Source organism: Akebia trifoliata, chromosome 2 (genome assembly GCF_017979445.1).
Source record: "Akebia trifoliata isolate Shusen 1 chromosome 2, ASM1797944v1, whole genome shotgun sequence".
NCBI lineage: Eukaryota > Viridiplantae > Streptophyta > Magnoliopsida > Ranunculales > Lardizabalaceae > Akebia > Akebia trifoliata.
Window position 1 is genome coordinate 33,372,874 of NC_141376.1, and position 144,179 is coordinate 33,517,052.

General features: G+C 34.8%; 1 protein-coding gene and 1 long non-coding RNA gene across 4 annotated transcripts; one reads left to right on the top strand and one right to left on the bottom strand.

Annotated features, from left to right (window-relative positions):
- Positions 1–17,171: 17,171 nt before the first annotated feature.
- On the bottom strand, positions 17,172–17,846 carry LOC147410201 (uncharacterized). Its single transcript, XR_015170393.1, has 3 exons — positions 17,768–17,846; positions 17,458–17,545; positions 17,172–17,373 (listed from the first exon to the last, which is right to left on the bottom strand). It is a non-coding gene; the product is annotated as an uncharacterized LOC147410201 (long non-coding RNA).
- A 16,191-nt stretch (positions 17,847–34,037) lies between these two features.
- Positions 34,038–82,901, top strand: LIG6 (DNA LIGASE 6). Of its 3 annotated transcripts, XM_086432448.1 has the most exons (20): positions 34,040–36,537; positions 36,685–36,802; positions 37,314–37,395; positions 39,540–39,642; positions 39,840–39,936; positions 43,854–43,956; positions 55,319–55,447; positions 55,708–55,755; positions 56,984–57,081; positions 57,183–57,248; positions 61,232–61,391; positions 61,564–61,671; positions 78,474–78,523; positions 80,492–80,526; positions 80,643–80,704; positions 80,786–80,947; positions 81,056–81,144; positions 81,278–81,377; positions 82,327–82,444; positions 82,532–82,901. In XM_086432448.1, the coding sequence occupies exons 1-20, from the start codon at positions 34,269–34,271 to the stop codon at positions 82,720–82,722; spliced, it is 4,188 nt and encodes a 1,395-aa protein (XP_086288574.1). In that variant the 5' UTR covers positions 34,040–34,268; the 3' UTR covers positions 82,723–82,901. The 3 variants fall into 3 exon arrangements, 2 of the variants coding, with proteins under 2 accessions (XP_086288574.1, XP_086288575.1); XM_086432449.1 differs by lacking the exons at positions 36,685–36,802; positions 37,314–37,395; positions 39,540–39,642; XR_015175695.1 differs by lacking the exons at positions 80,492–80,526; positions 80,643–80,704; positions 80,786–80,947; ... (2 more) ...; positions 82,327–82,444; positions 82,532–82,901 and adding an exon at positions 66,696–66,865 and having other exon boundaries at positions 34,038–36,537; positions 78,474–78,499.
- Positions 82,902–144,179: the final 61,278 nt, after the last annotated feature.

Consider the following 144,179-nt stretch of genomic DNA (forward strand, 5'->3'; position numbering starts at 1 on the left):
ATGAGATATTTACGTATCTTTTGAATTATGTACTCCGATATCAATCATTTTTCCTGATCATTCTAATCTTGCTACTTCATCGACATATCAAAGTAATGAGATTCCTACACCCCCAACTTCAAGCTCTTCTCGTAGGGTTAGAGATCATGGCTCTTCTTATACATGTGGGACACATTCTTTGCCAGCTTAAACACCATCTCAGACATCTTCTATTGATGTAAGCCGTATATACCTAGAGATGACAATGAATTAGTTGATGAAATGCCACCTTCCCCTACCACAGAAAATACTCCAGGGGCAGTTCCTACTGTAGATGAAGAGGATGAGGATGATGGTATAGATGATGATTACAAGTTGTCCAGACAGAAGAAAGTGAGAGTTCGATTGAGTTATATTTAGACGAGGACAATGAATATTTTGATCCAAGTGATTTTATTGATGACGATGATCTCAATCCTCATTCAGCTCCTAAATTTTTACATAGGGTACTAGAAGTTAATATGGAGTTCCCGGATGCACAGACATATAGGGATCATCTTCGGGCCTATGCTATTCATTTTCAATACAAATTGATCAAGAATGAGAGCTACAGAGTTACAACAATATGTGCAGATGCATCTTGTCAGTGGAAGTGTCGTATTTCCCCTTTGAGTGATTAATACACGTTTAAAATTTGAACAATGCGTGAAGTCCATACGTGCGAAAGCAATGGAAGTCAATGTCATAAAACTGCTAGGGCTCATTGGGTAACTAAGTTCATTCAGCCAAGTCTCAAAGGTCACGTCAAGTCATATAGACTGAAAGACATAATTAATAAAATGATGTAGCAATTCAGCATCTGGATCACGTATTGGACAGCTTAGAAGACTAAGGCGATTGCACTTGATTGATATATGAAAATTATGATGACTCATACAAACTTACACCCAAGTTAGGCTCCTAGGTCTTGATTATTAACCTTGGTAGCATGACTAAATATGGAATATCTATTAATGATAGAAGATTCAAGTCTGTGTGCATCGCTTTTCAAGCTTCTTTGCATTGGTTTAGGAATGGTTGCCAACTAATAGTATTAATAGATGGGTGTTTCATAAAGGGAAAATATGGTGGAGTTTAGTTATCAGTAACTGCACTGATAATAATGGATTGTACCCCCTTAGCATCTATAGAGCAAGATTTGAAAATGAAAAAAGTTAGACCAATTTTCTCGAGACTTTGGTCCATGTCCTCTATCATAATCAAATCATCATGATCATCTATGACAAACAAAAAGGGTTGACCGATGCCGTGGAGAAGGTGTTTAGAGGACATAAACATATATTTTGTTTACATCATTTATACAATAACTTCAAGGATATGCATCGTAGTTAGAGGTTAAAGAGTCTGGTTTATGGAGCAGCTAAGTCATAAAAAATATCAGATTATGAGAGATATATGTATTCTCTGAAAGATATATCAAAGGCCACTTCCCATTATATGGATGGTGTTGGTGCTGAACACTAGTAGGGGTTTCTTTTTTTTTTAGAATCTAAATGTGAGTGGAGTCACAAAAATGCATCTGAATCATTCAATAGTTGGATCCTCCCTATCAGAGATCTCCCAATAACTCTTCTTGTAGAAAGATACCATTTTATGTTAATGAATCTTATACATAAACATATAGTGAAGGTGGGAGATATTGGGTTCGGAACTAGTAGATTGCTTCATCATCTACATTTAGTAAAGTAATTCACGATTACACTATTTGGGGATCATCACCCCATATCTATTGTGTGGAGAGCGACCTTGATCATAGGTGGTACGTAAACCTGATGGATAAAATTTTTTCTTGCCTAGAATGGTAGATCTGTGGCTTGCCTTGTATATATGCAACGCATGTAATTCGGAGTAATTGATTACCTTGGGTGTAGTAAGTATTATATAACTCTATATTATTTTATTTTATTTATTATATAGATTTATGAATAATTATTTGGTAATACATGTCACATGTTTTGCAGAAAGAGTACTAAATAGTTGCAAATTATTAGGATACTTGTCTTGATTTCATACATTCTAGTGCTGATCGAACTAATTGGTCAATTGTATTTTTAATTTTTAAAACTCTTTAATATCATGTTTAAGTTTTTAAAAATTAGGTATTGAAACAATACATAAACTACCGTAGGTTACAACAATAGTTCTTCTACCACCTCTTAAAAAGCATGTGGGTCATCCTCGAGTTAATAGGAAGCGTAAAGAAGATGAAGACCAACAATTCTAAACTCTACAACATAAATGTGGTAAATGAGATTCATTTGGCCACAACACTCGGACATGTAAGGGTTCGGGCCCAAGTATTTCTAGGCGTAAGGGTCAAGGCTCAAGTACTTCTGGGCATAAAGGTCAAGGCTGATTGTGTAACATGGTTGGTAGATTGGTTGGTGATGGGCTACGGTGGTGGTGGTGAACTATGGTAAGTATTTATTTTCATGTAAACAATGGTACTATGTTTGTTGTTTTTATGGTAGTGTGCACATTGGGGTTGCATGGTGGTGGTAGGTATGGTGGCTATGATGTTGGTACTTTTAATTACGATGGTTATATGTTTGTTATGTTTATGTTTTTGTACTGGTATGATTTGTGACTATGATTTGGTGGTGAACATGATAGTTTTGTATGTTATTTCATGATATGCTTGTGGGTTTACTTGAGTATTGTTTGTGATGACATGGTGATGGTGAGGTGATGTTGTGGACATGGTTTTGCCACTTCTATTTACTGTCAAGCTAACACAGGTTCTGTTTTTGGTTATATAAGCTATAGGTACTGCCACTTTTATGTTCTACTTCTATGTGCTACTTCTAGGTGATGCTTCAATGTGCTGCCAATAGTAACTCTCAAAATGAAACTTTGATTCATTGTTTCTTATTACATATGTTTTTTGTTGTAACTTCAAAGCATGGGTAGGTTTAGAAACTAGGAATTGTGTGATGAAACTAAGTTGGGGTGTGATAATCGATATGCCGACACCCAACTTAGTTTCATCACACAATTCCCACTTCAATGTGTTGCCAAGCCATGTGCTTCAATGTGCTACCAAGCTACGTGCTACTTCAATGTGAACTATAGGTTTTTCCACTTTTATGTAAGCTATAGGTTTTGCTATTTTTATGTATTGCCAAGCTTACATGTTCTGTTTTTGGTTATATAAGCTATAGGTTTTGCCACTTTTTTTTACTGCCAAGCTTACACTAGATCTGTTTTTGGTTATGTAACTTATAGGTTTTGCCACTTTTATGTACTGCCAAGCTAACACAGATTTTGTTTTTTATTTTGTACTGCCTGTTTTGGTACTTCTATGTGCTGCCAAGCTATGTGCTACTTCAATGTGTACCAAGCCAAGCTATGTGTTGCTTCAATGTGCTTTCAATGTTCTATTTTTCTGTGTTTTTAATGTGCTATCAATGTTGAACTTCAATGTGCTGCCAAGCTATGCGCTTCAATGTGCTACTTCAAGGTATTGCTTCAATGTGATGTTTCTATGTGTTGCTTCAATGTGCTGCCAAGCTATGCGATTCAATGTGCTACTTCAAGTTCCTTCAATTCTATGTAATGCCAAGCTATTTCAGTGCGCTTGCACTTGTATACCTATATAGTCAAATGTATTGTAATTAGTCCATTTAGTTAGTGAATTTACAAATGGTGTAATGTGAATTTGCAATTGTTGTAATACCATTAAATTATTTATTTATTTTTTATTAATAAAATCATTTTGAATATTTTCACATTGAATGTTTGATTCTTCAATGGAGGGCTAACAATATGTGAGACATTTGGTATTGATGCAAAGTCCATTTTCTATTCAACGTCAAAATGTTTACATTGCTTCATTTTTCCTTTATTTGCAAAATCAGAACAAAACTTATATAAATCAACCTCAATGGTTACTTTAAGTTCTTCTGAACGTGTACAATTGATAGAAGTACATGCATTATTTGAAGATGTAGATGTTTCCTCCTTTTTGGGTTGTTTCATAGTTTCACTCAACCACTAGAAATTCCAACATGTTTGGCACTTCAAAATTTTGCGGGAAAAGCTATGGAGTTTTCTCGATGTCAAAAATTTTATAACTCCTTCACAACCACGAATCTTGCAAGATTGCCCAACCCAAGGGCATTCTTTGAGCCAATGATTAGAATCCCCACGTGCAAAACACTGGAAAAAAAAGTAGAAAAATATATTAAAAAGCAAGAAATTCAAATTTGTTTACCCCCTCATGTAAGTATGTATATTAGTTCTCTCCCCACACCCCCCTCCCCAAGTAAAGAATGAAAACAAGTTTTTTTCTTCATTTCTTCTGTGTAAACTTAATTCTTAATGTAATAATAGTAAAAAAAAAATGCTCATCATAGAATCCAAACCTCCACCTATTGCACCATATATGAGATCTTTGAGTAGATCTAACTCAAAATCGATCAACAAGATGCCAACGATTGAACACTCACAACAACAACAACAAAGATGCAGTTAGTTAGGGGGCTACTAAGTGTGAGAATGGCGACAGGGGCTGCTATGATAATGAGGCTAATGGTGAACCCAGATTTTTGTCTTCTAAAGAAGATGCAGTTAGGGTTTATTTAGCTTTCAATCGAACGATTAAAACGTCTTCAATTGAACGGTGGAGATACGTTTAGATGATTAAAGTTTGGCAAGTAATTGAATGGTATGTTGGTAATTTAAATGTAATAAGGGTAATTTCGGTACTTAAACTTATGTTCATCAATAAAATAGATGTCATTAACAGTTTGAGCAATTCAACCAAAGTTAAGGGGGCAGACTTCATCTTGCATATGATGGTGGGTATTACTAATTCCTCCAATTTTATAGGGGGTAAGACTAAATTTTCCTTTTTTTGTTGGATCCATTAAGAAGTTTAGTTCGGCCTAGTAAAAATCTTCCCGATTAGAATTATTTTGAAAGAGTTTGGCGACAACTTCTACCCGTGGATCTAAAATTTCAATTTGTTGAAATCTTTATCAAAATAAGCTCAACATCACGTTTTTCTACATTGGTATCTCAAATTTGATTTTATGAATTCATTTCCATTATTTACCATGAAGTAGACTTCCTAATTGGTTTCGTACATTATTGGGATCAATCTACGACCTAATTCCTAAATTGAGGATGGTTCTAGTTTAGAACTCCCATTTTCCTTCAATTTTAGCCCCTCTTTCCTCATCTCAAGTTTCCAAAATTTACTAAAATGGCCAAAACACTAGATAACCGCCATACTCTTCAATCGAGTCCTTTACCCAAATCTCGATGATTGATTGTTGGCATCACTCTTGTTTTAAAAAGTAGTTTTGAAAAGAAAATCAATTTTTAGATTACCATTCACAACCTAAAACAAATTGAATGCTTGAGACTCTCAAAATCAAGTCTCTCTCCCAAACCATCTTTGGGCCCGCATTACCCAAATCTCAATGGTTGACCGTTGGCATCACTTTAAAAATAGGTAAATAAATAAAATTTTGAGCTTGAACCATGATTTTGTTAGAGAGAATAGATGTTGAGAAGAGAGTGGATGTAATGGTATTTGGTTATAAAAATTGAGGATATTATAGGTATTCAAATCTTACTAAGAGTCATTGAGCTCAAATGGACAACCAAATTGGCAATCCAAGACCGGTGAAACATTTTAATTAGCTATCACAAAGTGAGCTCAACTATCCTTAATAAGATTTGAAATCTTACTAAGTTAGTAAGGCTGGCCTTACTATTTTACAACCCTCCACCTCCAAAAGAGATGTAATTAACAACAGCAAAATATTATCTTAATTTTAAAATATATCTTTTGGATGCTATAAAATACGACTAGCCTTACTATTTTACAACCCTACGCCCCCATAGGTAAGTGATGAAATTATTAATAAAAATATTATTTTAATTTTAAATTAATTTTGGACGGAAGAAAAAAAAAAATTTGCTTTTGGTTATACTAGTTGGCCCTGCACAATACGCGTGTAGGTTGTATGGTCCATATCATATTTTGCATCCTAGTATTGATAATATCTTCTGATAAATCTTAAATGAGTTACATTTTACTCTATCCAACCACACAAATGATAGTAAGAAAAGGTACTTGGGTAACTTATTTAACCAGAGGTAGTCATTTAGCAAAAAAACAACCAAGAAAACCCCAATCCCAATCTCGTTCACAATGCCTCTACATTCTTATTCATTTTGTCTTTGTTCACAATGCCTTACCCCAATCCCAATTTCTAGTGCTACAATGACTTAGGTTCTACTTACACAATGCCCTAATCTCTATAATGGCTTAGGTTCTTCTCACTTTGCCTTCCAGTTGCCATGGTTCATTGTTATTCAATTCTACTTTCATTAACCATTTCCAATGATACCAAATCAGGGCCATGAAATTCAAAAATCGTTGCAAGATTGCTAGTGGATCTACTGTCAAAATGGGGATTAAAAAGACTATTTAATATATCAAAACATGTGCTTTCAAGATCCAACAATAATCACTTGGCAATGCTGATTTTTAGTTCAATATTATGGAGAAAAAAATAGGCTTGGACATTTTATCAAATAGTTGGAGAATACCTTCAATCAACAATGAATATTTTGCCAATTTTTTATGAAATTATAAAACAACAAAGAAGCTCAATAACATATTGAATAATTCTCTTTATAATTTCAAGCATGTCAGAAAGACATATTTGATGCACATATGATGTAGGAGATCTATAATTCTAATTAGTTTCTTAATTTTATTAGGATTTGTTTATATTTTCTAGTTCTATTGGAATTTTTTAGTTTTAATTGGATTTATATTTTCTAGTTCTGGTAGGATTTATATTTCATAGTTATTTTAGGAGTATAATTCTTTGTTAGTTTCTAATTTATTTTTATTCTTTAGACTATAATTAGAAGTGTCTAGAAGTATCAAATTTGAATTCCAATATGATAAGAAAGTTAGTATTATGTTATAAATATGTTAGAAATGTTAATTTTAGTATTTTAATAGGATTCTAAGTTATTATGACGAAGTTATCTAGATAAGGAACTCCAAATCCAAAAATTAAAAAGAAACAACCAATCAATTCAATTATTTTTTCTTTTTTAATTATTTTTTAGTTTTATTTTTTATTTTATTTTTCAAGATATTTCTTGTTTATTAATTGAATCTATTGATTTTGAGTATAACATTAAATACAACCTATTGAATCTATTGATTCATACACTTTTCGTACATCAAGTGACATCAGAGCTCTTGCTACGATCCACATTCATAACTAGTGAAGGAAAATTCATCACTAAAACTAAATTGGAAGTCAAATTCAAGAAGGTTGAAAAAGGTAAATATCTCAGTTGTATTATCTGAAACTTACTGTCAGTACAAGATATTGATCCTTTAACTCGGCCTAGTTTTTTCTGGGATAGATGCAAGGTGCAAGATAAGTTGTTCTAATTAATTATAGACAGTAAAAGTTTAGAAAATGTAATTTCAAACTACAAGGTTGATGCACTAAAGCTACCCATTATTAAACACGCTACACCTTATTTTCTAAGTTGGGTGGACGATGAGTGCAAGAAGAATTTGACAAGCCAATGCTCTCTTTCTTTTAGCATTGGACAATATAAGGATGAGATTATTTGTGACATCATCCCAATGAGAACATGTCATATTTTCTTGGGAAGGCATTGGCTTCATGATAATGATATCACCTATTGAGAAAAAGTTAACACCTATTTTTTCATGCAAAATAATTTCAAAGTAGTCATTCACCTTTCCTCTACCAAGCCCAAGGTTGTCCAACCAACCAAAGAGAATGTAACTTCTACCAACATTAATGAGGACTTAAAGGATACAAGTCAAATATTCCCGGTGGTAGTGCAACCTTCCTTTTTAGACCCTCATATTCAAGTTCATCATCAAGTGCAATTACTTATTGAATAATTTTCTCGTGTTCTTCCTTCGGAATTATCAAATTCACTATCTCCCATGAAGAATATAAAACATCACATCGATTTTGTGTATGATATTGTAGTGTGATTTTCGATTTCGAATATCACTTCTAAGAAGGTTTGGAGTCGCCACCATTTATTTTTGTAAAAGGGTGTGAATGATCACCCAGGGTACATTTTCAGAAAAAAAAAATGTCATTTTTGGCATTTAATGACTCTCCTACGCATAAAATACCTATCAATTTAAGATCGAGCTAAGCGGTTCGATTAGAGAAAGGGGAAGGTGTTAAGTACTTTTCTCTCTCCATCAAATGATGGTAACCTCAAAATAACTCGATCATTTTTTAATGAAAATAAAATAAAATAAAAATGTCGCGTGTTTGACGACTTGTACCTTAAAATGGGATTTGCTTTCTACTCGAATTGTAGGATCATCTCATTGAAAGAGATGATCATTATAAACATTTAGCCTTGGAAACAACATATGTTTTTGAAAAATGTTGGCTAATGGTTATGAGTCCATTCTCATGAGTTGAGAAGGACCCGAATACCAATTACCTCAAAACTAGTTGAAAGATTAAAACGATTTTGTTTCGAAGGTGGTTACAACCCCTGTACTTTCAATCAAATTAAAATTCAATCTACCGGAGATAAGGAAGGGGGAGTATCACATCTTAAGTATTTTTAAAAGCAAAATTAAAGAGGTGAGGGGAAAATAGAAGAGGGATATGGAGAGGAGAGAAGAGGGGTATATTTTCCTTTAACCCACCTTGAAGCCTTAACTTGTTCCTTCTTTCCTTCTTTTTTCTTTTTCTATGTCTTCTTGAGTCCTTAGTAGAATTAGGAGAATATTGTTAAAGTGAAAAGTAATTAAAGAAGATGAGAGTTGAGAGATTTTTTTGACTTACACTTTTTTCATTTTTAAGAAATAAATGAGGGTATTTATAGGTGTGGAAGGTTACTTTTGAGGGTAGGATGGGGTGAAAATATAGAAGAGTAGAGAATGACATGATTTTTGAGGGTGAGGGGTATGAAATTTGGAGTTGGGATAAGGGTATTTGTGGAATAGGGATAAATGAGTAGTTTTTTTTATCCAAATGGATTGGAGCCATCCCAACCCATTTGGGTTGACTGTTTGGTGAGATGAAATGATGGGGTATTTAGTTGAAAGAATGGGTTTTGTAAGAGGTTAGTTGATTAGGTTTTAAGAGGGTGAAAGAGATGGTGACAAGTATCCCAAAAGGTGTGGTGATAGGGTATTTGGATGAGTTGATTGGAGGGAAGGGGTGAGGGAGTGGCTTGTGAGAATGGGTTGAGGGTGAATGATAAATGGAGGTATGGGTTGTGATGTGAGTTGGTGGTTGTCTTAGAGAAAAGTGATGGGTTAGGTTTATGACATGGGGTGTGAGGGGTGTGGGTTGATAGTTGTGTTGAGAAAAGTGAGGGGTTAAGTAGGATAGAATAATATTTTGGGAGGTGAGTTGTGGTGTGGATAAGTGTCTCTTTGATGATCAAAGATTGATTAGTTGATGTGGATAATATTTTATGGATTAAGATTGTGGATTGTGGATTTTGATGTGTTGGACTTTGGTATATTAGGCTTAGGTTGTTGGATTTTGTTTGTTTTAAGGTTTGGGTTCCATGGAATTAGGGTTATGTTAGGTTTGAGTTTTGGCTAGGGTTGAGTTCATTTTAGGGTGAGGTGGACAATGGTTTTTAGGGAGTTGAGGGTTAGTAAGCTTCAAGTGGGTTTAAGGTAATTTCGAATTCGAGAAGGGAGCCATGAGAAATGGAAAAGGTGGGGAGTGCGTAGAGTCTTGTCGTGGGTCCATGAGACCTTTCGGGGTATTACAAATTTTTGAATTGGTCGAAATGCCACGCTTCAACGAATTGGACTTTTTAGGCCCGTTGGTGAGTTTTATTAGAAAAGTTGATATTTTTGGATCCTTTCTAGTGGGGGCCCATTCAAATTGGGGTGTTTACATGTACAAGTCTCCAAAATCTACCTCATTATAAGATGAGTCTAACAGAGCATGGCATATTGAAGAAACAAGTAAAAAAAACCTTAAAACTTTTAATGAAAAGTACAAAGTCGATGTTGATAAATATAAAACATTCGGAGTCATGAAAAAAGAGACTTAGTCATGATTTATCTTAATAAAGACCACTTCCTAACTAAAACTTACAATAAAATCAAATTGAAGAAAATTAGATGTTTTTTTTTATCTTGAAGAAGATAAACAATAATACTTATGTGATGAATTTTCTTAATAACGTACTATGGTCAATTATATTCTCTAAACGAAGTTTGAAAAATGGATATGAATGGAAATTGAATAGAATGAGTGATGAATGGACAAAAAGGAAAAAAAATCCTTCAAGAATAATTTGATGACAGGTTTTTTTCAAAGAAATGGGGCCTTATGTAGGACATTTACAATTCTAATTAGTTCCCTAATTTTATTAGGATTTGTTCATATTTTCTAAATTATTTGATTTGTATTTTATAGTTCTAATAGGATTTATATTTCATAGTTATTTTAGGAGTATAATTCCTTGTTAGTTTATAATTTATTTTTATTATTTAGGCTATAATTAGAAGTGTTTAGAAATGTCTAATTTGAATTCTAATAAGATTAAAAAGTTAGTATTATGTTATAGATATGTTAGGAATGTTAATTTTTAATATTTTAGTAGGATTCTAAGTTTTTATGGAGTTATCTATATAAGGAGATCTAAATCCAAAAATTAAAAAGAAATAATCAATCAATTCAATTATCTTTTCTTTCTTAATTACTTTTTAGATTTATATTTTATTTTCTTTTAAGCGATTTTTTGTTTATCAATTGAATCTGTTGATTCAAATTGATTTTGAGTGTTCCATTGAACACAACCCATCAAATTTATTGATTCACACGTTTCTGTTATGTCAACATACACTATAACAATTTTTAAAAAATGGTTGTTAGGAAAAATTGATAATAATATGAATAAAAAGTACTTTCATGGTCTTCTTTTAGTAGATTTTCATAAGCATAACCCATGCCAAAAGACAAACAAACACTATAGTAAAATAGGGATATAGCAACGGTCGGCAAACCGTCGCAAATACATATAACGATAGCCACTCGGGTCGTTGGTGGTTGTTGCTTGAACCTTCGCTATATGTGTAGACACCCCAATTTGGACGGGCCCTCACTCGCAATGGCCCAAAAATAGTAATTTTTCAATAAACTTGGTTAACGGGCCTCAAAGACCCGAAGCATTAAAATCTAATATTTTTGCCAAAATCCAAGCCTTTAACACCTCTCAATGAGTTAGTAGGTCCACCAAAAGGATTTGGCATGCTCCCATCTACCCCGCTCCGTTCGAAATATCGATTTTCCAACAAAATAGGCCAACGGGCCTCTAAGGCCCAGAACGCTGAAAAGTGGCAATTTGATCGAGCCAAGGTCTTTAAGACCTCACAATGGTCTAAGGGACCGAACTCATCTTACGCCGCCCCAACCTTCACCGCTCCATGCTTACATTCAAAAAATAGATAAAATCCTTCAACGGGCCCAAAAAACTCAATTCGCCAACACGTGGCATTTTTGATCAAATCAATTATTTCAAAAATCTCAAAAAAATAAAAAAATAAAAATGTGAGACTTGGGATACCTACGCCTCATCTACCTCCTACCGTTCTACCTCCAAATTCGCAAACACCTTAAGCCCATTCAAGGCCCACAAACCCTCAACCTCTCTTTTTTTTATAATTAATTTCTCACATTAACCCTAATCGAAAATCAATCCCACATCATCTAAAATCAAAAACCAACCTCCATTCTCAAAATCATTTCTAAAATAACCCCAAACAATTCTTAAAACCCAAAACCCAAGCCCAACAACTCAAAACCCATAAAATCTTACCCATATCTAATTCATTATCCAACCCACAACCTTAACCCATTATCCATTATCCACATCAAACAATCATCTCCCCAAACTTCAAAAGATGACACATGTCATCACCACCCTTCACCTCCCTCATCTAATCACCTACCCCTATCACCGTTCTCTAAACAATCCATCTAACCCACATCACTTCCCTCCAAAATTACCTCAACCCATACCCTACCCTAACCTAACCTATCCCCATCCTCTAACATCATCAACAACCCACACCTCAACTCATACCCTAATCCATCACCATTCTCTAACATCATTAAACACCCACATCTACACCCATCATTTTCCTTAAAACACTCCAACAAAATCATCTCAACCTATACTTCCCTCATCATCAACTAACCAACCCATACTCTTCTATCCAATCAAACAACCACCATCAATCAATCAACCAAGTTCATTATCTCACCCTCTCATCATGATTGCCACATGGCATCATCCCCTTTCTCTTCCCAAAAACCAATCTACCTACCTCTTACACAACCCATTTTCCTAAATCTAAACATCTCACCTCTTCAACCAACCTAACACTCCTTCTCCAAACAACCCTCTTACACCTCCATTCCCCCCATCAACCATCACTCATCTTATCTTCCCAAACACTTTACCCAAATGGATTTGGGTAGGATCCAAACCATTTGGATCAAAACCTCACCCATTTTTATTCTTTACAAAATTACCCTCAATTTCACTCCAAATTTCATACCTCCCACCCCTAAAACCTATGTCATTATCCCTCCTTTCAAATTTTCACCCCATTATACTCCCAAACCCCCTCCAAACATCTATAAATACATTTCCCCTCATCGCAAAAATGGTTACCAAGTTTTACCAAGTCTTATAAGAAAAAAAAAAGAAATATAATCTCAATCTCTCCTCTACTCTCCTACTCTCACTATAACCTTCCAATAAGATACACACTCTTTCACATTCCACTAAGGACTCAAGGGAACATAGAAGTTAAAAGAAGAAGAAGAAAAGGAGATTAAGGATACAAGGTGGGTTCAAAGTGCACCTCCTCCCCCCTTTCTCTCTCTATCCTCTCCTCTTCCCTCTTCATTTTGTTTTAAATTAATTGAGCATGAATGGACCTCAAGGCTAAAAGTCTAAAAGGGTCATTTCCATCAATGAAATGACCCTATGATCAAGCCAAAAACAAATACCTACTTAGGGTACAAATGCACACACGTGGCACATTATTTTTTATTTTTTAAAAAAATCAAAGTGACCGTGTTACGTAGAGGTTACCGCTGCTTAACGGGGAGAAAAGGGTGCCTAACACCTTCCCTTTTCTCTAATCGAGCCTCTTACCCGAATCTCAAAGACTGATCACCCCTTATCCATCGTGAGTCACTAAAATGCCAAAAATGTCAATTTTTGAAAAATGTACCTCAGGTGACTATTCACACCCACTTATAACATGAATGATGGCGACTCCAAATCTTAGTAGATGTGACCGTCGTAATGACGAAAATCACGTATTTATAATATGTATTATTGATGGCCAACTATTTAAAATGGTAGCTATAGTAGGACTTATTGCGACAACCGCTATTGGCCATCGCTATAGGGTATTTTTTTTATAAAAATATTTGATCTTTTAGCTACGGCGACATCCGTCGCTATAAGTACTTTTGAAAAAAAATCATTTTACACCTGCCCCCCTCACATGTTGCTGAATATTAAAGATACCCCTATGTTTTGAAATTGATGACCTAGACCCCAACTAGCAACAAGAAAAGACCCAAATGCCCCTCTTCTTCATCTAGGATCAAAAGTATGGTAATAGCAACTAATTTTAACAAAACCTGCATTAAAAATGTCGTTCACATTGTATAATGAAAAAGCCAGAACATGATTGACCATTGCATATGAATGAAATGAAGATAATGTCACAAACCTAATGTACTAGTATGACAAATGTGCAGTGGCAACTAAGGCTTCATCTATGTAACGGAGCTTGTGGTGAATCTCATATAGCTCTCGAAGCCCTTTCAAAGTCTCTATGGTCTCATCAATAGTCAGTTCAGGCACTTTTATTGGCTGGAATCGTCTTTCCAATGCTGGGTCTCTCTCAATGTGGTTCCTGTATTCATCTAGTGTCGTGGCACCAATACACTTCACCAAATGAAATCATTGAACTTATTAGCACTTTATAAAAGACGATACCATCAATAAAACCTTTTCTAGACAGATAAGCATTGATCCAAATTGACCATGCTGACCGAAATCATAGAAGAGAAAAACATGGTTCTTTCAAGATGATCAAAGTTCTAAAAGTACTTAGAAATTCAAATAGATTTAGAAAAACTGAAATCATAAAATCAAGAACTGATCCAGAAAAAAAAAAAGAAATATAATCTCAATCTCTCCTCTACTCTCCTACTCTCACTATAACCTTCCAATAAGATACACACTCTTTCACATTCCACTAAGGACTCAAGGGAACATAGAAGTTAAAAGAAGAAGAGAAAAGGAGATTAAGGATACAAGGTGGGTTCAAAGTGCACCTCCTCCCCCCTTTCTCTCTCTATCCTCTCCTCTTCCCTCTTCATTTTGTTTTAAATTAATTGAGCATGAATGGACCTCAAGGCTAAAAGTCTAAAAGGGTCATTTCCATCAATGAAATGACCCTATGATCAAGCCAAAAACAAATACCTACTTAGGGTACAAATGCACACACGTGGCACATTATTTTTTATTTTTTAAAAAAATCAAAGTGACCGTGTTACGTAGAGGTTACCGCTGCTTAACGGGGAGAAAAGGGTGCCTAACACCTTCCCTTTTCTCTAATCGAGCCTCTTACCCGAATCTCAAAGACTGATCACCCCTTATCCATCGTGAGTCACTAAAATGCCAAAAATGTCAATTTTTGAAAAATGTACCTCAGGTGACTATTCACACCCACTTATAACATGAATGATGGCGACTCCAAATCTTAGTAGATGTGACCGTCGTAATGACGAAAATCACGTATTTATAATATGTATTATTGATGGCCAACTATTTAAAATGGTAGCTATAGTAGGACTTATTGCGACAACCGCTATTGGCCATCGCTATAGGGTATTTTTTTTATAAAAATATTTGATCTTTTAGCTACGGCGACATCCGTCGCTATAAGTACTTTTGAAAAAAAATCATTTTACACCTGCCCCCCTCACATGTTGCTGAATATTAAAGATACCCCTATGTTTTGAAATTGATGACCTAGACCCCAACTAGCAACAAGAAAAGACCCAAATGCCCCTCTTCTTCATCTAGGATCAAAAGTATGGTAATAGCAACTAATTTTAACAAAACCTGCATTAAAAATGTCGTTCACATTGTATAATGAAAAAGCCAGAACATGATTGACCATTGCATATGAATGAAATGAAGATAATGTCACAAACCTAATGTACTAGTATGACAAATGTGCAGTGGCAACTAAGGCTTCATCTATGTAACGGAGCTTGTGGTGAATCTCATATAGCTCTCGAAGCCCTTTCAAAGTCTCTATGGTCTCATCAATAGTCAGTTCAGGCACTTTTATTGGCTGGAATCGTCTTTCCAATGCTGGGTCTCTCTCAATGTGGTTCCTGTATTCATCTAGTGTCGTGGCACCAATACACTTCACCAAATGAAATCATTGAACTTATTAGCACTTTATAAAAGACGATACCATCAATAAAACCTTTTCTAGACAGATAAGCATTGATCCAAATTGACCATGCTGACCGAAATCATAGAAGAGAAAAACATGGTTCTTTCAAGATGATCAAAGTTCTAAAAGTACTTAGAAATTCAAATAGATTTAGAAAAACTGAAATCATAAAATCAAGAACTGATCCAGAAAAAAAAAAAGAAGATAAAAACAAGAGAATTCAAAATCCACTAAAAGAAAAAGAAACTAGAAAACCATGAAAAGTACTATAGAAAACAGTCAATCTTATCTTACATACTGCCCATGATCATTTATAAGAGTTAAATAACGAAAAAGACTAAAAAAACATTAATTTAAAAAAAAAAAAAACTATAGATGATTACTTTAACCAAATAAATAAAGCAGAAATTTAAACAAAAATAATAATAATTGGGTATTAATAGATAATTCCAAGGCCAGAGGGAATGAAATAGGGTTTTTGGTACTTGTAACCATAGAAAAGAATGAATGTTAAATGGTCTTGAAATAGTCTATTTGTAATTATAATCAATAATAAGTAAAGATGTTAAAAGTAGATACTAAATTTTCTCCTCAAGAAGATTACCAGAAGACACCAATCTGAGGAAAATTGGAAGAGCTCAAGCTATACGCTAAAAGTCTATATCAAACAATTTACTTCTTGAGCTGCTTAAATGAGTGCTACTGCTACACAGGTAGCCCAAATCCTCACCTTTGGTTTCTTAAACCTCAATAAGTGGTTCATGGGGCTAATCCAGGGATATAGATGGGAAACTGGTTCAACTCAGAGTGATGGCAATAGAGAATATAGATTTCTCATATATAGAGCTATGGTGAATACGGATATAGCAAGAGTAATAATATTCATACTTTGAACCCAACCTGGGCAGCCCATCATCAATCCAGTAGCGACTATTTGTAAGAACCAGAAAGCTAAATTACCAGTAGTTCTCTTCTTGTAAGGGTTGGTTTCAAAATGTTTGCAGCACCTATTGCACCCTCTACTGCAACAACTCCAATTAATGTGTGCACCTCATCCATAAAGAGTATTATCTCATCGCTTTGTTTAATTTCTTCCATCAGCTTCTTTAACATTGCTTCAAACTCTCCACGGTATTTTTTACCAGCAACGAGAAGACCCACATCTAGGGTAATAACCTGTTGCATGAATAAAACTTTGCATTAGAATCTGACATGAGGAGATGACGTAGAGAATCTTGGAAATGGAAAATAACAAATAAAAGGAAGCAACCAATATGACAACTAATTTGAGTTCGGGCACTGTGCCAAGCTTCACAGAGCATTACTTTAGTGGGTTTAACTCCCATGATATTGATTTTATTGCATGGGTGCAATATATTCAAGAAGCTCTAGTTATTTTCACTTTGGGTAGATTCTAAACAATCTTTTAATGTTCAAAATCATCATCAAGAAAAATTAATTGTTTCACTACTAGAAAGGATAAGCATTCAATCATTTATGAGCATATTCTTTCTTTGAACTGGAAAATCAATTTTTTCTAGGGTACTATGATTTTGTAAATCTAAGCATTTAAATATGATGTTAAAGAAGAAATACTGTTTGAAAAATTATACACCGGTTTTAAATTAAAAGATACCAACATTAGCAACATAACCCTACATCAATGTTCCTAGCGTACATTTTAGGTGTGTAGTATTCATCCTTGTTAACCTCTGAAAATTCTTAATCCCAAGAAAGTTATGAATACTCACCAACTTCCAGTCATCATCAATCACAGGAAAGCCAGTAATTCTGTTTTCAACAAGAACCTCCAATGATGTTGATGCAAAGATGTGTGTTAGAAACTAAGAATAATGACATACTTTATGACATCAAACCATGTAATGAAATACCTTCATCAATGGTGGTGGTGGGCTTTACCACATGTAAATCCTCTTTCTTGGTCATAAAATCACCAACTATATATAGTCCATTTTTTGGCTGTCAATCAACATACCATGGAAAGTTGGGCCAACTCATAAGTTAAATATATACTTCTGAAAAAAGATTTACAGATGGCAAAAGCTCCAGCAAAACTAAAATGTATGCACCATTTTTTCTTTTAAGAAATTAAATAAGTCATACTATGTTCTACATTCTTAAGTTGGGCATATGGGAAGATATAATCTAAATTTTCATGTAAGGTGTTTAACTCTATGCTACCTTCCATAATGGTGCTCAAATCCTTAGTAGCTTAACATAGCAGCCACAAGTTAGCAACAGGACTCCATGACAAAATACTAGAGAAACCAGAACGTTTGACCAACATGGCACACATGCAGGGAGATTAGAATCAAACATTTGATAGTTTCCAACAAGGAGATCACTAGGTGACAATCACGCGAATCCTCCAATTCTAATAGTGCTTGTTATTGATTTTACAAAACTGTTATGTTATCTTCCATAATAGAAAGAAAATAATACAGTTTCATCAGGTTTGGTGGCAAGGATCATCCATTCCATAGAGGTGCCCATCATAATATGATATATTTGATCCCTCTACATACAACATAGAGAGAAAGTGAAAAGTATCTAATTTTTTTTACCAGGGAGTAGATCATCGGGAGATGTAACTATTAATGTTGGGTAAAATATCCTAAGGGAGAGAGTCATTCTATCCACACATCAAGGCTTCTCAATGGTGGCAAGCAGAGGCATGGTTCAATTCCATTTCCACTACTCATCCTTGAGGCCTCCCGTTTGTGCCCAACTATCAATATGAAAAGACCCAGATGCCCTCTCTACTAGAGCTCATTGTGTTACTATTACACAGACTGATACAAATTCTCATAGAATCCAACTCACACACACACACACATAATAAAATGTCACCGGAATCCAACTCACGCACAGGCACGCACACACACACATACACTCCAACTCACACACACACACAAGTGCGCACACATACACATACGTGTGCAAACGTACACACACGAGCGCACACACACACATATAAATACCTATCAGCTTGCTTCCCTTTGTCAAAGAAATCCAAGAACACGAAAACTATGGAAAAAACAATCTTTTTAGCTCAAAATAGATAAAAATGTATAAAGAAAGTTAATAACTCCTTTGCTAATGGAATCAAAACTACATAAAGTCATCCAAACTTACACCATTGAACTCCTTAAGAAAGACAACCCAATGGCATATGAAAGCTTCTTTTAAACCACCATGATGTAAGATTTTGCTTGATTGAGTCAAGCCCATCTTGTGAATACGACTTGACTCCGTTTTGGTTGCCCAAGTGTGGGTTGGGCAACTCACCCTGTTCCAACCTTTTGAGAGGTCAAAAGGACAATGTGTGCAGGGTGGCGTCCAATCTAGGTAAGAGACTACTTTTTCATTTTTGGTCGGGGCTATATGAAAGCGCTCTCGATATGCGGGGTGCGCGGATCCGTTTTTGACCTTTGAGATTTGGGAGTTGCCACCTAGTTATTACGGTCTAGGAACCGAACATTGACTCGAAACGGATAAATAAATAACTAATCTATTAAAAAATATTGAGTTTGGGGATCACATTACGGGGTTGGAAGGTGTTAGGCACCAACCCTGCCCAACAAACGCCTGTTTCTACTAATTCTCAAATAAAACTACATTGCTAAAAAGACCAAAGTAATAAAAAAAATAGTCACTTTTTCGAACGCAACCATTTTTGTTCCCTTAGATCTGATATAACCGCTCCTTGTACAATACTTCTCGCTTCATTTTGTCACTAAATTCTTTTAAATCTCCAATGCGAGGTATCTCCTTCTTATATCTGAATTTTTTTAATTTATTTATGAATTTCTAGGTATTTTTGAAGGACTTCTAACTATTTTTTGAGATAAAGTTGAGGTATGGATGTTTGGTAAGGAGTTAGAATTTCAAAATTAGGGTTTTATAGGAGGTTAGGGAAGTTTTTTTGACCTACTTTTCTTAAGGTTTATTTTTGATACGAGATTAGGGTATGGAAGCTTCTATTTATAGATTTTTTAGGTGCTTTTTAGATAGAGTTAGTGTTTAATTAGAATTACATTAGATAGTTGTAGAGTTTGATTAGAATTATAGAGTTAGTATTTAATTAGAATTATATTATGTAGTTTTAGAGTTTAATTAGAATTCTATTAGATTTAGGTTTGACTTTAGTATTATATTAGGTAGTTTTAGAGTTTAATTAGAATTTTATTAGGTTTAGGGTTTGACTTTAGTCTTATATTAGGTAGTTTTAGAGTTTAATTAGAATTATATTAGGTTTAGGGTTTGACTTTAGTCTTATTAGATTGATTAGGGTTTTGACTTAAGTCTCACTTGATTGACTAGAATTTAGGGTTTTATTTAAGTCTTATTTGATTGACTTGATTTTAGGATTTGACTTAAGTCTTATTTGATTGACTTTAATTTTAATTAGGGTTTCACTTTACATAATTATTGTTTTAATTATTAATTTCATAATTTTTAATTATTAAAATTATAAAATTACCATTTTGCCATCGGAGAAGACTTTTTCTATTTTAAGTCGTTTTTTAATGTTCCAAGATGTTTGGGAATCGATTTTTTGTAAGAAATTTGATGAGAATATTGGTTTGTGTCATTTATGAAATTTTTTGTGAGAAATGGTCGTGAACTTTATAAGAGGCATTTTCGTAATTTTGTCAAATTTGATAAAAATTGGTGAAATGATTTATTGGGTTTCGATTTGTTATTTTATGTGTTTGAAAGGATTTTACTAAGTGTAATGTAAGCTCTAGGAATGTTTTGAGGTTAGGGGTATTTTGATAATTTGATCACTTTTTAGTGATTTTTATCATAAAACTTCTTTTTATCTGAAAAATGATGATTTTTATATTTTTGTGGTCATATTTTCCTAGAATATGATTTCTACAGTTTTGTTAGTTCGAGATACCTCATCCGAATTTCTAAAATACATCTGGTAACCAAATAGAACATTGGAATAGACATCCATCATTGAGAACTGTTGCAATCGGGTTGATGAGTTGATTAATCTGACGAGTACAAAAATGGGGTGTCTACACTATACAACTTTAAATAGTAATGGATGTTTGAAATTTTTTTGGGCATACTAAAGATCTATAAGCAGAAAAACTCATATGCATGTTAGGAACATGAATTGATAGGCTGTGAAGTATTTAAAAGAAAAGAAAAATACATTCACAGTTCATCCAATGTCTATATGATTTTAGCATATTTACTATGCTTAGAAGCAAGGAAGAAAATATTCCAAAATGAAAATTACAAGACAGTCTTTTCAAGTTTTTCTTCCTTGTTTGTTTTTTTATCATATTGGAGAAGTTTATTCTTCGCGACTGTAGCCACATCGATGAGATGAACCACATGAATAAAAAGAAATTATTCAATGTGCATTTGGTGTGGCATATGGAAGTGAATTACCGATGCTCTATAAAACATGATGATTTCATTTGGTAGGGCCCTTGTCATCCTAATATTTTTCAACAGTGTTTTCACTAGTAATATCTAAATCCTATATAAACGAGTATTGACAACAATATACCTTCCGCTCTCGAAGCAGTCCAATAGAATTAATGAGCGTTGCTTCCATTTGTTTGAGTAAGACCACTTCATTAGCAGTTTCAGGATTAGTCCAATGGCTGCAAATATTTTACCAATCACAATTATAACCAAAATACTGAAGTGAAAGAAGTGCAACCCAAAAAAAGGGCCTCTATGCTACCATATCCTTCGAGCAAACATGTTATTATTAGTAATAATTTCCAAATCCAATAACTAATGAACAAATATTCTGCCAGGTGCCAACTAGTTGTTTTGTTTGAGTATGTAAGGATGTATATACTTTATTCTCTTTTTTTCCCCTTTGTTGCTCAGTTTTACAAAGTGATTAAGTTCTATTATATAGAAGTAGGAATGAAATTCGCTGTTAAAACAATCCTGAATATGACTCAAAGCCCATACAGGTTGAGTTTAAGTTTAACTGAAATAGGAATTCTACTTAGTGTCGAGACTACAAAACAAATAGGTTGAGCTTAAGTTCAACTTAACGCTTTCACTCTCACTGGGAAGCAATACTCTTCTTTTAATATCAATCACAGCTATGCATTTGTTATATTCCTCACAAATCAGCTACTTATCATTCATAATTAAATTAAAACAATACTCTCTTTAGTTTTCTACAAATTGTTTGTTTAGTTGGACATATTAACATTCTTTTGAATTTTCACATTCATATAATTGAATTGTCTATTTATTTTTGAATTACTACAAGTTGTTGGGTATTTGAGATATCCACCAAAGGCACATTGAATTTATATCTGGTTTTAAATGTAGATAGAGGATTCAAACTATGAGAATGTACAAAAAAGAAATGTCGTGGTGGTGCTACAACGATTTATAAAGAGATACACATTAATATGGATGAAGAGAGACAAAAATACATGGATTTGATATTGCATAACAAACACAAGTGTTGATCCAACATACAAATGGGTGCAGACTCCGTCCACCATCTATGCGCATTAATTAGAGTTCAATGTATTATGAACGACACCAAAAGGCATTTTAGTTGAAAGTAAAGGTGCTTCTCCACCCAAGTAGGACATGTCATCAGTTTGAAAACAGGGAGATAAATCACCCAAAAATTCAAGTTTTGTTAAAACTTTCTGTATTTCCCAAACCTATAGGACCCAACAGCGAACTGGGTCACTTTGTACTGATTAGCGGTTTGGTTCGACATTTTGAAGAAAGAGTAAAAAAAGCAATAATATAAGGTTTGAAGATAGGATTTTAGGCGTCAAATAAGATCCACAGGTTCCCTACTCACTTTACACATGGAACAAAAATCAATGGAGGTAATAAATCATTCTGACTCTGATATGGTCAGAAGTTAACAGTTTGTCCAAAGATGCATTCCAAACCAATATAAACACTATTGAAGGAATTTTAGGAGCCCAAAGCACAGAAGCAAGGAAAGTATAGTCACTACCCCTCGAGAGCGGAATAAAGAGATTTGTCAGAAAACTTCCCACCTTGAAACAAATGTGCTTGCTAAACTTTGAAGACAGCCTCCAAATACCTTTCCAAACATTGCACCCATAATCATTGTTTATATACATTTTTTTTTCTTTTGAGCCCTCTTCTTCTAAGACTTGTCAAGTGAATTCTTATTGACCTTTTTTCTTTGTTCAATAAACAACACAATCTTTGATTCTAGGTCCTCAAAATCGTAGATAACTAACTAAACTTCTTTTATTCAAGCAATATAAAGAACACTTCACACACACATGCACACACAACAAAAACAAAGAAGAACCCAACAGCCACAAAATTACTTATACAAGACACTAACTAAAAAAAGGAAGTAAATCTCCTTTCCCCTGTATTTCCTTTCTCACTAACTATTGCACTCACTGTTACCCCTCTTTCCCTTTAATGGTTGCCCCCGTAGAGAACCAACAACAATAATAGTAAGAATACAAACAAATTTAAAGAGATCCAAACACCAAACCCTCTTGCCTTCTAATTTAATCCCACAAATCTCTCAGTTCCTTCGGTCCACTTTTGTAAACCCATAATTTTCCACTATTTATCTCCATTTTCACAACCACAACAAGAGTTTTTTTTTTGTTTTTTTTTTTTAATATAATTCATTATATAAAAAAAAAAATAGGTTTAAAATGACATACCTCAACAGCTAGCTCCTCTTTTGTCACAGGTGAATGTAAATCATTAACTGACGAACTTGACTGGATAAGCCTCCTCAAAAACCTATAAGAAAATCAACTTCTTAAGTTATCAGATCGAGCAACATATAATAGATGTAGACTCAGATGGCTTGCACAAACTACAAGCATCATCACGAAAGAATACCATGGATTGTTAATTAATAAACACAAGCTTGGTTCAAGCTCATAAAATATCACAATCCCCTCAAAAGAACATGTTTTCAAATTTTTATGGTTTTCTCAATTGTAGCCGTTTTTTTTTTCATATTCTTGAAGTCAATAGAAAAAGCGTAGATGAGATAAAGATGTCGAGAAGAGTGAAAGGTAGATTGATATCGATTGGACATGTACAACACAGACCAATGACAGAAACACGAAAAGCTTTGGTGCATGATCAAAGCTCTAAACTGTGAGAGTAATCCAGGAAATGATGTGGATCCTGTTTATGTTTAAGATTTGAAGCGTTGATATGTGGGACAAGCACCTTCCAAAATCCTTTGTTTTTGTGATGCAAAGAACTGAAAATTCAAAAACCAACTTACATGAAAAAGTTGATATGGATGAGTGGTTAAACCAGGGAAAAATTAGAATAAAACCTAATAAAGTCAGTTAAGATAGGTCTGATCATATGCAAAGAAGACTAATAATGACATCAATGAGAAGCCCTTTGGTGCAAGAAATTCTCTAAAGGAGCTGAGATGATGATGTGGATGGTGATAGTAAGAAAATTTATGAACACACATGCCTTACAGTCAAGAACTTATTAAAAGATGTGGAAAATTAAATTTTCAACTCTTAAATTACTTCAAGAACTTGGAAAATTCTAACACTAAACAGCAAAACAGACATAAATAAGTTTAAGTAGAATTGAAATCAAAATCATCGGAAATAACAGATATTAGAATTATAATGCTTTATATTGGTCTACAAGTTAGAAAGGTGAATCTACTATTTCGAGAAATGACAATGAACTATCAAATTCAAGTAAATAGATTTACCATAAATAAAAAATAATAAAAAGCAGCAATACATTGCATTTCGGGAAAGTAAAAAAAAAATTAACCATAAACTCACCTGAAATCTGATTTTGTCCAAAAAGTGATTGAAATCAGATTTGAAGTACAAATCAATAAAATCTTTAAAAACCTGTCTTTTGATGTTGAAGCTCAACTGAGTTGATCCCCTCTCGATGTTAAAAACCTAGAAAATGAAATCAAGAGTTTAGGATTCGATTGCTACACCATAATCAAAAGTACCACTTTCTATGATTAAAATCTTAGCTATAAAAATGAAAACTTAGGGTTTGGTTTGAAACTGAATAAAAAATTGAATTAAAAATTATAGAAATTGGATTTTGGTTTGCAATCGTACCAAAATTTGAATCAACACTTAGAAATTATAATATGAAATTAGATTAAAGAGATATAGAATGAGAGAGAGAGAGAGGAGAGAGAGAGAGGAGAGAGAAGAATGTTAAACAATCCAAAAAAACACAAAGAAAAAAGAAGAAGCTACTGTTTCATTGATTCTACGTAATGCAATTGAATACAAAAAGATGATTTAACCTAAATACAAAGAGACTATATATAGGTTAAGTCAAAAGAAATTGAAAAGACTATTCTACCCTTAATAAACAATAAATAAAAAATAACCCTATATTTCTTAACATCTCTCCTCAAACTCACGATGCGGCAGGTACAAGCATCGAGAGTTTGCCAACTAGAAAATGAAAACGTGAAATAGAATGCGACTTGGTAAAGAAATCTACAAGCTGCGAAAAAGAAGAAACAAATGACAAAGTAATGGTGCCATGCTTGAGATGATGTCAAGTGAGGTGACAATCGATCTCAATGTGCTTAGTTCGTTCATGAAAAACCGAGTTGTGAGCAATCTGAATAGAACTCTGGTTGTCACAATACATATGAGTGGGATGAGAAAGAGAAACTTCCATATCTGCAAGTAACCAACGTAACCAAATAATCTCTTTGGTAGTAGATGTCATAGCACGGTATTATGCTTCAGTTAAAGATTGAGAAACAATAGATTATTTCTTGTTTTTTCACGAAATAAGATAATCACCCAAAAAGATATAAAAAACCAGTAACAGACTTACGATCTGTGGGATCACTGGCATGATCAGCATCAGAGTATGCACGCAGCTCAAAGGAAAAGGTGGATGAAAGTAAAATACTCTGAAAGACTATACCCCAAAGATACTGCAAAATACGAAGAACAGCTACCCAATGAACTGTAGTAGGAGAAGTAACAAACTGACTAACAACATGAACAACATATGCAATATCTAGACGAGTAATAGTGAGCTGTACCAGGCTCCCAACAATAGTACGGTATAAAGTAGGATCTGACAAAGGTAAACCATAAAAAAAAATACTTTGTGTTAACCTCAATGGGAGTATCAACAGTCTTATTATCCGTAAGTCTAGCCCGCTCAAGAATATCTACAACATATTTCGACTGAGAAAGAAGATAACCTCTGGGTGAGCAAGCTACTTCAATACCCAAGAAATATCGTAGAGAGTCCAAATCCTTTATTTCAAATTGTCTAGCTAACTCTGTCTTCAAAACTGAAATACCATCAATATCACCACCAGTAATAATCATGTCATCAACATATAAAGATAGAATGATACGACCTGCGTCAGTGCACTTAACAAAAATAGCAGAATCATGACTACTAGAAGTAAATCCAAGGGAAGAGATCACAAAAAAAAATTTCTCAAACCAAGCACGAGGTGCTTGTTTGAGACCATATAATGCTTTATTGAGCTTACAAACAAATCCAGAGTCATGTGAAACACCAGGAGGGGGCACTATATAAACTTCTTCTTGAAGATCTCCATTCAAGAATGCATTTTTAACACCAAGTTGAGAGATATGCCACTGACGAAACCAAAACTACTGCAATAAGAGTACGAATAGTAGTCATTTTTGCAATAGGAGCAAATGTCTCCTCATAATCCCTACCATACTGTTGAGAGTAGCCTTTTGCAACCAACCTAGCTTTGTATCGCGTAATAGATCCATTAGAATTAGTCTTGATCTTATACACCCAACGACAACCAACAACACTCTTACCAGGAGGTAGAGGAATCAAATCCCAAGTACCTGTCTTATGCAAAGTAGAAAGTTCCTCATCCATAGCTTGTTGCCAAAGATGATCAATAATTGCCTCTTTATAGGAAGAGGGCTCAAAGAGACAATGAATAGAAGCTAAAAAGGAAGTAAAAGATGAAGAATAACAATAATAAGCAAAATCTGGTATCTTTGTAGACTTACGAGTGCATATGGATTGACGTAGAGGTGGATCCACAATCTCAGACAAGAGCTTGAGAGACCATAGGAGAAGAGGAAGCTTCAGGTGTACCGGGAGAGCAAAGTGTGTCAGTACCAGCAGAATGATCAGTACAAATTGGTTGTAAAGATAACGGGGTAAGTAAACATGAGAAGGGGTATTTGAAGTACTAGGAACCTGAGATGACAAACTATCAGAATCCTCAGAAAAAATGATCTATATGAATAAGATCAGATCTAGTCAAACTATGAGTAGTGGATGGAATAGAAAAGTAAGGTGTATGCTCGAGAAAAACAACATGACGAGATACATAAAGTTTCTGAGTTATCGGATCAAAACAATGATACCCCTTTTTACCTTCACCATAACCAAGAAAAACACAAATAGCAGATCACGAGGACAACTTCCTGCTTTCTACATGAGGACAAAGAATGAAATAAGTACAACCAAAAACTCTAAAGAAAAAATAATCAGGAGCATACCCATACAACTTTTCGAAAGGAAAAAATCATGAAATATGAGAAGATGGAATTGTATTAATCAAACTTACAGTAGTAAGAACAATTTCACCTCAAAACACACTAGGAACAAGAGCAAACAACAAGAGAAAATGAGCAATTTCAACAATGTGCCTATGTTTTCTTTCAGCAACACCATTTTGCTTAGGAGTATCTGTACATGAAGTTTGATGAATAGTTCCATCTAAGGCAAGCAACTCACAAAAATTATCAAAGATATATATTCCCACCCAAATCACACCTAAAACATTTGATAATAGCAAAATGTTGAGTTTTAACAAGAGCACGAAAGGCTGAGTATATCTCAAAGAATTCAGAATGATGTTTCATTAAATAAACCCAACAATAATGAGTATGATCATCAATAAAAGAAACATAATATCGAGACCTTCCTTTTGTGGCAATAGGAGAAAGTCCCCATACATTAGAATGAATCAATCAAATGGATAAGAAGAAATATAAATACTTCAATTAAAAGGTAAAGCTGAAAATTTTGCCAGTTTACATCCATTACAATCAGAAATATCAGAAGTTTGCAAATTTCCTAAAACCCCTGTAGAAACCAAAAATCTCAAACGAGAAGACGAAAAACATGACCTAGACGAGAATGCCATAAATAAAAACTAGAAGAAAGACTCAAACGAAAAGAAGACAATCAACACTAGTGCACCAGCAACTGGCACTTTAACTCATCCAAAATATATAATCCTCCCTCCTACGACCTGTCCCAATCAGCTTCTAAGACTGTAAATCCTGCACATAACACGAAGAAGAGGAAAACGTGACTAAATTACCAGAATCACATAACTGACCAATAGAAGTAAGATGTGAGTTTAGGAATATGATAAACATTAGGAAGAGACAAGTGAGGTGTGACAACAGAGCCGACACCTGCTAAAGGCATAGGAGTGCCTTCAGTAGTCATGACAGGAATAAAAGTAGAAGGAGACACATAAGCAAAAGATGAAAAATCTGGAGACATATGATGCGAAACACCAGAATCCAAGACCCATATAGAATGTAACATACCTAAAGAACTATGAGGCAACTGACCTACTGAAGAAGAAGCAGACATAGCTTGTGGTTGTAAGGAGAGAAACTTCTAAAATTGTTCAGCCAAAGTATTAGGATTAGTGAAGGGACCTGATGAAACTACTACTGCAGTATTAGACTGTGGTGGTTTATCTATGAGCATTAGATTGTGACTGGTTGACAGGCTTCCAAGCTTGAAATTGTTGCTGCGATTGATTCTGCTGTCTGTTGTCTTAGGCTTATGACACATTGAGCCTTCCAATGTCTTTTCTACTTACAGAAACTATACTCATCGAAGACAACTCGTGTGTAAGGCTTATTCTGATTATTAGATAGGGACTTAGAAGGTACTGCTAATACAGAAGGACTAGAAGTATAAATAATTTTCTTTTCATAATAAGACTTAAGACGTATTTCTTCAGCCAATAACTTACTAACAACTGAGTCAACAGAAGGAAGTGGAGAACGATGCAAAATTGAACCTCTAAGTCATTCAAAATCATTGCGAAGGGCCGTTAAAAACTGTACCAACCGTTGCTGCTCTCTACGAGCAATATAGGCACCACATGCCTTTAATTCTGTCGATTCTATAAGAGCCAATTGATCTCAAAGATCTGTCATAGCAGAATAAAACTCCTGAATACTCATGTTTTTTCTGCTGAAGAGCTCGTATGTCATTCTCCAATTGATACTACTTTGCAAAATCTGACTGAGTGAATAACCTTTGCAGATGATCCCAAATCTTCTTTACTGTCTCATACTTCGCCAACTGTGTACCTATGGAATGCTCAACAAAATTATTAATCCAAGTAATAATTTTTGCATTGTTTGCTTCCCAGGTATCTATCAAAGCAGCGTAACCCTCATCGGTATCCCTAGGTTTCACAGAAGTTCCACTAACATATCCCCACATCTTTTTACCCTTAAGAAAATTTCTCATCAGGTAACTCCAACACGAATAATTCTTTCCATCCAACCTCACACTCACAAACTGAAGCGAATCGTCTCTTTCAGAAGCCATAATAAAAAAAACAAAGATAACCAGATCGTAAAAGAAAGGAAAACCAAATACCAGATTGCAGAAATTGAACGAAAACCTTCTCAAAATCGTTTTTTTTTCAGATTGCAGAAACTGAATGAAAACCCTCTCGAAATCGTCTCTTTTTAGATTGTAGAAACTGAACGAAAACCCTCTAGAAATCGTCTCTTTTTAGATTGCAGAAACTAAACGAAAACCTTATCAAAATCGTCTCTAAAAAAAATTCTATGCAAGATTAAACCTCGTTCCATGAACGCTCTGATACCATGTTAAACAATCCAAAAAAACACAAAGAAAAAGAAGAGGCTACTATTTCATTGATTCTACTGTAGACACCCCATTTTTGCACTCGCCTGATTAAACAACTCGTCAACCCGATTGCAACGGTTCCCAACAATTGATGATTATTCCAATGCTCTGTTTGTTACCAGATATGTTTCAAAAATTTGGATGAGGTATCTCAAACTAACAAAACTGTAGAAACCACACTACGCTAGGAAGATATAACCCCCAAAACATAGAAATCATCATCTTGTAGATAAAAAAGAAGTTTCACGGTAAAAATCACTAAAAAATGATCAAATTACCAAAATACCCCTAATCTCAAAACATCCTTAGAGCCCACATTACGCTTAGGAAAATCCTTTCAAATACATAAAATAACAAATCGAAATCAAATAAATCATTTCGCCAATTTTCACAAAATTCAACAAAATTACGAAAATGCTCCTCATAAAGTTCACGACCATTTTGCACAAAATTTTTTATAAATGACACAAACTAATATTCTCATTGAATCCTTACGAAAAATCAATTTCAAAATATTTTAGAACATTGAAAAATGATTTAAAACGCAAAAAGTTCTCTTCGAGGGTAAAATGGTAATTTTACCATTTTAATAATTAAATATTTCAAAATTAATAATTAAAATATTAATTAATGTAAAGTGAAATACTAATTAAAATTAAATTCTATCAAGTAAGACTTAAATCAAAATCCTAAATTCTAATCAATCAAGTAAGACTTAAGTCAAATCCTAAAATCAAGTCAATCAAGTGAGATTTAAGTCAAAACCCTAATCAATCTAATAAGACCAAAATCAAACCCTAACCCTAATAGAATTTTAATTAAACTCTAAAACTATCTAATAGAATTCTAATTAAACTATAAAACTATCTAATATAATTCTAATTAAACACTAACTTTATCTAAAATAATTCTACTTAAACACTAACTCTATCTAAAAAACACCTAAAAAATCTATAAATAGGGGATCTCTACAACCTATTTTCGTATAAAAAAAAATAAACCCTAGAAAAAGTAGGTCAAGAAGCCTCCCCAACCTTCCCAAAACCCTAATTTTGAAGTCCTAACTCCTACCTAACATCCATATCCCAACTTTAGTTAAAAAATACCCAAAAACCTTTCTAAAACACCTTAAATTCCATAAAAAAAATCAAAAAACTCACAGATCTAAGAAGAAGATACCTCAACTTGGAGATTAGAAATCAGATTCAGTGACGGGCGAATAGCAAGGAAATACATATAAAGATACTCTCCGCCAGTGCTGAGGGAATCGTTATAATTTGCAGGTAATTTTCTTTTTATTTTATTATTATTATTATTTATTATTTTTTTAGTCTATTGTGCAATGTAATCGTTTTGGAAATTAGTAGAGACCAGCGTTTGCTGGACGGGATTGGTGCCTAACACCTTCCAACCCCATAACGTGATCTCCGGACCCGTGTTGTCTTTCGTAGATTAGTGTTATTTGCCTTTTAGAGTCAATGTTCGGTTCCTAGACTGTAATAACTAGGTGGCGACTCACAAACCTCAAAAGTCAAAAGCGAATCCGCGCACCCCGCGGATCGAGGGCGCTTTCATCTACGTAATGCAATTGAATACAAAATAGATGATTCAACCTAAATACAAAGAGACTATATATAGGTTAAGTCAAAAGAAATTGAAAATACTATTCTACCCTTAATAAACAATAAATAAAAAATAACCCTATATTTCTTACCAAGAGAGAGCTCAACCTATAGAGATCAGCGATGAGTTTGAGATGAGAGAGAGAACGAGAGATCAGCGTCACAGAGAGATCAGTATCGATGTTGAGTTTGAGATAAGAGAGAGATCGAGAGATCAACGTCAATGTTGAGTTTGAGGATGGGAGTCGGAAAGATCAACATCGACTTTGAGGGTGAGAGTGAAAGACGGAGAGATCAGCGTTGATGTTGAGGGTGAGAGACAGAGTGTTTTCGTCTGAGACGAGAGTGAGTGGGTGGGATGGGTTTTAGATGAGTCTACAATGACGCTCAAAATTTGACCGTCACTAAAAGTCGTCCTTATAGCTAATTTTTCCTGTAGTGAGATATGATAATTATCACTTTAAATGGAAGCAAAGGAAGACCTACAAAGCAAATTCAACAGTCACAAGTCAATGCATGTGAAGTGCTTTGCAAATAATACTGTGGAACCCAATGAATCAAATCAATGAACATTTTAAGAAAACCAAAACTTAGTGAACAAATTGAAAAAAAATAATCAAAAATTACAAATAAGTTTTTTTTTATTTTTTTTTTATCAATTTTAGGAAGAAAATTTTTCTTAGACATTTTATTAAATAATTGGCATACAAAACTTCTTACATCTTTTAAGTAAAACAAAATACAAAATGATACACAATTTGTCAAGAAGAAGTGGAATCCCTTGACTCGTTTGGAGAGTATAAATTGTGAGACTTTGAATTTCTTGAGAATCTTGAAGTGAGAGAAATGGGATTTTATCCAAGCGGGGACAAGAGAAAGAGATGAAACGATATAGAGTCTTCATCCTAGGGGTTTAATCTGTATGTGAGATAACTAGACTATTTGTTCGCGACCATACAGTCAAAGCGACGTGATGAAACAATACAAGAGCATAACAATTAGAGGCAAAGAGATGTGATGAAAATTGATTTTTCAATTATCATTTTAATTTTTTTTTCTTTATCAACTATGCCCAAAGAAATTATTGCTAGTTTTGTAATTTTTGTGAGAAATATATTTTTGATTTAGAACTAGGGTTGTCAATGGATGCTTATCAGTTTGATACCGCAATATCTGAATCCGAATTCTAATCCGATAGATGTTTTAAAATTCTATCCGAATTCAAATCCGATTATCTTATCAAATATCGAATAATATCCGATTAGAATTTGAATAATTTGTATATAAAAAAAAACATAATTTTTCCTTATCCAACAAATTTTTCATTATTAAAAAAAAAAAAACTTATTATATATTATATTATTTATATAATAATTAAATAAAATAAAATAATATATATTATATTATTTATATAAAAAATTAATCAAATAAAATAATACATATTATATATTATTTCGAATTGGATATTATTAGATTCGAAATGTTAATATCTGAATCCGTATCCAATAAGGATTTGAATACATAAAATTATCCGAATTCGAATTTGATATCTGAAATTTTCGAATTTGAATTGGATTCAAATTTTCGACTATCCATTTACACCCTTATTTAGAACCATGTTTACAAAGTTGCGTTCTCTTGAAATATACAGATTCAAATTAAATTATGGACAATGATTACAAAATCAGTGTCTTAATTAGGTTGGAGCCAAAGAGAACATGAATAAAATCAATCACAAAACACGATCAAAGTAAATCACGAGCAAAGAATACAAAACCTAAGTTAAAATAAAGCTTAAACCCTCTGTGTTGGTGTGCAAGTAGTAAGTTAAAATAGAGGTTATAAAAAAAATAAAGGATTTTTTAAGGTTGGTGTGCAACCAATAGTTAAGTAGTTAAGTGGTACGCAACTAGGGGTGCAATTTGGTTCGTGTTGGTTCAGCTTAGAGCAAAATCAAAACCAACCCGACCAAGGTCGGTTCCATTATATAGGAATCAGAACCGAACCAATTTGATTTAGAAGTGAATCAACTCAAACTTACCTTAATTCTGTTTGGTTCGGTTCGGTTCGATTCCATGGGTTGTAAAAAAAATTTTTACACAAATTTATCAATAAAATTATGTAAACACATGAATTATGAAAAATGAATAATTAAAAACCCAAAAACAAGATTATGTGATCACATAAAAAATTAGATTAATTTTTTTTTAAAAATTGAATTTTTAAAAATTATCGAAAAAATTAATTTTTCTCCAAAACTACGAAACCCAATCCATCCTAAAACAAAATGGGTTTCCATGAGAGGTACCTGCAGCCGCACGCAGAGAGAGAGAGAGAGAGAGAGAGAGAGAGAAGACCCATTGGCCACAGGAGTTGAGAGGTAACCTACAGCCAGCTAGCCACAAGGCCGCGGTTGCACACTTACAACGGCACGCCGAGAAAGAGAGAGAGCGAGATGCAGCCTTACCTTAGGACGAAAGAGAGAGAGAGAGCCCACAACCGGTCGTCGAAGTTGAAATGCAAACCACAGCCGCACTGTCACACAAATGGCAAGAGAGAGAGAGAGAGGGGTGATCGCCGATAGTCAGAGTTGAGCCCACAACCGCAGTTCGCTGCAAGAGATGAGAGAGAGAGAGAGTAAAGGGAAGTGGGAATCGAAATATTGAAAGAGTTAAGGGTTTAGGTTTTGTAAAAAAATAAAAATCAATTACAAATTTCATATTTTATTTCATATTAATAGTGGTTCGGTTTTTTATATTACTTGAATCGAGAATTGAATCAAATTCATCCGTTCTTCATCTTTAAAATTCAAAATTGAATCGATAACGGTCTAAACTGAATCAAACCAATCCAAATTATACTATTTGGTTATGGCCTTGTTTAAATCGAATTAAGTTGCACCCCTATACGCAACTAGTCGGTCACGTCATTTTATCAATTTTTCTTGAAAAAAAATATGCTTCTTCACCGTCTCATACAATCATACTTCTCTTTTAAATTGACATCCTTACAACGGTAAAATAACTGCCATGGCTTCTCTCCCATCTTCCTCCACTCTTGAAAAATATGCTTCTTCCCCATTTCGTACTGCTCTTTAGAATTGACACCCTTACAACGGTAGAATAACTGCCATGGCTACTCTCCCATCTTCCTCCAGCAAAACCCTAACCCTAAATTCCTCTCACCTTTTCCTCGAATCTTACAAAGCTTTCTCTCAAAACTATCCTCAAACTTCTCCACCCCAATCTTTCACTCTCCTCTCTCAACAATCTACTCTCCCTCCCATCCCTACCGATTTCCCTCCAGGCAAGCTCATCCCCAAAACCCGTTTCATCGTTGATGGATTTCGATTCTCTGGTAGTTTCTCTGTCTCATACTTCCTCTCTCACTTCCACTCAGATCACTATGTGGGCTTAAACCCCAATTGGTCCAAGGGTCTCATTTTTTGCTCCGTAACCACCGCTCAATTCCTCGTTGAAGCTCTAAAAGTACAGCATTTCTTCGTGGTCTCTTTGTCACTCCGTGAAACGGTTCTTATCGATGGGTGTGAGGTCACGCTCATAGACGCGAACCACTGCCCAGGTGCAGTCCAGTTCTTGTTTAGGATACCAGGAATTGTGGAAAATGACAAGAGGTACGTTCACACCGGAGATTTCCGTTTCTGTAATTCAATGAAACTAGAGCCTTTACTTGGTGGATTTATTGGTGCCGATGAGATTTTCTTGGATACAACGTACTGTAATCCAAAGTTTGTTTTTCCATCTCAAGAGGAATCTGTGGATTATATAATTAAAACTATAAATAGAATTAGAGTTGAAAATAAGGGCTCAATGAAGTCCGTGTTGTTTCTTATCGCTACTTATGTGATTGGGAAAGAGAGGATTTTGCTTGAAATTTCACGTAGAGGTAATTGTATGATTCATGTGAATGATAGGAAAATGGTAATTTTACATCTTTTAGGGTTTGGTAAAGGTGAGATATTTTCTGAGGATGCTTCTGCGAGTGATGTTCATGTGGTTGGATGGAATGTATTGGGTGAGACTTGGCCCTATTTTCGACCTAACTTTGCAAAAATGAAGGAGATGATGATTGAGAGAGGGTACTCAAAGGCCGTGGGTTTTGTTCCTACGGGATGGATGTACGAAGCAAAACGAGATGGGTTTGTAGTTAGGGCCAAGGATTCATGTGAGATCCATCTTGTTCCGTATAGCGAACATTCGAGCTATGATGAGCTCAGAGAGTACGTTAGGTTCTTGAGACCAAAGCGTGTGGTTCCAACAGTGGGGTTGGATGTTGAGAAACTTGATAGCAACCATGCCATTGCAATGCGGAAGCATTTTGCTGGGTTGGTAGATGAGATGGCCAACAAGCGAGAATTCTTGATGGGTTTTCACCAGAGATCACATGACATAGATGAAAAGGGTGGTGAAGATATAAGTGTTGACTTGAACAAGGGACTGGACAAGGACAAAGAAGTTGTCAAACCATCGAAAAAGATTTCCGAGACTCCTAATACAAGAGAATCAAATGTTCTGAATGGTAAAGATACAGAACGGGTGATAGAAGAGCTTCATGATTGTTTGCCTCTTTGGGTTACCAAGGATCTGATGTTAGAACTACTTACTAGGTCAGGTGGAAATATTGTTGAAGCAGTTTCTGATTTCTATGAACGTGAAACAGAATTTCATGAGCAGGTAATTGCGTGTACCAAATCAATTGCTCTCTCTCATACAAATTCATTGAGTGATTCTGCTTCGCTTCCTGAATTAACATCTATTAAGGGCACTCCTCATGCAAGTGTAAGAAGCATTTTATTAGGTGAAGACAAGAAGTCACCCAACATAAGATGTTCAAAGAATAGCAATATTTCTCCCAGGAAAAGGGCTGGTAAAGGTCTTGAGAAGATGCTCAACAAGAAAGTAAGACCTAATTCAAGTCTAGAATCTAGTGGGTGCAAACAACCTACGATAACCAAGTTCTTCAGTAAACTTGTACCCAATACTTCACAAGTTGAAGGGGTTTTTAGTGGAAATTTGTTACTAAATGAAGATATTGAACCATATAAAGATGAGTTAGATCAATTTCTTCGGGTAATTAATGGAAGCATATCACGAAGCAATGCTGCCTCTATACTGGAGAAGGCAAAAGGAGATATTAATGTGGCACTGGATATGTATTATGATGATACTGGTGGTGACCGTGACCGTGACAAGAAAGAAGGGAAGTTAACTTTCTGCAGTAAATCTGATCAACCTCAGAGCTCTGCTGGGAATGAAAGAATATCGTCAAAAAAGGGAACCTTAGATATGCCTAGTTTATTTGTGAAAGGGCTTTCAACAGGTGATGCAAGTGCAACTCATGTATCACAACCACTAGAAAAGTATTCTCCCATTGAGCAAGGTTGGTGCTCCTGTTAGTTACCTCTTCTGAGATTCAGTTGAAATATATTGGAAATTTTGTGTTATATTTCTACTTCATCATAGATTGGATTTTTTTTATTTATTTAAAAATTTGAAATCCTTGCATGGTGATGAGATGCCTCTGCAGCATGCTGGAGAGCTGGAGAGGCTGCTCCATATTTACATCTTGCACGAACATTTTTTTTGGTGGAAAGGGAAAGAGGCAAGATAAAAGCTACCGGTATGCTGTGCAACATGTTCAGAAGGTTGATCTTGGATGGTTGGCCTTGTCTTGTTTCTTCTAACAGTTTTCCTTGTCATAGAATTTCATGGTGTGTTTGATTGCATGGAAAATCAAAATCTATGGATTTCAAATTCCTTAGGAAAATCGTAGGAAGAAAATAGGAACCATGGAAAACTTGATCAAAAAAGGAGAGAGAGAGAGAGAGAGAGAGAGAGAGAGAGAGAGAGAGAGAGAGGCCAGCAGTGACGGTGGTGGTGGTCAGTAAGAAGGAGAATAAGAAAGAGAAGAAGTAGAGATTAGGGTTTTGGGGGTGGATTGGTGGGAAAATGAAATCCTTGGATTTTTTGGATGAGCATGAAAATCCATTTTCCATGAAAATAACCAATCAAACACATGGAAAATGGATTTCCCACCCATTTTCCATGCACAATCAAACACACCTTCACTTTCTTTTCGAGGAAGTCCATTAAGGCGTTGCTGATTGTTTTTTTTTTTTTGAATTTGTTTTGCTTTCAATGCTTCTTATAATACAGCTTGCTTGCATTGTCACCCAATGACGTGCTACCTGCCATGTACCTGTGCACAAATAAGATTGCTGCTGACCATGAAAATATGGTTAGTTTATATCCATATTAACTTCTAGAATTTCATTTTATCATCATTATATAACCATTCCTCTAATCTTTCTTCAATTATAATGCCACTATGATATCACTGCTTTTACGACCAAGTTATTATCCCCGTCAGTTAGTACCAAGATAGAAATATATCAAAATGTCCAGGATGAATCTCAATTTCAACTAAATGTTACATTGGTCATCTTGATGATTCATGATCTCACACCCTCGTTGTGCAAATTGTGAACCAGATTTTTTTGTTTTTTCCACCTCACATGGAGCTGAAAGCTACGTTTTGGCTGATCCAGCCTTTGTGCTTGACCAAATTATCTTTATCCTAAAGGCATGAAGTTTCATATCACATCTGCTTTGCAGTGCCTTTGGGACATTCTATTAGCTTATGGTTCTTGAAGTAGGATTGGAAAAGACTCGAGTTATATCATTCCCCTTTAAGAATATGTGGCTCCTATTTGAAAATTTTAATGAGCAAGTACCTGAGTGGTGTATATTCTCATTCTTTGGAACACGCAGTTTAGCTCAGGTGTAAACTGAAGGCTCTCAAAGAGAAACTTATAGTCTGGGACAAGGAGACTTTTGGTAGGATTGAAGAAATGAGGAAAAAGGATTACTGGATGAGATTGACAGGGTGGATAGGAAAGATGAAGGTAGTCAGCCAAATTGTCAGACGTGAAGAAGTCTAGGTTCGATCTGAAAGAGGATTCTAAAAAGTGTTGGCTATGGAAGACGTCGGTAGATGCAGAAAGCGAAGATCATATGTTTGAAGGACAGCCATAATAATATATTATTTTTTCATCGAATGATCAATAGTCATAGAAAGACCAACCATATTTCCAAACTCAGTGGGGAGGTGCTGGTCGGGGATGAGAGAATTAGGGAAGGGGTGCTGGAGTTCTAGAAAAAGTTGTATGTCGAGGAACATGTGCTTTTGATAGTATCTCTTGGAAAAAGAAATAGCATGGCTTAAGATGCCTTTGAAAGTGTTCCAAACCATTGTTGGTATGAGTAAGGAGAAATCCCAAGGGCCCAATAGCTTCTTTATGATATTCTTTTAGTCTTTCTGGAAAATAATAAAGGATGTTCTGATGCTGATGGTCATTGATTTTTAGGATGTGGGGGTACATTAGTATTCTTCAATAACCTAAATAAGGTTGGGGCTGAAGATATTTGAGATCTCATGCTAATTATTCTTGTCGGGTCCATGTACATCAGTATTCTTCAATAACCTAAATGAGGTTGGGGCTGAAGATATTTGAGATCTCATGCTAATTATTCTTGTCGGGTCCATGTACAAATTGATTTCTAAAATGCTAGCATTGAGACTTGAAAAGGTTATCCCAATTATGGTTTTTCTAAATCATGGAAAAACCATGGAGCCACTACCGAGTTCAGTATGCTCGAAGGCCAAAAAAAAGAATAACAATGTTTCCTCAGGAGAAAAATATTATAAATACTCGTAACAGATTAGGTTTAGCTCGACTGGCGAAACGTGTGGATTGAATAATAGTAACTCCTTGTGGATCAGTACCATCAGGCCGCAAACCAAAGGATGGTTCTCTATCACATGATTGCTGGTTTTGGATTCTTCACAAGATATATCATTAGGGAAATCCATGTACTTTTAGTAGTAGTGGGGCCTACACACAAAATGATTCTTCTTCATGAGTTCTGGGCTAATCTTTGAAGAGATCATGATTGCAGAAAAGACGTGAAGAAAATTAATCACTGATCTAGCTGTAGCTGCAGATTGTGTCTTCCATTTTGTGGCTTTGTCATGGCAAGTTGGACATTATTTGGTGGAGGATGCTAGGGTTGTAAATACTCTCATTTGTAATTTCTTTATTTGATTCAATATAGCAGGTAAGGGTTTACCATCCCAATCTTTCCTTCGAAATACAGAGAGAAAATCTCTATCTTCAACTACTAAATTGAAGACAAGGTTCTTATATTCTCATATATTATCTAAAACATTTTCTTTTTTTCATGGGGGTGGTGGGTCTAGAGCTAGTTCAAGTACTACATTGTATGCATTAGGGAATGTTATGATGAGTGTGCTTGGAATAGATTCAAAGAACACTGCTTGTGCAGTCACTGTACATAACTATTTTATAAATGATGATGCAGGAACTGAACATTGGTGGCAGTCTGGTAACAGCTGCGCTTGAAGAGGCATGTGGGACGAAAAGGTCTAAAATAAAGGAAATGTACAATAATTTGGGTGATCTTGGTAGGAATATTAGTGTTTCTCCTTTAATTTGTGACTTGTGTGCTAGTTCTTTTCATTTTATTAATTTATTAGATTGCTTCAAAATTTCAAGTATTGTCATTAAAATTAGTTTTTTATCTTTTCTTTTTTGCTTCTGAAATCTTTTATTTTATACATCCATTCTTAGACAACTTACTGATGGCCTGTTCCATTTGAAGGTGATGTTGCTCAAGAATGCCGGCAGACACAATCATTACTTGCCCCTCTCTGTGCACTTTCAATCCTAGAAGTCTTTTCTGTGCTTCAAAAAATAAGGTATTCAATTGGTGAATCTTTTTATAGTTCCATTTTTTTTTCTTTGATAAGTGTAGATTTTATTTAAAAGGAAAAAAAAAAAAAAACCAAAAAGATGCAAAGGTGGTTGAGATGAACTACTAGAGGCTAAAGTGATCAAATTAAAAGAGAAAAGATAGGATAATAAAAAGGGAGTGACAGACTAATCCTTATCATGAATCAACAACTCCCATCTAATACAAAATCCTCAAGAAACATTTTCCCTGAAGATCAGCTGAAACATAGGCTTTTGATAGAGAACTAGGGCTTGAAGATCAGCTTCCTTCATCTTGTCCAACACTGTTCTGTTTATTCTACCTCCAATGCTCCAAGTTTTCCCTAAAGAATTGGAAATGGGCAAACTCTCTAGAGTGATTGCCCTCAAGATGAAGGGTTAAAATACAAACCAAGAAACAGGTCCAACAAGGGTTAAAATATAGTAGTGTAATGATTTTCTGACCCCCCACTCTGACACATAGCTCCCTATGCCCTCATCACAGAACCCTCGATCCTTTGCCTTGGGATACGCATAAGCATGCATCTTTTTCTTGTGTATCCCGAGGCAACTGATTTACAGTTCTGATATGGGAGTGTAGGGGGGTGTGTGTCAGAGGGGGGCGTCATATTATCACAACTCAATGTAGTATTGTTCTGTTTTTCTAAAATTGAAACGGAAATGAAGCAAATGTGACTTTAAATCATTACATTTTAGTTTTTATTTTTAAATTAATAAAGAAAATTGTTAAATATTTAAAATGATAGTTAGAATTAAAAATAATATTTTTCAAATTGAAACATGTTAGAAATGTTTTGTCATAGGAAACATTAGATTTTGCATTTGATGCATTTACATTAGAAATGCTTTGAAACAATCATAGGAAACATGAAACATTGCATTTGAAACCTTAACAAGTTTGGGATATAAGCGAGTCTTTAACGCAAAATAATAAGTTAGGAATCAAATCACTCTACAAGTCACTATGGTTTCTTCTTAAACTGAAGTTCCATGTTATATAATCCTCGTTTTGAAACCCAAATCTGTACTTGTCTCCTTTACCATTGTTGAAATGGATGCCTTTTGAGAATTCCATTTGGACATAGGATCACCGTTCTAACACACTAGGGCTTTCAATGGATCAGATCAGACCAGAAATCCGATATGTTTTGATAACTTTGTGTCTGGATCGAGGATATATCAATCTCAATCCTATCTGATTCAATATCAGATTGGTCCCAATCTGACCCTGATCCCCAATCTTGATCCAATCCATTGATGGCCCTACTGCACACAGAGATGTAAGAAACCCAGGTATTCCCATGATTTTAGCCCAACTTCCTTAGGTCTAAATCAGTCAAGGAGTCATGGCTCAAAATTTTGTTCAACTTTGGGATGCTTCAGTGGAACATTCTGATTTCAGTCAAAGACTCAAACAAAACATTTAAATGTCCTGGGAATGTTTGGAATGCCTTAAAATGTTTCGATTGATATGGACTCGTTTTTTCTTCTGCTCAAAATACTACCTCGAAACAACATTTTAAACCTTGGTTCAAGGGGACTTTGTTTTTTTGTTGGTTGTTTGTTTGTTTGTTTGTTTTTTTTCTGAGTATGTTGTTAGATATAACTTTTTGATTGTGTGATTATGTGACTGCTAGTTTGTTCAATTAGCTTTTCGCCTCATATTTTTGGTGTCGTTTTTGTTTCTTGTTCTCTTTTCCTTGAGGTTTAATTCTTGTGGTGGATCTCCTTGACCTCCGATGAGTTTTATGAGCTTCTCTTCTAGTTTTTAGTATTCTCCTTTGAAAATTATAATAAAAATATTGATAAAAATAAAAAATTTCATACTAACAATATTGATTTATTCTAAACATATTAGCATATGTTCATATACGCGAACATATACAATTGTCCATCCAATTAGTTGGATATATTCATTATTAGGTATTTAAATATAACAAATTAATAAATTGTGGGCCCGGACTCATACCGCAGTTGGTAGAAAAATTGCAGTGCTGCTTTGAGGTCGTCCAACCTACCTATCAATATTTTTTTCTTCCAATAAATTGTGAATTTAGTACTTAATACTATGTTAATTTAAGCAAATGTTTTTATATGTTAAGACATGTATGTATCTAATTTTACATTAACATTCTCATTTCTATGTGTAGTTGTTTTTGGAGCTGCTCTTAGATACCATCGCTAACATGTAATTGAACACTATTGATCTTCATTTACACACTCTCAATATAGTAGTAACACTACTTATTTTCATTTCCACACTCAATAGAGTAGTTTATGGTAGTTTGATGACTTATGAGTGTGTTTTCATGTCTATTTTGTCATTGCCTAAAGCTTCAATGAAAATTTCATTATATTTCTAACATTTTCATGAAAATTGTACTAATTTTTACATAGTATTAGACACTGAAACGAAAATTTAATACCTTGCATTTCACTATCGAAAAGAGGTATGGAATGATTCAGTCAAGTTACTTAGTTTTGGGTTGAGTGGAAGGTGGTTAGCATTTAAAAGAATAAGGATGGGGTAGGCATTTTTTTTTTTTTTGACAAGTAGAAATTTATTGATAAAGAGGACAAGATGTCCACTAAGAAGGTACAAGTACTACGTCTCACTACAAACAAGATCCCACCTAAATACAAAGTCTTCAGAAAAAAAGGGTTCTAAAATCTAAGATCTATTCACATAAAAAATTCCAAACCAAGAGTGCTGAAAATTAAATCCCGGAGAGGGTTTTCCTTTCCTTCATGCGCACGTTCCTTTCTTTCCATAAACTCCAGCAAATAGCGAAAGGGAGAATTCTCCACATAATATTACCTCTACCAGACAAGGCATTGTTCTTCCAACAAAGCAAAAGATTAGAAAGTGAGCAAGGTTGGCACCAAGCAAAGAAGAAAGAAAGTGGGACCAAACAACATGCACCAAATTGCAATGGCAGAGAAGGTGATCCATCGACTCCCACTCACCTTACACATACAACAAAAGTCTATAAGGACCAAACCTCTTAATCTTAGATGAGCAACTTTGGGGAGCCTATTCAAAGTTGCCACCCAAACAAAGAATGAAACTTTTGGAGACCAAATAACCAAAGCTGGGAAGATGGACTTGATGAAGGTGGACATGAACTTATTGGCAAGATGGCTTTGGAAGCATGGATTAGAAATTGTTATGCTTTGGAGGAAAATGATTTCTTTTATGTATGGGAGCAGAAATTTTGGTTGAGTAGTAAAACATCTCTTATGTTTGAGGGATCTTTGGTGTTATAACATTCCCCCAAGGGATCGATACCATACTATTTTCTCATTATTAGAAAGGAAGAACCTTCTTGTTCAGAACCTCATAATTTGTAATGGCGAGGAGAGCTCTTGGGATTTTGGTTTCTGTTGGAATAAGAATGATTGAAAAACTTGACTTGTTTGCTAATTCGTTGAATAGTACGCCTACTTATCCCTTTCCATCCTCTGGGAATGATAGTTGGATATGGGAATTGGCATAAAGATCTCTCCACTAATCTATCTCTTGTCCAAAAAAAAAAAACAGGAAATTCCTTTTCTATTCTAACATATCTGGTCTTGTTTTCTCATCATCTCCTTTGCACCTATTAAACTAACTCTCGTACTTTTTTTATTTTATTAATTATTATTTTCCTTTTCTCTGATTAATGAGAGAACTATGCATAATAGTGGAGAACTGAATGATAAAAAATAGAAAAATAAAGATGATAGTAGTTGTTTCTAGCATCTGTTTTTGAGGCTGATTTCCCAAATTAAGATTTATAACTTACTGATTGGAATATCCGTGTGATGGTTTTACTACTATGTCAGTTTTGTTTATGCTGATTAATATATTTGTTCCCAGTATACTTATTATGGTTTTCATCAGTCTGGAAACAGGGAGTGGAAGTTCTGTTCGAAGGAAAAACCTCATTGTAAATCTCATGCGTTCTTGTAGAGAGAAGGAAATGAAGTTCCTTGTTCGAACGTTGGTAAAATTCTGCTAGATGCTTCAGTTTTATGGGTTTGGTTCTTGATATTGATCTTTTGTTTGGATTCTTGCACACTTTATTACAAGCCAACGTTCTTAGTCTGTTATGGAATTATTCAAAAAGTGACTTGGCTTCGGTCACTGCTATTGGTGGGTATATAAAGGGCTTAGGTATAGAAAAAATGTGACACACAGTTTAGAGAATTGCTCTTAAACGAAGACCTCAAAAAATAGTAAATAATCAAAACATATAAAATCACAATTTCAAGTTATTAGGGAAAATTTATTGAGAAGTTTCCCTGTGCTTAGAATATTATCACAGTTCAATCCTGGTAAGATTGGTAAAGAGGACAAACTAATATGTATGCATGCCATTATTATGTTTAGTGTTCTATGATGAGGAAACATGAATATATAATTGAATATTCCCCCTTGAAACTCCTAATCCACATTTCCCCATAAAATATGGAATATTATATAAGAATGGATGGTCCATAATTTTTAACTTGTAGTTCACCTTGCTTTTCTCCCTAGAAATATTGGAATGGGCTGATTTTGTGAGTGGGGTCTCCAAGGTGGGGAAGATCATCAGCACCAAAATCGTTCCTTGACTCATTTCTATGCGGGCCATGTACAAAGACATCTATTTATTTCACCTTTATTAAAGGTTGGCAATCTCATTCCAGCTTCTTGGGAAACCAAGTAGGCGTTTGGATAGGACTCCTTGGCTACTTCTGACTCTTGCGGGGAGTTAGAAATCGTTTGGATGCGTTTGGATGAACAACTCCTTCGAAGAGTTACTTCGCGCAAGAGCAAGAAATTACTCTTTGTGAAGAAGTCGAGAAACCTATTTCTCAAAACTCATCTTGCGGGGAGTCAAAATCTAACGGTTTATTTTACTAAAATACCCTTAACTTTATTAATTTTTTATGAAAATATTCCTAATTCATTTGCCCTTAAATCAAATGAAAAAAACCTTTATTAATATTAATTTTTTTTGAGTATAATGGATTTAAACATATTATATTAATATTAATATTTAAAATATTATATTATATTATATTAATATTTATAATTAAACACATTATATTAATATTTAATATTTAAAATATTATAGTATATTATATTATATTTATTATATTATATTATCTTAATATTTATAGTTAAAATGTCAAAAACAATATAGTTTGAAGGCATATTATGACACTAAAAGACAGTCTGTCAATTTTTTTTTTAAATTCTGAGTATAATGGATTTAAACACATTATATTAATATTTAATATTTAAAATATTATATTATATTATATTAATATTTATTATATTATATTATATTAATATTTATAGTTAAAATGTCAAAAACAGTATAGTTTGAAGGCATATTATGACACTAAAAGACAGTCTGTCAATTTTTTTTTAATATTATGTCAAAAACAGTGTGTCAATTTTTTTAAAATTTTTTGAGTATAATGGATTTAAACACATTATATTAATATTTAATATTTAAAATATTATATTATATTATATTATATTAATATTTATTATATCTATTATATTAATATTTATAGTAAAAATGTCCAAAAACAGTATAGTTTGAAGGCATATTATGACACTAAAAGACAAAAAAACAGTAACTAGTATAATATAAGGGTATTCTGGTCTTTTTTCTAGAAGTCATGAGAAGTCAATATGGTTCCCAAACAGACTTCCAGCACAAAAGTACTTCTGCCAGTACTTCACAAAGTTGATTGCCAAACGTCTTTTCTGCACAGAATTACTTTTCCAGCTCCTCCACAGAGTAGTTCTGCTCCTATTCTTTAGAACAGTAGTTCTGCTCCTGGTATCCAAACAGACCCCAATATTCTTAATGTTTTAAGTAGAGAGTAGTTCGTAATGACATTGAAATAAAGGAAAACGCATCTTCATTGTGGGGATATATTTTTTTTTTTTTGGATTTACACACCTCTAGATTTGTGCTGCAAACCACTTGTACCTTTATTATCTTTATGTTCATTGTATCTCATTGGTTGGTACCTTCCAATTCTATTTTGAAGTCCAAGTTAGGAAGTTATTTGTGATTTTTGGGACCAAGATTGTGTTGTTTCTGTTTTGGGACTAATTGAGAGCAACTGGGGTGAAGTTTAGTGGTTTGCAACAGCCCTTGCTGTTCTATTTGGTGCCTGCGACAGTAACTGGGGGGCAGTTTGGTGGCCTGCGACAGCAACAGACTACTGTTTGGTGCCTGCAACAGCAACTGAGGGACAGTTTGGTGGCTGCGACAGCAACAGGCTACTGTTTGGTGGGTGACTTGCTACAGCAACAGGGTGCTGGTCAGTGGCCTACGACAGCAACAGGCTGCTGTTTGGTGGCTGTGACAACAACAGGTTGCTGGTTGGTGGCCTGCCACAGGAACAAGAGTTGCTTCTGCCTAGGACAACCCTTGCTGCTGTCAGATGACAGAATTGCTGCTAGGTGCTGCAGTTTTTCTTTTTAACTGTGACAGATTTTCTTTTTCTGATTACAAGAGATCGCCCTTCAAGCCAAAGTTACTATTTTTCTTGTTCGTAAAGGGCAATGACATCAAATCCAGAGACCAAGGATTCCAACATTATTCTTGGGGCAAATTCCCCAGCCCAATGTATTATCGGTGGTGCCCTCTTAGATGGTCAGAATTTGCAGTCATGGTCTCGGTCTGTGCGACTTTATTTGGGTGGTAGAGTTAATAAGCCTCCCCTCACTGATCCCAAAATTGAACAATGGGAGATCGACAATTGCACTATTCTTGGCTAGCTATTTAATTCCATTGAGCAGTGCTTGTATACCGTGTTTATGTATCATGTGACCGTCTCATCTTTGTGGTCAACCCTCATTCAGACATATGTGAATACGAGGAATGACTTGAGGATTTATGAGCTTTATCGAGATATTGCCCAGGCTACCTAAGGGACTCAAAAGTGTAGTTGATTATTTTGGGTTTGTTCAAGCCTATTGGGAGGAGTTCTCTCATTATGAGTCTATGGCTGAGTTGTCTATAGAGGCAGTTGGGTATGGGATTACGAAGATTGCTCGACATTAGACATACCAATTTCTCATGGATTTATGTCTTAGTTTGAGGCACTTCGGACGTAGATTCTTAACACTACTCCTTTACCTTCTTTGTTTGAGACATTTATAACCATTGATAGTGATGAACGTCGTCGTCAATTCTTTCATAGACTTGGGCCCCTGGTATTCTTTCTGCTCCAGCTACAAATCAGATGGTTCTAATAGTCAATTCAGGCTTTTTTGACTCTTGTGCTTAAGAATCTGAGAGTTGAGGTCGTGGTTGTGGTAATGAGAGTGGTCTTACGTGCGGTCATTGTGGGAAGACTGACCATGAGAAGGCATGATGTTTTTAGTTTTATCCTCATTTGTTACAATCTCCTGCCATACCTTCTTTGGGGCCTTTTGCTCCTCATGCTACCACTGTGGAGTCATCACTAGTTCTTCCCACTGATCTCCTGCTAATCTTGGCACTAGTGATTTGCAACAGTTTTAGACCTAGATTGCCACTATTGTACGGGATCAGATCCATAGTGATTGTCACGTCCCGAAATCCCAACACGAATCCCTATGCTTCATTAGTCAGAATTTCGAGGTGTGAGATAGTCAATCACACAACCTGATAGAACATTCATAAATAATAATACTTATGAAAAGAAAATATACGCAGCGGAATAAACATTTGACTAACATCTATACGAGAGTCTAGAGTAAGCGGAAGAATCGACAAACACTGATACAAGTCAAGATCTTAAATCTCATAATTCATTAGGTTACAAAAATTTCTAAACTAACATATTTCTTATCTACAAACAAAAATCACTAAGATTCCCTACTAATCCTCAAAGACACGGTGGTGGCAAGACATCAATTTGTTCTTCCTCGAGGACCTCCTCAAAAAACTCCTCAAAGAACGGCTCTTCAATAGCTGAATAATCTGAAAGGGGAAGGATAGGGTGAGTAACAGGGGAATGTTACTCAGCAGGATGAACGCCGTTCTAACAGCGAGTCATACATGCACGAGTAATCATCAGAACAATTAAATAATGCAAGTTTTCATAATGTAACATATGATAAATGTCTAAGCATATTCAGTAAAAAGTTATAATAACTTTCAATCTATCATTTTCAATCATTTAAAGTAACATATGCATCTTTTAAATGAAAACATCTATCAATCATTACAAAATAAGAAAAAGATACATAATAAGAACACGGCGGTGTAATCGATAAGAGAGCAGAGGAATACGCCGATATAATCGCCTCGGCTATGGCAATACGATATTCCAAACTTAACTTCCGATGTGGAATCCCATCGTTATAAATCTGATTTTGTGGCCGGTCTAGCATACCACGGTTGAATGACCATTTATCCGGCTCAGACTGGCCGTTGACCAAGAATCCAATACTGAGTTCAACTAACGGTGAGGTCGACCGTTTGACTACTACAGACTAAAAGTGATCACTAACTAGCCCAGGAGACCCCTCGCGTCGAAGCCTATCAAGAGGCAATGCATGTGAACCCCGCCTAGCTCTACACTATACAGAGACCGCCTTTACACACAACGTTCCCCAGGAAATAAGGAGGAGAAATTCCCGGATTTCATAAGCTGTAATATGCTCTAAGGTATCCCATACTACCGAAGAGCATATGACATCTAGTGTTATCCTAGATTGACTCGCCGCTTCCGGATACACAGCAACGCGTCACTCTTTATGGGTTTTTTACAAACCTTTACTAGTATATATATCATTTCTTTTAATCGAAAATACAAATAAAGTCTGGTAGTGCCCTCCAGTGACAGTTATCTGTCATTTCCATCCATTAACCATCCCATCCCTCTATCTATCTATCACGTTTTACGTGGCATGGCCACTACGTAGAATTGGAGACATTGTCCCATCAATCAGTCGAGAACATACGTTTTCTCTATCCATCCATCAATTAAATCGATAAATCTATCATCTAATTTCCTACATATCTATTAAAGTAATTTTACCTTTAAAGTAATTTGAAATCCATAAAGCATCAACCAATTCTATTCGATGGTTTTGGTTGAGTCGAAAGACTCGAAAACAAAGATAAAATTATAAGACATAAAAGCTGAAAATCTGTGAAAATTTAACTAAGTGTTGAAAAAATGATTTTTCAAAGTCGAAATTGAAAACGAATTATTTATTTATTTATTAAAGAACTTAAAGTAATACTTAATTGTTTTTAATGAAATAAAGGTAGGAAATAGGTATACATACTATATGGAAGCAACAAAAAAAAAATTAAAACCAAACTCAACATTCAGATACTTTTCTGAATTGTTGATTTTTCGTCGAAACTCGACCAAAATCGATCCACATATTATACCAACTATAAAATGCTTATATTACATCAAATGAACTAAAACCAATTATAAATAAGCATGCAAACATGATTCAAATCGTTCAAATATGTATAAACTTAATGAAACGATCGATTTATCAACAATCGTATGGATTTTCTATGAAATTATCGCATAACTAGAAGGTAGAAGGGAAGGCAACCTACTTCAAACTATTTCCAACGGTTGAACGAAGTTTAAAATCGCCTGCGGCCAATCTCCAAATTTTTCTTCCGACGAAAATCAGATTTCTTTGCGTCCACGCGTAACCCTCGGCGAGAGGAACAACTTTCCTTCTTGCGACTAAGCTCGGATCGTTCTCGTTTAGTGTAGATCTGAGTTTCAAATATTGAAGGAAAATTGTTGAGATTTGTTTGGAGAGGAGAATAAGAAAAATCTGATTTTTCTAATAGAATTCAGATATTTGTATAACTTAAGTTGGGACATACTTGTCATTTTGGGAATTGTTTTTTCCGAATGTCGAATTTAACAAACTTATACTCTATTTCGGGTAATTTTTCGACACGAATCTAATGGTATGATCGGTTTCCTCAAATTACGTCTCTAAGGTGTCGTTTATCTATTGGGAAAATATGTAATGCGAAACTCGAGGATTTGATAACTTTTTCAATCGACTTCAGATTTAGGCGTGCTTACAGGCTAAAGTATGTTTCTCGATCCTTCTAAATCTATTGGTGAAGTTAATTTTCCTCAAATATTAAAAATTAAGAATCTATACTTTTAAATCAATGTAACAGATCTAAAATTCTTTCCTTGAGATACATTTTAGGATTTTCAAGTCATTACAGTGATACTCGCTTATCTTCGACTGTGGCCTCAATTACCACGCTTTCAGGTACATCCTCTGCATTTCATGTCACTCAGTTTGGTTCTGCTCCCCTGACATTGGTAATTGATTCTGGTGTCCTTGATCACATGATTGATGAGTCTAGCCATTTTACTTCTACTTTTCCTGCTACTCATAGGGAGGTTCGCTTGAATAATTGATCTTTTACACCTATCTACAGAAAGGATACCATCCCTCTATCTTCTGGTTTTCCCTTCGTTTCGTACTTCATGCTCCTTATCTATCTCTTAACCTTATGTCTGTGAGTAGTATTACCAAATCTCTAAATTTCCTACTCATTGTATTTTTAGCTAGGGATATGAAAGGGATGTGCTGTACTTGTTTGTATCTCAGCCTACTGTTGCTCCGAGCTTCTATGCTTCCACTCTATGGGAGTCATACTTTTTCTTCTCAATCTTTAGATTTGTGGCATGCTCGCTTAGGATATGCTAATTTTTAGCATTTATGTTCTTTATTACTTGCTTTAAAATATTCTTGTAATGGACATAAATTTCAATGCTCTGTGTGCGAACTTCTTAAACACACATGTACTTCTTATATTCCTTGCATGCATCGATTTAATGCAATGGTTGATTTAGTTCACTCTGATGTGTGGGGGCCTTATCTTGTTACTATTTTTATTGGTCATTGATATTACATTACATTTATAGATGACTTTTCTCTTTGTACTTGGGTTTATTTGATGCGTTCTCTTTCTAAGGTGCGTTCTATTTTTGTTAATTTTCTTAAAATGATTCAGACTCAGTATAACATCACTATTAAATTTCTTAGGTTTGATAATAGTGGGGAATATATTTTTCATGAGATTCGTTTCTATCTTCATAAGTTGATTTGTCCCTATACTCTTGAGTAGACTGGGTGGCAGAACATAAAAATTGCCCCCTGATGAATATTGTTCTTTGTCTTCTTTGAGGAATGCATGTTCTCCAGCTATGTTGGAACATTGAAGTCTTCATTGTGGCTTTCCTTTTCATCGTGTTCAGAATCAAACTTTAGGGGGCCAAGTTCCTCTTCATATTCTTTGTCTTGATAGTACCATCTTCCCTATTACACTTAGAGTCTTTGGGTGCACTCATTTTGTTCAGGACACGACCCCTTATTGCACGAAATTAGATGACAAGGCTATTCGGTGTGTTTTCTTGGGTTACTCTTCTATGTCAAAGGGGTATCAATGCTATGACCACGTTTCTCATCATGTCATACATTCTTTTGATGTCACTTTTTTAAAAATGTTCCTTATTTTCGTGCCACATCTGCTTTGCAGGACTCTTTTCCTTTACAAGATCCTTCTCCTATAGTATTGTCTTGGGAGATCCTGAGTTGACTAGAGCCATGACTGCTGAGATGGATGGTTTGTAGAAGAATCATCCCTGGGAACTTGTTCTCCTTCCCTTTAGAACGCGGACTATTGGTTGTAAATAGGTTTTCACTATCAAATATCTTGCGGATGGCATAGTTGATCTGTACAAGGCACGCTTAGTTGCTAAGGGATTTACATGGACCCCTAAAAAGGATTTTGGCGCTACATTTGCCCGTCGCTAAACTTTCTACTATTTACCTCTTTATCTATTTAATTGCATGTCACTCATGGCTTTTTACCAACTTGATGTGAATAATGCCTTTTTGAATGGTGATCTGACTGAGGTTATTTATATGGATCCCCCTCCTGAATTTCGTCTTCAGACAGAGTATTCTAGGAAGGTATATCGCCTTCTCAAATCTCTGTATGGCCTGAAGCAGTCTTCGCGAGCCTGGTTTCAACATTTTTCTGAGGTCATTCTATTTATGAAAATTTCTAAATGCCACTTAGATCATACTTGTTTTATTCGTCGAGGATTGGTTGACCGTTGCGCCATTGTTCTGGTTTATGTGGTTGATATTATCCTAATTGGAGATGATGCTTAGTGGATTGATAACGTAAAGATGATATTGGGTTGTGCTTTTGAGGTTAAGCACTTGGGTCCCCTTAAGTACTTCTTGGGGATAAAAGTAGTTCGTTTTCGTTATGGTATTTCGCTATCTTAGCGCAAATACACATTGAATTTTCTTCAGGATATTGGTATGTTTGGTTGTCGCCATGTTTCCTCTCCTATAGATCAGAATCATCGTCTTCATGTCGAAACTGGTGATCTATAATCTAATCTTTCTTTTTATTAGAGACTTGTCAGCCGTCTTATTTATCTGACTAACACTAGATCAGATTTGATTTTTGCGGTTAGTGTGGTCAGTCAGTTCATGGATGCTCTACGCACTTCTCATCTTAACGCCGTTTATAGTATCCTTCCCTACTTGAAGTCGCGTCCTAGTCTTGGGTTGTGTTATTCATCCACTGCTCAATCTCATTTGTCTTGCGTTAGTAATGTTGATTATGCTAGTTCGATTACAAATAGGAGATCTACCTTTGGTTTCTGTACTTTCCATGGTAGTAATTTGATCTCGTGGAAAAGTAAAACAGAGTGTGGTTTCCCATTCTTTTGCTAAAGTTGAGTATTGTGTTATGGCCTTTGGCACATGTGAGTTTATTTGGCTTTGATCTTTAGTGACAGAATTTGGATTTCCTGTCTCTGGTTCTTCCACATTGTTTTGCGACAACAAGTCTGCTATCATACTTGCCTTTGACTCTATTTTTCACAAAAAAACTTAGCATATAGAGGTTGATGTTCACTTTTTTAGGGAGAAAGTTCGATTTGGTGCCCGTCATACAATATTTGTAACTTCTTCAGATCAACTTACTAATATGCTTACGAAGTTTGTTGGTCATTCTATCACTAACTCTCATCTTGTCAAGTTGGGCTTAGTTGATATATTTGCCCCAACTTGAGGGGGAGTAATAATGTAGTTTTCTATTATTATTTTATTATTTCTATGTAAGGGCATTTATGTCCATTCACACATTAGTTAATATAAATATCTATCAAGCTTTCATTATGAGACTTGACAATTACTTTTCCACAATTCTTCTAATCAAACATTTTACTGCCCTATATTTTCTAACATATATGACAGTGCTAATTTAAGACTTATTCCAAATTTTACATCGGGTGTATGTCATGTTAGTCTTTCTTATTTTCTCAAGAATATTGTGAACATCTATCTTTCCTTATCTCGATGTTCCAAATGTACGTTACGTACTTTTGTCCCTACAATCATCATCATCTATACTTCAACTTTGGTATCAGTAACATGAATCTTAGTTCACCATTCAATTCTTTCTTATGACAAATGTTTACTTCAGGAAAGTGTTTCATATATTTTCCTACTACCTTTGTCCATGTTTTCACTATTCTCTCTTTTTTGAGCCTTGAACTTGTACCATGGCGCACGCTCCTTCCGTTTAATGCCATCAATGGTCCATACCGTACATGGTAAATAATTGTTGAGTATTGTGTTATCTGTCTCTGCTCTTGGGTGTCCCACGCTCACGTATCATGCCCTAGTTCGACTCGTGAACCTCTTATATTCATAGTTGTGCCTTCCCCATCAGATTGGTCTTTTGGGGTAAATGGTTGTCAACATAGTTTCAGAGCGCTAGGTTCGTATAGATCACGGGTTCAAGTCTCCTCGAAGGAATTTTCCACCCTTACAGGTGAGGGGGATTGTTGAGTGTTGTGTTATCCGCCTCCGCTCCCGAGTGTCACGTGCTTACGTATCGTGCCCCAGTTCGACCTGACCCTCTTATATTCATAGTTGCATTTTGAAAAAACCTTGTTGCATATTTATCAAAAAAGAAAAAAGAAAAAACTGTAGCATGATAAATCTGAAAATAAGAGAACGTTGAGAAGAAGATTAGGGAAACCTGGGGTTTTTATGATGAATGGTTATAAAGGTTGTGGTGGGCACTCCCAAGAAGAGGTATGACGAGGATGGTGATGAGCATAGGACTATTCAATTCCATAGGACACTGCTATGAGATTTCTCAAATGTGATGGACGCTGATTTAGGACTACTCAAACCACATATCGCATGAAAACTCCATTAAAACCCTCATAAAAAAGGATCTTCAAGTTCTTTCTCATTCTTGAATGGAGATACAATCTAAAAGGTAAATCAAAGGTTTCCCTCTTTCTCAAAATGATGGTTTTGGCACCTCAATGCTTAGCTCTAAGCAATCTGTGCAATTGGATTGCATACAAATCCCAACCACCAAATCCTTAATTGTTTTTTTTTTTTTTTCCCAACAATGAACACCAACTATTCTCAAAATTGATATCCCCCCAAACCATCAAGTGGGATACGATTTTGTCAAGTTGAGGATTTAGGGTGAAAGTACACTGTCGACCTCATGCTTCACTTGGTTTTGGGCATAGTAATAATTTTTCTGTTGTGTCCACGAATTATATCAAAATATTTCCATTTCAACGAGGCTTGACACAAATTTTAAATGAAAATTTCTTTTAGCCAGTATTTTGGTGGAAATCATTATTCATTTCGCAAAATTTTTTGGTGAACAATAAATCTTGACTGAAATAATCAAATTTGAGGTATAAAAATAGTCTTTTACTGGGCAGACCTCAAACCCAAGTGCTATCTACTGAAGCTCCCCTAAAGTTAAAACAACTCTCCACAAACCTTGCTTTTTAAACTTTTTTACAACTACTTCATTTACAAAAGCATTTATTTTTAAATGACACGATTACTGCCCTTTACATCAAGGATTGAGTACAAGTTGGAGAAGGGTAACATATTGTCCAATGATATTGGACATAAATATATTATTTTTGACAAGTTAAAATTTCATTAGAAAAGGGACGAGAAATCCCAAAATTACAAAGCTTATCAAAACGAGGGAAAAATAAAGAAATCCCAAAAAATTACCACTAATCTCCCAAGTTACAAACGAGATCCCATTGAGCAACATAAAAAAGTCCAACTCCATTTAAATATTACTAATTTTAAAATATGAAATTTTATTTATTTTCCAAGGGATCATTAAGATTGCATTATTTATATATTGCACACCTGATAATCAAGCTAAGTTCCCTATACAAAGTTTACAACACTTAATAAGATTGTTCAACTTTTTTTCTTTCTTCTATATTGTGTAGTACAATCTATGTTTCTGAAATCCATATTATTTACAGGTTCGTAATTTGCGTATTGGTGCCATGATGAATACTGTTCTGCCAGCATTGGCACAAGCTGTTGTGATTAACTCCTCCCCCAATTTTCCCCATGAAGAAACCCCTGAAAGCCTGAAGGAGAAGCTTCAGGTTTGACTTCTATGTGGTTCTGTTAACTGCAGTAGTGCTTTACTTTATTGTCCTAGCTATAAGTGTAATTCTGGCACCCTGCGTGCATTTTACTCAATAATTAGCAGGTTGAAGGATACTATTAGGTAGAATTAAAATTGAATAATTTTTTTACGAGACAACTTGCAAGATTGTTTTAATTAGATTTAAGGCTTTAAAAAAAAATAAAGTTCTTGTAATCTAAGTCTTGTCACTAACTCAATCTTTCTGTTGCTTGCTAGCGCATTTCTGCGGCAGTGGTCGATGCGTATAATGTACTTCCGAATTTGGTATGTTTTATTTAATTGACTTTACTGTTTTTTTTTTTCCCACTTTTTTGGTGAATGGATGTGGAAAACAAACTGGATTTTGTTCCTTTGTGTACAACCTTCCCATCAGGGTGGGTTTTACTGTTTATGGTTTATGCATCTGTTGTTTCCCAAACATGAGCAAAACTTATTATTGTATCTGGTGAAATTGTATTATTATTAGTGTTTATAGTTGCTTTCACTCTTAGTTGCAGAAATCTTTTAACCAGAATGCGGCTCCTGCTCCCAATAATAAAACAGTCCGATTTCTAGTATTTAATGACACTTTCTCCCAAGAAAGTGTCTCTTGCGATAAATCAGCTCTCACTTAATACAATGGACAGGTTATTGTGGAAATTAAGGAGTTATGCCTTCTTAGGAAGTGCTGCTCAATTTAAAGATATTGGTCAACTAATTTTATTATAACCAGAGTTCTTGTGGTATATTGAGGTGTTTCCCAAGGAACTTAACTAATATGCTTTTTCTGTACATGCCTCAAGGTGTTTGATGCCACCTCACCATGTGGAATACATGCTTACCATGTAACAAGGTCACTATTTTCTAAGAATTGCCCTTGTCAGACACATGTAACAAGAAAATTATGTTTTCAGCTATTATTTATATGTTATTTGTATGATATTAATGTTTGTCATCTTATTAAAATAATTCTTTCATTGTTGTATTACCAAACATGAACTTCAGTAGTAAAGAAATGTTTCTCAACCTATGAAATTACCTTCACTAATGTCTCCATAAATTGGCTTTTTGGTGGTCACAATCTGACAAATCATACCTATATCGGAAAATGACATGTCCATGCCTTTGTTTCATGGCATATTGCCTACAAATGTTACATGTTTGCATGCATACAGACAGGAAGCACCGATTTCATACCTATGTCGGAAAATGACATGTCCACGCCTTTGTTGCTTAGCATGCTGCCTACAAACATTACATGTTAGCATGCATATAGACAGGCACAACAGATATAAACGTTTAATTTTGAAAAATTTGTAAGTAAAGCACATCTAAGCACAGTTATTATGTGAGTTCCAAATATTTGTTTGGTTTTTTTCCTTCCATCATGCACGTGGCACATTTGTTTGAGATCATCTTAAAGTTTTTCCTTTGATATTCTATAATTTCTATTTGGATTCTACCTTTATGACTTTGAAGTTGTTATCTGGTACGGTCGGCTGTATCTAAACAGGATTTGCTTGTCCCTTCTCTGGTAAGCAAAGGCACTGAATTTTCTTCAACAACTCTGTCAATGATTCCAGGCATACCTATCAAGCCCATGCTTGCGAGGTAATTATTTGTGATTATAGACCAGTTTCATTTGTTTCGAGCATGTGATTCACCTCATTGCTTTATCATAATGCTATGTTTTATTTTTTCCCCTGTGGTAGAATTACCAATGGAGTTTCCCGTGTGCTGAAGTTGTTTCAAGGTAGAGCTTTTACTTGTGAATATAAGTAAGTTCCATCCTTTATTTGACCCTTCCTTTCATTTCTTTCTTCTTCTATTTTTTTGCTAATCAAGCATGGGATTTTATAAAAAAAGAATAAAAAAAATGATCATTATTTTTTTACTATTTTCTAGGTGTTCCATTGATATCAATGATTTCATTTCCCGAGGAAAGATGGCTCAAAGTCACACCAATTCCTTCACAAAGCTAATCCAGCCACTAACAGGAAATGCCAAAAAAATTCTTCCAACCCTCCACCCAATAAAAATTAAAAAAAAAAAAAAAAATTTCTTTATTTTGTGGTTAGGAGCATGCATCAAACAATCTTTGAGTAAATTGGCAAAACAGTCATAATTTCCTTGAACCTCATATCTGCCAGTTGGCATAAGCCTAACCTGAAGTATATCATGTCACTATAGCATTGCTTGCATCATTGGTGCAGTTTGATGATATCAATTGGTCATGTCGAGGAACTGGCTTTTTGGAAAGTGCTTGAAGTGTTCCTCTTCTATAATAGAGTGAAAAGAAAATAGAGAAAGTAGAAGAAATAAGAAAATAGAAATAATAACTTGATCCTCTCATTGAATTTTCAGGGCTCCTAGAGTCCTCTCTTGATGTATTTGTCACGACTGAGTGATGTTTTTTGCTCATTCTCATTTAATAAGACCATTATGTAGCACATCAGTGCTGAATTAACTTGAATATTTACTTTTGTCTCTGGGAGTCGTGGAGATCCATATCCGAGTTCAAATGTGATTTCATTTGAACTTCCCTGGTATATCAAACTAGCTAGTGACAATACATTGAGTACATTTTATATTTTTATATTCATGCTAATGATTATGCATAAGAACCTAATATGTTCGATCTAAATGTTGATGTATCTTCCTGTTGAAACTGGAACAAGCAACAGGAATTTGATCTGTATTGTTGTTGGTGATAGCACAATTGGCATGAATCTGATTGAGTTGCATATAGGAAAGCTAGATGGCTTTGTTTTTTTTTTTTTTCTTTTGATTGATAAAGAAAATTTTATTAAAAAGGAAAGAAAGAAGGGGGGTTGAGAAAACCAACCCGAACAACAAGGACAGCAAGCAAGGACATCTAGGCTTTGGTTTCTTTTTCAACCTGGTTTTTCTGTAGGATCATCCTTAGGCTTTGCTCAAGTTTATGCTTGCTTCCTTCATTTGGGTTGAGATCCCTTCTAAGGTGGCTCTCTTCATAACTCATTTAGATAAGATCTTGATAGCATGTACCTTATTTTAAGATTATCATTGATTATTGTGTGAATATGCAAATAAGGGGGGGAGGTGCTAGTTTGCTAAATTGTTTGAAGTCTGTAAGTGTTGATACCACGATCTGAGTTCAAAGTCCACCTTCACCTACTAATTATTGAACACTAATCTCGCTTGCCTAGAAAAAATAAACAAATGCAAATAAATGGGGTAACTGTTGATCATCTACTTCCTCATACCAGCTTAGCCAAAGTAGCGTGGGGTACTGACACAGGATGATGGAGGCTAGACGTCGAAAAAAATTGGTAGATAATACATGAGTGTGCGTCAATAGGTCTGGCTAAGCTATCAACAATATTTTGAGCACCACATAGGATAATCAAAGAAGAATAGGGTTTGAAAGTTTAAGGGTTAAAAAGTGAAAGACTTATTGGTTTGGCCTAAAGGGTGCAGTGGTAAAGGGTTAACACAAAATTTTTCCTTAGGGTGTTGTAATTTGGTTTAGGGGTATAGAATATGTTTAGGTTTGATGGAGGAATTGTTTGAAGGTTGTAGATTGGGTTGTGTGGGTTTCAAATATCAGTTTTGAATGAGTTTGGATAGGTTTTAGGCCAGCAGAAGGGTGTTGTTCAAATGTTAATGTAAATAGGATATTAAGACTCATAAAAAGGTTGTTGGTGCTAGGGTTTGATAAAAAAAATAGAAATAAGATGGAGAAGATGAATTGGCTCGGTCTAGTGTTGTTGTAGCTGTAAAATACAGCATGGTTTAAAGGTTTATTTATTTTTTTATTTTTATTTTTTTTTTTGGGGGGGGGGGGGGGAGGGGGGGTTTAAAATAGAAAAATAAAGTTGGAAAAATATAGGGACGATGAAGAAGAATATGGTGGAGAAGAAGAGGAGGAGTAGATTAAGAAGAATAAAATGATGGATTTACCTTGGAATTACACCAAGTATTCAATGGCATCACACCACATAGTTTCCAATCACTGGAACCGTGCAAAAAAAAAGTTTCCAATCATTGGAGAACTTCAAAAAGAGATCTATAAAAATTTTATTCATTCATTGTCTAGTAAGAATTCCTCGCAATGATTTAAGTGAACTCTAAGACTTCTAATTTGACTCTACCCATGTATTCAAGAAACTTTCCAAAAATAGTAAAATTTTCAATTCGACAACAAACTCTTCTACTAAACTTAAAATACCTAAAAATGAACTTCTAAAACAAGTAGAACTCTAGATAGCTAAAACAAATGAAAAAGATTCTTATATCCCTAAAATTCGTCCAACCCATTAATGGGCTACAAAGCTCATTAAATAATGATCCATGATCTTTGATATCCCCTTAAGGTAACTTATTTCTGCTTTTGATTGTTGGGTTATGTCTAGATCTTTGTTGGAAGATTTTAGCAATTAGACATTCATGTTCCTTTCAGAGGAAGATTTATTTCATTAGTGCTCCATTTCGTTGTTTGTTAAGACATTTGAGAAGAACAATCATGCTATTGTTGACCAAGAGGAGGACTAGTTGAATATCATCTTGAAGATTTGGGCAGTTCTAATATGGTGGTTTGGTATTAAAAGAATTTAAAGGGCTCAATTCGATGGTTTGTTTTTTAAGTGGGGCCTAGTGGTTCCAGGTGCCCTTTAGTTTGTCCTTTGGTCCCCCTTTCATTTGTGGAACTTCTTGTCCCTTAAGTTGTAATTTTTCTAGGGTTTTTTCCATTTAATTCAAATATTCAATTATACTTTACCTATTGTCCTTTGGTCCCCCTTTCATTTGTGGAACTTCTTGTCCCTTAAGTTGTAATTTTTCTGGGGTTTTTTTCCCTTTAATTCAAATATTGAATTATACTTTACCGATAAAAAATTAAAATATTGGTGATGGAAAGTTACTTATGAAATCTTACTTTTGTGATTAGTTTTGACTTTTGAAACTTAGTTGTCTTACTTGTGATCGTAGTCACCAAAATCTTTGATTTATTGAAAAAAATTGCAATTAAATCGTGGCTTTTTCCTTCATTGATTCAATCATGATTTTTTTTAATAATACCTGACTTTTATGAACTTTGCGATTAAATCACAATCTTCACGATTAAAGCATCAATAATAAGTAAAATAATGCGCAAATGAGAATGACATTGATTTGCTAACGAATCCTGATTCGGACTCTTGATTGTGATCTTTTTTATACTTAGAATAGTGTAAAACTTGAATATGTTCTGGATCTGTGGTTGCTTGTTTTATATGCATAAATGATACCATCATGGGAATTCTTGATTTATCATTTTAATTTAATATGGAACATGGTGATATAATACGAGAACACTCGCTAGTAGGAACGATTACATGGCCCGAACCTAGCTCTATTTTTCTGAACTTTTTTCCAATGTTTCCTGATTTAACCGAATTTTCCCCTTTCTGACTTATTCTTGAACCCCGACTTGGTGACTAAGTCTGTGATCCTTGGGGAACCATTTTTAGATTTTCATAATTGATTCTGACTATATGCTATGAATTAATATGGAGCGGTCTATATGTATATATTTATTTAGTTTTGATAGGTATAGGGTTAGCTGTTAGCAAATGAAGTTTTATTCAAGGGGCTTTGAACCTAGGACATGGGAACAACACTCCACATGTCTTACCACTTAGCTACGTTGGCAAACAGCTTATATGTATTTGAGTAATGCTACTTTCTTTCATTGAAGGAAGCACATTAGGAATTAAACTGATTTAGTATTTTTCTTCTGCAGGTATGATGGTCAGCGTGCCCAAATTCACAAACTAACTGATGGATCTATAAGAGTCTTTTCACGAAATGGGGATGAAACCACATTTAAATTTCCAGATTTGGTACATATAATAAATGAATTGTGTAAACCTGCTACAAGGACTTTCGTAGTGGATGCAGAGGTAACACATGATTTTGCTACGAAATACTCTATTTCTTCAGTTATGTCAATTGATTGTTTATGAGAAAATGCAAGCTGTATAGAATCATTCATAAATTGGACACTTTAATGTCACACTTTCAATTCCTATTGTTGTTTTGCTTGTTAATAAAAAAATTACCCTGTGGCCCCAGGTAGTAGCTGTTGATAGGAAGAATGGATGCAAGTTTATGTCCTTCCAAGAGCTGTCTTCAAGAGAGAGAGGCAGCAAGAACTCCTTGATCACAGTGGATAGTGTAAAGGTGTGTCAACATTTTATGTGTTTAACTTTGGAGTTGTGAAATATTTGAGCAGGGTTTCTTTAGATTCATTCTTGAAATAGAATCTAGGCTTTTCTCTTACTTGCTATGTAGAATGGAGCTTTACATGGTTAAAATGCTTCTGGGAATTAAGAATACGAAATTTAAGAAAAATAACTAGTTCCTTCAATTCCTCAATAAAACATGGAAATTAAGACCCATTAGATTCCTCATTAAGGTCATATGTTCTTGCATTTGAACTGCTAAAGAAGCAAATGCACCTATTGACTGGTTTCCTTCTCAATACACTGCACAATCTCCCTTGAGGGGCCAATAGCTTTGGCATTATTCTCTGCAACCACTAATGCAAGGAGTGAATTGTATCCGTAATGATTGAGGAACAACTGTTGAATCGTCAAAGAATGAACAAAATCCAACTAGATTGCCAAGACTCACCATTCAAGTATCTCAGATTTTGAATTGGCATCATCAAAATTGAGCTTCTTAAATACCCCAAGCCTTCAATTTTTTTATGTATCTCAGCAACTTCATGAATCCATCTGGTGATTCTTACGTAGAAAACTAAATTTATTGAGAATTCTTTGATACCCATTACAAATGCCCTAATAGGGTATTTATAGACCAACTATTACAAGAATATTCTAGAAAATTATCATATTGTAGAGGATTACAAGAATATTCTAGAAAACTATCTTATTGTAGAAGGTTACAAGAATGTTCTAGAAAGTCAAGAGTGATCAAGAATAATCAAGAAGAATATCCTATTTTCCTAAAATAAGCCTTGGAGATTTTTCAGTACTCCCCCTCAAGCTGGTGAATATATGCTTTCCATTCCCAGCTTGCCAATGACCTTTTGAAATGTGGTTCCAAGTAATCCTTTCGTTAGAACATCTGCAAGTTGCCCTTCTGTTAAAATGTATGGGATGCAAATTAAACCACTGTCTAGTTTTTCCTTTATGAAATGTCGATCCACTTCCACATGTTTTGTACGATCATGTTGCACTGGATTATGAGCAATATTGATGGCTGACTTGTTATCACAATACAACCTCATTGGACTGTCCAGGTGATTCTAAGATCTTCCAGAATTATTTTGATCCACAGAAGTTCACAAATTCCTTGTGCCATTGCCCGAAACTCTGTCTTTGCACTTGATCTTGCTATAACCGGTTGCTTTTTTACTTCTCTATGTAACTAGATTTCCTCCTAGAAATGTACAATAACCAGACGTCGATCTTCTATCCACCACGGACCCTGCATAATCTGAGTCTGTGTATGCTTCCAAATGCAAGTTTACTCCCTTTTTAAATAAAATTCCCTTACCTAGACTACCTTTTAAATATTGGAGGATGCGGTATACGGCTTGCAGGTGTATACTCTTAGGATTGTGCATGAATTAGCTAACCACACTAACAGAATATGCTATGTCAGGCCTAGTATGAGAGAGATAAATCAGTCTTCCAACCAAACGTTGATACATCCCTTTGTTTACAATCTCATCTTCTAGAGCTTCACTTAGCCTATGATTTACTTCTATCGGTGTCTCCATGGGCCTGCAATCTATTTTTCCAGTTTCCTTGAGAAGATCTAGCACATATTTCTATTGTGAGACAAATATTCCTTCCTTTGAACGAGCAATTTCTACACCTAGGAAATACTTCAACTGGCCTAGGTCCTTTATTTCAAACTCTTCTACAAGACGTTTCTTGAGTGCTCCTTCTTCCTTCGCATTATTACCAGTGACAATAATATTGTCCACATATACCAGTAGTGCAGTTACTCCCCCAAAGGCCGAGTGTTTTACGAATAGAGTGTGATCACCTTGACTTTGTTTGTAACCCATTCCTAACATTGTCTTTGTAAACCTTCCAAACCATGCTCGTGGAGATTGTTTTAACCTTTACAATGTTTTCTTCAACCTGCATACCTTCTTATCTCCTGAATTGTCATCAAATCCTGGAGGCCTCACCATATAAATCTCTTCCTCTAGGTCTCCGTGAAGAAAGGCGTTTTTTCATGTCAAATTGGTGTAAACTCCAATCGAAGTTGGCTGTCAATGACAACAAAATCCTTGCTGTGTTCATCTTAGCCACCGGTGCAAATGTTTCTTCATAGTCCACTCCATAGGTTTGTGTATAACCTTTTGCAACTAACCTGGCTTTGTATCGTTCAAGTGATCCATCAGATTTATACTTCAAAGAAAACACCCATTTGCATCCAACAGGTTTCTTTCCTTTGGGCAGCTCCACCAACTCCCAAGTTTTGTTCTTCGCAAGTGCATCCATTTCCACTTTCATAGCATGTCTCCATTCTTCTTTGCTTAGGGCCTCGGATAGTGTTTGTGGTATGTTTGTGGAGTTTAGATGGGTAAGAAAGCTTTTGTGTGATGGTGACACTTTTTCGATGACACAAAATGAGACAATGGATATTTTGTACAATTTCGGGTACCTTTTCTAACTGCAATGGGTAAGTCAAGATCATTTTTTTCAAAAACTTCAGAAGACAAATTGATGACAGGGATATCAGTATTTACCTCATTTCCGATAGCTAGTTCGGACGCTTGAGTTAGCTTCAGCTTAGCAGTGGAACCTCTCTTCCTTGAGTAAATTTGTAATGGTTTTGTGACAACTGACTCAATACAAGTATGTCCTGGGGTTATAGGTTCAAGCTATCCAGCTTCGGGTTGTTTTGATAGCTCAACTTCTTCTTGTTCAAGTTGTTTTGGTGGTTCAGTTTCAGGCAAGGGAAATGGTGGAGTGTTTTGGGTTGGTGGTTGGCTAGCTTGAGCAGGAAAGTCCATTAGAAAGCCATGATCCCCTTGGTCCTTATCTTCACTAGTAAGTGTCTCCCCCTTAAGAGAACGTTGGAAAAAACTTTCGCTTTCAACAAAAGTTACATCGGCGGACACAAAGATTTTGCGAGATGGTGGATGATAACATTTATAACTCTTTTGAGTTGAGGAATACCCCATGAAGACACACCTAAGAGCTCGAGGATCAAGTTTACTACGACCATGATGAATATGAACAAACGAGACACATCCAAAAACTCGAGGTAACAATTGATTGTGAGATGCAAAATCAGGAAATTTTTTTGGAAAAAACCTCCCAGGGACTTTTAAAATCAAGAACTCGAGATGGAGTACGGTTTATTAAGTGGGCTGATGTGAGAACTGCTTCACCCCATAAGTATTTGGGGACATTTCGTTGGAATAACGCACGAGTTGTTGACAAGAGAGAGCCATTCTTCCTTTTTGCCACTCCATTTTGTTGGGGTGTATCTATGCAAGAGGATTCATGTATTATCCCCTCTTTTTGAAAATATGGAGATAATACTTGATTAAAATATTCTCTTGCATTGTCAAATTTTATTTTTTTATTTTAACCCCAAACTGATTTTTGACCATGTCATGAAAGATAGGGAGAACCGTGCAAACATCAGATTTTTGTTTTAGCAAAAAAGCCCATATGACATGAGTACAGTCGTCAACAAATGTGACAAACCATTTAGTCCCTGAAATATTTGAAATTCTTGACGGTCCCCAAATGTCATTATGGATTAATTGAAAAGGAAATGAGGATTTTTTATTACTCAAAGGAAAAGAAACTCGTTTGTGTTTGACAAACTCACAAATGTCACGAATATCAACATTCTTAAATAAGGAGGGAAACATGATACTCAAATTCCTAAAGGAAAGATGTCCAAACTGAAGGTGATAAAGCCAAATCTGGTCTTTTATTGAAGATCTTGTATCTGACGACAAAGAAGATGGATTGTCAATCCTACAACTCTTATTTTTATTCTGCATATTAAGGTAATAGAGGCCACTACTTTCCTTAGCATGCCCAATCGTCATCCCCGTAACTCGATTCTGAAAAATACAAGAGGTGGATGAAAAGATCAAGCTACAATTCAAATCCTTTGTGAGATTTTGGACAAAGACTAGATTTATCGAAAGTTTTAGAATGTGCAAAACATTTTTAAGAATTAATGAAGGACTTATGTGAATATCTCTTTGACCTGCTACAGTAGCAAATGACCCATCGGCCAATGTAATTTTTCTGTTACTAGAACATGGACTATATGTGGAGAATATAAAGGAGCAATGAGTCATGTGGTCAGTTGCTCCTGAATCAATGATCCAAGAGTCGAAATGGTTACTATCCGAGACACTAAAAGCATGAGAAGAAGAAACCATACCTGAATGTGCAAATGAACACATACCCAATGGTTTCTCCAAGGAGTTGAGAAGTGATATTAGCCGTTCAATGTCTTCTTTGTTGATCTCCTTGCTATTAGAATTCTCTTGAGCTCCCGAGTCATCATTGCCGGTTTGTGCCAGATTAGCATGTCCCTTTTGTTGTCAATTTTGCTGCCAGTTTTTTTATCCTCCCCCATTTCGACCAGAAAAGTTTTATGGTCTCCCATGAAATTTCCAACACTGCTCCTTCAAGTGTCCTGTCTTCTTGCAATAGTTGTAGATGAGATTGGCCTTGTTACCATTTCTTTGATCTTGCCGTTTGCCTTCTGAGTTTACAACAAGAGCTTTCTCTGAGGAAGTTAGCTCTCTAGGACTTGTTGTAGCTAATGCTGAGGCTTCCAGCGATGCGTGTGGAATAAGCATGACTCCCCTTCGACTTTCCTCGGCACGAACAATCGCAATTGTCTCATTTAGAGATGGTAATTCTTCCTTTCCAAAGATCTGCATTCTCACTTGATCAAACTCAGGATTGAGACCCGCCAAGAAGTCATATGTTCGATCATTCTCAATAAATTTTTTGAGAATGGCAGCATCTTCACTATCTTTCATCACAATACACCTATAATGATCCATCTCTTGCCACATATTTTTCAACAGATTAGAATACTCTATAATTGAACGATTAGTTTATTTTGTAGCAATAAGTTTGGTCTTAATATCATAAATCTAGGCTGAATCGTTTACTTTTGAGTATGTCTGTCGAATTGTCTCCCATATGTCCTTAGCTGTGGTGATAAACATACAGGTGTCACTGATTTCTGGCACCATTGCATTCCAAAGCCAGGTCATGACCATGGAGTCCGCTTCATCCCAAGCTGCGAATACAAGATCATTTTTATCAGGTCCGGTACCAAGGAGATGACTGAGTTTTCCCTTGCCTTTGAGAAAAGTTCGAACCAGCTTTGACCATTTTAGGTAATTTTTACCATTAAGTCTGTAAGCAGTCTGAATATTCTGCAACTCCCCTACGGCATGATTGATCGTCACCATCTCAAACTGATTGGTGGCTCTTGACTCTTCTGACATCGTGAATTCAGCAAAGATCACAAGGGAAAAATAAAGGAAAAGTAAAAACAAATGAACAATGAACAAGATGGCAGAAAAAGAAAAAAATCGACTCCTAGGATATGAGCCTAAGGCTCTGATACCATGTAGAAAACTGAATTTATTGAGAATTCTTTGATACCCATTACAAATGCCCTAATAGGGTATTTATAGACCAACTATCCTATTACAAGAATATTCTAGAAAACTATCCTATTGTAGAGGATTACAAGAATATTCTAGAAAACTATCCTATTGTAGAAGGTTACAAGAATGTTCTAGAAAGTCAAGAGTGATCAAGAATAATCAAGAAGAATATCCTATTTTCCTAAAATAAGCCTTGGAGATTTTTCAGTATCTTATTATACCGATAGATGTAGCATATGGTTTACTTTCAAAACTAGCGGAATTCTGTAGCAACCAGATTTTTTTCTCTAACAACTGATCCCAGGGGCTGACCTATGGAGATGTGGCAATTGGGATCTTCCATTAACTGAACACCATCAAGATACTATTTGATTCAACTCAACTGAACATCGTATGTTCCCAAAATTGTACTAAATCATCTTTATTGCTGAAATCCAAAAATCAAATGGTTAATGGCTTGAATAACTTACAACACAACGAGCATCTCAAAACCACCGAAAGGTTTTGTTTTTCTGCACTATAAGCCTTAAACCACACAAAAAAAATAAATAAATAAATGAAAAAAACCGACCCTCCCCCCACCCCCCACACACAAAAGAAATCGTCATTAACAACTTAATCTCCTAAAAATTAGGTATTCAATTTTGATCTTGGTGATTATTTCGGTCAGTCTAGAAATGGAAGTTTTTTTTATTTATAATATTTAATTCAATGTGGAAATTAATAGTGTTTTCATAGATATGAAGGTGCTACAGTGGAACTGATGGAAATATTAATGATTTTTTTTTCCCTTGTTGAAATAGTAGGAAATAATAAAACAAACATTTAAACTTATTCATAGGCCATAAAAATACTCTGGACAACCATATGAAGTGTGGCAACGAATATTGAAAATTTTCCATGTTATGTATGAGAAAAATCGAGAGCTTGAGAGTGAAAAACAACATATACCTATCAAAAAAAGTTTATGGATCCAAAAAAACAGCAACATATTCTGCATGGAAATGAGGATAATAATGTCACAATAACTATATAAACATTAATATGTAAAAAAGCTTGCTTAATAAAAAAAACTATTTAGCACTATGTTCATGTATTATTATGTTTTTTATTTTTAAATATGTTTATGATATGTCCAACACATTAAGCATGGGCGATTTATGTGCGTGCTTATACAAATGTACTAATATGCTTAGGATACATCAAAATAAGATGATTTAGATACCTAACTAATTCTCTTTCATTGATAATTACAATTGAATGTTATGAGTAGTTTTTTTTAGTGTGATTATTATTACTATTATGTATAATTTATAAATCCATTCTATAAACATTAAATAATTTGTGTGATTTGTTATTTTTACAAATTTTATGAATATTTTTATATTATTTTTGCAACAAAGAATATTGTGGTCAAATTTTACTATTAATCAGAATATTTCCACCAAAATCATGCATTTTACACATAATTTGACTATTTTGGTCAAAAATCACTTTTCACCATAATATTTCTTAAAATGGATGATTATTTCCTCTTAAATATGTACAAAAATAATTATTAGTTAAATTTCATGTTGGACCTTGTTAAAATGAAAATATCAAAATTTAATACAATGCTTGTAAAAAAGAAAACCTCCAAAAACCTAAACCTTTCTGAACAGTCAAATTGGACTCAAATATTTGATATTTGAAACAAAGATCTTGAAGAGAAAATCAATGGTCACTCAACAAAGCAAACCATATTTATCCAAGGGTTTTTCTTTATCACAATCACCCATGTCTTGGATTTTTGGGCATCCATATAAGAAAATGTAAGAATCCAACCTTTAGACCCATGAGAACATGACAACATCAAAAAGTTGATGCCTGCTCTCTTGTAGTTTCAATAGAAGGGGAAGAAGAGGGGATGGCTAGGAACTTGAGATAGAAATTGTGTAACACATTGAGAGAGAATTTGACAAATTTTGAAGAGTGGGTTTGAAGAGAGAAAGAAGGCCAGGGTTTTGAAAATGGAAGATGACTGATGTAAGATATCTACAGTTGTAGTTAGAATCTTAAGTAGTTTCCAAATTCTAGTAGGATTTGTTTCTATTTTCTAGTTCTGGTAGGATTTATATTTCATAGTTATTTTAGGAATACAATTCCTTATTAGTTTCTAATTTGTTTTAAAATTTATTTTTATTCTTATTATTGTGCTTAGAAGTGTCCAAATTGAGTTATGGTAGGTTTAGAAAGTTAGTTTTATATTATAGATAGATTAGAAAGTTACCTTTTAGTATTTTAGAAGATTTCTAAGTTGTTATGATGGAGTTATCTATATAAGGAACTCCAAAAACGAAATTCAATGAATTCCAAACATATCAATTCAATTATCTTTTCTCTCTTAATTATTTTTTAGCTTTATGCTTTATTTTCTTTCAAGTTGTTGCTTGTTTATCAATTAACAATTGAATCTATTGATTCAAATTGATTTTCTATGTTCCACTGAACACAATATCTTAATTTCTATCGAATCTATTGATTCAGACGCTTCTGCTATATCAATCACAATATCTGGGGAGATTTTTTATAAAGAAAGGGGAATGAAATGACCTATTTTACCTCAGTTTTTAGTTGAAACAAGATAGTCTAATGGCTGTTTCAGTTAAATGTCTTGTTTAGATAGATATCCACAATTTAGATATCATCATCATTAAATCCTTACCCAAAACTTGGACTCAGATGAATGAATCATGCCCCTCGATTCAATTCATTCTAAATCCATTTATCTTATTAATTCAAGTATGTGTATATCCCCTCTTTACGTCAATCCCCATTCTTTTTGTTCTTTCACTCCCTATTTGTTAAAACCTACAACCTACTTTTGCTTTCAATTCATGAAAATGAATTATTTTTTTAAGTAAAATTATATTATCAATAAAAGGAAGCAAGGTTGGGCGAGATGACCAACCAAGCAATGCCAACATGAATGCGTTTATCAGCTGTTGGGGCTACTACTACACTTAACATGAATGTGTTTATTTCTTATTTATTTTTGTTACTCTTTCCATTAATCCATCTTAACATTGTCATCTTTGCTGGCATCGTCAATGTAACTATAAACTAACTGACGAAGATGCAAAGATTTGTCGACAACGTTCTCGCTGTCACCAAAGATGTCAAGGTGAAGGTGGAGCGCAAGCTGTTCGAGATCAGGGAGATATGGTTTAAGAATGGGAGAGGAGTGCAGATAACAGAGAAAGGGAAAAGATTCCAACCGTTCATCCAACTCAGGGAAGACGAAGCTATTTGGGTATCTGCCCAGTTAGATTTAGCAAGAGGTGTTGAGAAGCCCGTAACGGTTATGGAAAATTTTTGAAGCTTTAACAATTTTCAGAGAAGGTTCGTCTGCGAGCAATTGTGTTCCCGGAAGGGTTGGGAGGAAATGGGTGGGGAGAAGTTGGTCTCGCCATCAAAATGCTGTTATAACTTGTAAAGAGGATGGTGGATCCGAAGGAAGGGGTAGGGGTAGATAAATCCTTGGTTGAGGTTGCTCGCAAATCTCAGACTGATCCTAACCCACAGGTCTCCAACTTGGAATCTGATGGGGATTTAGTCAAGGAAGGAAATCCTAGACTTGGGGGTAAGCTAGTAAAACCTTCTGGAAAAGCTTTTGGTAGTTGGAGGTGGGCCTTCATTTGCAAGGCAAGCTCTCGGGAGGTAGATTGGGAAGCTTTTTTGCAAGATATTAAACGTAGCCTGAATCATTCGCTGGGGACAAAATTGCTGTATTGGGATCCCATTACATCGATTTTAATGTTGGGGAACAGGTCAGTGTTCCTGAAGGTTAATCCTAGAAGATTGATCAAGGTGGGGAACATCTCTGTTCACTTGCGTCCCTGGTTTGCGAACTGTAATTCTTTAAACCCAGAATGGAAGACGGGGGGGACCTGGGTTCAAATCAATGGACTTCCATTCCATTTATGGGGCAGTTTTGCCTTCAAAAAGATCGGTGCTCAGTTGGGTGGGCTTTTGGAAGTAGACTCGACTACGCTTCGCTGTGCGATGTTGGATAGTGCGAAGCTGAAGGTTGGATATTCTCCATGGAGGATGCCACGTGGACTCAACCTCTGGGTTGATGGTTGCAAATATTCAGTAGGGGTCGAGGTGTTAGTTGCAGAAGAAGCGAAATCAGCAGAAATGATAACAGCAATCTTAGAGAGGACGAAGGAGGATGGAGATAAGGAGGGCAGGTTCTCAGTCGACAGAGGTATCCAGGTGGAGGAATCATGGTTCCAGCCGGAAGAGGAGGCGAGCCAAAGAGACGAACCTGGAATTATCAAATTGGGCCGTAGTTTATCAATTCCAGGAGAAGATAGCGTAAGTGATAAGTTTCGTAATTGCTTGACGGACAAGCCTCGTCTCGATAGTGGTACACGTGGCAAGAGCATTAAATGCCAGAAATCACGTCATTGGGAGGAAGGACACATTCGGACGGTAGAGTTGTTGGGCAAGGCAGCTCGTACTGTTAATTACAAAAAATGGTTACGCAAATCTGGGGCTTTGGATATCTCTAAGGCCCGAAGTAGCAGATTTGGGGGTTAAGGATACAGGGGCCCAAGATGGAGTTGAGGGGTCCAACACTCCCGTAGCCCAAGACATGGAGGAAGTCGGGCTGGGTGGTGCGGTCCAATCGGGTGCTGTAGGGCCCATTGTCTCGGAATTGCAGGACCAGGTCTTGGCTTGGCTGGGTAGTGAGGCCCAACAGATTAATGGTGGGCTAGGTAGTGGGTTTCAAATTATTGAAGGAACATCAGTTCAGGAAACTCAGGATCGGGTTGTTATTGGATCGGACGACGGGGCCCATGATGCGGATTTAGGGCTGGGCTTTGATAACGCGATGGATTTAGATCTGTTGCCGATTAAGAGCCGCAAGTCCAATGGACATTCTGTTTCAGCAGGAAAACAGGCCGGGCTTCTTAAGGCTTTTGGACTGAGATATAAGAGGGTTCGTGGTAGGTCTCTTTGGTGCAAAGCTAAAAGGAGGAAAGTTCGCAACAGGCGAGTGGAAGAGGTAGCTCCGCCTGAGGGTGCGACCGACAAGTCTTCAGTGGCAAGAGTGACAGGTGAATCGAACGATAGTTTTCGAGGTAGGGTGGTGGTATCTGAGAGTTGGAAGGGTTTCAATTTTGCAGGGAACTCAAGTCAAGTGGAAAAGGAAAATGGTTTCTATGGCAAGGAGGTCAGTATGATAGGCCGTAATCGTTTTAACGTCGGCATCAGAGATTTGGAAATTCAGGAATTCTGTTGTTTAGCCACAGACAGTCAACTCAAGGTAAGTTCGATTTCTGGGAGGTGGGGTTTGGGCTTAGTGACAGAGGGGAGTTGTCTATACGTTTTGACGACAAGGGCAGGAGGTTCTTGGGTACCATGGGCTTCTTTTTCTTTAAATTCGCTAGGGGGTTTCTGTGGAGTAGGAAGTAATTCTAAGAGCCGATCTCTCAGATATGCAAAATTATCAGAATATCAGCAAGAACAGTGGCAGAAGTTGAGTTTGAGAGGAGAAACAGGCCTTGTTGTTGAGACAGATAAGGAAAGGAGTAATTCGAGGCTTACTAGAGGACAAGTGTGCTCATTAGCAAGATCAGCGGAGGTTGTTAGGTGCGGGATTGACAGTATAGAGCAGCAAAGTAATCTTAGAAACCTAACAGAGCAGATCTTGGCCACTCTGCTGGAAGTTGGATTGAAAGTAGGGATGTCCGTCAGAAATGAAGGCAAGGTGTCTCAGTTACTAGTTAATGTGGCCATGAAAACCAGCAAGGGTATAGAGGTTTGTATGTAGAAGGTGGTGGGACAGTGGGAAAGCGGAGATGTCGTCGAGGGCTCGTTTTCAGTATGAGTTCTCCAGGTTAAAGATTACGAGACAGTTATCAAGTTGTGATAATTTGACTAAGAAGAGGAATAAAAGACTGAAAAAGGAGATTATACAGCTCAAAAGGTCGGTGGAGGACTTTCCAATCATAGCCACAAAAGGGAAGAGAGCCGGAAGGCGCTTAGTAGGCCCTAATGTTGATTAAAATTGTGTCCTAGAATGTAAGGGGGTTGAATGCAGCCCCAAAAAGAGCAGCAATCAAAGTCATTCTGCATAATCTTAAACCTCATATAGTGGCTTTTCAAGAATCGAAGTTAGATAAGGTGGATGATAGGGTGATCAAGGAGATTTGGGAATTAAATCAGTTGGGTGGTGTGCTCTTCCGTCTTGGGGGGCGTCGGGTGGAATCATTTTAATATGGAAGAAGAAGTTAGTGGTGGTGGAGGATAGTCTTGTCGGGGGCTTTTCGGTGTCAATTTTATCCAGGTTGATTGGAGAGGATTTCACCTGGGTTTTTTCAGGGGCGTACGAACCAATTTTAGCAAGGGAGCGGAAGCAATTTTGGGAAGAATTAGATGATATAAAGGAGTGTTGGGACAGACCGTGGGTTATGGGGGGAGATTTCAATGCCATTTGGTTCTCGTTCGAGAAGAATGTGGGGTCAAGAATCACTCCGAAGATGCGTGAGTTCTCGGAGTTTGTAGATCGAAACAGGATGATAGATCTTCTGCTATGTGGGGGTAGGTTCACGTGGTCTAATAACCAGGAAAACCCGAAGCTTAGCAGATTGGATCGTTTTTTAGTCTCGTTAGATTGGGAAGAACATTTCGGTAGGCTGAGTCAGTAGAAATGGCCTAATCCGGTGTTAGATCATTGTCCTATTTCCTTGGTGGCTGGGATGCGGAGGAATAGGCCTACGCCCTTTAGATTTGAGAACATGTGATTAGAGCACCAAGGTTTTGGAGAGATGATTGATGCTTGGTGGAATGAGCTGTCGTTTGAAGGTAAGCCGGGGAAAGCATTGTGGCTAAAATTGAAGGCTATTAAAGAAAGGTTGAAAATCTGGAATAAGGATACTTTTGGGTCTGTGCATGATAGGAAAAGTGTTGTGTTAGTGGAATTACAAGAAATGGAAGGTAGAGAGGAGAGAGGGGGTTTAGGTGCCGAGGAGAGGTTAAAGCGAGCGAACCTTAAAGTTGAATTTCAAAGACTAGCGGCTATGGAGGAAATTAGTTGGAAGCAAAAGTCGAGAGTTCGGTGGCTCAAAGAGGGAGACAAAAAATACTACTTTTTTCCATCGTATAGCGAATTTTAACAACCGGGTGAATTTCATCTCGAAACTTAAGGTAAATGATATGTGGATGAATGGAGAAGAGGAGGTGTGTGGGGGGGTGGTGAATTTCTACAGTAACTTGTATATGGAGGATTACGCGGACAGGCCTTTATTAGATTCTCTACACTTTGATGCCATTTCTTTAGAGCAACAGAGGTGGCTTGAAAGGCTGTTTGAAGTTGAAGAAGTGTGGGGAGTGGTGAGTAGTTTGGCGAGTGACAAGGCCCCGGGGCCAGATGGTTTCTCTCTTGGTTTTTTCAAAGCTTGTTGGGAGACAGTGAAAGAAGACGTGATGGCGACTATCGAGGACTTCTATAGGGAAGGTTTTCTAGATCTAGGCTCTAATTGTACCTTTCTTGCATTGATTCCTAAGGTGTCAGGGACTGAGGACATCAGGGATCTCAGACCGATTAGTTTGGTGAGTTCAGTTTATAAAATCATCTCAAAAATTTTATCCTCCAGGTTTAAGACAGTGTTGAGGGATATCATTGGTCCGGCTCAAGGAGCTTTTGTTTTAGGGAGACAGATTTTGGACGGGGTTCTTATAGCTAACGAATGTATTGACTCGCGTCGTAAAGCTAAGATTCCAGGTTTAGTTTGCAAAGTTGATCTAGAGAAAGCGTATGATCATGTGAACTGGAACTTGGTGAAGTATCTGTTAAGGAGGATAGGGTGTGGCGATAGATGGGTTAGGTGGGTTATGAAATGCATTTCAACTTCCACGTTCTCAATTTTGGTCAACGGATCTTCGACAGGGTATTTTAGAAGTTCAAGGGGTTTACGCCAAGGAGATCCGTTGTCGCCTTTTCTTTTTGTGATAGTCATGGAGGCCTTGGGAAGGATGCTTTCCAAAGCGGCAGATATGGGGGAACTTTCCGGTTTTTCCACTAGGGAGGGTGGCCATGTTGTGTCTCATCTCCAGTTTGCAGATGACACCTTAATTTTTTTGGATTACTCCCCAAGTCAGTTGAGTTTCTTAAGCGGCATTCTTGGGTGTTTTGAGGCCATTTCTGGTATCCCAGTGAACCTTCGCAAAAGTAAGTTGTTTGCGGTTGGTGAAGAGGAAGGATTGGAAGTAGTGGCGGCATCGATCGATTTTCAGATAGGGGAGCTTCCATCTACTTACTTGGGGCTTCCTTTGGGGATGGGCTATACAAGTAAGGATATTTGGGAGCCGGTGTTAGAAAGGATGAGAAAGAGACTTAGTGCTTGGAAAGCGAAGATTCTAACGAAAGGTAGGAAGGTTACCCTCATTAAAAGTGCGTTGGCTAGTATTTCCATTTATACTCTGTCTATTTTCTCATTGCCCAAATATGTGGAAGTTCAGTTGGAAAGAATATGTCATGATTTTTTATGGCACGGGAAGGATGGTGTTAGAAAGCATCATTGGGTGCGTTGGAGTAAGTTATGTTTGCCCAAGAAGAATGGGGGGCTGGGTATTCGCAAATTCGGAACTATGAACTCTGCTCTGTTGGGGAAGTGGCTTAGTAGTTTCGGTGAGGAAAGGGATAGTCTTTAGAGGAAAGTAATCGTGGAAAAATATGGTGTAAGTGGGAATGGGTGGGAGAGTGGCCCAGCTAAAGGTGCGTTGGGGTGTGGTGTTTGGAAAGGAATCCTTAGGAGACTACCGGCAGTTAGGAGCAGAGTGAAATGCATGGTTGGGATTGGGACTAAGGTGAGGTTCTGGGAGGATTGGTGGTGTGGGAATGGTCCCCTTAAGGACTCGTTTCCGATGCTTTTTAATTTATCTTTGAAGAATGAGCAAGTTTTTTCTGGCTTCAAGAGAGTGGAAAATGGAGTGTTTAACTGGGACTTTGGGTTTAGAAGAACTTTCAATGATTGGGAGGTGGATATGCTTGGGAGGTTTATTGCTATGGTGGAGAATAATTATGTGCAGAGTTCATCGATAGATCAGAGACTATGGGAAGGTACCCGAGATGGGAAGTTCACTATCAAATCATTGTATGTTAGCATTGCGCCAAGTAGTACAATGTCATTTCCTCACTCTATTGTCTGGGGTGGCAAGATACCTCGGAAGATTTCGGTTTTCCTTTGGTTGGCAGCGTTAGGGAGACTCACAACTCTAGACCAACTGATCAGAAGAGGTTTCATCTCGCCAAATCAATGTTGTATGTGTAAATCCCAGGCGGAAACGGTGGATCACTTATTCATCCATTGTAAGGTGGCTCATCACATTTGATCGCACTTTATTTCTCTATTTGGGATAGAGGGCTATTTGGAATCTTGGTTAGCTTGGGGAGCTTCATTCTTGCGTTTTAAACAAATTCTTTGGTTCCTAACTCCGTTTGCAATTTGTTGGTGTATCTGGAAAGAACGCAATCGTTGTATCTTTGAGGGGAAGGTTTCTACGATGGAAGAATTAATTCTTTCTGTTTTGGAGATCATGTTTTCTTGGAGTAAACTGTACAAGGATTTTAAGGGGGTATTCTTTGAAGACTTTGTCGATTGTTGGGACAGGGTGTGTTTGTTATAGCGGGTTTAACTCGATGGTCGAGCTCTTTTTGTTTCACTCTTTCTTTTGTTTTGTCTTTGTTTGGTTGGTCCCCTTTGTTTGGTTGGTCATCTCGACCCCCTATTTTCTTATCAATAAATTATCTTTATCGATCAAAAAAAAAAAAAAAACATTGTCATCTTTGCTATGCTCAATCTATGAAAATGTTGTTTCCTAATTGCCCAACATTTAGCTCCATAAAGCATACTTGGTCTTACTGCTATCTTATAAAATTTACCTTTTAATTTGTTTGGTATGTGCTGGTCCCATAGTACTCCAGAAGCACATTTCCACTTATTGAACATTAATTCAATAGATATCTACTATATAAAGATTTACATTCATTATTTGATTTGGATTAAATTGGGAAGCCCAAAGTTTCAACCCAAGTTTTGGTAAAGACTCAAAATTTCTATGTCTGAGTCGATCATATGCCCTAGAAACTCTCACTTATGTTGCACTTTAGTTCCATCAATTTGCCACATTGATTATGCTGTTTTTGGTCCCTCAAAATACCAATACTGTGGCTGGTTTTGGATGATTAATACCTTAGAAAGGAATATGTTTTTGAAAGAGTTTTAGTATGATAATAGTAACTCATAGTCGATACATGCAATGTGTCACATTATAATTGTTTTTTTTAGGCAATTATACATTATAATCTAAATTATGTTTTTCAATCGTTCAATTGAAAATTAATGAGGTATGATGATTTAGCACTGAAAAATCAGTAAAAATACGATGTATCAATTTCCACATAGAATATTCTCTTGACACGCGTATAACAAACATATTTCATGTCAAAACCCCAAAGTACCAATACATATTTCAATCCTTCTGTTTCAATATTTCAGATCATGTGGGAATTATCACCATGAAGAATGTTTGTAGATTCCAATTCACTGATTTAAAAAGGAGATTGAAATTACTAAGACCTTCCCAGAATATCCTACCCAATAATCGGATTGATGGAATTGTGAGAGCCAGAATCTTTCATTGTTGTCCCTAATTTCCGTTTTGCTTTCCTATCTTTCTTTGTCTTTGACTTTGTGCGCCCATACTTTCATATGCCTATTTTTCTTTGAGTTGGTTATGACCTTAATTTTTTATTTTATTTTTAGCTTTTTTCATCTCTATTGTGTATTTCAGGATAATGAGGTTGATGATTGTTGTGGGCACATGTTCATTGCATTTCTTAAACTTTAAATTATAGGATATGGTTTATTATGATCTTTTTTTCAAGGAAGAAGATTATTTTGTTTTATTTTGTTAAATAGAATCATCTCTTCTGACCACCATAAATCTGATTTTTACAATTTCTGTTTCTCTCACAGCAGTGAGAGTTTTATGTGAGTTATATTATATCTTTGAAATTACCTTCTTTTTGTCTTTCCTTATGTTAACTTTCTTGTCAATTTACTCTAATGTTTGGGGTTTTGCTCCAATTATTTCTTTCCATGTTTTTTTTTTTCTTTTTCTGACTTCTTCACAATTTCCTTCGTATAATTTTCTATTAGTATAAATGGCAGACAATTATTTTGAATTTGCTTATTAACATACATAATGCACATTTATTGGTCAGTGCTTGGGTGGTTTATATTCCTCGATTGATTTAGTCATATGCTTTACCTTGCAGGTTGGCATTTGTGTCTTCATCTTTGATGTCATGTTTGTGAATGGAGACCAGTAACCATCTAAACCCTTTCTTGAATTTTTGAGATTCTTGGGTTAAAAATTTAGGTTGAACTACTATACTTTGGACATATTTCAGAAATTAAATGTTGGTTTTGCTATTACCTCTGAAACTAAAATATGTTATTTATGCTTATATGAAAGTTCTGACATTGTGAAAAATGATCGTGTGCCTATACATCAGAAACTGGCTGGATGTAAGTTAACAATTTTTTTCATCAAATGGAAATATTAGTTGGTTTAAGGGAAGTGAAAAACATATCTCTGACTTGTAATTTCAATTGTGACTATAATGAAGGCAAAATCTAAAGGCTTGCCATTGACTACTTTAAGATTTGTGTGCAACATTGAAAAAATAGGTTGAGACAGAGAAGGAGAGAGAAGAATTATCATGGTTCTGTTGAGTTTAGTCCCATGTTGGACACTTATTGCCTTGTCTCTCTCCTTATAATCTCCTAGGCCTCTCCACTCATTGCCAATTGGTTTTGAGTTGGACCCCAAACTTATCTTGGTATCCCGCTTTTCTCTCCTCCACGTCACCTAGTTCCTCAACGTGCGAGGGCATGTTGAGTCTAGTCCCACATTGGACACTCATTGCCTTGTCTCTCTCCTTATAAGCTCCTGGGCCTCTCCACTCATTGCCAATTGGTTTTGAGTTGGACCCCCAAACTTATCAAGTTCATCATTGGGAATGTGACAACTACGTTGTCGAGCCATGATTGCAAATCCACTAGTAGTGACTAGTGAGTATCTACAATTAATTAGAATGTTTCAAACAGATGATATGTAATATGCCTTTATTGGTTCTTTGCTCCAATGAGAATCCTATAAGTCGGTCATGAGGTGCTTGAAGTCGGATTTCAGAAGCAGACCTGACTTGAACTACTATAATCCAGCTTGAAGTTTCATAGGAGATTGATTGCTACTTTCTCAAGGGGGTCTTTCATATGCTGTTGATTTGGATGGTAAACTTCGAATTGTAATATTCTTGATTTTCGGTATCTGGATTGAACCGTGATGCTTAGATTTGGTCTTAATCAATGAAGGCACGAAGATGAGTGTCTTGGTAAAAGATAAATAGATTAAGGAAAGGTGGCTAGGTTATTTCCAGAAATTATTAAATAAAGACCACTTAAAAGTGATCTGAGAGTATACATACATTCATGGAATCGGGGTGTCATAAGTGAAGATAGCAATAACAAAGATGAAGACAAGTATGCCTTAATATCAAATGATATTCTGATAGAAGTTTGAGACATGCATCCAAAGTACTGGATTCTACTGGCCTACTTTAATTGTTCAACAATATTTTTAAGTCTAAAAAGATACCAAATGAATGGAGAAAGATACCAAAATTCCTATATATAACAACAAAGGAGACATGTATAGCTGCATTAACTATCAGGTGTTAGAAGCATCACTAAATTCTTTGAGCATTATCACCGCTCTCAACCCCTCTTTTCTGTATTGAGATTCATTCAGCCATTGTTTTTAGTTTGGCATTGATGGGGTGAAGCACTATAATGTACTAGTGAGATATTGAAGTTTCAAGATAGGTTAAAATTTCGTCTTGATGCAATGTTTCGTTTGGGAAAAAAAATCAATACAGACTCGATTAAAATATTCTGAGACAATCCAAAACATTGACCCTGAAACATTCATTTCGAATTGGAACGGAAAAACTGGAAGCTTGGTAATAAACTTCTCACTTTTCTCACATAGATTTTTATTGCTTATTCAAGACTTTTCATCATTTTGGATTTGTGTACATATTGTATATTTCCTATTACATCATAGGTTGCATTATCTTAGCTGGAAAAAAAAATCCCATTCAAAAGATGTTATCACATGCTTTTGATTTTTTTGCAATCTTAGGTGCATCTGGTATAATATATTCTAACATACTATAGCTGAACTAATGTAACTTAATATGTGACCTTGAACAAATTCTCTTATTTACAGGCTATTGGCCTTCCCTCTATGTCAAAGGAGAAGATGTATGTTTTTACCTCTCTGATTTACCAGAGAAAAATGCCTTTTTTTTTCCTTCTATTTCCATGGATCTTAATGTAAGCAAAATCTCAACTCTTCTTTTTATAATGATCTGTCACAGATTTGAAGGATTTGTTCTATGATGAGAAGTGGGGTTATTTTGAATTTGCAAAGGAAATAACAGTAAGTACTTATTTATGTTCATATCAATTTAGTTCATTGATCTTTGAATAAATGGTTGTTTCTTATCTTGGTGAATTTTAGGTGGAAGCTGAAGATGCCTGTCCGAGCTCTCAAGCTACATTGACCAAGATAAACTCATTTATTGAAGATGCATTTAACTCCTCGTGTGAAGGAATCATGGTGAAATCTTTAGACGTTGATGCTGGATATGTTGCATCAAAGCGTACTGACTCGTGGTTAAAGGTTATGTCAATTTAATGAGTGGTTATTTATTTATTTATTTTTAACTAAGTTAAAAACAAAAGAAAAAAAATTCTAAATAAAAGCAGAACACTGATATTTCCATTTTAGGTCAAGAGAGATTATATGGAAGGATTGAGCGACTCTCTTGATTTAGTTCCCATCGGTGCTTGGCATGGGAATGGGAGAAAAGCAGGATGGTAATAACCGTAAATTCATTCCACTATTTTTGCTATATACTTGTAATAGTTTAGGTTATTTCTATGAGTAAATTTTCACCATTTGGAAAAGCACAGTAGCAGTAACCACAGTGTTCTTTTTCTCATCTTTCAGGTATAGTCCATTCCTTATGGCATGCTACAACCCCGATACTGAAGAATTTCAAAGTGTGTGCCGTGTCATGTCTGGATTCACTGATTCTTTCTATGTGGATGTAAGTCAAATGTTTTACCCCGTTGGCCACCTGTTTTAGTTTTGAATCTTCTTATTAATGATTTCCCATCCCCTGCCAGACTTGATTGATTTATGATCCCTTGATGGGATCTTTGATCCAGTCTTTTTTCTAGTTTGAACTCCATTGGAATGCCATGTTATTAGACCCTTATTCAGATCAAATAAAATGGAGTACTATTGTAAATAAGAAACAAATACCCTTCTAGACCCAAAAGTAACAACTGAACTCAAACCATTTTGGGTTGATATCATTCAGCCAACATAGGTGATGCAAGTTATTAAAGCTGGCTATTGCCAAGATGAAATTCCATCTCTTTTTTTGTTTTGTTTTTAGAAAGGGCATAAAATGGGTCGGATTTTATCTGAAATCCGAGTGATCCAATATTCAAATTTAGCGGGTTTGGGTCCTTGGACTAGATTCGAATAGAAACAAATGGGTCGAATATGGTTTGATGTACCATGACCCAAGTCGAATCTGGTACGGATACGGATCCATCCATATATCAGAATGAAGATCCGAATTATATATTGTTTTGAAAATTATATTCTTAGGTTTTTCAAAATATCCTTTTCTACTATTGCAACATAACAGAAATTCTTATAAATAAAAGGTTTATAATGGTAATTAACAAACAAGTATCGAAGAAAAAATGTTGAACTATCTCGAATTATCTTACTTGGTCCGACCTGAATCAAGCAATTCAGTCATGTTGGATCCTGGTTAGTTGAAGTCAAAATGGTTCAGATACGGTTTATCTAGTAGGATCCGAGCTGAATTTGGATATGGATTCGGGTCCCACTAAAGAAATTTGGATCTGAATATGGATATACTCGGATCCGAGTTGAATCCCACCCATTTTAAGCCCTACGGTTTAAATTTTCATTGTGCGAATGAAGGGGATTGATTGCCTGCGAAAGTTGAGTTGCAGATGAAGGAGATCTTTTCCGGCGAAAAGATATTGTCCAAAAAACCTCCTTATTATCAAACGGCTGAGGTACCAGATAGATGGTTTTCTCCTGAACTTGTCTGGGAGATAAAAGGTGCAGGTAAGTAATTTCCACCATGTAATAGTTTTCCCTGACAAGCTAATTCAAATCATTATGAAAATTTCTCTATAATTTAATATTTTGCAGACTTCACAATTTCACCGGTTCACCAGGCTGCCATTGGTTTAGTTCATCCCTCTCGTGGTATCTCAATCAGATTCCCGAGATTCATTCGCGTGGTACCAGATAGAAGAGTGGAGGACTGTAGCACAGCCATCGATATAGCTAATATGTTCCATTCACAGACCCGAAAGATGGATGTCAGTGTTGAAGATTAAATTGTGTTTCTGTTTCATTTTTTTCCTGTAAAGTTGAAGCTGTGTAGTTAATGGAATTTTAAAAAAATGGCCTTAATATTTTTGTTTTTCAAGGCACTCACTCCTTTTGAGTTCTCATTGTTGTACTTGTGATGCAATTGTGGGAGTGTAATTAGAATTAAACATTTTTCTAGATGCAATTTCTTGCACTACCTCGATTCTCTTTGATACTTTGGATCTAGATCCTCTTGCTCCTAGGTGTAGGGGTGTCAATGGGTCGGTTCTGGTTCGGTTCCTATAAATATTAGAACCATAACCACTATATTTTATCGGTTTTGGTTCTTGTCGGTTTGAGTTCCGATTTTAAAATAAGTGGAACTGGAATTAGAACCATCAAAATCCATGGGTACCCATTAGTTCCGGTTTCAAGAATCAAATGAGAAAAATTATTTCAAAATCATTATTAAAAAAAAAAATTCCTTCTAAAAAATAACATGTTATTTGTAAAGTATTAACTGAATAATAATTTGCTCCACTAAAAAGATGATTTAATGATTTTTATTTTTTAAAAATTAAAATTTATCTACTTTACAAGTAATAAATTTAAAAAGAAATAACCCATTTTAAGTTCAAATATTTAGTTTATATGAAATTTGAAGAACTTTATATTATATATGTTAATTTTAAAAAAATAGGATAACCTCAATAATGTTTAATGTAAAAATAAATCGGTGCAGGGTACCTATTGGAAAAAACCTAATAGTTCCGGTTCCTATCTGTTTGGTTTCATATTAGACTTAGTTCTAATTGGTTCTAATAAAAAAGGAACCGGAGCCAGGGTTTCGATTTCGATTTCGAGTGAATGAGTACCCACTAACACCCCTACTTAGGTGTGCCTGCAACACCACTTCTTCGATGCCCAAGTCAGATTCAATACGAAATTTGGTGGAGTTTTTGTGTATCAGAAAAGCGTACCTTTTTGTGACTTTACCTCCTCTATTTATAAAGATCAAACCCTAAACTCCCCCTTCCTTTGTTGATGCCTTCTTCCTTCCAATTCGAAGCTTGTAACTGAATTGGAATGTATTTCTTCTGAGATTTCATCTACATTCATTGAGCTAATTTAGCAACAAATCCCTAGTATTTAGGACAATCCCTAATTTTTCTAGTGGATAATATCTCGATCAAATCCCTTAGAATTTGGAATCTGAATCCCATACCATTTCTGGTTAGATTTATGAGATTTCGAGCTTCGAGATAATGTTTTCTTTATTATATTTATTTGGACTTGGAGCATTTATTTATCTCGAATCCGACTCATCGATTTCTTTTTGCTGATTTGACTCGGATTTCGAGGGTTGCTTATGCCTCAGAATGTTACTCTTTGTGGGGTCTGGATTTTGTACTGCCTAGTGTTGTGATTTAGTCCCCTCTCATGGGTTCGGAACTTTACTCGGATCCTCGAGACCCGAGTTGAGCACTGATGGCACTTTTCTATTCACATGTATATATTAATTGTTGTATCTGAATATACTCGAAACCCAAAAAGCACAATGATACCTATTAGCTTTATCGACAATGGAGTCGCTTTGTTCGTGAAACCCAATGACGACACACTTATTGCTCTTGACACATGTCCAGTTCTGACTGGTTCCTTTGGCACGTGTATTCGTATTGGTTGCCTCGATCGACGGGTTCCATTAATGTGAAGGTTGCTCATCATTGTCTCATTTCTTTATGACATCTTGTTTGTTGATTTTAAATATATCCCCCAACCCCTTTCTTTTCATTTTCTTTTTCTTCTTCCTGCCATTCTCTCTGGTCTATGTGGATTTCGTTCCCTCTTGTCCTTCTTTGATTCCTACTGCCATTTGCGATTTCATGGATCTATTCTTCAATTTCTCAATGAGGTTAGAGAGGCCATTTTGCTCTTATCGTTTTCTAGTGTAGATAAGGGTGTTGTTTTCGATGTTTCCTTTTATCTTCTTTTACCTCATGTTTTCTTCTTCTTGGGCTTCTTCCATAACTAAGGGAAAATCTTATTTTTCCCACATGCCCTCCCAAGAATGCTATTAGGGATGCCTATGGCATCCCTAAAAAGGTTGAGACTTTTACCGAGGAGTCCCCATTTTTGGACGTTTTACTTGGAATACTATTGTGGTATTTTAGGGACAATTCAAAGCTAGCCTCCGAGTTCCTATTAGCCTGTTACTTCGGAAGGTCTTAAACTATTATAGGAGGGCCCCATGTCAAATGATAGGTAATTTTTACCGACTCATGTATACTGTCGAGCAGATCAATGCTCAGCTTGATGAGGGTGAGAAGCTCGAGTTATTGGATATCTAATCTCATTTCACCCTTAAGAGATCCCAGAAAGAAAAGCTTCTTCTACCTGGCCAAGAAGAGAGGGAAGCCCCCCCCCTTTCGTTCTACCAAACTCGGATAAGGACTGGTTCTTTTTTCTGATCAAACTTACCGAGAGGTGGGAGCATGCAGTTGGAGATGATGGTTCCCCTTATTTTTTAGCACCTTAAATTGAATCGGTAAGTATTCCGACCTAGTAATATTTTTCCTTGTTTATGTCTTTTGATTAATATGTGCTATTGTGCTTTTCAGATCCGAGCAAAGACAAAAGGGTGCTGAATACTTTTTGTCACCAACCTCATTGTCGATCAAGCCCTTTATAACAGGGTAATTGACTTTTTGTCTTCCGAGGGAGGCAAGGAGGATGAGATAGTAAGGAAGAGCTCCCCTGACCTCGCCAATATTTGCATAACGAGGAAGACGATCTTGGCGACATGGCCATCATCCGTTTGAGTGCTCTACCTGACGACTTGAACATCAAGTCAGATGTTCGGGAAAATCCTCTGACTCCCCTTACCACCAATGTTGCTTCCATCAAGGATGAGTCATCTAGGCCTTTGAAAAGGCTAAAGAAGGGCATCCCGTTTGGTGTTGCACCTTTGGAAGCAACACCTCCCAAGGAGAAGGGGGGTCGTCTCTTATCCCTCTTCTTCTACCCTAACCCATGTTGAAAGGTCAGATTCAAGGGGTACCGACTCCCCAGGGTCCCCTTAGCCAGTTAATCCAAAGGTCGATGTCCTTGTCATCACTAATCAATACTCCACGCTCAACAACTCTTGCGTTGTGCAGGCTGTGATGAAGGTAGCTTGCCTTTCGAAAAATTTGGTCGTAACAGGTCAAAGTTTCTCGGATAACCCTTCATGGTTTTTCAACGATTTATTTCGAGCCTTAGTTGTGGTATGTTTTTGGTAAACTATTTTTTTAAAACTCATTTCTTCTTGTAGGTCCAACACAACATGACTAGGCTCGGTTAGTCCTGGGACAATGTTGTCTAGGACAAATAGAAAATTGGGGCGGCTAGTTTGAAGCTGCTTAGGGAGAGGGACAGCCTTCGTGCTCAACTCGAGAAGAGCAAGCTTGAGTTCAAGACTACAAAGTTCGAGCTCTGAGCCAGAAGCTTCAAGTCGATGAGGCTATCAAGGAAGCTTCCCTCCTCAAGACCGAACGGGATGTTGCGTTGGCTAAGTTAATCGGCATCGTCGTTGTGATAAAAAAAGAAGGAGAAGGTCTTGGCTACCATGTGGCCATGGTTCTACGGGAGGTTGGCACCTCGGAAGCGCGGTGGGAAAAAGGTTATTAATAAGCTTAAAGCTAAGCTTGCTAAGACCGAGAGGGCTCTTGCCGAGAAGACTTCTTTCCCACCCGTCCATCCCAAAGTTACTGACGCAGTCGTAGTGGTCTTGGACGCCGACTACTCCCTCCCTTTTGACCTTGTTGATGTCGGAGCTCCCCAAGCATGTGGCGCCCCGCCAAACGCTAACACAAATCCCAAGGCCAAATCCCAAGGTACTAGGTGGCACCTCAAAATTTCGGCATGGTCTCCTCTGTTTATGTTAGCGTTTCACGGAACTCAAACCTGATAAACCAATTTATAACAAAACCTGTATATAAAAATGTAGATACAGGAAAATAACAGCGGAAGACTAATTACATCTAACATGTAAGTGGATCAGAGTGCAGAAGATTTATCAATATACGGGCTTACCAAAACATTCTCACTCTAACATAGGCCTAAACTCTCAATCCAAAAACTACATACATCCTGGATGAAACTGACAATTCTAACGGATGTAGCCCTAGTGCTCACCAGGCAATGAACTCTGATCGTCGATCTAACCGACCAGATACTCCTCAATTACTGACTCTACGCCTGTCTCGGTAGCTGCAAGTGCTGAAACTAAAAAAATAGGAAGGAAAGGGTGAGTAACGAAAGTTACCCAGCAAGTCCACAGCCAATTCCTATCAATAACCCTTCCTAAGCATGATCGAATAAAACATACTAAGTATTTTTAATACATGCAAGGTTTTACAAGATAAAATACGATCAACTGGTACATATAGCCAGGGATGAGCAACTAAATAGTTTAAAGATTACACATGGCATCAATCATCCATACTCATTATACATTTTCCATTCTATGCAAATACCCTTGACAACATTAAAACGATAGACATGCTTTTCAGTTTATAATTCGAAATATAACAACAGATACATAATACAAGTGGTGGAGTATTGGAACTAAAGAGTTGGGATTCACGACTGGATCGCTCCCAGTCAGGACATGATATTCCCCAATAACATCGTAGTTCCTGATTTTGTGGCTGGTCGTGTCTACCACGCTTGCAGAACCATTTATCCGGCTCAGGCTGGCCGTTTGACGTGACCGTAAGCAATGGGTCTCTTTTCGATGTGTCAGAACGTTCGACTACTACTAGATTGTTAGTGATCACTGACTAATCATCTTCGTCTATGCCTATCAGGCGTGCATGTAATTCCCAAATGACACTCCACTCGTATACGACCACCTTTACAATACACGTTCACTGGTAAAGATAAGAAAGGAATGGACCCGGATTCCAGTTGTGACTCCACTCTCATACGCGTCCCATACCACGTATGAGTTTGGTGGTCCCTACCGTACATCCCAGGATAGTGTACCCCTCCGGATGATGTGACACACTATCCCTTCAGGCATTCACAAACCCTTTAACAGCTCACAAAATAGCTACGTACATATATGATTTTTCATTTAACACAAAAGAGAAATTAACAGAACAGGGTTGAGAACGGATATCCAGTTCCTACCATGCAACCGTGGCCAATCGGCCTAAAATAAATAACAGTACTCAGCGCAAGCGCTAACATAATCGGAAATAAACATGCAACCCTTTCATTAATAACCTAGATATCCTTTCACCAACCTACACACAACATACAATGTAAAATGCAGACATCACCCCTCGGGTGTGATTCTGACATTTTACCGTTCATTCCCTTTTCCCATTCTCTCAACATTCTCATTTTTCATCCTTTCAAATCAACCATTCATTTTCAATCTTTCGAAGTCATTCTTTTGGTCTTTCCATTGAAAACCTTCAAAGTTTATTCACAAACAAGGTCCCGATGATGCACGGGACAAAAGCTGTTAAAAATAATGAAAACTGGTGAAAATTTGGCTAAGTGTCAGAAACTCAATTTTTCAAAGTTCTCGAAATTAAAAACGGGTTTTTTCGAAATGAAAGTCTTGATCATGAGATTCGACACCATATAGTTTTTGTAATCTAATTCAAAGGAACGCGAAAGTTATTTCATTTTGAAAACTTGCCGAAAACGTCGAAAATTACGTTTTGTTCTTGAAACCAAAATTCGGATTTTGATCCTTTGAGATTTGGATCTTAAAACCATTCCCATTGTTCCGAAATGGGGGGTAAAACCTTAATTTCATTAAAGAACTTAAAGTAAATGGAAAGTAAAAATTAAAGAGGACAAAGTAAAAATTAAAGAGGACATTTACTTAAATGTTTTTCATGAAATGAAGGGTGAGAAATAGTGTATAAGGTGTGAGGAGGTCAAGCCAAGAGTCAGAGTCTGTTTTTGACTCAGAACAGTGCTGTCGGCAGCAGAACCTTGTTCTGTCGGTGGAACCGATGGTTCTTGCCGATAGAAGAAAATTTTCGGTGGCAGAAGCTTCATTCTGTCGGTGGAACCGACAGAATGCCTTCGGCAGGTGCCGGTGGCACCGACCCTACCTGCCGACAGCCTGAACCTCACTCGCGATTTTTGGGTTTTTCGATCCCTTCTTTGGATCTTTGTTCCATTCTTCAAATCCCTCAATCCACCCACAAATTTAACATTTAAAATATAGATCAAACACATCAAATCCTTATTTCTAGCATGAATTTCAATTCAAATAAAGATTTCTATGATTTAAAACAAGCAACACATTTTTAACAAAATCCCTAAATGCAAATTTCAGAAATCTAAAGCTATCAATAAGAATTGGAAGTCCCTTACTTGGTTGTGAACGCCAAGGGTACAAGCTAGCACTACAACTCAAGGTTGGATGGCTCAAGAGTCGAGGTTGGGCTGACTTGGATGCCAAATGAGCAAGGGTTCGCAAGGTATCCGACAATGACGTTCTCCTTCGCTTCTACAATGAAGTATAGACCTAGCTCCTAACTCGATGAAGTCCTCGGATGGAATGTGTTGAGGTTTACTCGAGCTACCCGACTGGTTTTGATAGAGGATGGAGAAAACGAACAAGAATGAACAACCAAAGGTGGTGAAGTTGTAGCCCTCGTCGTGGCCGACAACTTTGCCTTCTTCGTCGAGGTTCAACTCGGCTTCGTTCGCTCACAAACTTGACGGAAATGGGTCGAAACCCTAGGGTGAAGAAGTGGCTGTCGTTTGGGGTTTCTTAGAAAAGAAGAGAAAAGAATGAAATAAAATAAATCAGATTTTTCTTTTTATAATAAAGCTGAGGGGCATACTTGTAATTTTCCCCTTATTTCTAGTTTCGACCGTAACTTAACTATTCGGATTCGGAAAGCGACAAACGAATATACCATTTCGAATAATTTTTCGCTACGGATCTAATGGTGTCATGAAATCCTTTCGATTCTCGCTCTAACGAAATTCCACTATTTTGGGTCCCACTTAATGCGAAATTCGAGGATTTTATAACTTTTTCCTCCGAACTCGAATTCAAACTTGCTTACAGGCTAATGTATATATTTCGATCCTTTTGAATCTAATGGCGAAGTCGATTTTCCTCAAAATTAATCATAGCAATATTCGAGTATTTTACTCTAAGTCTCTCATTCGATATTTCCCTCCAAATCTCACCATTTAATTTTCTCGAGATATGGGTTGAAAATCCGGGGTGTTACAAAGCAGCTTCGAGTGTGCTCAATTTCGAGCTTCCTAAGCCTAAGGAGACAGTCGTTTAGGATCCACCTACTGATTATCAAGCCCCCTACGCTTAGGTTGCTTTATCTTGTGTTTTTTTTTTGCTTTATAATTTTATTTCTATGGTTGTGTGCCCATTTTTTAGTCATATCCAAGTTAAAACTTTGATTTCAATTTTTGAACCGAAGCTTGGCCCTCCTTTAATGGGCCAAGCCTATCATTGTGAGCCGAACCCCTTATGATCAAGTTTTTCACCCTTTACGAGCCAAGTCTTTCATTGTAAATCAACCATCTTATAGTCGAACTTGGCTCCCCTCATGAGCCAAGGCTTTCGTTGTAAACTGACCCCCTTACGATCGAGCTTAATTCCTCTTATAAGCCAAGGCTTTCATTGTAAATTAACCCCCTTACGATTGGACTTGGCTATCCTTACAAGTCAAGGCTTTCATTGTAAACTGACCCCCTTACGACCGGGCTTGACTCCCCTTACGAGCCAAGGTTTTCATTATAAATCGACTACAAACAAAAGAAGGAAAAGAAAAGCAAGCTTTATTGATAATATTTTTTTAAATTAAAAACATTCCATGGTGAAGAAATTAACTCCCCTAATTCTGTTTGTAAATAATATGTCCCTGTTGTTCCGAGCTTTTGTACTATGTATGGTGCTTCCTAGTTTGCTTTGAGCTTTCCACTATTGATTTCCTAAGTGTTCTAAAATACCTTTCTCAATACCATATCTCTTGGTTTGAAAATTCTTTTTCGTACCTTCCAATCGTATGCCTTCTTAAGCTGCTACTAGTACCGTCCTAGCCTCTCGAGTGCACGTTCTCGTGTCTCATCCAACCAGTCAATGTTTCGAGCTAACAATTCTTCCTTTGCTTTGGTTTGGGTTAATGATCGGTACTTAGAAATGTGTTTTTCAAAAACCTAATAAATGTGAAAGTAACATATTTTTTAGTTAATCACCTAATAATTACCAAAAAGGATAAACAAGCATCATCATGTGTACATATCCCGAAAATGTGGTTAAAGTGATATTTTAAAGATAAATTTAATGATGTTTGTTATTTTCCATAGAAGTACAATCGGAATGGAAAAGGTCGGTACGAAAAGACAAAGGAAAATGTTGATTTTCACATATGAAAAGCTATAGTCAAAATGTGAAGATTGAAGATCCATAACCCATGATCCAAAACCAAAATCCATTACCTTGCCTGACAAGACAAAAATATCTCAACCACAAATTTCTTATCCACATTTTCAACGACAAATATACAATTAAATAATTCTATCAATTTTCCTATAAATCCCCACATGTATTCTCTATAATGGGGAACCTTCATACCTTACTATTACTTAATCATCTCCCTCTCGTTCTTCCCCCAACTTCTCATTTATTTTCATTTTCAAGGTTTTAGTTTCAATTATGTTCTAAAGAAGATAAAGCTATCATCAAAGTGTAATCGAAGTGAAGATCAATCAAGTTCCATATTTTCTCTATATTTTCTTCTTTTCTCTTTCTCTATTATTTTATTTGCCACGTAAACTTGCGATGATCATAAGTTAAATATTCCCATTTAAGGAATCAATGATGCTTTGAGCAAGTGTAAATTAGTTTAGTAATTTAAATTATATTCCAATTATGTTTTAAAAAGAAAATTAGGGTTCACTTCATAATTAAATTCTTATATTGTAATTTTCTCTATTTTTTATTATATTTATTTATCTATCATTCTTGGGTTAATTCCATTTATGGTCGATGCTTAGAAGTGACTTTAATTCTTGAGGAATTATGAAATAAGAAGGGAATGTACCCTTGGACTTAGATTCAGACTTTGCACTTAATTTCTAAACCTTCCGGATTAAGAATTGTTGACGCAATCTTAATCCAAGTAATTCAATGAACATAATTTAATTACTAACGCTAACTTGTACTTGTCTCATGGTGGATTCAATCCCCTAGACATTTTATTTTATTTATTTACTTACATTTACTACTTTATTTACAATTCAGTCTTTAATTGCTTTATTTACATTTCTGTCTTTAAATTCTACAATTTCAATTCCTAGTTTTTAATTCTAAAACTAACGTTAACTACTGACATGTCTCATGGCAAATTAAACCGCCTCATTTATTTTCTTAATTTACTTGTTTATTTAGTAACTTACTTTAAATATCAGCATTTTAATTTTCTATTTTATATTTCAAAGAAAAAAAATAGGTTTTGAATTTTAACTATTAAGTTGTAGAGTTTTCATAATATCTTGATCACACCGTCTCCCTGTGGATCGAACCTTACTAACCAAGAAAAGAAGGTTTAATAATATTTATTCTCATTAAATCAACAAAGAACCATCACAATTTATGGACGACTAGCGACTTGTGTTTTTGTCATCGTAACCTATATCTCGGTTGGTGTGGTTGTTTAGAATCCGTAGGCCAATGTAAATGGTGCTACTCGAAGTTGTCCTACAAGCCCATGGAACGTTGTGAAAACTTATCCATTTCCCTTTATCCTCGGTGAGATGCTTCAGCTTGCCAATTACCTTGTGGATACCTCAGTGCTGATTGCAAAGTCCGAATTACATAGGTATTGCAAGACGTCTACATGGTTGAACTGGAAACTCTTCCCTACTTCCTAGCATCCTTTTTGCTCCTAATCCCTCCGAAACTATTTGTCTTAACTGTTCGTTCTCCTCCATGATTGCTTGAATCTCGTCCTTCTGTCGTTAGTGCCCCAATTGCATTTCTATCATCATCTCGATCAACAGATGTTGCATTGCTTGTAATGGGTCTTAGGGAATTAGTAGAGGGTTTGCGAATGCTTCCTCTCTAGTTCCTTCTTATTTTATTCACACAATGTTATTCATTTCTCCTTGTTTAGTTTCCCATAGACGGTGCCAAATTATAGATACAATTTCTTGTACTACCTCAAGATTCTCCTTGATACTTTGGATCTAGATCCTCATGCTCCTAGGTGTGGTTGCAACAACACCTCTTCGATACCCAAGTTAGATTCAATACAAAATTTAGTAGAGTTTTTGTGTATCAAAAAAGCGTATCTTGTTATTTTTCTACATCCTTTATTTATAAAGACCAAACCTTTAACTCCCCCTTCCTTTGTTGACAACTTCTTCCTTTCAATAGGAATGTATTTCTTTTGAGCTTTCACCTCATTCGTTGATCTAATTCAGCAATGAATCCCTAGTGTCTAGGTTAATCCCTGATTTTTCAGGGATCTAATAAATAATATCTTGATCAAATCGCTTAGAATTTGGTATCTAGATTCTATACCATTTCTGGTTAGATCTATGAGATTTTGAGCTCCGAGATATGTTCTTTTTATTATATTTATTAGGACATGGAGCATTTACTTATCCTTGAATTCAACTTATCGATCTCCTTCTACTTATTTGACTCGGATTTCGAGGGTTGCTTTTGCCTTGGAAATCGAGTTTTTTGAAAAATGAATCATCAAGAAAAACTAGAAAAGTTTGATGGTAGTGACTTCAAAAGATGACAGTAAAAAATGTTGTTTGATCTTACTACCTTGAATTTGGTCCATCTTCTTAAAAAAGATCCTTCTGTTCCTAATGAGAATGTGGGAGATGAGATTACAATTGTTCTATTAGAAGTTTGAAAACATTCATACTTTTTAAGCAAAAACTACATTTTGAATGGGCTAGATAATGTAACGTACAAAGTGTACTTACATATTCAAACCATAAAATTGCTTTGAGAATTCGTAGACAAAAACTACAAAACAAAAGATGCTAGAACAAATAAATTTTTTGTTGGTAGATTTCTAGATTTAAAAATAGTGGATTCTAAAATAGTCAAAAATAAAATCTAAAATCTCCAAATTTTAATTTATGAGGTTCATGCCGAAGGTATATCAATCAGTGAATATTTTCAAGTTTCATTATTAATTGAAAAATTGTCACCGATTTGAAAAGATTTTAAAAATTACCTTAAGCATAAACGTAAGGAGATATCTATGGAGGATTTAATTATGAAATTAAGAATTGAAGAAGATAACAAAAATAATGAGAAGAAAACTATGGTTTCATCTATACAATCCAAAGAAAGTGCTGTAGAAAAAAGTTCATTTAAACCCAAACCTAATTCCCATAAATATCAGAAGTAGAAAATGGTCCCAAAAATAAAATTTTCAAGAAAATGGTAAGCAAATTCTTTGTGTATGGGAAACCCAGACATTAAACAAAAGACTGTTGAAGATGCAAAGGACAATACTTTCAAACCTAACAGATCTGGTTAAGTGAATGTGGCCAAAACAAAAAATCTTGTAGTAGTTGTTTCAAAAGCAAACTTTGTGAATGAAAACAAAGATTGGTGGGTAGACACTGTGGCCACTAGATATATTTGCTCAGACAGAAATGTATTTTCTACACTTTATAAGGTAGAGAATGGAGAACAATTATATATGGAAAACTCTTCTGCTTGCTCAATTGCAGAACATGGAAAGATTATATTGAAGTTCTCTTCAAGAAAGGTTCCCACCTTAAATGATGTCCTACATGTGCCAGAGATTTAAAAGAATCTAGTGTCTGGATCACTACTAAGAAGAAGGACTTTAAGTTAGTGTTTGAGTCAGACAAATTTATCTTGACCAACAGTGAGATGTTTGTTGGAAATGAATATTTGAGTGATAGATTGTTCAAATTGAATGTACATGTTGAAATGAAAAATAAAATTATTTCTTTTACCTATATTTACGAGTTATTTAATGTTTGGCATGATAGACTAAGTCATGTAAATTTTGATTATCTACAAAGAATTATTAATTTAGGACTTCTGCCTAAGTTTGAAATAATTAGAAAATATAAATGTAAAATTTGTATCGAATCAAAATTTCAAAGAAATCTTTTTATTCTATTAAAAGATCTAGTGAACCTCTTGAATTAATTCATAGTGATTTTTGTGATTTTAAAATTCACACAAATTAGAAGTGGTAAAAAATATATTATTACTTTTATTGATGATAGCAATATATTTTGTTATGTTTATTTACTAAATAGTAAAGATGAAGCACTAAATAAATTTCAAATTTATAAAAATGAAGTAGAAAATCAACTTTTCTAGAAAAATTAAAATTCTTAGATCAGATAGGGTAGGGAACATGACTCTAATTTTGTAAATGAATTTTATGAAAATCATGAAATAATTCATCAAATATTTGCACCCTATACTCCTCAACAAAATGGTATAGCAAAAAAAAGAAAGAATAAGCCTATAAAAAATATGATTAATATAGTGTTAAATAATTTAGGACTTCCTCAATTTTTTTAGGGGAAGCACTTTTCTGAGCAAATTATTTTTTTTTATTAAAATTCTTTTAAAGAAATTAGAAAATACATCTTATGTACTCTGGAAAGGTAAAATTCCATATTTTAAATACTTGAAAGTATGGGAGTACTTAGCAAAAGTTTAATCCCATTAGCTAAAAGAACTAAACTTGGACCTAAAACTATTAATTGTATGTTTATATGTTATGCTAACAATAATAGTTCTTGTAGATTTCTTATTTTCAAATTGAATGTGTTAGGCATTGATTAAAACACTATTCTTGAATCTAGAGATGCTGAATTTTTTAAAGATATTTTTTCCTTTAAAGAAAAATAATTTTAGTTATGCTCCTAAAAGAAAATTAGAAGTTAGTTTAAGTAGTAAAAAAATAACTTAAAACCTAGAAGAAATAAAAGAATTAAAGTAACAACTTCATTTGGACTAGATTTTTCAAACTTATTTAACTGAAAACGAACCCCAAACATTTAAAGAAGTTATGTCTAATTCGAAAACTCCTTTTTGGAAATAAACCATTAATAATAAAATTGAATCTATAATCTAAAATAATTCTTGGAAATTTATAAATTTACTTCTCAATAGTAAAACAGCAGGATGCAAATAGATATTTAAAAAAATCAAAATTAGATGGATCTATTGATAAATATAAGGCTAGACTAGTAGCTAAAGGGTATAGACAAAAATAGATACTAGATTTCTTTGACACTTACTCACCAATAATTAGAATAACCTCAATTAAAATATTAATAACAATATTGGCTTTGTATAAATTAGAAATTCATAAAATGAATGTTAAAACTATTTTTTTTTAAATAACATCACCCTGAAGGGTTTGTGATTAAAGGTCAAGAATATAAAATTTGTAGACTAATTAAATCTTTGTACGGTTTAAAACAAGTTCCTAAATAAGACATGCAAAATTTGACAATGTAATATTGACCAATGATTTTCAAATAAACGAGTGTGATAAATGTATATATGTGAAAAGTATAAATAATTCACATGTGATTATTTTCTATTGATATTATTAAATTTACACAAAAAATTTATCAAAGAATTTTGATATAAAAGATTTAGCTCTTGCAAATGTTATTTTAGGTATTAAAATATCTAAAATACTGATGGTCTTGTTTTGTCACAATTTCATTATATTAAAAATTTACTTACCAAATTTAATTAATTTCATTGTAAACCTACTAGAACTCCTTTTCATCCTGAAAAAAATGTTTTCCTAGAGATGGGCCTATCATGTAGGATTTGGGTACGTTCCTTGTTCCTCTTCATTGTGTCATATGAATTATTTCTAAGTTCTTCTAACTTTTCAAATTGTAATTTCCTCTTTTGACCCATTTTTTCAATGTCAAAATTTAATGTCTTAATTGCCCAATATGCTCGATATTCTAACTTAACTAGAAGGTGACAAGCCTTCCCAAAAATCAGTAGATAAGGTGACATTCCCATCAGAGTATTGAAAGTTGTTTGATATGCCCACAATACATCATTCAAACGAGATGATCAATCCTTCCTTGATGGATTCACGATTTTTTTAGGATGATCTTAATTTTCCTGTTGGAAATTTGCACTTGCCCACTATAGATACCCCAATTTGCACGAACCAGTTAGGAAAATCCAAATTTTCTCGACTTGATTCCAACTAAGAATTCAAGTTCCTCAACGGGCCCGCATTGTCACGTGGCATCATTTTCATGCATACATGCATCATGTCATATAGTTTTGTATACTCAACCTTGTCCCTAACCCACTCCAAATTCATATTCATTCTCCATTAACCAATCCATCATCCATGCCCTCACCAAATCCATTTCCTAGCCCAACCTAAGCCCAAGACAAAGTCCATTCTCTAAGTCATAAAACAAGTCCACTCTAAGTCCAACACCAAGCCTATTCTCTCGTATCCCCTTAAAAAGTGACACATGTTGATCTCCCATAAGTCCTCAATACCCAATGCATTATCTAATTGGAGAGTCAACTCCCCCTTGTAAAAATTCAAAAATACCCTTCCCAAAAAGGTTGTTCAAACTAAAAAGATTCTTGGGTCTTTGGTAATAATCTATAAAATTGAGAGAACTTTCAATCATACCCTCAAAAGGTGGGAATCTTCAAGTACATACATGAAACTTTCCCATTGGTCCATTTCAAAAAAATACATCCACTATTATTTTATGAGTTATTTACAAATGAATCAAGATCTACTTTTTACCTATCACTTCACCTTTACACATGTCACTCCCCTACTCACCCTCCCAAAAGTACTTTTGTTCTCTCATTGGTCTATTTCAAAAATATACTTTCACCCTTTGCTTTATGAATTATTTACAAATGAACCAATGTCTACTTTTCACCTACCACTCCACATTTACACATGTCACTCTCCTATTCACCTTTCCAAAAATACTTTTGTTCTATCACTTCTATTTATTAAAAAATCAAAGATCAAATAATCCTTTTAGAATTTCTTCACAAATGTCATATTTACCCTCATACAAATAAAAAATCCAAAATGAAATAACCTAAGCCTCATGTCCATTCTCTTTATTTTTAGGATTAGATCACTTTATCTCCAAAAGTTCTCCAAAAACTCTATAAATATCCTCATTTTCTATTAACAATGCATGCTCTTAAGCCTCCATCTCTCAATCTAAAATTCCACCAAAATCCATACTTAATCTCTCATTTTCTAATTTTAACTTACTCAACCCCCAACCATCTCACTCAACTCTCAAGTCTACCTCTCAAGGTTCAAGTTCATCAAGGGACAAGGTGGGGTTTAAGATGCAATTTATCTATTTTAAGCTTGCATTCTCTTCTTCTAACCCTCTCCTTTTCTTTTTATTTTAGAAATCTCTAAGATGTAATGTACACCCTCTCTCATCCTTGGTAGATTGGACTAAAGTTCGATCGAAAGGATGGGGGTTGAAGTCCTTTTCATCTCAATCTCATACATCATATTGTACACAATGCACACACTCATATGTGCATGACAATGATGAAGAAATTTGTCACCCTCTTGATGGGGTGAAACACTAAGTTTCTAGTCATGTATATATGCATCAAAGTTGTAGCCTCAAGAGAACTCCATTATGGAGTCTCTCTAATAGCTTAAAACCAACATTCATATCTATAACAATAATGTGATTACATGGGTCATCCTTCTCCATAGGATGTCCCTAAGTTCACATTGAAATCAAAACCCTTATCTAAGTGGATATTTTCACTCAATGCACACACCACCTTAGCATGCATCTTCATGCATTTTCTATCTATGTTCTTAAGCTTTTTTTTTAAATGGCCAAGCAAAGTAACCACCTTTGGTGGAGAGGATGGGGTACCTAACACCTTCCCTATCCTCTAATCTGACCTCCTTACCTAGATCTTAGGTAGACCTTGCCCTTTCCAACACATGAGAGTCACTACAATGCCATAAAAAAATGATTTTCAAAAAATCAATTCGGATGCCCATTCATACCCATTTTCAAAAAAGATTGGTGGCGACTTCAAATAATGTAGAATTGAAGTTCATGGCGAACATTTCATGTCAACATCCACTGGTCTGTGCGTGATATGGTGTGGCTACTTATGCATTATGAGATATTTTTTCATCAAGGCATCGAAAACCCTATTGCAAAAGTGTGAGTCTCCATCACTTATAATGGCACATGGAGTACCAAATCTCGATAAAATAGTATTTTTGAGGAAAACTACTACAACTTTATGGTCAATTGACTTACATGCCATGGCCTCTACCCATTTAGACACATAGTCTACTACGACGAGTATGAATTGGAATCCTTGAGAAACTAAAAATTGTCCTATGAAATTGATGCCCTAAACATCGTAGATTTTGATGATTAGGATAGGTTGTTAGGGCATCTCATTTTTCTTTGAGATTTTTCCTAATCTTTGACATTTTTCACAAGCTTTACAAAATTCATTGGCTTCTTGAAAAAGGGTAAACCAAAAGAAACCACACTACAAAACTTTTGTAGTTATTTTCTTCCTACTAAAATGACCTCCACCAGCATGATTATAGCAGAACGTGAGAATTCTAATTTACTCATGGTTTGGGACACATCTTTTAATGTTCTAATCAAGACAATACTTAAATAAGTATGGTTTGTCTTAGGAATATCATTTTGACTTGGTAAGGAAATGGATTTTGTCTTGTCTAGTCCAAGAAATTAGCATTTGACCCATAACAAGGTAGTTTACAATGTCAACATATTATGGAGTATCAGATTCTGAGATTTGAATGAGTTGTCATCTAAAAATATTTCAAGAATGGGAAAAATTTTGTTAGTTGAGTCGACAATTAACTTACACAAGTGATCTGCAACCATATTTTTGACCCTTTCTTATTTTGAATTTCAATATCAAATTCTTGTAGAAGTAGAATCCAACGGATGAGACAAGCTTTAGTATCCTTTCTATTCAAAAGGTATTTCAAAGCTACATGATCGGTGAAAATTATTATTTTGGATCCTATTAAATAAGAACAAAATTTCTTTAGTGCGTAATCGACGGTTAGCATTTCTTTTTTTGTGATAAAGTAATTGAATTGTGAATCATTCAGAGTCTTACTTGTGTATTGAATCACATAGGGTAGTTTATCAATCCTTTATCCTAAAACTATCCCAATGGTGTAATTTGAGCCGTTACACATTACTTCAAAAAGAATATTCCACTCATGAGGTTGAATAATGAGTGTTGAAGTTAATTTCTGACTTCAATTTTGCTAAGGTAGACAGACAAGAAGAGGTGAAGTCAAAAGATGAATCTTTTTCTAAAAATTCATACAAGGGCTTCTAGATTTTCCCGAAGTCTTTAATGAATCAACGGTAAAAACCAGCATGTCCTAGAAAAAACTAATTTCCTTAACCGTATTTGGTGGTGGTAAATTTTTAATAAGGTTAACTTGGGCCTTGTCAACTCCTATGCCTTTTACTGAGATGATGTGTCCTAAAAAAATTCCTGATGTTACGAGGAAATGGCATTTTTTCCTATTGAAAATCAAACTCACTTGTTTACAACTAATCAACACTAATGTCAAATAATAAAGATATTCGTTGAAGCTAGGCCCGAAGATTGAAAAGTCATCCATGAAAACCTTCAAAAATCTTTGCACTTTATTAGAAAAAATACTCAACATATACCGTTGAAAGGTTCATTGCAAAACCCAAAGGGTATATGATGATAGGCAAATGTCCCAAAAGGGCAAGTAAACATTGTTTTTTCTACATCTTTAGGGGAAATTGGAATTTTGTTATAGCTCAAATACCACCTATCCAGGAAATAATAGTAGGCACGACCTGCTAGACATTCTAACATTTGATTTATGAATGATAGTAGAAAATGATCATTTTGAATCATTGCATTTAACTTTTGATAGTCAATCATTACTTGCCATTTGTTTTGGACGTGAGTGGGAATCAATTCATTATCTTGATTTGTTACAACAGTAACATTAGATTTTTGTGGTACAACTTGAAATGGACTAACCCATGTACTCTCAAAAATGGGGTATATGATACTTACATCAACCAACTTGATGGCTTCCATTTAGACTACTTTATTTATTGTTGGTTTAAGTCTTCTTTGTGGTTCTCTCGATGTTTTTGCATTCTCTTCAAAGTGAATTTGATGCATAGCTAAAAATGACTTATTTTCTTGATGGTAGCTATGTTCCAACCAATAACTTGTTGATGCTCTCTTAAAATTGCTAAGATTTTTTTCTTCTTAATACTGTTCTAACTTAAATGAGATGATAACTGATAATGTTTCTTCCTCACCAATGAATTTGTACTTGAGAGTACGTGGAAGAGGTTTGAGATCTAATTTTGGAGGTTCAATGAGAGAAGAAATAGAATTGATTAAGATATTTTGGAGATGTTTAACTTGTGTAGTCCAACATCTAGTGTCCATGAGTAGAACATAATCTAATAATGTGTTTACTTCTCTCGCTGTCTCATCAACTTCAAAATTCTAGTCAAACTAAGCCAAACCTCTTTCAAGGATCAAGATAATTTGATCATTCAAACACGTGATCAGCCAAAGTGTCGATCATGTTTACTTCTTCTACATAATTTGTTTCTCCAATCTGATAATGGTTATGAAAGACATTCAACTAGATTTTCATGTCTCGGAATGCAAGTGTCATCACTCCGTTTCGACAATGGATTACTATATATGATGTTGCTAGGAATAGCTGTCCAAGAATGATTGGATTAACAACGGGCTCCATGTTAAAGACAATGAAATCTATAAGAAAGTATAATTCCTCAACCTTCATGATGACATCTTCTATAATATTCTTGGGAATCTTAACTACCCTATCTACTAGGTTCAATGTGACATTTGTTGGTTTTAACTCCTCCTAACCCAATTGTTTGTAAATAGAATAGGGTAATAGATTTACACTAGTTCCTAGATCTAACAAACATTTTTCGACTACTTGATCTCTTAGTTAATCGGAATTGTTGGACACCTAGGATCTTTGAACTTGGATGCAACGTTATGTTGAATGAGTGAAGAGACTTGGGTTTTCATAACGACTTTCTGAAAGAAAGGAGTTATCCTCTTCTTGGTGGTCAAATCTTTCAAAAACTTTGCATAGGATGGGATTTGTTTACTGGCATCTAGGTTGATTTGCACATTTTGGAAGATTTCCAAAATGCCTTCAAACTAATTCTATTTTTTATACTTGAGAAAATGTGGAAATGGGGATCTAGGAATAGATTGGTTGATTGGGAGATTTTTCTAAACTGACTTATTCCTAAGTGAAACATCAGTTTTATTCTTTTGACTCTTTAACTTTGGATGTGATTTCATTGTTTGATGGGAGAACTTCATTTTCTTCTAGAAGTTGGTTCTGATTGTCCACTTTCTTTCTTGACCTAAGGGTATGGAAAACTTGAATAGAGTCTTGAGATACTTCGGAACTACTTTCAGCTTCATACTGGTCTTTTGGCCTGGTTTGAACCATAGATTGACTTCTTAGGTTGGGGACTGTTTGACTTGGAAACTATCCTTTTTCTCTACCTCCTAGGGATAAACTAGCTATCCCATTTGACTTGGAAACTATCCTTTTTCTTTACCTCCTAGGGATAAAGCTAGCTATCCCATTTGGACATCCATTTTTGTTATTTCTTAGGTAGTAATATGATTAATTAGGATTTGGTATTGATTGGTTTGCATTTGCTACTGAATGAGTTGTTGTTGTTACTTAACCAACTCTGTCATCATGGTTTCCATTGATGAGGTCTATTGTGGAATAGGTGGAAAATAGTTAGTAATGCGATTGGGAACTAATGCCCTACTCTTTATAGGTTGTTGAGAATGGTGATTGGATAACTACTGGAATGGGTAAGTGTAGACACCCCATTTTTGCATCCGCCTGATTAATCAACTCGTCAACTTGATCGCAATGATTCCCAATGATGGATGTGTATTCCATTACTTTATTTTGTTACCAACCTTAGAGCCTACGTTACGCTTAGGAAAACTCTCTCAAACACATAAAATAACAAATCAGAACCAAATAAATCATTTCACCAATTTTAACAGAATTTGACAAAATTACGAAAATGCCCATCATAAAGTTCATGACCATTTCACACAAAAAGTTTTATAAATAACACAAAATAATATTTCCATTGAATTCCTTATAAAAAATTGATTCTAAAACATCCTAGAACATTAAAAACCGACTTAAAACGTGAAAAGTCCTCTCCGGGGGTAAAATAGTAATTTCACAATTTTCATAATTAAAAATTTTGAAATTAAGAAATAAAATATTAAATAATTAAAATGAAACATTAATGAAATTAATTTAAAATTGGAACTAAAAAAATCGATCAATTGGACTTTCAAGTAAAATTGTTGAGGGTTCGTGGGATATTTCTTTAAGGACCCTCCATTTGGGGGTCCAAAGAATTAAAAATATAATAGAGGGGGGTTCTCTAAAAATTAAAAGTAAATCAAGCAAGACTGAAGTCAAGGTATTAAAGTCAATCAAGTGAGACTAAAGTCAAAATTAAAGTCAATTAAACAAGACTAAAGTCAAGATATTAAAAGTCAATCAATTAAGACTAAAGTCAAAATATTAAAAGTCAATCAAATAAGACCAAAAGTCAAAACCCTAATAGAGTTATAATTAAAAAATAACTCTATCTAATAGAGTTCTAACTTAAAAATAATTCTACCTAAAATAATTCTAATTAAAACACAATTCTACCTAAAACAAGTCTAACTAAAACACAACTCTAATTAAAAGAACTCTAATTAAACACTAACTCTATCCAAATCAATCCTTAAAAACATCTATAAATAGAGGTGCTCACACCCTATTTTCGTATCAAATCATAAACCCTAAGAGAAGTAAGTCTAAAAGCCTCCTTAGCCTCCCATAAATCCTAGTTTTGGAGCCCCAACTCCTTACCTAGCATCCCTCCTTCGATTTTAGCATAAGAAACGCCTAAAAGCCTTCCAAAAACATTCTAAAATCCGTAACAAACTTGAAGAGTTCAGATCCAAAAATAAGGAGATACCTTGCCTTGGAGATCCGAAATCAAATCCAGAGACAGAACGAAACAAGGGAGTACGATATAAGAAGCTATTTTTGTCAGATCTGAGGGAGCAAAATCCTTGCTATCGGAAAGGTATAAAAATTTTTATTTTTATTTTTATCTAGGTTTTTAGCAATGTGATTTATTTGGGAAGTTAGTAGAGACCGGCTTTGGCCGGACGGGGTTGGTGCCTAACACCTTCCAACCCCGTAACATGATCCCCGAATTCAGTTTTTTTTTGTTTTAGATTAGTTTTTATCCGTTTAGAGTCATTGATCGGTTCCTAGACCGTAATAACTAGGTGACGACTCCCAAACCTCAAGGGTCAAAAGTAGATCCACGCACCTCGCGGATCGAGGGCGCTTTCAGTGGCGACTCCACTAGGGACTATTGAGGATCAAACTTGAAAAACCCCAAGTATGGGAGCATTGCCAAGATGACCTAGTTTTTTTTTAATTATTTAGTTCGATTTATTTTATTTATTTTTTTCTGTTTATTTATTTTTGTGACTTGATTGTAGATGATTTTGGGTATTGCATTTTTTTTTTCCAATTAAGGATCACTTTTTGATGACCCCTAAATAATGAAAGATTCAAATTGATATATGAAAATGATGGAATGATGAAGGTTGGGACAGTAATGTTCAAACGTTTTTACAAAATATTCTAGTAAGAATTAAGTCTGGGAACCTCTTAATAAAACGTAGATCTCATCGAATAGATTAATTTAGAACTTGAGTTCACTCAATTTCGTTATCAGAAGCCTTAGATATCATCGATGCAAGTTCAATCTGTAAATCTAGAATTGTTTCTGAATGAAGGTTGGGACAGCAACGTTAAAACGTTTTTACAGAACATTCTGGTGAGAATTAAGTCTAGGCACCTTTAACAAAATGTAGATCTCATCGAGTAGATTAATTTAGAACTTGAGTTCACTCGATTTCGTTATCGGGAGCCTTAGATATCATCGATGTAAGTTCGGATTGTATTTTCCAAATTCACAGAAAATCCGAATTTATCTAATATGAGCACAATTAATGTTCCTAAAAGTGAGCTCATCTCAACCATTGTCATTCTATCATCAATGTAACATCTATAGGAATCTCGATTTATTTTGGATAACCCAAAAGTAACCCTTGATTAGACCATAGACAACAAATTTGTGGGCCTTTTTAATGTTGGATCAGATTAATTATTCTTCGAGTTATATGCCCACATAATGTGCCATGATCTCTACGAATATTTGTGATATGTTTGCTTTCAATGTGATGGATTTTTTATGTTATTTTCTTAATCAATATTCATACAATATCCATATGTTGTAATGGTTTTGATCGAGCCATGGGCCCATTTGTTTGAAAAAGGCCCCAGGCACACCCCACCCTGTTTTGCACACACCACATGCACGTTTACTGCTTTACTCACTTACACGTCCCATTTAGCCAACGTGGCACTAGTGCGTGGCCCGGTCTCTTCGGAGATGCGACATCATTCATGAAAATCACAACTCCAGTCACGTACCTTAGGGTATATCAAACTGAGGCATCAATACCGTCTAATCAGGTGATTCTGAGAGATGTATTGATGCACCCAGGCTGGAGCGACCTGAGCCTTTTATCTATTGTGAACCACACAGTCACATGTCCCGATTGCCAACGTAGTACTAGTACGTGGTCGGTCCCCTCGTGGGATGCCAAACCATTTATCAAAGCTACAACTCTTGACATGTGCCCGTAGGTGTAAAAGATAATCTAAGTATATCAATTGCACTTCTTGGTCAAAATCGGTGCCTAAGCAAGATCTTGCCCCGCTGTACCCTACTGTACGAGGGGGATAGACTACGTCTATTCTAGACGAGAGGTATTTAAGTGGGCCCTTGCTCAGCATTGTGCGCCACCTCTCAACTGGAGATCAAACTGGCTGTTTTTGGCTTCAGAGAAATGAATTAAGATTTTAGATTATCACCTATACGGTATATCAAACCAAGTCACCACGTATCGAAAGGTATATAGGTGTACTTGGGCAAGGGTGGCCAGATAAAAATGCATTGCATGTAGTAAGCCTAGAGTCTAGAAACATTTCCTGTAGGTCACGACTCGAACTTATCGTGGGTGTTCTCGGGTTGTTTATTGAATGGAGCCTGTTGATTGATGAATGTATGTGAGTGATGTGAATGGTGAGATCAGAGTGTATGATTGTCCTCAAGGATAAAAAATGTTGCTTTTGAAAATTAAAATGGGTGCACCGACCCAATAAAGAATCTATTTTTTTTGCAATAATTTATAATGACCCAGTCCATCTCGATCCAATAATCATGATGGGTCAGGCCATTTAGATCAAAATGGAAATCAAATTCTTTTCTAAATTCAGGTTTCAACCCATTTTCAAAGAAGAGAAATAGTTTACGAAGGGAAAGTATTTTCTAGAAAAAGTGTTATTCTCTAGAAAATAATATTTTCTAAGAAAAAGTATTTTTCAGAAAATGTGTTTTCCATAAGAACAAGATTTTTCAAAGAAAAAATGTTTTCTAGAAGAAAAGAGAATGAAGGAAAAATGATTTACAAAAGATATATTTTTTCATGAACCTTGAAAGTTTTCTTTTTTGCATGGACTTTGGAAAATTACTAAAATGTATTTTTCTAAAAAAAAAATGACTTGCAAAAAAATAATCAGAATTGTGAAAATTGTTATTCAATAAAAACATTATTTTCAAGAGTGTAATAAAATTATTTTCCTTCTGAATAATCATTGAATGGATGAATTGTTTAATGGATTGGTGCACAAAATTCAATAAAATCTCAGGGTTCATTTAAAATGTTATCAAGGGGGTGACACTGAAATTGATTAAATTCACCTTCAAAGAGGTTTTAAGGGTTATCATTGTATCTAAGCTCAATCGTCCATCGTCTAGCTAGGGTTGTAAATCCGGTCAGTTAGAGTAAACGTCAATATCAAGCCAACAGTCAGAAATGACCTCAAAATTTCTCAACATCATCCAGTTGTGCTTTGAAGATTATAGTGCTTCAATCCTACCGATTGTAAGCAATATCTCAGTCATCAGTCCTAATCAAACTCGTGTGGGTACTTGTCTTGAGTTTTCATGAGTCATTTGGGTTAGCTCGAGTCCTTTTTTCCAGCAAGGTCATGTCTTCCTTAGATTGAGTTTACTTTTTTCCTATTGAGTCAAGTTAATTCATCTAGTCTATAAAGGTGTCTGTCGCCCCATCTGAAATTGATCGGATAAAGGAAATTCTTGAATACCTCGATGAGTTTTCATGAGTCATTTGGGTTAGCTCGAGTCCTTTTTTTCAACAAGGTCATGTCTTCCTTAGATTGAGTTTACTTTTTTCCTATTGAGTCAAGTTAGTTCATCAAGTCTATAAAGGTGTCTGTCGCCCCATCTGAAATTGATCGGATAAAGGAAATTCTTGAATACCTCGATGAGTTTTCATGAGTCATTTGGGTTAGCTCGAGTCTTTTTTTCAACAAGGTCATGTCTTCTTCCTTAGATTGAGTTTACTTTTTTCCTATTGAGTCAAGTTAGTTCATCAAGTCTATAAAGGTGTCTGTCGCCCCATCTGAAATTGATCGGATAAAGGAAATTCTTGAATACCTCGATGAGTTTTCATGAGTCATTTGGGTTAGCTCGAGTCTTTTTTTTCAACAAGGTCATGTCTTCCTTAGATTGAGTTTACTTTCTTCCTATGGAGTCAAGTTAGTTCATCGAGTCTATAGAGGTGTCTGTCGCCCTATCTGAAATTGATCGGATAAAGAAAATTTTTGAATACCTCGAGCGCATTAATGAATTAACTAATAATTTGATAGATTTCTGTTCTGAAGAAGAAGATAAGAGTCAGGCTCAACCTTTAATCAAGAAAGGAAAGGTCTTTGACCTCGAAACATGAAATAATTCCTAAAGAAATTCAAATAGAAACCATCTTATCCCTAGAGGAACACAGGGGATAATGAATTTACTCAGAAATTTCAAAAGACTTGTTCGTGTGATCATATGAGGGTATGCTAGGTACAAACTTGGGTGTTGTTCAACATGGAATAAATACTCGTCTATATCGATGGAATCAAAGAAGATGTTATAAAATGTATCAATGCTATCTTCACTACATCTTGAGTTGCAAATCACATATTATCAATCGATATGGGGATACCTTTTGAACTGATCTCTGATAATGGGTTGTACTTCAAAGCATAAGTCATTATTCTGTGTACAAAGTTCAAAATCCGGCATCGCAAATCATCACCCTACCGTCCTCAGATTAATGGAGCAGTTGAAGCAGCTAGCAAGAGTTTCAAGATAATCATCAAGAAAATGTGTTAATCACACTGGGATTAGTTAGAAAAATTACCATTCACATTAGCGGCACATCATACTTCAATGCAGTCCTCTATTAGAGTTATTCCCTACTCTCTAGTATATGATATGGAAGCAGTTTTGCCAGTTGAAATGTAAATCTCGTATCTCAAGGCCTTCAAGGAAAGTCAATTGTCAGAAGCAAATTGGGTTCGTCAACGGTATGAAGAATTAAGTTTGATCGAAGAAAAATGACTATGAGCTTTGTATCACATGCAAGCTTATCAAAAAAGAGTTACCCGTGCGTTTGACAAAAAGATCAAGGTCCGTCACTTACAAGGCAGGGATTTAGTACTCAAAAAGAATCGAGCACTTATCTGACCCTAGAAGGAAGTTCAAACCAAATTGGGGGGAACTGTTCATCATCAATGAAATATTATCCGAAAAAAACTGTTAGACTTCAAGATCATGATGAAATTGAATTACCAAAGCCAATCAACCTTGACCAGATCAAACGGTACTACATTTAAGGAGGCCATCTTTGACCGAATCAATTTTCCTGCTACCCAGTTCAATATCTCCGTTCTCAGCCCCTTGCAGCCTTTTCAAAAAAAAAATGATGCATTTTTCTTTCTCAGCCCGATCACCTAACCTAGGAGAGGGAAGCTTCGAACTACGTTTTGGTCTGATCCCAAAATTCTGGGGTACGTGGGCAACCTGAGAAGTTACTTCAGGCCCGACCACATGAAAACCCGAAAATGGCGACTTAGGCAAAAATTAAGATAAGCTCGCAAGGTTGAAAATCTGAAAGGACAACTTTGGCAACAATCAGAGCCAAGAAAAAAAAAAGAAGAGCTCGCTAGATCGAAAACCTGAAAAGGTGATCTAGGCAAAAGCTAGAGCAAGCTCGCTAGGTTGAAAACCTGAAAAGGCGATCTAGGCAAAAGTTAAACTAATAAAGAAAAATAGAAGAAGATCCCAAGCTGAGAGCGGTCCGAGCTGATACATCAAAAGTCCGAATAATCAAGGTCAATACTTAACTTAAACCAGGCATAGACTCAGAAGCCACAAGTATCTTGTCTACGATCGATCTGAAAATTTTTACTCCCCCAAGTGAACCAAGGGAGATAAGGGTGAATTCTATGATGAAACTCGAAAGGAAATAATTTTGTACTCTTGAGCCTGACTCAAGAACCTTCAATAAAATTAATCAAAATTAAAAGTTAAGTCTTTATTGCGCTTGTGGTAATCAATTATTTCAAACCTTCATACAAGGGGCATTTTCTTTTTTCTTTTCCCCCTTACGCTAGGGGCATTTTTTTTATTTTTTGCACAATGTGTTCAATTATCTTCAATGCCACGTGTATTGTCAAACTATGGGCATTTTGTCTTCGAGCAATGTTAATCCTAAGAGATAATGAGAACCCCAAATTTAAGGTAACCATCTTGATATCAGTTTTTCGAAAAACTCTTGAGGTTTAAAAGAAATAAAAACTCAGGTTTTAAAAACTTTTTGATAAATCCTTGAGGTTCAAACAAAAGCATTTTGGATCTCACATAAGGAGATATCGCATTCTTTCATTCTCCAGATTCTTTTCAGATCCGATCATTCTTGGAATCGATCATTTCTCTTCCAGATTCATTATCTTCCAGATTTATTCGTTCTCCAGTTTGTTCTAATCAGTTTTCTCCAAATTCCTTCATTCTTTCCCAAAATTCATTCATTCCTCTGCCAGTTTTGCTCAGTTTCCGCCAAGGGTTAACTTGGATTTTGCTCAGTTGCCGCCAAGGGTTATCTTGGATTTTGTTCAGTTTCCGCCAAGGGTTATCTTGGATTTTGCTCAGATGCCGCCAAGGGTTATGTTGGATTTTGCTCAGTTTCGCCAAGGGTTATCTTGGATTTTGCTCAGTTGCCGCCAAGGGTTATCTTGGATTTTGCTCAGTTATCGCCGAGGGTTTTCTCGGAATTTTACTCATTTATGCCCAGTTTATGCTCAGTCTATGCTCAAATTATACTCAGATTTACTCAGTTACACACAGTGTACACACTTGCGCATTTGCACTTTTTAGTCAGGGAGAATTCTTTAAAATTCAAGGATCTGACACCGTCAGTGAGAGTTTGCGCTCAAGGACCTGACAACCTTTTTAATTCGGGGAGAGTTTTACCCTCAAGGATCCGAACACCTCGACGAATTGCTAAATCAGGCTGCAAAATGAACTGTCACTAGCTTTAGCATTCAGATATCGCACTATCTACCAAAATAGATTTGCTATCTAGTTTGCTTCAACCCTCTGCCAAAGAGGGGCATCTGTAGACACCCCATTTTTGCATCCGCCTGATTAATCAACTCGTCAACTCGATCGCAATGATTCCCAATGATGGATGTGTATTCCATTGCTTTATTTTGTTACCAGATGTGTTTCAGAAATCCGGATGAGGTATCTCGAATTGACAAAACCTTAGAAACCACGCTACGCTAGGAAAATACGACCCTAGAAACATAGAAATCATCACCTTGCAGACCAAAAAGAAGCTTCACGATAAAAATCACTAAAAATTGATCAAATTACCAAAATACCCTAACCTCAAAACAACCTTAGAGCCTACGTTACGCTTAGGAAAACTCTCTCAAACACATAAAATAACAAATCGGAACCAAATAAATCATTTCACCAATTTTAACAGAATTTGACAAAATTACGAAAATACCCCTCATAAAGTTCATGACCATTTCACACAAAAAATTTCATAAATAACACAAAATAATATTTCCATTGAATTCCTTATAAAAAATCGATTCTAAAACATCCTAGAACATTAAAAACCGACTTAAAACGTGAAAAGTCCTCTCCGGGGGCAAAACGGTAATTTCACAATTTTCATAATTAAAATTTTTGAAATTAATAAATAAAACATTAAATAATTAAATTGAAACATTAATGAAATTAATTTAAAAATTGGAACTAAAAAAATCGATCAATCGGACTTTCAAGTAAAATTGTTGAGGGTTCGTGGGATATTTCTTTAAGGACCCCTCCATTTGGGGGTCCAAAGAATTTAAAATATAATAGAGGGGGGTTCTCTAAAAATTAAAAGTAAATCAAGCAAGACTGAAGTCAAGGTATTAAAGTCAATCAAGTGAGACTAAAGTCAAAATTAAAGTCAATTAAACAAGACTAAAGTTAAGATATTAAAAGTCAATCAATTAAGACTAAAGTCAAAATATTAAAAGTCAATCAAATAAGACCAAAAGTCAAAACCCTAATAGAGTTCTAATTAAAAATAACTCTATCTAATAGAATTCTAACTTAAAAATAATTCTACCTAAAACAATTCTAATTAAAACACAATTCTACCTAAAACAAGTCTAACTAAAACACAACTCTAATTAAAAGAACTCTAATTAAACACTAACTCTATCCAAATCAACCCCTAAAAACATCTATAAATAGAGGTGCTCACACCCTATTTTCGTATCAAATCATAAACCCTAAGAGAAGTAAGTCTAAAAGCCTCCTTAGCCTCCCATAAACCCTAGTTTTGGAGTCCCAACTCCTTACCTAACATCCCTCCTTCGATTTTAGCATAAGAAACGCCTAAAAGCCTTTCAAAAATATCCCAAAATCCGTAACAAACTTGAAGAGTTCAGATCCAAAAATAAGGAGATACCTTGCCTCGGAGATCCGAAATCAAATCCAGAGACAGAACGAAGCAAGGGAGTACGATACAAGAAGCTATTTTTGTCAGATCTAAGGGAGTAAAATCCTTGCTATCGGAAAGGTATAAAAAATTTTATTTTTATTTTTATCTAGATTTTTAGCAATGTGATTTATTTGGGAAGTTAGTAGAGACCGGTTTTGGCCGGGCGGGGTTGGTGCCTAACACCTTCCAACCCCGTAACATGATCCCCGAATTCAGTTTTTTTTTTGTTTTAGATTAGTTTTTATCCGTTTAGAGTCATTGATCGGTTCCTAGACCGTAATAACTAGGTGGCGACTCCCAAACCTTAAGGGTCAAAAGCGGATCCGCGCACCCCGCGGATCGAGGGCGCTTTCAGTAAGAATTCTAAGGAACCATCACTTGGTTAATCTAAGAAAAAGTTTTCCTAGGGAGGTTTCTTTGGAATCTTGGTAGGCCACTCAATTGGAGTGGTTCAACCTGCCTATAAGAGAAATTTGGGTGATACTTATTGTGTGGTCAGAATCCGATGAACGGTATTAATGGACTTTGCCTCACGAATCCGAAGTCACTCCTATCACCTCCCTCTTTGTGCCGGTATTGTACCTACCAAAATCACTCTGATGCTCAAGTTAGAGAAGTAGAGGAATAGTCTAAAGAACTAGATAGACGTCCAATCCGCCAAAAGATCCATTCTTCTATGCTAATTGTGCTATTTATGGACCCTTACTACGAATTAAGGTTTCTCCTCTCACGGGTGGTGATCCTAGGGAATTCTCTAATTTTGTGGATGCACAAATGGAATGGAGATCTTTTGGGTTGGTTATACTATACTGGGGAGTTCTCCTCCGAGATCTCTGGGCATGTCAAGATTACGGGTATTCTTTGACCAGGTCTACCCTGTTTGGCAGAGCATGTCTTAATTAATACTGTGTTGTCCTTTTAGCTAGGCTAGGGAGATATCTACTTTGACCTGCCCCATTGCAGGGTAGCGCCCGCATACTGATCTATGCATGGTACCACTTAATCGGCTTAAACACGTGTCCGACTCAAATAATTGCACGGTTATTTTCCTCTATAATTATCCCCTCTCGAGGAGACGCGAGGTCTCTCCATCTTCTCAAGACACGTAACCTCTTTCTCATTGGTTGCCTTGATTATTTATAATTACCTTTGCTCTTAATGAATTGACATATTTAAGGCAATGCTATTTCAAATCATTTCTAACGGCTAAGACGGATTGATCTTCATCTGTGTCTGTCCACATGCACCACTATCACCAGCACTACCCCCAAACTATGACATTTAGGTTGTCATCTCAAGCGTATGTACTCTTTTACTTTTTCTTATAAATAGGAGACTTAGTGCTCATTCTCCCTCTTATTGTGTTATTGCTCTTTATGATCTCGTTTCTCTAAATTCTGTGAAATTTTTTTCTCTTTCTTTCCGCTTCACTGATATCCTTACCTCTTTTCGACTAAAGTAGTTTTTTTTTCTTTTCTCACGTGACCCTACTTAGGAGAGTGTTTTTATGTCTATTCAAGTTTGTGATGACCTTAAAAACCCTGGTGAATGCTGTCATGGACAAGTTATGGTTTACATCGATCAAATTAAGGTTAACCTTAGTTTTCCTCTCTCTTCTTTCCTCAGGGAGGTACTGAGTGAAATAAATCGGGTCCCATGCCAAATATTTGGCAACTTCTACTTTCTAGTGGAAATTGTAGAAAAGATGGGCGTAATCCCTAATGACTTCCTTTCCAAATACAATCTGAAAGCTATCCCCCAATACCCAAGGTATTATTCGATGTTCACTAAGAGTACAGTAGTGGCACTAGCTCCTTCTATCCCCAATGCTGACAAAGGGTAATACAAGGACCCCCTGTTTATCTCTGGGAATTAGGAGTTCGCCCATAGCGTTGCTCGTGAGGGATTTAAAGTCCCTCAAACCTTCCAAGATAAGACTGACTTTTGGATTATTAGCTATGTCTTACTTTTTTATTCTATCTACAACTTAGTCTAATTTTAACTTTTACTTTCTTTCTCTTCATAGATTCTTCTACCCTTTCCGTTGTTGAGACTAGGAATTAGTAGCTGTAAACACCCCATTTTCGTACTCACTTGATTAATCAACTCGTCAATCCGATTGTGACAGTTCCCAATGATGGATGAATATTCTAATATTTTTATTTATTACTAGATATATTTCAGAAATTCTGATGAGGTATTTCAAGCAAATAAAACGATAGAAACTGCGCTATGCTAGAAAAATATGATCCAAAAACGTAGAAATCATCATTTTTAGATTAAAAAAAGTTTTACGATAAAAATCACTAAAAAAAGATCAAATTATCAAAATACCCTTAAATCAAAACATCCCTAAAGCCTACATTACGATTAGGAAAATCCATTTGAACATATAAAATGACAAATTAAAGTCAAATAAATCATTTCACCAATTTTCACCAAATTCAACAAAATTATGAAAATGCCCCTCATAGGATTCACAATCATTTCATGCCAAAAATTCATAAGTGACACAAACCGATACCCCCATTGAAATCCTTACGAAATATCGATTCCAAAATATTCCAAAATATTGACAAACGACTTTTCAACACAAAAGTCATCTTCAAGGGTAAAACAGTAATCTTTCAATCCTAAAAATTTAAAATTTTGAAATTAATAATTAAAATATTAATTAACGTAAAGTAAAATTTTAATAAAATTAAATTAAAAATTTGAACAAAGAAAATCAATCAATCAAACCCACGGGCCAAATTTTAAGTAGTGGTCCATTTATTCAAGTGGGACCCACCTAATATTTATTAAAAGATCCCTCCATCTAGGGGCCCAAAGAATTTAAGATATAATTAGGGGGTTCTCCAAAAAATTAAAAAAATATATTCTTTCATTGTACGTAAGAATCAAAACCATTCAAAATCCTAATCTAAGATACCTAATTAAACCTTAATTAAACAACCTTATCTTATCTAAAAGAAACCTATTCAAACACCAATTCTACCCAAAAAATCTATAAAAAAGAGTCTCCACAACCTAATCTCAAAAGTCAAGAAAAATCTTAAGAAAGAGAGGCCAAAAACTCTCCTCAGCCTTCCCAAAATCCTAAATTTGAAGCCCCAAGTCCCTATCTACCATCCAAACCACAATTTTTGCTAAAAAAAATGCTCAAAAACCTATACAAAAATATTCAAAAAATTATAAAACTCTCAGATCTAGGAAGAAGATTTCTCATCTTGGAGATTGGAAGCAGATCTAGTGACTGGAAAAAATAGGAAAATCATATAAGGACACTCTCTGCCAGCTCTAAGGGAACCAGTCGTCGTAATCACTCGGGTAAAAATTATTTTTATTTTATTTATTTATTTATTAGGTCTTTTTAGCAATGTGATTAGTTTTGAGAAAGTAGAAACCGACGTTTGTTGGGCAGGGTTGGTACCTTAACACCTTCCAACCCCTGTAACGTGATCCCCGAACCCTTTCTTTTCGTAGATTAGTACATTTTTTCAGTTTTGAGTCATGTTTTGATTCCTAGATCGTAAAACTAGGTGACGACTCCGAAACCTCAAAAAAACGAATTCGCAACCAGCAGATAGATGACGTTTTCAGTGGTGACTCTACTAGGGATAATTGAAAATCAAACTTGAAAAATCCTAAAAATTGATGCATTGCCAAATAGACCTAGTTTTTTTTTTATATTTTATTTTATCTATTTAGTTTTTTTTAATTTTATTTTGTTCTTGCGGCGTCATTTGATTGGATTTTGAGTATGCTATTCTTGAATATTATTTTCTATTGTTCAATCGAGGGTCACTTGGGATGACCCTAAATAATTCAAGAGGTTAGTTTCATTGAATATGGAATGATAGTGGTTGGGATGAGGAGTCATAGATTTTTTTAAAAGATATATTTTTTTTGTTTTTCTTTTGGATGAAATTTTTTTTAGCACGTTACTATGCATAGGTAGTGAGTTATGAAAATAAATTATTTGTAAGTGATGTGCTAAGAAACAAAAAAAATTGTATTTTTTAATGTTGTTCGTGATGAGGAGAGAATTCCAAGAAAAAAATTACAAAAAAAAAAAAAAAACACTTTAGGAGTGGTGTGCCAATAGTAAAATTATTTTTTTTATTTCTATCTTCTTCTCTACATATACAAAGAAGAGTACAGCAAAGAAGAAAAAAAGAAATGCCTCTCTCCTTCAGCTCTCTCTCTCTCTCTCTTTCTCTTGATCTATTGGAGCAGCATTAGCTTGGAGTGATTAAAATGTTAAGATATGCAATCAGCCTTACATAGGAGCCAAAACTACCCCTTCATTTCTTCAAATGGGTCTCAAAAACCAGAGAAATTGCCTCAAAAAATGATTTTTAGACCTAAAATCAAACTCGTTGATGGTCTATTTGCTCCATCTAATGGCCCAAAGCGCTTGAACAAATTAATGAAGAAACAAACCTGATTCTTGGAATCTCCCCGATTTTCATCAAGAACCGAAAGAGAATCTCCATGTTCTCAAAGGTAAATCACGAGATCTAATTAGTTTCTCTGCTTTTTTATTCTTCACCACTCGTTATTGAGATTGAAGAACATGTGAATAAACAAACCAGATCGAATGATATTTCTAAGGTTTTAAAAGGGAACTTGGTATTTTTCATTAAATAAAGAAGAAATTAATAGAGCTGTTTTTGTGGAAACTTACATGATTTGATGAAAACAGCTACAGTCTATTTTATTTATTTATTTATGCGAATTTAGTTTTTTTTTTTCATGGATTTTGTGGTTGAAGAATTCTTCGTGAAATTCATTAATGGTGACCGAATATTGTGAAAATGAAGCCAAGAAGATAATTGCTTGAGTAACCAAGACTCTTTATGGATTCATTCAGTTTGGCTGATATTAATGGATAGAAGTGGCATCTTAGTGTTTCTGAAAAATGGGTTTTGTTCGTTTTGGGAATTCACTGGTAGCATTTGTGCTGTTGTTAAGGAGAGAATGATTTTTGGGGTCTTTGTGAATTGTTATTGCCACACCAATTGTTACTAATGTAACATCATCTGGGTGCATTTATTTTGTTGATTTACATGAAAGTCAATGGGGGTATTGGTAAAAGTTGATGTGGCAATAGTAGTCTTGTCATTTACACGATTTTTTTTTACGTGGGTAGCCTTTTAAAGTTGGTTGATATTTCTGATGATAAAATTTGTGGACCTTAAGTAAATATGATTAACCCACTAACCTAATAGGATTTATCTGAGCTTGTATTGAACGTGATCCAAGAGATAAAATTTTTTTTTCCCTTCAATACAATTATTTGTCACCAAATTCTTCTCATTTTTAATGTGATTTCATAGCCACCCATTTTCTTGGATCTAAGTATTATTTAAATTGAATTTTTATTCTTGGGTCCAAACTCTTTTTCATCAAATCTAAAAAGCTTTGAAATCGGATTATCAATGAAGTAACTACGTTAGCAAGATAACCCTTAGTAAAATTTGAAATCCTATTGCGTTATTCGGGTAAGCTTCGTTTTCATCCTAGGTTTGTTGAACGACAAGCTTCATGAAGTAAACGTACTTGTATGAAAATTTCAATAGATGGGTTTGTTTGATAAATTTTCTTTTTAAAAAAATTTCTTTGAAAAAATCAATTTATTTAAAAAAAAGAGGGGGAGTCGTCACTACTTATTTCAACAACTACCATCCTATTCTCAATTCAATATTCTTTGAGAATCTCGATTTGTTTCGAGTCACTCAAAACGATCATTAATTGGACCAAAGAAAAAAAGATAGCTCTTTTGTTATAGTTCTTTTTTTTTAATAATAAAAAGAAATTTGTTCTTGTGATTGGCCAATGATTGATTATTTTTGTACTATAATTTTTGCCTATTGATATATCTTTATGATGTGCATGCTTCAATCTCGAACAGGATGTTTTGGATTTTTGTACTTCATCGTGCGCCACCTCTCAATTGGAAATTAAACTGGTTACTTTTGACTTTAAAGATATGGGTTGGAGTCTTAAATTATTACTTATACAGTATATCAAATCAAGTCACCACGTACCGTCCGATTGAGTACACTCGAGAGGTATATAGGTGCACTTGGGTAAGGATGACCAGATAAATTACATTGCACGTAGTAAACCTAGAGTCTAGAAGCCTCCCTATAGGTCACGACTCGAACTTATCATGGGTGTTCCTGGGTAGCTCTATTTAATCCAATCAACAGGTAAGTGGGTGGACCGATCTAGACCGTTCAAACTAAATCTGCAATATCGGTCTGACCTAATCTATAAAATGGACCAATCAGTTTGAATCAATTAAATCAATTGGCCCAATCGACAAATGGATCAAAATGATCAACACTAAACCGACTGGACCAATTGGTTTTAGCGTCAAATTATTTTGTCTGATCAAAGGTTCAATCCCAATCAAGGGTAAACCCGTGACTAACCTTTCTCACTTTCTTGGTCACTACAGACTTATAGTGCATTTGGATTCGATATTTCTCATCGGACTTGAGCTAATCTATATAAAAATTTTAATCATGTGGTTAAGAATCAAATCTTTAGAGTTAATGATTAACTTTGGTTTACTTCCAATCAGGTAATAATTACTCCTAAACGTTCTAAACCACCATCTGTACCACTTTGGGTCCGTGAAAAAAGTCATCTTTCCAGAATACCATTGTCAAGTCCAAGTAGTTAACCCTTACCACAGGAAGAAACAAGTATCATTGATGAAACAACGCTTCATCAGATTTTAAAATCTTTTCAAGTACAAATTATCACTTCTGTCCAAAAATAAATTGAAGCCTTGAAGACTGAAAAGAAAAAAAGATAAAATGATAGAACCTCAGGTTGTGTTTGACCTTGTCAAAGACCAAGAAGATAATCAATTACCTGTCGATCCTATATTAGCCCATCAAATAACTCAAGTTAAAACTGCCTTGAAGAATATCAAAGACCTCGACGATCTTGCTCTTGGATTAGGGGCAATGGCGTTATTTCCCATGGTCCGTCTATCAGAAAAGTTTGATTGGATTTGATGTCTTAAGACTCACTTGAAAGTATATGTCGGCATCATGCAATCTCAGGGTTTGAGTGAAGAACAAATGGCCCAAATTTTTCAAAGAACCCTTACAGGTTCTGCCTTATGCTGGCTAATGTCATTAGACTTATCTCGGATAAGAACATAACATGAATTGATGAATGAGTTTATTAGTTGGTATTCATTCAACACAGATATTGAACTTATAATAAGAGATTTAGAAACTACTAAACAGAAGCCTGGGAAAACCTTCACGAAGTTCATTGCTCGATGGAGAGCTAAAGCTGCACAATTATGTGACCGACCTCAAGAGAATGAGTAAATCAAGATCATCCTCAGGAATTTCACTCCAAATTATGCCAAGTACTTGATGCCTCAGTACTTCCCTACTTTTCAGTCTCTCCTTAAGGCTCGAAATCAAGTTGAGGATACCTATTCTTCAGGACTTTTTGGTAACTATTCTGAGTCAAAACCCAAACATTTCAATTTAATGTCAATTCCTTACAAGTGACCAACACCTCTTTTACATTATTTTCTCAAGCTACTTAGTCCTCACAAGCCAAGCTTAGAGACAATTTGCCAATCTTGGAATATTCCTTAATGTTGTTTATAAAAAATTGATGAAAAAAGGATTGTTGATACCATTGCAACCTAAGCATTTAGCTAATCCTCTCCCTTCAAACTTGGATAATGGACAATTCTGCTCCTCACAAGTTAAAACTAGGAAATAATTTATCAATCTTGGAATATTTTTTAGTGCTGCCTATAAAAAAATTGATGAAAAAATGATTGTTGACACCATTGCAACCTAAGCATTTACCTAATCCTCTCCCTCCAAACTTGGATAATGGGCAATTCTATGAATTCCATCAGATGCCTAGTCATATTCTTGATAGGTGTATTACTCACCACCATGCTATTCAAGACTTGATTGAATAAGGAAAGGTCACCATACTTGCTTATACCACGCCAAATGTTAAAATTAACCTTTTGCCTACATTTCAAAATCAACCCCCTTCTTACTCTTAACCTAATATTCATATCCAAACCCAAATCAGTTGACTTAGTTTCCTTCATTTACTCGATTGGTCTTCACAGTGCATCCTCCCCAAGCCAGAATGAGTCCACCTACCCTAAGTAGTGACAAAACTAAATAACAGAGAGATTATTGAAGCAACGGGTTGTTTGGTATATGACAAACTCGAATCAGAATATGAAGAGATAGCCAAAGCAGACAAGTTCATGTTACCCATCGAAGATATCCAAAGTGTCATGGACCCTAGAATTGTGTCTCTCTATTCACAATGATGTCTTTGCTTTAAGTTTTTTTTTAGCTTCAATTTTCGTTAGTTTTTAAATTTAGTTGGTTATTTCAGTTACGTTAGTTTCTCTTTAATTTTTGAGTTTTAGTTGAGTTTGTCAGTCTATATTTTTTAATTGCAATAAATAAAGAAGTTTTTGATTATCATGCATGCAATAATGATGTGAACATAAAATCTAATATGAGAATTGATTTAGAGCTCACTAATCAAACTTGATAGATATTAGAATTAAAGAGTACACTAAAAAAGTGCAAATGGATACTACATCATCCTCAGGGGAACATGAGAGAATAATAAACTTACTTGATAAATTCAACAACATTCCTACATGGTCTCATGAGGATATATTGATAGATTGCACAAAAATAGATCAAGACATAAAGTCGATGGTGATTTTCAAAGTCAAAGTTTATTGGTCGAGAATGATATAGTTGAAACCAATGACAAATGTGCTAAGACACACAAGAAGGTATCTATCATGTTTTTCACTTGAGAGAGAAGAGTTTTCATTCGCAAAAGAATATGAGATTTTCTTCGAAATTTGGAAAGGGTTGAACGAGTCAATGTCAAATACAAATTACTCAATCTCGTAGAAGAAAACTGAAGATTTTTCTTCTTCTGTAACACCCCGGATTTTCAACTCATATCTCGAGGAAATTAAATGGTGAGATTTGGAAGAAAATATCGAAGGAGAGACTTAGAGTAAAATACTCGGATCTTGTTATGATTAATTTCGAGGAAAATCAACTTCGCCATTCGATTCAAAAGGATCGAAATATATACATTAGCGTGTAAGCAAGTCCGAATTCGAATTCGGATAGAGAAGTTATAGAATCCTCGAATTTCGTGTTAAGTGGGACCCAAAATAGTGGAATTTCGTTAGAGCGAGAATCAAAAAGATTTGATGACACCATTAGATCCGTAGCAAAAAATTATTCGAAATGGTATATTCGTTTGTCGCTTTCCAAATCTGAATAGTTAAGTTACGATCGAAACTAGAAATAAGGGGGAAATTACAAGTATGCCCCCCAGCTTTATTATAAAAAAGGAATCTGATTTCTTTTAATTCATTCTTTCCTCTTCTTCTCTAAGAAAATCTCAAACGACAACCACTTCTCCACCCTAGGGTTTCGACCCATTTCCGTCAAGTTTGTGAGCGAACGAAGCCGAGTTGAACCTCGACGAAGAAGGCAAAGTTGTCGGCCACGACGAGGGCTACAACTTCACCACCTTTGGTTGTTCATTCTTGTTCGTTTTCTCCATCCTCCATCAAAACCAGCCGGGTAGCTCGAGTAAACCCCAACACCTTCCGTCCGAGGGCTTCATCGAGTTAGGAGCTAGGTCTATACTTCATTATAGAGGAGAAGGAAAACGTCATTGTCAGATACCTTGCAAACCCTCGCTCGTTTCCCATCCAAGTCAGCCCAACCTCGACTCTTGAGCCATCCAACCTTGAGTTGTAGTGCTAGCTTGTACCCTTGGCGTTCACAACCAAGTAAGGGACTTCCAATTCTTATTGGTAGCTTTAGATTTCCGAAATGTGCATTTAGGGTTTTGAAACAAAACTTATTGTTTGCATTTAAATCGTAGAAATTGGTGTTTGATTTCAAATTCATGGTAGAAGTCGGTGTTTTGTTTATGCTTTATCGAATTTTGATAACAAAATCGTGGGTGGGTCGAATGATTCGAAAAATGGAAGAAGAAATCGAAAAAGGGATCGAAAAACCCAAAAATCGCGAGTGAGGTTCAGGCTGTAGGTGGGAAGGGTCGGTGCCACCGGCACCTACCGAAGGCATTCTGTCGTTACCCCCCATTTTGGAACAATGGGAATGGTTTCAAGATCCGACAGACATCTGCCGATGAGTAAACTGTCGGTTCCACCGACAGCATCCTGATTCTGCCGTCGACAGCCACCGACAGACACAGTTTTGATCAGAACAGTGTTCTGACTCTTGGCTTGACCTCCTCACACCTTATACACTATTTCTCACCCTTCATTTCATCAAAAACATTAAAGTAAATGTCCTCTTTAATTTTTACTTTCCATTTACTTTAAGTTCTTTAATGAAATTAAGGTTTTACCCCCCATTTTGGAACAATGGGAATGGTTTCAAGATCCAAATCTCAAAGGATCAAAATCCGAATTTTGGTTTCAAGAACAAAACGTATTTTTCGACGTTTTCGGCAAGTTTTCAAAATGAAATAACTTTCGCGTTCCTTTGAATTAGATTACAAAAACTATATGGTGTCGAATCTCATGATCAAGACTTTCATTTCGAAAAACCCGTTTTTAATTTCGAGAACTTTGAAAATTTGAGTTTCTGACACTTAACCAAATTTTCACCAGCTTTATCTATTTTTAACAGCTTTGGTCCCGAGCATCGCTGGGACCTTGTTTTTTAATAAACTTCGGTGGTTTTTAATGGAAATACCAAAAGAATGACTTTGAAAGATTGAAAATGAATGGTTGATTTAAAAGGATGAAAAATGAGAATGTTGAGAGAATGGGAAAAGGGAATGAACGGCAAAATGTCAGAATCACACCCGAGGGGTGATGTCTGCATTTTACATTGTATGTTGTGTGTAGGTTGGTGAAAGGATATCCAGGTTATTAATTAAAGGGTTGCATGTTTATTTCCGATTATGTTAGCGTTTGCGCTGAGTACTGTTATTTATTTTAGGCCGATTGGCTACGGTTGCATGGTAAGAACTGGATATCCATTCTCAACCCTGTTCTGTTAATTTCTCTTTTATTTTAAATGAAAAATCATATATGTACGTAGCTATTTTGTGAGCTATTAAAGGGTTTGTGAATGCCTGAAGGGATAGTGTGTCACATCATCCGGAGGGGTACACTATCCTGGGATGTACGGTAGGGACCACCAAACTCATACGTGGTATGGGACGCGTATGAGAGTGGAGTCACAACTGGAATCCGGGTCCATTCCTTTCTTATCTTTACCAATGAACGTGTATTGTAAAGGTGGTCGTATACGAGTGGAGTGTCATTTGGGAATCACATGCACGCCTGATAGGCATAGACGAAGATGATTAGTCAGTGATCACTAACAATCTAGTAGTAGTCGAACGTTCTGACACATCGAAAAGAGACCCATTGCTTACGGTCACGTCAAACGGCCAGCCTGAGCCGGATAAATGGTCCCGCAAGCGTGGTAGACACGACCAGCCACAAAATCAGGAACTACGATGTTATTAGGGAATATCATGTCCCGACTGGGAGCGATCCAGTCATGAATCCCAACTCTTTAATTCCAATACTCCACCATTTGTATTATGTATCTGTTGTTATATTTCGAATTATAAATGAGAAGCATGTCTATTATTTCAATGTTGGCAATCTTATTTGCATAAAATGAAAAATGTATGATGAGTATGGATGATTGATGCTATGTGTAATTTTTAGAACTGTTTAGTTGCTCATCCCTGGCTATATGTACCAGTTGATCGTATTTTATCTTGTAAAACCTTGCATGTATTAAAATGTTCAGTATGCTTTATTCGATCATGCTTAGGAAGGGTTATTAGTAGGAATTTGGCTGTGGACTTACTGGGTAACCATTGTTACTCACCCTTTCCTTCCTATTTTTTTAGTTTCAGCACTTGCAGCTGTCGAGGCAGGCGTAGAGGCAGTAATTGAGGAGTATCTGGTCGATCAGATCGACGATCAGATTTTATTGCCTGGTGAGCACTAGGGCCACATCCCTTAGTGTTGTCAGTTTCATCCAGGATGTATGTAATTTTTGGATTTGAGAGTTTAGGCCTCTGTTAGAGTGAGAGTGTTTTGGTAAGCCTGTATATTGATAAATCTTCCGCACTCTGATCTACTTACATGTTAGATGTAATTAGTCTTCCGCTGTTATTTTCCTGCATCTACATTTTTATATACAGGTTTTGTTATAAATTGGTTTATCAGGTTTGAGTTCCGTGAAACGCTAACATAAATAGAGGAGACCATGCCAAAATTTCGAGGTGCCACCTAGTACCTTGGGATTTGGCCTTGGGATTTGTGTTAGCGTTTGGCGGGGCGCCACATCTTCAAAAAACAATCTTTACTCGATAGAGTAATAAAGACATCGAGTTCTTAGACCTTGATCAAATCAAGTAGTATTCACCAAAGGAGGCCTTTTTTGGTTGAACTATTTTTCTGTCTTATAAAAAAAAATAACCTTCTTTAGTCCCTCACAGCCTCAAAAAAAATCAATAACCTATTCTTTGTAAACTGCATCAACCAACATCGGGAGAGAAGTCTTGGTATGAACTACATTTTGACCTGAGAAGTTACTTTAGGCCCGGTCACAAAAAAATATATTCTCTTAAGGAAAGTGTAATCCAAAAGAAAAATCCCCAATTGAAAAGCTCAAAAGAAAATAATGCCAAATTAGGGGCATTAGAAAAAGAGAAGAATGCCAAACTAGGGACATTACAAAAAAAAGAATCAAAATAATTTATAAAAAAGAAAAGAATGCCAAATTATGGGTATTAAAAAAAAGAATATCAGACTAGGGGCATTCTAGGGAGTTGAACTTTATATTTTTTCTTTCTAAACCATGTCCTAAGCTCACCTATTAAGTCCTCATGAATGCTAATTAACTCGGTTAAGGTGTAGGGAATCAATAAGTTGTCGAGTTGATTATTCAGGATCATCAAGAAAAAAGATAAGCCTGCTAAGTTGAAAATCCAAAATGGTGACTTAGGCAAAAGTTAGGGCATAATAATAAAAAGAAACCTGTTAGGTTGAAAACTTGAAAATGTGACCTAGGCAAAAATCAAGGTATCCTCAAAAAAAGAAAAACAAAGCTCGCTAGATTGAAAACCTGAAAAGGCAATCTAGGTAAAAATTAGGACAAAAAAGGGGAAAAGAAAAATCCCATTAAGAAGAAAAATTCAGAATGAAGTTTACTATGAAATGCAAAAAATTATTAAAGCTACAACATTTGCTTTTTAGCTAAGAGCTTACATCCGATAAAGATAGTATTGAAGTCGAAGAAACTCAGAAGTCATCTTGAACATTGTAAGATCTTTAAGAGTATGTTTATTTATCCAAGTATTCGCCAAAGGAAAGTGTAGAATCATCGATCACTTTGAAGAGAAAGATCTTCTATTCCAATAATTATTAAGATTTTAAGTCCAGCTCAAGCAGTTTTAAAAGGAAATTCAAAAAGAAAATGATCAAATTTTTTATTGCACATATGATAATATTAAGAGTCTTGAAAATTTAAAGGAATGTTGATTCTTCTGTCTGTCATATTACAGAGTCCATAATTACTCGTTCATATTTTTCAAGTGCAATCCATTCCATTAGTTTCGTAGTCAAATTCTAGTTAAAGCCAACCATGAAGCTAGGGGCATTTTTGAAAGTCATTGTGATTCCAAAGTTTTATTTTTAATCACATGATAAAAAGGAAAATCTTATAAAAGCTTAAAAGTCCGACAAAGTCCAATGATAATTATGAATCTAAATACATAATAAGCCAATAAAAGCCCGATCTTTCAAACTTTGAGCTTGATAATACTGAGTCTTTAACTAATTCAAGTCCGAGAAGCGTAGTCCCGATAAGTTCGAGTCTGAAAAATGAGACTCCGACTTTTTTTGAATTATAGAATGAGAAAGATTTTGTAAGTTCCTATAAACCTTAGCTTGAGAAGCTTGGCTCCAATAAGTTTGAATCCGAGAAACGAGACTCCGACTTTTTTTGAATCATAGAATGAGTAGGATTTTTTAAGCTCTTATAAACCTTAGTTCGGGTTTGAGAAACAAGACTCCAACTTTAACAAGATTGTTTAAGTTCATGTAAACCTTAGTTAGAGTTCGAGAAACGAGACTCCACATTTGTTTGAATCATAGAATGAATTAAAAGGGATTGTTTAAGTTCCTATAAACTTTAGCTAGAGTCCAAGAAACGAGATTCCAATTTTGTTTGAATCATAGAATGAATTAACAAGATTGTTTAAGTTTCTGTAAACTGCAGCCAGAATCTGAGAAGTCAGACTCCAGCTTTATTTGAATCATAGAATGAATTAACGGGATTGTTTAAGTTCCTGTAAACCTTAGTTCGAGTCTGAGAAATGAGACTCAAATTTTAACAAGATTATTTAAGTTCCTGTAAACCTTAATCACAGTCCTAGAAATGAGACTCCCATTTTATTTGAATCGTATATTGAATTAATAAGATTGTTTAAGTTCTTGCAAACCTCAGCCCAAGAAGTGTGATTCCAGTAAGCGTGAGTTCCAGAAATGAGACTCAAAATTTTTGAACTCTAAAAAAAGAATTTCAAATAGAATTTAATGAAGTTCCTACAATGTTATGACTCCAATTGCCTTGTTGTTTAACTTTTTCATGAATTAATATCAAATGATTGTTTTCATTGCATAAAGTGCACTTTGATTTGAATCATTATTGTCAGTGAGAGAAGATCTCTAAGACCTGAAATTCTTTTTAATCGAGGAGAATTTAATCTTAATAATCTGATAGAATACTCAGTAAGCACCACACCATTGAACACGTGCACTTTTACTTTAGTCAGGGAGAGTTTTCTAAAATTTGAAGACTTGACAACTTTTAGTTCTTTGAGAGTTTTACCCTCAAAGATCCGAATGCCTCGACGAATTACTAAATCAGGCTGTAAAATGGACTGTCACTAGCTTTGGCATTCAGATATCGCACTATCTATCAACTAGATTTGCTATCTAATTTGCTTCAACCCTCTGCCAAAGAGGGGCATTTGTAGGCACCCTATTTTCGTACTCGCCTGATTAATGAACTTGTCAACGTGATTGTGACGGTTCCCAATGATGGATGAATATTCTAATATTTTTATTTGTTACTAGATATGACATATGAAGAGCCTTTACAATTATCGTCAAAATTATTTGATGGCTATCAAGAGGAACTCAAATTAGTTATAAATGTAGGGGACATTAAGTTTAATTGCACAAAGATATTAGCTGCACAATTTGTTTATAATAACATTTTTAGTTATACTTTATTGATAAATTATTGAACGTAAAGATATCTTCAAGATCAGACTTACTCGAGTCTTGGAATTGTGTTGCTTGGAAGCTATTGAAAAAAAAAATAGGTTTATATTTTGATTTAGTTGTCAAAAATGAATTTATTGGAAAAATACGTCCATTTTGTTGGATCAATATTAATTTACATTGTTGCTTTAGTTAATTCTATTTTCTTGAATTGATTGTCATGATTAAAATTGATTATTATTTTTGTATTTTTATAAGATTTTGGGCCTATTTTTTTACATAGATAAATTAACTTCATTTACTTAATTGTCACATTTCTCATTTTCTTCCTATTCTAAATAAATCAAATACAAGAGGTAATTATTGAAATGGAGAACATGTTTGATAGATTAAGCAAAGTTTTGACACCAAAAGAGTTTCAAGTCTTAGAAAAGATTTACAATTAAGCTATTATACTTCAAGTAAACGTTTTTTCTACTCGAACTATTGCTCAAAATATTGTAGTCCCATTATGTACAGTGCATGGCCTTGCGGAGCATCGTCTTCTTATAATTTTTTATTTTAATTTGACATGCACTATTGCTGAATCCTCCTCTACTTTCAATTTAGTAGAGGTCACACTATTCAATGCATTGAATGCAATTGATTTGAAGAATGAGTAGAATGCTCTAATGATATGTTATAATGAAGAGTATGAGCAATACATCGAATGCATAGTATTTAGTGAGAAAAATAAGTAAGAAGCTGTTTATTTTTTTTCTAATTCAAATTTCATTATATACATACAAACTTTTCTAGGTGGTTTGATTTTTTTCTTTGACATGACCATGTAATAAGAGCATGTATTTATTTATTCTTTGAAGGTATGCATGAAACATGTGAACAACTTTTAGAGTCTAAGAAAATAACAAATTCAAAAATCATTGACTTGGCAAAACTAAGGGGATTAAATCTGGAAGATATACGAAAAGTCGATTAATGTTTCCTACTCCAAGATGATAGCATAGAATTTTTTAAAAAGATTTCATACGATGCACATGTCCACATACTTTCAAATTGTTGGTGTAGAAATTTTGTTATATAGATTTTTTCTTGAGGTTTTTTTTTTCTTTTTCTTAGAACATTTTTAAATCAAATCAAAATTTTTACCAAATTATCACTTTTTTTAACTTAAAACTTTAAAACTAATGCGCATGAAAAAATCGATTAATTGATTTGGAATTTATTTTAGATTGTTTATGTTCTTTAATTATTTATTTAATGCTTTATTTATTTCTCTTTTTTATTCAAGGATATCACCTCTCACCTTTCTTAAAATTTATTCATATGATTCTATTTTTCGTTTATCGTGGGTATCCCCACCTTTGGGTGAGACTAATCTCACGGTCGCATGCATCGTACTCTTAAAAAGTGTTATATGCACTGTTCTAGTCGGACCGTAGAAAGTCTTTGCTTTACTTCGTTAATAGTTAATTTTTTATTTTTATAAATCACTATTTTTCGACATATGACATATGAAGAGCCTTAACAATCATCACTAAAATTGTTTAACAACCATTAAAAGGAACTCAAATCACTTATCAAGGTAGGAGACATTAAGTTCGATTTTACAAAAATATCAGCTACACAATTTATTTATCATAACATTATTAGTTATGTTTTATTAGTAAATCATTGAACGTACATATACCTTCAAAATCAGATTTTCTCGAGTCTTAAAGTTGTATTGCATGTAACCTAATGAAAAAAAATAGGTTTATATTTCGATTTAGTTTTCAAGAATTAATTTTATTAGAATATACCTCTATTTTGTTGGATTAATATTAATTTACATTATTGTTTTAATTGATTTTGTTTTCTTTAATTTATTGTAATAGTTTTAATTGATTATTATTTCTATATTATTGTAAGATTTTGAACATATTTTATTTGTATAAATAGATTAACTTTATTTGCTTAATTGTCAAATTTCTCATTTTCTTCCTGTTCTAAATAAATCAAATACAGGAGGCAACTATTGAAATGGAGAACATGCTTGATAGATTAAGCAAATCTTTAACACCAAAAGAGCTTCAAGATTTAGAAAAGATTTATAATCAAGATATGATAATTCAATTGAACATTTTTTCTATTTGAACTATTTCTCAAAATGCTGTAATCCCTTTCTATACAGTGCATGGTCTTGTTGATCATCGTCCTATTATATTTTCTTATTTTGATTCGACATGCACTACTGCTGAATCCTCCTCTATTTTTAATTTAGTAGAGCTCACAATATTCAATGCATCGAATGCAATTGATTTGAAGAATAAGTGGACTGCTATAATGATATAATGAAGTGTATATACAATGCATCGAATGCATAGTATTTAGTGAGAAAAGTAAGTAAAAAACTGTTGGTTTTTTTTCTAAATCAAATTTCATTTTATGTATACAAACTATTTTAGGTGGATTGTTTTTTTTTTCACATAGTCATGTAATTATAACATGTATTTATTTATTCTTCGAATGTATGCATTAAACATATGAACAATTTTTAGAGTTTAAGAAAAGAATAAATTCAAGAATCATTCACTTGATAATACTAAGGGGATTAAATCTAGAAAATATATGAAAAGTCGATTAATATTTCATACTCCAAAATAATAGCATAGAATTCTTTAAAAAGATTGCATATGATGCACATGTCCACATACTTTCAAATTGTTGGTGTAGGAATTTTGTTATATCGATTTTTTCTTTAGGTTTTTTTTCTTTTTCTTAAAATATTTCTAAATCAAATCAAAATTTTTACCAAATTACCACTTATTTTTTAACTAAAAATTTATAAATTAATGCGCATGAAAAAATCGATTTATTGATTTGGATTTATTTTAGATTGTTTATGTTCTTTAATTATTTATTTAATGTTTTATATATTTCTCTTTTTTATTCAAGGATATCACGTCTCACCTTTCTTAAAATTTATTCATATGATTCTATTTTTGACTTATCGTGGATATCCCCACCTTTGGGTGAGACTAATCCCACGGTTGCACGCATCGTACTTTTAAAAAGTGTTACATGCACTGTTTTAGTCAGACTGTAGAAAGTCTTTCGTTTATTTCGTTAATAGTTAATTTTTTTATTTTTATAAATCACTGTTTTTCGACATATGACATATGAAGAGTCTTAATAATCATCACTAAAAAATTTTAACGGTCATAAAGAGGGACTCAAATCACTTATCAAGGTAGGAAACATTAAGTTCGACTTTACAAAAATATCAGCTACACAATTTATTTATCATAGCATTATTAGTTATACTTTATTAGTAAATCATTGAACGTGCATATACCTTCAAAATCAGATTTTCTCGAGTCTTAAAGTTGTGTTGCATGTAATCTAATGAAAAAAAAATAGGTTTATATTTCGATTTAGTTGTCAAGAATTAATTTTGTTAGAATATACCTCTATTTTGTTGTATTAATATTAATTTACATTATTGTTTTAATTAATTTTGTTTTCTTTAATTTATTGTAATAGTTTTAATTGATTATTATTTTTATATTATTGTAAGATTTTGAACATATTTTATTTGTATAAATAGATTAACTTTATTTGCTTAATTGTCAAATTTCTCATTTTCTTCCTGTTATAAATAAATCAAATATAGGAGACAACTATTGAAATGGAGAACATGCTTGATAGATTAGGCAAATCTTTAACACCAAAAGAGCTTCAAGTCTTAGAAAAGATTTATAATTAAGATATGATAATTCAATTGAATAAGATTTATAATTAAGATATGATAATTCAATTGAAGATTTATAATCTTTTTATACAGTGCATGGTCTTGCTGATCATCGTCTTATTATATTTTCTGATTTTGATTCGACATGCACTACTACTGAATCCTCCTCTATTTTCAATTTAGTAGAGCTCACAATATTTAATGCATCGAATGCAATTGATTTGAAGAATAAGTGAAATGCTATAATGATTTGTTATAATGAAGCGTATATACAATGCATCGAATACATAGTATTTAATGAGAAAAGTAAATAAGAAGCTGTTGATTTTTTTTTCTAATTCAAATTTCATTCTATGTATACAAACTATTTTATGTGATTTTTTTTTCTTTCACATAGCCATATAATAAAAGCATGTATTTATTATTCTTCGAAGGTATGCATTAAACATATGAACATTTTTAGAATTTAAGAAAAGAGCAAATTCAAAAATCATTGATTTAGTAATACTAAGGGGATTAAATCTGGAAGATATACGAAAAGTCGATTAATGTTTCATACTTAATATTAATATGATAGCATAGAATTATTAAAAGATTGCGTATGATATACATATCCACATACTTTCAAATTGTTGGTATAGATATTTTGTTTTATCGATTTTTTCTTTAGATTTTTTTTTCTTTTTCTCAAAATATTTTTAAATCAAATCAAATTTTTTATCAAATTATCACTTTTTTTAACTGAAATTTTTTAAACTAATACGGATGAAAAAATCGATTAATTGATTTAAATTTATTATAGATTATTTATGTTCTTTAATTACTTATTTAAAGTTTTATTTATTTATCTTTTTTATTGAAGGATATCACCTCTCATCTTTCTTAAAATTTCTTCATATGATTCTACTTTTGATTTATTATGGGTATCCCCACCTTTGGGTGAGACCAATCTGACGGTCGCACGCATTGTACTCTAAAAATGTGTTACATGCATTGTTTTATTCAGACCGTAGAAAGTCTTTAATTTACTTCGTTAATAAATAATTTTTTATTGTCATAAATCACTGTTTTTCGACATATGACATAGGAAGAACCTTAACAATCATCACTAAAATTGTTTAATAGTCATCAAGAAGGACTCAAATCAGTTATCAATGTAAGTGACATTAAATTCGATTTTACAAAAATATCAACTGTACAATTTGTTTATTATAACATTATTAGTTATGCTTTATTAGTAAATCATTGAACGTACAGATACCTTCAAGACCAAACTTCCTCGAATCTTAGAGTTGTGTTGTTTGGAACCTAATGAAAAAAAATAGGTTTATATTTCGATTTAATTGTCAAGAATGAATTTTGTTAAATATACCTTTGATTTGTTGGATTAATATTAATTTACATTGTTGTTTTAATTTATTTTTTTTTTCTTGAATTTATTGTAATGATTTTAATTGATTATTATTTCTATATTATTATAAGATTTTGAGCATATTTTATTTGTATAGATAAATTAACTTCATTTGCTTAATTGTCAAATTTATCATTTTTTTCATATTTTAAATAAATCAAACAGGTAACTATTGAAATGGAGAACATTTTTGATAGATTAAGCAAATCTTTAATATTAAAAGAGCTTCAAGTCTTAGAAAAGTTTTATAATCAAGATATGATAATTTAATTGAATATTTTTTCTACTTAAAATACTACAGTCCCTTTTTATACATTGCATGGTCTTGCAAATCATCGTCTTATTATATTTTCTGATTTTAATTCGACATAACTACTGTTGAATCCTCTTCTGTTTTCAATTAGTAGAACTCACAATATTCAATGTATCGAATGCAATTGATTTGAAGAATAAGTGTAATGGTATAATGATATGTATAATGAAGAGTATATACAATGCATCGAATGCATAGTATTTAGTGAGAAAAATAAGTAACAAGCTGTTGATTTTTTTTTATTCAAATTTCATTCTATATATCAAATTTTTTTAGGTGGTTTGTTTTTTTTTTTTCTTTACTAGTCATTTAATAAGAGCATGTATTTATTTATTCTTCGAAAGTATGCATGAATCATATAAACAATTTTTAGAATTTAAGAAAAAGATAAATTCAAGAATCATTAACTTGTCAATACTAGGGGAATTAAATCTGGAAGATATACGAAAAGTCGATTAATATTTCATACTTCAAGATGATAGTATAGAATTCTTTAAAAAGATTGCATACGATGCATATGTCCACATACTTTCAAATTGTTGGTATAAGAATTTTGTTATATCGATTTTTTCTTTAGATTTGTTTTTTTCTTTTTCTTAAAATATTTTTAAATCAAATCAAAATTTTTACCCATTATCACTTTTTTTAACTGAAAAATTTTAAAGTAATACACATGAAAAAATCAATTAATTGATTTGAAATTTATTTTAGATTAACTATTTCTTTAATTATTTATTTAATACTTTATTTATATCTCTTTTTTATTTAGGATATCACCTTTCACTTTTCTTAAAATTATTAATATGATTTTATTTTTGACTTATCGTGGGTATCCCTACCTTTGGGTGGGACTAATCCCACGGTCGCACGCATCGTACTCTTAAAAAGTGTTACATGCACTGTTTTAGTTAAACTATAGAAAGTCTTGAATTTACTTTGTTAATAGTTAATTTTTTATTTTTATAAATCACTGTTTTTCGACATATGATATATGAAGAGCTTTAATAAACATCACTAAAATTGTTTAACGGTCATAAAGAGAGATTCAAATCAGTTATCAATATAGAGAACATTAAGTTCGATTCTACAAAGATATCAGCTGCACAAATTGTTTATCATAACATTATTAGTTATGCTTTATTAGTAAATCATTAAACGTATAGATACCTTCAAGATCAGACTTCCTCGAATCTTAGAGTTGTGTTGCTTGTAACCTAATAAAAAAAATAGATTTATATTTCGATTTACTTGTTAAGAATGAATTTTGTTAGAATATACCTATATTTTGTTGAATTAATATTAATTTACATTGTTACTTTAATTAATTTTATTTGCTTAAATTTATTATAATACTTTTAATTGATTATTATTTCTATATTATTGTAAGATTTTATTTTATATGTATAGTTAGATTAATTTCATTTGCTTAATTGTAAAATTTTTCATTTTTTTCCTATTCTAAATAAATCAAATACAGGAGGTAACTATTTAAATGAAGAACATGTTTGATAGATTAAGCAAATCTTTAACAGTAAAAGAGTTTCAAGTCTTAGAAAAGATTTATAATCAAGATATAATAATTCCATTGAAATTTTTTTCTACTCATACTATGACTCAAAATACTGTACTCCCTTTCTAAATAGTGCATGGTCTTGTTGATCATCGTCTTATTATACTTTTTTATTTTGATTCGACATACACCACTGTTGAATCCTCCTTTGTTTTCAATTTAGTAAAGTTCACAATATTCAATGCATCGACTGCAATTGATTTGAATAATAAGAAAAATGCTATAATGATATGTTATAATGAAGAGTATATATATTACATCGAATACATAGTGTTTAATGAGAAAAGTAAGTAAGAAGTTGTTGTTTTTTTTTTTTAATTCAAATTTCATTCTATGTATACAAATTTTTTTAGGTGGTTTGTTTTTTTCATTAACATAATCATTTAATAAGAGCATGTATTTATTTATTCTTCAAAAGTATACATGAAACATATAAATAACTTTTAAAGTTTAAGAAAAGAATAAATTGAAGAATCATTGACTTGACAATACTAAGGGGATTAAATCTGGAAGATATACGAAAAGTCAGTTATTGTTTCATACTCTAAGATGAAAGCATAGAATTCTTTAAAAAGATTACATACGATGTATATGTCTACATACTTTAAAATTGTTAGTGTAGGAATTTTGTTATATCGATTTTTTCTTTAAGTTTTTTTTCTTTTTCTTATAACATTTTTAAATCAACTCAAAATTTTTACTAAATTATCACTTTTTTTTAACTAAATTTTTTTAAACTAATGCGCATGAAAAAATCGATTAATTAATTTGAAATTTATTTTAGATTGTTTATGTTCTTTAATTATTTATTTAATGCTTTATTTATTTCTTTTTTTTATTTCAGGATATCACCTTTTACCTTTCTTAAAATTTATTCATATGATTCTATTTTTGTCTTATCGTAGGTATCCCCACCTTTGGATGAGACTAATCCCACGATCGCACGCATTGTACTCTTAAAAAGTGTTACATACACTGTTTTAGTCGGAATAATCATCACTAAAATTGTTTAACGACTATAAAGAGGGACTCAAATTAGTTATCAATGTAGAGGACATTAAATTCGATTCTACAAAGATATCAACTACACAATTTGTTTATCATAACATTATTAGTTATGCTTTATTATTAAATCATTAAACGTACAAATACCTTTAAGATCAAACTTCCTCGCGTCTTAGAGTTGTGTTGCTTGTAACCAAATGAAAAAAAAAATTTATATTTCGATTTAGTTGTTAAGAATGAATTTTGTTAGAATATACCTCTATTTTGTTGGATTAATATTAATTTACATTGGTGCTTTAATTAATTTTGTTTTCTTGAATTTATTGTAATGGTATAATTGATTATTATTTCTATATTATTGTAAGATTTTAAGCATATTTTATTTGTATAGATAGATTAACTTTATTTGCTTAATTGTCAAATTTCTCATTTTCTTCATGTTTTAAATAAATCAAATACAGGAGGCAACTATTAAAATGGAGAATATGCTTGATAATTAAGCAAATCTTTGACATCAAAAGAGCTTCAAGTCTTAAAAAAGATTTATAATTAAGATATGATAATTCAATTAAATATTTTTTCTTTTCGAAATATTACTAAAAATACTGTAGTCCCTTTCTATACAGTGCATAATCTTGCAGATCATCGTCTTATTATATTTTTTTATTTTAATTTGACATGCACCACTGTTGAATCCTTATATATTTTCAATTTACTATAGCTTACAATATTTAATGCATTGAATGCAATTAATTTGAAGAATAAGTGTTGTAGCGCCCCGCCAAACGCTAACACAAATCCCAATGCCAAATCCCAAGGTACTAGGTGTCACCTCGAAATTTCGGCATGGTCTCCTCTGTTTATGTTAACGTTTCACGGAACTCAAACCTGTTAAACCAATTTATAATACAACCTGTATATAAAGCTGTAAATACAGGAAATGAACAGCGGAAGACTAATTACATCTAACATGTAAGTAGATCAGAGTGCGGAAGATTTATCAATATACAGGCTTACCAAAACACTCTCACTCTAACAGAGGCCTAAACTCTCAAATCCAAAAACTACATACATCCTGGATGAAACTGGCAATTCTAACGGATGTAGCCTTAGTGCTCACCAGGCAATAAACTCTGATCGTCGATCTGACCGACCAGATACTCCTCAAATACTGACTCTACGCCTGTCTCGGTAGCTGCAAGTGCTGAAACTAAAAAATAGGAGAGAAAGGGTGAGTAACGAAAGTTACCCAGCAAGTCCACAGCCAATTCCTACTAATAACCCTTCCTAAGCATGATCGAATAAAGCATACTGAACATTTTAATACATGCAAGGTTTTACAAGATAAAATACGATCAACTGGTACATATAGCCAGGGATGAGCAACTAAACAGTTTTAAAAATTATACATAGCATCAATCATCCATACTCATCATACGTTTTTCGTTTTATGTAAATAAGATTGCCAACATTGAAATAATAGACATGCTTCTCATTTATAATCCGAAATATAACAACAGATACATAATACAAATGGTGGAGTATTGGAATTAAAGAGTTGGGATTCACGACTGGATCGCTCCCAGTCGGGACATGATGTTACAACATAAATTTGGCTTTTAGTTCCTGATTTTGTGGCCGGTCGCTGCGCTTACCACACTGGTGACCATTTATCCGGCTCAGGCTGGCCGTTTGACGTGACCGTAAGCAATGGGTCTCTTTTCGATGTGTCAGAACGTTCGACTACTACTAGATTGTTAGTGATCACTGACTAATCATCTTCGTCTATGCCTATCAGGCGTGCATGTAATTCCCAAATGACACTCCACTCGTATACGACCACCTTTACAATACACGTTCACTGGTAAAGATAAGAAAGGAATGGACCCGGATTCCAGTTGTGACTCCACTCTCATACGCGTCCCATACCACGTATGAGTTTGGTGGTCCCTACCGTACATCCCAGGATAGTGTACCCCTCCGGATGATGTGACACACTATCCCTTCAGGCATTCACAAACCCTTTAACAGCTCACAAAATAGCTACGTACATATATGATTTTTCATTTAACACAAAAGAGAAATTAACAGAACAGGGTTGAGAACGGATATCCAGTTCCTACCATGCAACCGTGGCCAATCGGCCTAAAATAAATAACAGTACTCAGCGCAAGCGCTAACATAATCGGAAATAAACATGCAACCCTTTCATTAATAACCTAGATATCCTTTCACCAACCTACACACAACATACAATGTAAAATGCAGACATCACCCCTCGGGTGTGATTCTGACATTTTACCGTTCATTCCCTTTTCCCATTCTCTCAACATTCTCATTTTTCATCCTTTCAAATCAACCATTCATTTTCAATCTTTCAAAGTCATTCTTTTGGTCTTTCCATTGAAAACCACCGAAGTTTATTAAAAACAAGGTCCCAGCGATGCTCGGGACCAAAGCTGTTAAAAATAGAGAAAGCTGGTAAAAATTTGGCAAAGTGTCAGAAACTCAAATTTTCAAAGTTTTCGAAATTAAAACGGGTTTTTCGAAATGAAAGTCTCGATCATGAGATTCGACACCATATAGTTTTTGAAATCTAATTCAAAGTTACGCGAAAGTTATTACACTTTGAAAACTTGTCGAAAACGTCGAAAAATACGTTTTGTTCTTAAAACCAAAATTCGGATTTTGATCCTTTGAGATTTGGATCTTAAAACCATTCCCATTGTTCCGAAATGGGGGGTAAAACCTTAATTTCATTAAAGAACTTAAAGTAAATGTCCCCATTTACTTAAATGTTTTTAATGACATAAAGGGTGACAAACAGTGTATAAGGTGTGAGGAAGTCAAGCCAAGAGTCAGAACACTGTTCTGAAGAGAACTGTGTCTGTCGGTGGCTGTCGGCTGCAGAATCAAGATGCTGTCGGTGGAACCGACATAATACACATCGGCAGGTGTCGGTGGGACCGACGGTCCTGCCGACAGCATAAAATTTCATCGCGTTTCGTCGGTGGCAGAAGCTTCATTCTGTCGGTGGGACCGACAGAATGCCTTCGGTAGGTGCCGGTGGAACCGACCCTTCCCACCTACAGCCTGAACCTCACTCCCGATTTTTGGTTTTTTTTTTTTATCCCTTTTTCGATTTCTTCTTCCATTCTTCGAACCATTCGACCCACCCACGATTTTGTTATCAAAATTCGATAAAGCATAAACAAAACACCTACTTCTACCATGAATTTGAAATCGAACAACAACTTTCTACGATTTAAATGCAAACAATAAGTTTTGTTTTAAAACCCTAAATGCACATTTGAGAAATCTAAAGTTACCAATAGGAATCGGAAGTCCCTTACTTGGTTGTGAACGCCACGGGTACAAGCTAGCACTACAACTCAAGGTTGGATGGCTCAAGAGTCGAGGTTGGGCTGACTTGGATGCGAAACGAGCGAGGGTTTGCAAGCTATCTGACAATGACGTTCTCCTTCGCTTCTACAATGAAGTATAGACCTAGCTCCTAACTCGATGAAGCCCTCGGACGAAAAATGTGGAGGTTTACTCGAGCTACCCGGCTGGTTTTTGATGGAGGATGGGGAAAACGAACAAAAATGGGTAAGTAAAGATGGTGAAGTTGTAGCTCTCGACGTGGCCGACAACTTTGTCTTCTTCGTCGAGGTTCAACTCGGCTTCGTTTGGGCTAGAACTTGATGGGAATGGGTTGAAACCCTTGGATTGAAAGTGGCTGTCGTTTGGGTTTCTTAGAGAATGAGGGAAAAATGAAATAAAAGAAAATCAGATTTTTCTTTTATAACACAGCTAAGGGCATACTTGTAATTTCCCCCTTATTTCTAGTTTCGATCGTAACTTAACTATTCGGACTCGGAAAACGACAAACGAATATACCATTTCGAATAATTTTTCGATTCGGATCTAATGGTGTCATCAAATCTTTTCGATTCTTGCTCTAACGAAATTCCACTGTTTTGGGTCCCACTTAATACGAAATTCGAGGATTCTATAACATTTCTATCCGAATTCGAATTCAAACTTGCTTACAGGCTAATGTATATATTTCGATCCTTTTGAATTTAATGGCGAAGTCGATTTTCCTCAAAATTAATCATAGCAATATTCGAGTATTTTACTCTAAGTCTTTCATTCGATATTCTCCTCCAAATCTCACCATTTACTTTCCTCGAGATATGCGTTGAAAATCCGGGGTGTTACAAGTGTAATGCTATAATGATATGTTATAATGAAGAATATATATAATACATCGAATGTATAGTGTTTAGTGAAAAAAGTAAGTAAGAAGCTATTGATTTTTTTTTTAATTCAAATTTCTTTCTATATATACAAACTTTTTTAGGTGATTTGTTTTTTCTTTAACATAACCATTTAATAAGAGCATGTATTTATTTATTTTTCGAAAGTATGCATGAAACATATGAACAACTTTTAAAGTTTAAGAAAGAATAAATTAAGGAATCATTAACTTAACAATACTAGTGGGATTAAATATGGAAGATATACGAAAAGTCGGTTAATGTTTCATACTCCAAGATGATAGCATAGAATTCTTTAAAAAGATTGCATACGATGCACATGTCCACATACTTTCAAATTGTTGGCGTAGGAATTTTGTTATATCGATTTTTTCTTTACGTTTTTTTTTTCTTTTTCTTAAAACATTTTTAAATCAAATCAAAATTTTTACCAAATTACCACTTATTTTTTAACTAAAAATTTATAAATTAATGCGCATGAAAAAATCGATTTATTGATTTTGATTTATTTTAGATTATTTATGTTCTTTAATTATTTATTTAATGTTTTAGATATTTTTCTTTTTTATTTAAGGATATCACCTCTCACATTTCTTAAAATTTATTCATATGATTCTATTTTTGGCTTATCATGGGTATCCCCACTATAGGTGAGACTAATCTCACGGTTGCACGCATCGTACTCTTAAAAAGTGTTACATGCACTGTTTTAATCATACCGTAGAAAATCTTTAATTTAATTCGTTAATAGTTAATTTTTTATTTTTATAAATCATTATTTTTCGACATATGACATATGAAGAGCCTTAATAACCATCACTAAAATTGTTTAACGGTTATAAAGAGTAACTGTAATCAGTTATCAATGTAGGGGACATTAAATTCGATAATACAAAGATATCAGTTGCACTGTGGCGCCCCGCCGGACGCTAACACAAATCCCCATGTCAGATCTCGAGATACTAGGTGGCACCTCGAAATTTCGGCATGGTCTCCTCTGTTTATGTTAGCAATCCAAGACGTTTAATCAGCACCTGATAAACGGCATACAATCCTGCATACAGATATAAAATATAATACTAGCGGAAGCTTATACAAGTCTAATAACGTACGAATTATCAAAGTGCGGAAGAAGAAAATTTACGGGATTATACAAAAATTTCTCACTCTAACAAGAGTCCTAACGCTCAATACAAATCTATAATACTCCTAGACAAATGGAGTATAACTCCAATACTTACCAGGTGATGGACTCTGGCTGTCTATCTGACCCACCAGATGATTCTCACTCATGTTCTACTCCTACCTCGCTAAGCTTCGGATCTAAAACTAAAAAATGGAGAATGAAAAGGTGAGTAACAATGGTTATCCAGTAAGGAAGCAACAATTTCTGCCAATAACCTCTCCTAACATGAACGAATAAACATACTGAATCATTTTAAAATAAACAAAGTTTTACAGAAGAAAACTACGATTAACTAGTACATATAGCCAGGGATGAGCAACTAAACATTTTAAAACTCACATTACATCGATCAGCAGTACTCACTATAACATTCTCTTTTTATACAAATCTAATTGATCAAATGAAAACAATAAACATGCATTTCATTTTATATATCAAAATAAGCAACAGATACATAATACACGATGGTGGAGTATTGGAATTAGAGAGTTGGGATTCACGACTGGATCGCTCCCAGTCGGGACATGATGTTACAATTCCTTTTGGCTTTTAGTTCCTGATTTTGTGGCCGGTCGCTGCCCTTACCACGTTTGGTTGACCATTTATCCGGCTCAGGCTGGCCGTTTGACGTGACCGTAAGCAATGGGTCTCTTTTCGATGTGTCAGAACGTTCGACTACTATAGATTGTTAGTGATCACTGACTAATCATCTTCGTCTATGCCTATCAGGCGTGCATGTGATTCCCAAATATACAAACCATTCGTATACGACCACCTTTACATTACAAGTTCACTGGTAAAGATAGAGAGGAATAAACCCGGATTCCAGTTGTGACTCCATTCTCATACGCGTCCCATACCACGTATGAGCTTGGTGGTCCCTACCGTACATCCCAGGATAGTACACCACTCCGGATGATATGACGCACTATCCTTTCAGGCATTCACAAACTCTTTAACAGCTCACAAAATAGCTATATATGTATATTATTTTCATTTGAAAACAAAAGAGAAATTAACAATACAAGGTTGAGAATGGATATCCAGTTTCCTACCATGCAAGTGTGGCCACCCGGCCTAAAATAAATAACATAAAAGAGCGTCTCGTGCTAACAGAAAGTAAATAAACATGCAACCAGTAACATTATCCCTAGATATCCGTTCACCAACCTGCATACAACACAACAACGTAAAATGCAGACATCACCCCTCGGGTGTGACTCTGACATTTTACCGTTTCATACCATTTTTCCCTTTTTTCGACTTTTACAGTTTTCAATCTCTTCATAAAATATCCATTTTATGATATTCATCAACTCAATATGAGTTCATTGAATATTAAATCACATTTTTCAACTATAGAATTTATTTCTATCAATAATATTGAAAAAAAATACAAATTTCATATCAAAACGGGGTCCGAGCAGTGCACAAGACCCAATTTATGGCAATAACCCGTTAAAATACCCTACCCACGTATAATTTATTAAAAATACAATTAAACATATCAAACATGAAATTTCTGGGGTGAATTTTTTTGAAATAACAAAAGAATTCTACATTTCGGAGATACATCCAAATTTTTTTTCAATAAAATCCTAAATGCAATTTTCACAATCTACGATTACTAATAGAAATTGAGAGTTCCTTACAATCTTCAGGCGAAAGGATCGAAGCGTGTGCGCGGAAATCGAGGCAATTGGCGTAGAAATCGAGACGGACCAAACTTCGAAGCGGCTGATTTTCGAAACTGGCTTGGTGGTTTCGAAGATCTCGATGTGCTCGTCCCTTCTCCCTTCTGCGGCGAATGACGGTTTGACCCCGAAACGGATGAAATCCGAGGTCGAAGTTACGAAATCTCCGTATATACGTACGGCTGATTTTCGACGATATCGGGTGAAAAAGGAGATGAAATGAATGGATCTTGGGTGGGTTTGGTAGATGTCGAAGCTGCGGATCTTTTTCTCTTCTGCGGCGATCGTTGAAAGTGGACCGTTTGCGACGAATCGACGTTGGAAGAATGAGAGAAAAACAATTTTTTTTTAAAAAACGTGGCTGATTTTGACGCGTTGGGGAAGATGAATAGTAAGAAAAAAAAATAAAAACTTATTTATATAAGGTCTCGGGACGAAATCGGTATTTTGGCTATTGTTTTGATCGATGATAACTTGATCATCCGGACTCCAAAACTGACAAATGAATACTCTATTTCATCTAATTTTTCGTTCCGGATCTAATGATATAGTCAATTTCTACAAATTATGTCTCCATCAAAAGTTTATATTTTTGGCCTGAGGTGACCCATAAACTTGATGTCGTTTTCGTTTTTGACGATAATTCGACTTTCTGGTCTCCAAATTTGACAAATAAATAGTCCATGTTGAATAATTTTTCGTTATGAACCCAATGGTATGATCAATTTTACAAATTATTTCTCTAATAAAAAGTCACTGTTTTAGCCTGGTCCGACCCGGTAATCGAGGATTTTACAACTTTTATATTCGGACTAGCATTTGAGCGTGCTTACAGGCTAAATTATGTTTTTCGATCATTTTGAATCTAATGGTGAGGTCAGATTCTATTAAAAATGATCAAAACAAGATCCCACAGTTTTACCCTAAGTCGCACTTTCAAGATTTTTTTTTTAATTCCACTATTTATTTTCCTCGAGATACGAATTAAAAATTTTGGGTGTTACATTCTCCCCCCCTTAATAAAAATTTCGTCCTCGAAATTGAAATCATACCTTATTGAGCTTTGTTGCGATTCCACTAACACGACATAAATAAGAGACAACGCTTATTTTCGATTACCATCTATTGTTAGTCCCAAACCAATCTGATTTATAACTCGTAGACTTATGTCTCCCATATTCCGTCAACCCAATACATTCATTAATTAATCACTCTATTTCAAACTCATACTCCAACTAATCCATTATTTGTATAACAATAAAATAATAATCAATTTAACTTGTATCACTTCCCCACCAATGTCTATCAACCACAATCCTTTCACATCTTCTTTATTCTTTATATTTACTTTTATCATCAATTACATCGTCTATTATGTTTTACTCATAATTATTATGAATATTACTCCCCAATGCATAGTCTTACCGTAAGACACCACTATCCTTATATTCGATTCAATATTACATTTCTACTTATTGCGATATTTCCTCAAAACCTCTGTCATAACCTTTATAATTTAAGATCTTACTCGAGGGGATAAATCATACATCTATTTTCTCACAATTCCATTAAGTCATCATTAATGCAACATTGTCACAAGATTATTCTTTCTCACATTTTACATCGACCCACCTCCTAACTTATACTCTACTAAATCTCTTTAGGATGGATGTGGGCACAGGTAGGTAGTAGCCGCTGCTTCTACGGAATCATAATCATTACTTATAACT

Excerpts from the sequence above, each read along its gene's own strand:
- LIG6 (XM_086432448.1), top strand. The coding sequence starts at position 34,269 with ATGGCTACTCTCCCATCTTCCTCCAGCAAAACCCTAACCCTAAATTCC. Across the intron at positions 43,957-55,318 it reads AGTTCCTTGTTCGAACGTTG|GTTCGTAATTTGCGTATTGG; the intron begins GTAAAATTCTGC and ends TATTATTTACAG. Across the intron at positions 82,445-82,531 it reads CTGGGAGATAAAAGGTGCAG|ACTTCACAATTTCACCGGTT; the intron begins GTAAGTAATTTC and ends AATATTTTGCAG.